The sequence below is a fragment of the Telopea speciosissima genome, chromosome 4 (assembly GCF_018873765.1).
Source record: "Telopea speciosissima isolate NSW1024214 ecotype Mountain lineage chromosome 4, Tspe_v1, whole genome shotgun sequence".
Classification (NCBI taxonomy): Eukaryota; Viridiplantae; Streptophyta; class Magnoliopsida; order Proteales; family Proteaceae; genus Telopea; species Telopea speciosissima.
Window position 1 is genome coordinate 51,323,616 of NC_057919.1, and position 140,572 is coordinate 51,464,187.

The 140,572-nt window shown below is 41.2% G+C and overlaps 2 protein-coding genes and 1 pseudogene across 3 annotated transcripts; 1 reads left to right on the plus strand and 2 right to left on the minus strand.

Annotated features, from left to right (window-relative positions):
- Positions 1-6,262: 6,262 nt before the first annotated feature.
- On the minus strand, positions 6,263-44,247 carry LOC122659760 (transcription factor bHLH35-like). 2 transcript variants are annotated; one of them, XM_043854891.1, is made up of 6 exons: positions 44,220-44,247; positions 22,416-22,516; positions 22,166-22,334; positions 21,851-22,084; positions 21,606-21,776; positions 6,263-6,354 (listed from the first exon to the last, which is right to left on the minus strand). In XM_043854891.1, exons 2-6 carry the CDS (start codon positions 22,487-22,489, stop codon positions 6,265-6,267), a joined length of 738 nt encoding a protein of 245 aa, XP_043710826.1. In that variant the 5' UTR covers positions 22,490-22,516; positions 44,220-44,247; the 3' UTR covers positions 6,263-6,264. The 2 variants fall into 2 exon arrangements, with proteins under 2 accessions (XP_043710826.1, XP_043710825.1); XM_043854890.1 differs by lacking the exon at positions 44,220-44,247 and having other exon boundaries at positions 22,166-22,337; positions 22,416-22,512.
- Positions 44,248-72,545: 28,298 nt separating this feature from the next.
- On the plus strand, positions 72,546-90,978 carry LOC122659384 (annotated as a pseudogene).
- Positions 90,979-111,618: 20,640 nt separating this feature from the next.
- Positions 111,619-112,131, minus strand: LOC122659385. The gene has a single exon (XM_043854497.1). It carries the CDS (start codon positions 112,129-112,131, stop codon positions 111,619-111,621), a length of 513 nt encoding a protein of 170 aa, XP_043710432.1.
- Between the last annotated feature and the right edge of the window lie 28,441 nt (positions 112,132-140,572).

The following is a 140,572-nucleotide window of genomic DNA, read 5'->3' on the forward strand; positions in this document are numbered from 1 at the left end:
CTATGAATATTGGATGAAGAGAAAACCTTCTCTGAGATATTTCAAAGTATGAGGATGTAGAGCATTAGTAAAATTAACTGATCCTAAAAGACCTAAATTAGGTGAAAAGACAATTGAATGTATTTTCATTGGCTATGCCCAACATAACAAGGCCTATAGATTTCTATCGATGGAATCTACAGAGACCGTTAACTAAAATACAATTTTAAAATTTAGAGATGCTGAGTTCTTTGAGGATTCATTCTCTAAGAAACAAAAGAATGAAGATACAAACAAGGAGGATCAAGATACTGTTCATTCATACTCTGAGAATAATGAGAGTGTTGAACCAAGAAGAAGTAAAAGAATTAGAGTAGAAAAATCCTTTGGTCCAGATTTCTATCAATACTTGGTGGAAGGAAATAGAAATGAAGTTATAAATTCTTGTGTATATAATGTTGGATAGATCTATTGACTTTTCGAGAAGCTATGAATTCTCAAGATTCTGCTTTTTGGCAAGAAGTTATAAATGATGAAATAGATTCTATGATGACAAATAATACATGGGTTTTAACAGACCTCCTTGATTTAAACCTATTGGTTGTAAATGGATCTTTAAGCGAAAACTTAAAGCTGATGGAATCATTGATAAATTTAAAACTAGGCTAGTAGACAAAGGCTTTAAGCAAAAAGGAGGTATTGATTGTTTTGATACATATGCTCCGGTTGCTAGAATTAGTTCAATTAGATTGTTAATTGCTTTAGCATTAATTAATAAACTTATTATACACCAAATGTATATTAAAACTGCTTTTCTAAATAGAGATTTAGAAGAAGAAGTTTACATGGAACAACCTGAAGGGTTTATTTTGAAAGACCATGAAAATAAAGTTTGTAAACTAGTCAAATCTTTATATGGTCTAAAACAAGCTCCTAAGCAATGGCATGAAAAATTTGACCAAAAGGTGGTAGCAAGTGGATTTAGAATAAATGAATTTGATAAATGTGTTTATTCTAAATTCAAAAATGGATATGGTGTTATAATATGTTTATATGTTGATGATATGTTAATCTTTGGTACTAATTTAAGCATTGTTTTGGTGGCAAAGGCTTTCCTATCTTCATGTTTTGATATGAAAGATATGGGTGAAGCAAATGTAATTTTGAGAATCAAAATTGTTAGATCCTCTGATTCTATTTCTTTAACATTGTCTCATTACATAAAGAAAATCTTAAAGAAATTCAATCACGAGGATTGTAAACCAGTTGCTACCCCATATGATCATTCTATTAAATTAACTTCTAATGAAGAGAATTGTATATCTCAATTGGAATACTCTAATATCATTGACAGCTTAATGTATGCCATGCAGTACACTCGTCCTGATATAGCTTTTGTAGTTGGTGTTTTGAGTAGGTTTACTCATAACCCTGGACAAATTCATTGGAATGTGAATTCTAGAGTACTTAAGTACTTAAAGGGCACAATGAATTATGTATTACGTTATAAGGAGTTTCCTACATTACTAGAAGGATACACAGATGTAAATTGGATTATAGGATCTCATGAATTAAAGTCCACAAGTGGTTGGATATTTACCTTGGGTGAAGGATCAATTTCTTAGGAATCCAAGAAACAAACTATGGTTTCACACTCAACTATGGAGTATGAATTTATTAATTTAACAATGGCAGTAAAGGAAGTAGAATGGCTTAGGGACCTATTAACAAAGATTCTTTTGTGGCCTAAGCCAATGCCTGCTATATCAATATCTTGTGATAATGAAGCAACATTATCAAGAACTTATAATAAAGTTTACAATGGAAAGTCAAGGCATAGCAGTTTAAAACATAGCTATGTAAGGGAAAAACTCATCAAGGGAGTTGTGACTATTAGTTATGTGAAGTCAAAGGAAAATTTGGCTGATCCCTTTACAAAAGGCCTAGGTAGGGATGTGGTATGGAAGACTTCCAGGGAGATGGGTTTAAAGTTTTTAAATGAGAGGTAACCTGCAAGTGGAAACCAACTAGACACTAGACTAACATCTAGTCAACTAGTTCAATGGAAAAACACTTGTAGTTATAACCGGTTATGCACTTAATTAGTAGAGATAGTATCTCTTGTCATCTCAAGGTAGTGCAGGTATGTATGGAGAAACAGATAGAGGAGAGGATCAATCCTTTAATGAATTTATGTCCTATAGGAATTACGAGTCATACATTTGTATTTTATTAGATTTACTTATATAAGTGCAGGAAGTCCCCGCTTCTGCGAGATTCAAAGCTTTTCTCTAAGGCGCTTATGAAAACCTAAGATGAAAGCACAAGGCCTTAAATATGCGGGTATTTTTAAAACTATGTCAAGTACATCATATATCTAGTATATTAGATTTGTCGCTATAAATTCTAAGTTCAAGGCCTCGGCTACTTTGATTTTGACAAGTCCTAATGTATTTTGACAATATGAAGGTTCAAGTCGAAAAACACCTTTATGTAAGTATGATTTAAAGGTATAGAGAGGTTATTGAAGGAGACTCAATTATTTTAAAAATTGGGAAAAATTGTTGGAATTTTTTCAATGTGTGAACGGTTTTGGATCATTCTTTGGTTCAATGTTGGCCTGGTTTTTTGGCTAAGGGACATGTATCTTCAAAGAGACATATCCATTTGTATAGGTGCATTCATAGCACTTGGATTGAAATCTTTTAATCTAATTCATTGAACCAAGAGACACACCTACACCATGGGGTATCTTCAAGAGACACTTACATATAAGTGCTTGGATTAGAATCTTTTAATCCTATCCACTCATGTCAATGGACACACCCATTCCATGAGGTGTCTTGAAGGGATACATCTACCACTATAAAATAGAGATGAAATGGATAGCCCAAATAATTCAATTTTTGTGGTACGATTTCAGTCAATTAGGCATTAACAAATTTTCAATTCTCTGATAGTTTCAAGCGATTACTGTCTCTGCAAATCAGTAATCAGCCCAGCCTGTTTTATCTTGGGAGGCAGATTTGCTGCAACCTAGTGCAGTAATAGGGTGCAAATACTGTCTTAAGGACAAAGCGTTCTCGTTCGACTCAGGCTATCTCTTTGTCCTCTTCTTTTGATATTAGTGTTTTTCTAACAGATTAGGTACACTAAGGCTATGTTTGGATGCCAAGAAAAGAAAAAACATAATATGACAAAAATTATAACAACTTATGTGTCTCCTCAAATGCAACATTTTCAGGTTCAATCCATTTTGAGAACAGATCAATGGTTCCTTGAAGAAAAGCATCAAATTGCAGTAATAAAAAGATTGGCCCATCAATAAAAAGTTTTGTGGCAACAGAAATCAAGGGCTAATTGGTGCAAATTGGGTGATCGTAACTCCAGATACTTCCACTTAACTATTATTAAAAGGAAACCTAGGAATCAAATCAAATTTATCAATGCCAACAGTCTCACCCTTACAAAGGAGTCAGATATGGGCAGGGTAATCACGGATTTCTACAAGGATCTCTATTCCTCCTAGAATCCTCAACTAGAAGACTGCTACTTATACCACATTAGAGGCAGAGTTTTTGAGGCTGACAACTGAAATCTCAATCACCTTGTCACCAATGAAGAGATCTTTTCCACCATCATGTCTATGACTTCTCATAAGTCTCCTGGCCCGGATTGTTAAACCTACCCCAAACGGACTGAAACTTTGCCTGTAGAATCAGAGCCTGAGGTCACCCACTCAAGTACCCTGTGGTGTATCACCCTTGTGGTTAAGATCAGTGGGGAGCCCCTGTAGATGACATCCTACATACCTGTAAGGAAGTGGACTACATCACCATGCAACTACTCAATCCATCACCTGATGTACAACCCTAACTCCAAGTAATTTCTCCACAATGTGTACCTAGGGGCCATGCCCCCATTCATATCTGTCTTACCTTAATAAATGAGTGGGGGGAGATGCCCAGGTGAAACCCCCAACCTCTGTAGAAGAGCACAGCAAAAATCAGCAAAATAGAATTATCTGGGCGATGCACCCATACGCCCAGTGTAAGTCTCAAAGTTGCAGAATCAAGTAAATTACATTCCAGACTTGTGGGAACCATGTGCATTGCTTTGGAACTTCAAAACATCCCCTAGGACATATAGGAGCCATCCCCAGCCCTGGAACCATGTGGGCCCCACCTACATAGATTTAAATATAGAGAAGCTAGAGAAAAATTCATTTTTTTTTTGGGACAACCTTGGCCAAACATGCCTTAGTTACCCAAGGCCAACCATAGAGAGCTGGTCGGGCTGACCATGGAGAGGATGCTGGAGCCGATTGGTTTTCTCTGACAACTCAATGGGTGTATCGCAGGAAGGGGTTAAAGGCCCGCACCAAGGATGCATGTATTGGGGATTGTAGTAGCACAGTACCTGCCCTAGTTTTGTTGTTAGGTGACTAAATAAATATTAATAAATCTAATGCATATAGACTCATGGTTGTGCTTGCATGTGCATGCATGGTTAATATTTCATTCACGGGCTCGGTGGAGCTCACACTCTTGTATATTCTCTTTTTAGATGATACTGTAGATGGATGTCATGATGGCTGGGAGACTCATCTCGAGCAGGAGGGTGATCTTGATTATGACTATGTGGGTGTAGACCTGGACGGAGGTTATCCCTATGGTGCGGGTGATTAGTGTGATTCTTAAGGATGTCCCTTGATGGGCGGTCAGCTTACTTATTCTAACCTTAGGGATGCTGTTTAGGTAGATAGGATCTACTGATTTTTCCCTTCTTTTGTATAGCTTACCTGGGCTTCTGTTTCTTGCCCACTTTTGTATACCTGTGAAGCTATTGGTTAGATAGGTACTGACTGTCTTACTTGTGAAGGTTATGAATAGGACAATGATGTAAAATATTAACTTCAATGTTTAATGTCAAGTTTAGTTTCTGCTGCACTCTGATTCTATTTTATCCATTGTTATGGGTGTTTATGTCTGTGAGTGATATTAACTGCTTCTAGATCTTGGGGATTTGGCGGATTGTTATCATGCAATTCAGGTCACGTGCCTAATCCTCCTAGGAGGGTGGTTTGGGGCGTGACAGAGCTGGGAATCAAAGTGTGAAGCTCTTTCTATACTCATAAATAGCAGAGATAGAATAACTAACAATGGAAAGATGAGGAAATAAATGATTAAACAAATATGAGATAAGCTTGTGAACAATACATGTACTAAGGGTGCAAGTTTGGCCTTGACGGACCGAGCCCGCCCTAACCCACTCTTAGCCTGAACAGGGCCTGGATTGAGATATCTTGACCCTGAGGGCAGGTCAGGGTTGGGAATTTCTAGCCCTAAGTTAGGGTTGGGCCGGGTCAGGGTTGAGGCCTCGAGTTGAGCCCGGTCCGGCCTGGCCCAACCCAACCTTGTCTTCTTCTTCATGTTCTTTCTTCTTCTTCTTCTTCTTCTTCTTCCCAGCCTGAGTAACTTAGCCTAAAGTGCATCCAATTGACTGATGAGTCTCGAACCTATTCACAAAGGTGTATTATGGTCAGCATAGACTTGGGGCCAAAACTACCTTTGGATTTTAGACAACATAATGTCACAAACTTAAAAGTGTTCCCCCTTCCCCAATCCCACATTGACTAGCCTTGGGGAGGGTCTTGGGCATATAAGTAGGGAAGGGAAAGCCCTAATAAGATGCATCTTTTGGGGTGTGGACCCAGATCTGTAACAATGGCACTCTAGGTATGGGGTTTTGGATACACTGCAGTGTGGGTCCAAGATGATGATATCCAATATGAAGGAATATGCCATAACCAATTTGATCATGGAAGACAAGGATTTAATATTCTCAAAAACACCTTCAATTACGTTAATATGTTGGAATGTTGACCCATTAACCTTTACTTTAAAGCACACAATGGAGAGAGGCAAATAGAAATTAAGTCACACCAACTTCCTACTGACAAAAAAAAAATCCATAACTGCTCTAAGGTACCTCTACTCTAGTCTCTCATAAGCTTTGGACATATCTGTCTTCATTTCCAATTCATAAGTTGGTGTCCCCTCACAAGCAATTGTGACACTAATAATTCCATTTTTTTTTCATAAAAGGACATCCATTACAAATAGAAAAAATAGAAAGAAACTTCAATAGGGAAAAAGTCCATGAAGAAATGAGGGGAATGCTTAATAAATTAACTGATGACACCATGAAAATTATTAAAAGCAAGATAACTCTAGAAGAAGATTTAAAAAAAAAAAACATTGTAAGCAAAAGCCTGTCATGTCACTAAAGACTCATAGGGCTTTGTGGTTCACTAAGAGCTGCGATGGCCATTTCGATCTTTATCTTTAGGCGATCTTTCTCCTCCTCATCGGCCTGAAATGGAAAAAAAAACTTTAATAATCAAATACCTTACTAAAGATTAATAAATTTTTTGGGGCATTCTTCTCTAATGTAACAAAGAGCATTAAAAAGATATTTTAACAAACTGATCAGACCAAAGTTTGTTTAAATTTTGAGGCGCTGTTCTCTGTGCCGCGGTGCAGTCTGCGCCCAGGCACTTGGGGTCGGCGTAATGAAGGGAAAGAATCAGGCTCCAAGCCATGATTTCCAATTCACCACCGACCTCGCCTTCACAAACGAGATCAAAGCAGAACCCCTACCAAAAGGCTTCAAGATGCCTAAGATCGAGCAGTATGCAGGCACGACGGATCCGGAAGACCATCTGGAAACCTTCAAATCATTGATGTTCTTTCAGGGAGCATCCAACGCTATAATGTGCAGAGCATTCCCCTCTACTTTAAAGGGAGTGGCAAGACAGTGGTTCTCACACCTCAAGCCACGATCTCTAACCAGCTTTGTGCAGCTTGGACAGGCCTTTCTTGCCCACTTCATGAGCAACAGAGTCCATAAGAAGACAATAGCCAATATATTGGCTATCAAGCAACGCTCTGATGAATCCATCAGAGATTTTCTTACAAGATTCAATAAGGAGGCGTTGGAAGTGCAAAATCTGGACTCGATTGTGAAGTTTCGAGCCCTGCGCAGCGGCATCAGAGATGTTGAATTGAAGAAATCCCTGATCATGGATGCGCCAGCAGACATGTACGAGCTCTTCTCGTGTTGTGAAAAGCACATCAATTTTACAGAAGTTCTTGCAGCCGAACAAGAGAAAGAAACCAAGTCTGAAAAGAAAAGTCAAGAAAAGAAAGATTCCCAGTCTAGAGGAAACGGCCAGAAGATTGGCAAAGACCAGAAGGATGGGAAGAGAAAGAGAGATGACAAGGCCTGAGTTCCAAAGAGTGATTCAAACTCAAAGTCGATCTATACAACTCTCACTCACAACCGAGCATTTATGCTTAACGAGATTAAGGACCGAGTGACGTTATATTGGCCAACCAAGATGATCAAGCCTACATATGAACGTAACAAGAACATGTACTGCAGATTCTACCAAGATCAAGGTCATGATACGGAGAACTACAGGCAGCTGAAGGATGAGATTGAAGCCCATATTCAGAAGGGTTGTTTGAGCAGGTTTGTCAAAAAGGAGACTGGATAAAGGGGATAGGGAAATCGTCCCCAAGGACCCAAGGAAAGAACAAAGTCTCCTGCTCGGTTGGAAGGTAGTGATGACAAAGTGGACCAAGCAAGGAGAAGGCAACACACTAAGAACGCGCCCCTCAAGGAGATTGCTACAATCTTTGGAGGCCCTCGGATGGGAGGGGAATCCTCCAACTCTAGGAAGAATCATGCTTGATGCGTATTCTAGACGGAGGTACCCAGCAAGAGGAGAAAGACCGAGCAACAAATAACGTTCTCGGATGAAGACTTGTCTGATATTCAAAGTCCACATGATGATGCCTTGGTGATCAGAATGACCATTGCCAACTGCACAGTGGCCAAGATCCTTGTGGATAATGGGAGTTCAGTTGACATCCTGTATTATGATGCATTTGAGAAGATGCAACTGAAACCCGAAATGCTGAAGAGGGTGGAGTCTCCGTTCAATGGATTCAATGGAGCCCTTGTGCACGTGGAGGATTCAATTGAGTTATTGGTGACTATGGGGATGGAACCAAAACTCTCCACTGTGATGATGAATTTTTTGGTGGTGAAAGTTGACTCCACCTACAACTGGATACTTGGTCGACCAGGCCTCAATGCCCTGCAAGCCATTGTCTCCACTCCCCACCTAGTCATGAAGTTTCCCATTGAAGAAGGAATTGGAAAATGTCGAGGTAGAAAGATAACCTCTAGAAAATGCTATGAAGGTTACCTGAGAATAAGAGGAAAGGAGCCTCAGCTGCTCCAAGTCACCCTCGAAGATGCCCGTGATGATATTGAACATAAAAGATTAGAACCAGCTGAGGACATGGTCTCGGTTGAAATTGTTGAAGGTGACAATAGCTGCACTGTTAAGATTGGAGTAGGATTGACCAGGGAGTGGAAGAAAGCAATGGTGAAGTTTCTAAGGGCTAATGCAGATGTCTTTGCATAGTCAGCCACTGATATGTCGGGGATTGATCGAGAGTTAGCTGAGCACATGTTAAGCGTTTACCCAACATCCAAACCAATTTTCTAGAAGAAAAGAACCTTTGCACCAGAATGACAAGAGAAGGTGATTGAAGAACTGATCAAGCTACTAGTAGCAGGATTCATAGAAGAAGCAATTTACCCTGAGTGGCTTTCCAACGTTTTAATGGAGCGAAAGCCTAATGGCAAGTGGCATATGTGTATCAATTTCACTGACTTGAATAAAACATGCCTTAAAAACTACTACCCCTTGCCTCGTATTGATTTACTAATAGATGCCACCGCAGGCCATGAAATGCTAAGTTTCATGGATGCCTATTCTGGGTATTTAAAATGTCTGAACTAGATATATTAAAGACCTCCTTCATTGCCGGTAGAGATACCTACTGCTATACACGCATGCCCTTTGGGTTGAAGAACGCTGGAGCCACCTATCAATGGTTGGTAAATCATATTTTCAAGAATCAGATAGGGCGCAACATGGAAGTTTACGTGGATGATATGCTAGTGAAAAGTTGAAATTCATCTGACCATGTAACTGATCTTAAAGAGGCATTCCAAGTCTTAATGAAAAGTAAAATGATGTTAAATCCTGCTAAGTGCGCGTTTGGGTTAACTTCAGGCAAATTCCTTGGTTTCATGGTGTCACAGAGAGGGATAGAAGCAAATCCAACCAAAATCAAAGCTATATTAGAAATGTTGCCACCAGGAAGAGTCAAAGATGTGCAAGAGTTAACAGGAAGAGTAGCAACTTTATCTCTACTTCTGGTGATCAGTGTCTTCCATTTTTTAAGGCACTAAAAAACAGAGCAGATGAAAGACAAGCAAAGAAAGTCAAACTAACTTTCGAATGGACAGAGGAATGCCAAAAGGCGTTTGCAGACTTGAAGAAATATTTGGCCAACCCACCACTTATGGCCAAAGCAGACCCAGGGGTTGTGCTGTAGCTCTATCTAGCTATTACCGCGGTGGCTATAAGTGCAGTGTTAGTCAAAGGTGATGGTCGGGTGGAAAAGCCAATCTACTATGTCAGCAAAGTAATCCTAGATGCGGAAACTATGTATAGCAATATAGGGAAGCATGTTATGCTCTAATCATGGTTGCACAGAAGCTGAGGCCTTACTTTCAAGCTTATACCATAGTGGTGGTGACAAACCAACCATTAAAGAAAATTTTGGCAAAACCCGATCATTCTGGACGTATGGTGGCATAGTCGGTAGAGCATGGAGAATTTGATATCCAAAACAAACCATGTATGGTGATCAAGGCACAAGCATTAGTAGATTTAGTCGTCGAATGCACCTTGTCAGATGGTGAAGTAGCAATGAGTGCCGACCATCCAGAGCCCATAGAACCCTGGACTTTGTATGTGGATAGTTCATCCAGCAAAAATGGATGTCGCACAAGATTGATACTAACAAGTCCTGGAGGTTTTGTGGTGCAGTATGCACTGAGATTTGAGTTCCAAACTACAAATAATGGAGCTGAGTATGAGGCCCTAATAGCTAGTTTGAGCCTGGCAAAAAGTCTGATGGTGATTCTCAGCTGGTGGTCAACCAAGTAAATGGCGAATATGAAGCGAAAGAGCAGTGCATGACGCAATATCCAAAGAAGGTACGTGACTTGATAACTGGATTTTCTTACTTTCGAATCTTACAAGTGATCGTTCACAGAACACATATACAGATGCGTTGTCCAGTTTAGCCACCTCAGACTTTCAAGAGTTAGGCCGAACAGTGTATATAGACATTCTCGGCATACTGAGCATCGAAGAAATCAAGAATGTAATGCCCATTGACGTTGAACCATGCTGGATGGATCCTCTCATCGCATATCTGGGCATACTTCCGACAAACAAAGAAGAAGCTAAGAAGATAAGGATGAGAGTAGCACGGTTCATTATACTCGAGGGAGTACTTTACAAAAAATCTTACGCCATGCCGTATTTGAAATGCCTCAGGCCATCAGAGGCAGAGGATGTGCTCAGGGAAATTCACACTGGCATTTAAGGACAACACTTGGGGGCATATCGTTAGCTCACAAGGTCATCAAACAAAGGTACTTTTGGCTGTACTTATGAAAAGATGCAAAGAGTTTTGTACGCAAATGCGTCAAGTGCCAAACCTTCGCACCAATCACCCGCCAGCCAGTAACTGAGCTCACTTCCATCTCTAGTCCATTGCTTTTTATACAATGGAGGATGGACATTTTGAGTCCATTCCCAAAGGCAATAGGAGGCAGACAATTCGTGGTAGCAGTAGATTACTTCACTAAATAGGTGGAGGCAGAGGTATTAGCCACAATCTCAGCTGCAAAGGTATGGAAGTTCTTCCTCCATTCTGTCATATACAGATATGGAATCCCGAGAACCCTTATCACAGATAATGGGAAACAAATTGAAAAGAAGTTTAAAGAATTCAGTGATCGGTATGAGATTCAGCTGTGTAAGACTTCAATAGCACATCCACAATCTAATGGCTTAGCTAAAGCCATGAACAAAATCTTGCTAGATGGTATCAAAAAGAAGTTGGAGATAGCCAAAAGATTACGGGCCGCAGAGCTACCAAACATCTTATGGGCATATCGGACAACCACAAGGCTTGCAACAGGTGAAACCCCATTCATGTTGACGTATGGAACTGAAATAGTGATTCTTGTGGAAATTGGAGAAACTTCACTAAGGGTACAGCTTTATGACCCAGAGAATAATGGTGAAAATCTGAGAGCAAATTTGGATCTGTTAGAGGAAATCAGAGAGACAACACGTGCAAAGAATGCCGCGCATCAACAACGAACAATACGCCATTATAATGCAAAGGTGAAATCAAGAATATTTCACCAAGGAGACCTAGTACTCCGCAAAGTAGAAGCCTTTGATCCAAGAGCCATGGGAAAGCTAGCACCCAATTGGGAAGGACCATACAAAATCTCCAAACAAGTGGCGCCAGGAGCTTATCATTTGGAGACTTTGGAAGGGGTACCCATACCACGGTCTTGGAACTCAGAAAATTTGAGAAAATTTTACCAATGAAGGTTAGTCCTCCTTTGTTTTAAATCAACTTTGGATTATTTCAAATGTTTAGGTTTTCTACATTTAATAAAGGCATCAACCTTTTTGATTCATTTTTATTAGCAAGTTATTAAGGATTCGCATGTTATTAATAATGTGCAAATTATTAATGAAAATAATGGTCAATCGGCCGTAATGGTGATTTGCACCATACTGGCATTCTACAAAAAATCCATGGTCTACCGACCATAATGGTGATTTGCACCATAGTGGCATTCCACAAAAAATCAGTGGTCTACCGACCATAATGGTGATTTGCACCAAAGTGGTGTTCCACAAAAAATCCATGGTCTGCCAAACATAATGGTGATTTACACCATAGTGGTATTCCACAAAAAATCCATGGTCTGCCAAACATAATGGTGATTTACACCATAGTGGTATTCCACAAAAAATCCATGGTCTACTGACCATAATGGTGATTTGCACTATAGTGGCATTCCATAAAAAATCCATGGGCTACCGACCATAGTGGTGTTCCACAAAAAATCCTTGTCTATCGTCCATAATGGTGATTTAGACCATAGTGACGTTCCACAAAAAATCCATAGTCTACTGACCATAATGGTGATTTGCACCATAGTGGTGAGTTGCACCACAAAGAAATTTATGGTCCTCGGATCATAATGGTGATTTGTCCATAGTGGTGAGTTGCACCACGGCAAGATGAATGGTCTCCCAACACAAGAAGCAGTCACATTGGGAAAAGATTAAGGAATCCAAGCATTAAAAAGAATGAACAACAGCTAAAGAACAAAGAAAACAACATGGATGATCCAAGTTGCAAAAAGTTCTTTATTCATGAATCCAAATTTTACAACAATACGAAACACAAGTACAAGTTTTTACAACAATAAAGAACACAAAACAAGTGCATGTCTCGCAAAGTGCCAAAAAGAAAAATGAAGCCCGAAGGCAAGTTAACAGAGGAGAGGGATGTGGGATGAGCATGTGGATAATATGTTGATGTGCTTGGTCTCCACTAAACCCCTGCTGATGACAAATCTCCCAAGAAGCAAGCTTCCCCATTAAGGTCTGCAAAAACCTGAGAAGCGCGTCGACCAAGTACAGCCAAGACCACATGCTCGTAGACGCCCATTGCAGAACTATGGAAATCCTACCAGAAGGGGACCACGATCAATAGACTCCTGGACTACCACAGAGAACAGTCGTCAACACCAACTTACTTTGCAGAAATCTCGGTGGCAGAGCTCCATCCCTCGAACCCTCAAGAGGTTGCCGCCGGCAGAAGGCAACTCCTCTTGGGTCCTCTAGCTCTCTGGTACCAATAAGCTTGGCGAAGACATCCACCCAAGCATACCGAACCAGGTAGCAGCCCCAGCCTTGATTCAAGACACCAGACTTCTGTCGTGCCAAGATCAAAGCCGCAAAGGGCAAAGTCATGTAAAGATCAAAGCCAAAAAACAGAATTGATATCATGAAGAATGACAACACCCAAAGAATGGCACCCACTGTAGCCATAGAATCAACGACAGTCACAACACTACAGAAACAGGAGGACATTAAGAGAAGAACAAGGAGGAAAGTTGCAAAGAGGATCCATGGCTACATTCCAAAAAGAAAAAGGTGTAAGCACGACAAAGGAAGAAAAGGGAAAAACCCCTATTTATAAAGAAATGGACGGTTTAGATCAAAAGGGGATCCCAAAAGATGATATTCTGGAGTTAAAGGGGGTAACTACCAGGGGCCACATGGTAGGTCCCCATTGCTCCGGCAGTTTCCAAGGCCTATGAAAAGATTTTAAAAAGAGGTGACAGTTCAGCTTCTGTTTAAATCCCATTAATAATGTAGTAAACGAACTGTCATACGACAGGTCTAACAAGTCACAAGTAAAGGAAAAGGCCAAGACATTGAATGTACTACGTTGGAGGGTACAACAAACATCCTGATGACTCAAAAAAATATCTTAGGTATGGTCTCCCGACCATAACAGTGAGCTGCACTATAGTGGTGAGTGGCACCACAATAAAAGAAGGAAATGATGGTCTCCTGACCATAGTAGTGAGGCGCACTCCAAAAAAAAGGGGGGTTTATTGAAAGGTAAGCATCTACAAATAAATGATGGATGAACACCTCATTGCTCAAAATATCAAGTTTATAAATTACAATGTGCATGGTCTATAAGGGCAAAGCACAAAATTTACATTATCCGACCCCACTAGTACAAGTTACAAAGATGTCAGTTTCGATCATTGAGGATTGGGAGGCAACGGTCCCAGAACGTTCTCAGGAGGAGGAAGGAAGGGTACTGATAGGGAAGAAGGCTCCAATCTTACTTCAGTCACTGGGATATTGGGGTTGAAACCCAGATCAATATTCCCCCACTTAAAATAGGGGGCAGCCCTCCTTACTTTGTTGTATAATCTCTGAGCACCCTCCAAAGCCTTGTCTTCACAGAAACGCTAGAACACTGCCGACTTCAAGAGATGATCGATGGTCAGGTTTGCGGTAGAGTATCTCTCAACCCAAAGATAGTCAACGACGTTGTCAACAATATCCCTGGCAAAATCAAGTCTCTGCAACAGATCCTCCTCCCACCTCTTGAGCGACTTGTAGTAGTCCAACTCCTCTTTAAGACGCGCTTTTAATTTCCTCAACACAGCATTGGAGGATTCATATACCCTTAGTCAGCCCGAAGTTGTTCTTCTTGGTTCGCCACATTAGATTGTATACTGGGCATCGTAAGATACCCCTATGTACAGAGTTAAAAGGTTATGCTCAAAATTTGCAAATACAAAGAAAAGTACAAGAATCAAGGTTAGTTAAAAGCCAGAAAACTTTTTTTTATTAAGGTAACTTCTCTTGTCTACAAGAAAAAATGTGGCAGCTAAGCCCGACTACAAACATCAAACAAAAATCAAAAGACATGGAACAAGGCTAAACTAGAGCTTGGCCGGCATTACTCGGATTGGCAGCTTCGGGGGCGGAGGACTTCTCTGGATCTTGAGGCTGATCAGAGGATGAAGACTCAACAGGAACCTGCTCATCTTTTTCTACCACAAACTTGGCACGCTCAGCTTCCTGTACGACAGTCTATTTAGTTTCAATTGTAGCAAATTGCTTGTCAGCACCCGAGGACACAGTAGCACTTCTGGAGATTGTAGGTATTGGGACCCTCACTTCTCCTTTGGAAGGTATGGGGAAGTAAGAGTCGTCCTCCAGCTTGGAGAGCATCCTCTCCACTTCCCTCATACCCTTAAAATTGAAGTCGGGTTGTCTCTCCTTCACCTGCGTCCAGAAAGCATATGCGCAATTCAGAAGAACCTTAGAGGAATTCTTCAGGTGCTCCCATTTATTTTCCTCCGAGGTAATATAGGCGGCCACTGCTTGCTTCCCAGCTTCCTTTGCTAAAACCTTGGCCTTCTCCAGCCTGGTCTTCAAGCCAGCGATCTCAGCTCTCTGGCTCTCCATCAGATTGCCCGTCTTCTGCGACTCTTCTTCTGCCTTCTTTCAAAACTGAGCAGAGTCGCTGGCATGCTTATCGGCTGCCTCCCGAGCCTTCTTAGCAGCCACTCGAACAGAATCGATAGCTGCCTTTGCTGCCTCTAACTCTGTGATCACCTTCTTGAGGGTGTAAATCTGTTGGTCGCGATCTTCGTAGACCTGTTGCAACTCCTAGTACTCCTGGTCCTGCTTTCCATGCAGGGAAGCATACTCCCTCTTCCGTTGGATGACCTCGGAAACATAAGCCAACACCTGAGAATTTAAACACGTCAAAGACAATGAAGACATTAAAAAATAATAATAAAAAAGAAGAGGAAACTGGAAGGGAAATTACCTCATAAGCCCCGAGCACAGACGTTTCTCTCTAGAGCATCATCAGCTAACCCAGAAAGGGCCTCCAGATCAGCGGAAAGGATACAATTCAATGATATCTGCTCGGCGATGGTGGCATCATCCAAAACTTTTTGGTTGACTCATACCATGTAGGAATGAACATGTTCGGAGACAATTCTCCCTTGCCTTTGGACTGTAGCTTGTTCGTGGGCAATTTGGTGCTCGATAGCACCGCGAGTGGACCGCTTTTGAGAGGCCCAAGGGAGATGTCATCCTGAGCACCGCGCTCGATAATCCTCACCGGGAGCACCTTCTCCTTCCTAGGCTCTCGCGGGCTCTGCCCGTCAAGGACCTTGACCGACGAGCCATCTCCCCTCTTAGGCTCCTTCCTGGGGGGGGATCCACCCCTTGCTTGGGTGGTGCTGATTTCCTCTTCTTCTCCAATAGCTGGGGAAGGGACACCACCTCCCCAGTGATTTGGAGGTTCTCCTTGATTATGAAGTCTATCATGGAATCCACATCAAAATCCACTGCAACAAAGTAATAAAACAAGGTCGGTACAACGAAAAAGCATGAAAACATATGCAAGGTACTCTCACAGTCTCACCCTTCTCCAAGCAAGACATGTCCAAGGCATCAATGTCATCCTGCTCCACGGGGCTCTTAGAGTCTATTATCAACTGGAGGGTATTTAGGTCTTCGTCATCGAGGACTGGAATCTTGTTCCAAGCAGAGGTGTTGGGTGAACCCCACTTATTGGGAAATTTGTGCCCGAGCATTTGGCCCAAAAGAATCGTTGTTTCCAAGCATGGATGGAGGAAGTGATTTTACCCATAACCTGGATACTGGACTCTCGCTGGCGGAAGAAGTACCAGCTAGGGTGAGAGCTGAGTGAATTGAGTTGGAAGCACCTAATTAACAGTGCAGGGGAAGGATGTCAATTTAATCGAGTACATTTGAGGACGAAGGCGCCAACGCACGTCCAGGAGTTTGGAAGTAGCTGGCTGGGGGCAACGCCATAGTGTCTAAGGAGGCATGAAATGAACTGAGGAACAAGGAGGCAGAAACCAGCCTCGAACGAGTCAGAAATAAGGCTGACCTAGCCAGGATGCTTGGTATTTAACCTATCCTCAGGGCTAGCAGCCCTAAGATCAATGGACTCCGGAATCGAGTATATTTCTCGGATTTCCACGACATCCGACACATCTAGTACCGAAGGGATCTCATCTACCCTCTTTCTTATAGTGGGGTCAATTTGGGGCTGGCGAGCATGTTGAGCCTTCCTGGGAGGGGCGACGGTTGATTTGTTCAAAGGCTTACTAGAAGAGGTGCTAGCAAAAGCACCAAAGCGAGTGCAGTGAACCACAGTAAACTCCCTAGGTGGGACCATGGTGGCATCTCTGGCCACCGAACCATGAAACAATCGATCTGATTCCTCAAATAAGGAATCTGTTTCTCCCCCAGTCTTAGAGGTTGGGGCATTCTTAGAACTCGACATTTCTAGCTAAAAGAAAAGGAAATCAAAGGCAGAAAGAAGAAGGGAAGAAGAACTTACTCGAGTAAGAAGAGTCTGGCTTTTGCAAACGAAACAACTTCCTCATTCAGGCGATGATCTGCGTTACTGAACACCAACAAGGGTAAATAGTAACCGGCCATCAATAAAGGACAGCGACAAGCGAAGACCGCGAATAATCGAGCATTATGATTGATGTATTGATGTTCCGAGTATGAGGATCCTTACAATAATGCTTGGAAAGAAATGTAAAGTCCTCCCTATGACTTATTCAAGACAAAGGGAGTAGGAGGCAAATGGTAAACCCAAATTTAACCACCCAATCTTGCAACGACACGTGGAAGCTTGAAGGCCAAGGAACATGTCTAGTCCATAATTCTTTTATCGGGTGCATTGTAGTGAATCCAGTACAGAGACGTCAGCTGAAGTCAGTTAAAGAAACTAAGACTGGAAACAACAATCCACTTGTGAGAAGATTCCGAATCCCGGGGAATGAGGAGAGGATTGCTCTTTCAAAGAGTTTCCTAATCCGAGCACAACTCGACTGCCTTACGAAGAAGGAAAGCCATTTGGCAGATCAGGCAAATCTTTGGGAAGAGGGTTAGGGAGAGAAACTTGTATAAATAGAGGCCCTTGTGCCCATGTAAGAGGATGGATTCAAGGATTCAGTGAATAGAGAAATTCAAAAAACCTTCAAGAGGGCCCTTTGTTTTCAATAACTGTTTTCTAGTCTATTTGTAGTGTTGCAGTGTGGAGGAAAACCCTCAACACTTTTCTTTGTGCAACAAGGACAATGAACAAATTTTCGCAAGAGAGGTAAAGCCGATTGTTTCAGGGATTTTCTGTGGTTGGAACACCTCTGTCATTATCTATGATGGTAGGGGTAGTGGAAAGACATACACTATCCAGGTTTGACTTCAGTTATTTTGGAACTTTTCTGATTAGTTGTTTCTTCTGGACTTTGATTTCTTAGGAAGAAACCTAGAAGAGAGATGAAGTTGTTTTGCCAAAGGAGGCCTTATTCTAAGCCATTCGTACACAACCCTCTTGAAATTTTTTTCTCAGGAACGGAGAAGAAATAGTTCCTAGAGAAAAAGGAGAAAACTGAGAAGAAATCTCAAAATTGTTATAGAAGTATGCAAATATCCATCGACCAAGGCATGCAAAAACTCCTCTTAGATTTGAACCTTGCAAGATCACGTACCGCCTTGGAGGTATCAGAGCGAAATCTTTCCTTTACCTTACTGAACCTCGTGAGATCACGTACCTTTAACAACCTCATGATTAGTTTTCGATTTAAGAATTCATGTTTCTTATTGGGGCACAAGACTGCTACCAGGCTGCATGGCCCTTGCACAAGCACAAGGACCAATAAAAGCATGCATAAGGACATCAATGGGGGGCGAGATTTTTCATTTCAAGGGCACAACGATCATTTCATGCAGTCTTATGTTTAGGCACAGGCTGCACGCAACGTAACGGGAATTTTTTTTTCTTTTTTTCGACGAAAATGTTTTGCCCTTTTTACTGTTACATAAACCTTATCTATCATTCTTGAATCCTATGTGAGACGCGCATCCATAACATTCCTTGTGTACCAAGGTAAAAGTAAAAAATCCAACCATAATCCATAATAGAATGGATCCTACATAGGTGTAACGAAGAATGGAAAAGAAATTGGAGGGATATAAAATCTTTTAGTGTATGGGCCTAAAGAGTAGTATGATCTAGTGAATATCATATGAGACTAGGAGGGGAGGATGTTCACCTTTTTTTCAATTGCTCACATGCCAATCCTCACATTAAACTATTCCAATATCCCTATGATAAATTTAGTCTTTCTTAACTATCTAATTTGTGCCTTACTTCTTGCATTGGTAGGCTTGACAGAACTGACTGGTTAAAGCTCAAAGCTGGACCAACTGGTTAGTAAATGGTCTGATGTTGAGCTAAGATCAATTATTTCTCGGGCATTCATGCTACTTGGTTGTAGCCCAATGGGGGGGGGGGAGGCAATTGGGACCAACCAAAACTGGTAACCAACCCAAACCGGCAGTTTATAGCCTGATTAGTTTGTTAATAGCTTGACTGACTCGTTTATGACTTGTTTATAACCCGTTTATAGCCCAATTAGCATGTTTAGAGAACGATAATAGCTTGACTAACTCGATTAATCTGATCTCAATTATCGATCAACAATCGACCGACTAAATATAAAACGTGTCAATACCTAACCTATGAAGTTTGATTAACTAAATTGGTGAGGACCGACTAGCCCAGTCCAACCGAAACCCCAATTGACAAATTGGAGGTATCTATGAAAGCCCTCAGAGTGGAAAACAACCTATGCTGAGAATGCATCTGAATGTACGTGCAGGTGAACGGACATGTGCTAGTAGGGATATAAACTGATCGGATTCGGCTCGGATATGGATCTGATGTGATCGAATTCAAATATTCCCTGGCCGAATATGAATACCTCTAAATGGATTCGGATTTTCAACCAACCGTTTACGCCTCTGCCTTGTGTAACCCGGACCTTCCTCCCCCTAGTGGATACAATTCACTCTCAATCCATATCTCTTTAGATCATGATTCTTTTTCTCGTATTCTAGAACCTGTTGAATCTTCAAAAACCCTCAAGATCATTATTTACTTAAATTTTTTATTATTAATTATTCGAATTTTTTTTCGGACGGATTTTTATCCGAGTATTTGGATTTTTTTTTCCGGATATCTCTAAACGAATACAGATGTCCCTAAACAGATACGGATGCGGGTCAGATTCGAATTTTCAATTAACCACTTGTCCTTTTCTTTTTTTTTTTTGTCATTAATACCCCTTTTCCTCTAATAAATGGAAAAAATGGAACAAGTGGTTACCTTTCACACATACGCTCATGCCCGTGAACGCTCATCTACATGTATGTAAAAGAACTTGACACCTTATTCCGACCCAACGATTATCAGGAGGGATTGCCCCTACGCCTTAATAATGGAATCATTTAATAACCATAAGAGAATAAACAGAGGCTGTGCTGCCATGCATTACCATTTTTTTTTTTGGGTAGAAGAAAGGCTATTCATTCATGCGCGATCAACGCCAAACAAAGGAAAACAGAATACATAACATAGATAGATAACAAGATAAACGTGAGGTTTGGATATACAATATCCAGAACCAAGGAGTGGAAACTGGCCCGATCTCACATGCCATTGACAGGGTCATCCAGGCTAGGGGTTGGTTCACAACCAATTCCCTCGTAAATATGTTGTAAACATAGCCAGGTTTAAGCGCATGCACATACGTGCCAATAAAGGGATCCCCATACGAGCCAAGTAGAATTGCGGCTGGTGTATCGGAACCGATGAAAACATCAGCAAGGTTATGGGCAAGCCTAGAGAAAGAGAAACTGTTGACACAGCTAACAATAAAGTTGGAAACATTACGAAAAGCCATGATGGTGCAGGGATCAAGATGGATGGGCATGGTTAACAGCACCAGCTACTTTCCCACCAAGGTGACCAACAACCTGTCAGGTCCCCACAATCCCAAGAGCCAGCTTGGCCGACAACGCACCACGCATATCCAACACCTACTGACAATGGCGGCGGTGGTGAAGAGCACAAAAACCAAGAGCAGAACCGGCCTGAGATCATAATCCATCCATCTCTGGGTACCGGTGTCGCTTAGTTCGGCAGCGGGTGGAACAACCACGACGAAACTCCATCCTAGTGAAACGTCCACAAAGGTACTCCAACCATCGCTGGAGAGCTCAGATCCTACTTTTCTCCCACCCTCAACATCAAAGTATTTCATACCAACAAAGCCTCCTTTACACCCTTTCAAGGCGGTAGAGCTTCCCAAACGGAGTTCCAATTGGAAACACTCAAAACTAAAATCCTCATCTCTAAAACAAATGTCACCAAAGAGCTAGAGAAACACCGGAGAAACAGCACAATGAAGCCCGTGGAGGCCATGGCCACACTCAAGGCCAGATCCCTTTGGCATCCAAATGCCAAACCAGAACTGAGGAGCTCCATCATCGCAAGGTAAAGGTCAATACCTTGGCCCTCGCATGGATCCGGCAAGACCACCTCTTCTCCATGAACGAGGTTGAAATAGAGATCGATATTGTTAGGGCATCTGCGGAAACACAAGGAGGAGCAGAGATTGGAGGCAAAGCACGAGGAGGGTCGAAAATGTTGGGGCATCTGCTGAAACTGTACGCAAGAACAGATCATGTCGATGATGGCATCAACATCATTGTTGTCGTCGTCAGCATCTTCATCGTTGGCAAGGTCGGTGGTCATGGTGGAAAAGGTCAGAAGGATATGGAGAAGGAAAAACACAGGTTCAATACATGCATAAAGGCGGAGATAGGGACACGCCACAGAGACGGAGATCAATACATGCTACAAAAGCAGAGTCAGAGACACGCACGGCGGCGGAAGGGAGCTAACAGCGGCGACAAAAAAGGAAAAAACCTAATCGCTGCGCTTAAAGCCTTACAGTGTGGGAAAGTGGAACACACGATTTGACTGACCCTGGCATGCATTACCATAGCCGGGTGGCCCAACGTGTCCGGAATCTTTTGTTTAATTTATCTCTAATTTAATTTAGATTTTGTATACTTTTTGGATTTTAAAAGAAGATTAAAATAATCAAAATAGAAAGCAAAAGAAAAAAACCAAGGTTAGAGCAGTAACCTCAACGACTACCGTCTTCAAGAATCTACCAGGAAAGGCAGTGATGGTGGCTGTTATGATTCTAAGCTTCAGTGACTCGAAAACCTCACAAAGCTTCACAATTGTATCTGTTTTCTTCCCACACGTTAAGCTCACAACCAATGTCCTCTCCCGAATGTAAGAAACCCTTAGCTGCAAACATTTAACATAGAATGAGAACAAGAACACTGGAAGGGAAAAGAAGAAAAAAAAAGAGAAAAACCCACCTCCAAGAGCTCAATTAAGGAACTTCTTGATCCTCCAGAGCCATTATTCTGATCAATTCTCTTCTTTTTCGTTCTCGAACGAACAGAATTTTGGATTTCGGAATCAGTACTGTGATAGTTCTTCTTCAATTTTCCTGATTCAAGCTCTGTTATCTCAGCTTTGATTCTCCTCTCTTGTTCTTGCAGTTCTTGAATGTATCCGATTGCGTCTTTAATTATCGATGCCTTGTCCATCTAATCATCCACAGCCACTCAAAAATTCAAATATTTGTTCTTGAAACAGCGAAAAAACTGAGAACAAATAATATCAATCACCTTACTAATGTTGGGGACAACTGATCTAAGGGCAAAGAGCCTCTCATTGAGCTTCTTCCTCCGATTCCTTTCCGACAAAATATTCTTTGCCGAAGACGAAGACGCCGACGCCGTTCCATCTGGAGAGCTTGAATCATAGTAACTGGACATCGCTTCGTCGAATCCCCAACTGCTTTGATCAATTTACACATTAATCAATCAAACAAATGCAGACACGAAAGTATACGAAGGTTTATGGAATGAATGATACCTGTCAAATTCTTCATTCTGTAAGAACATCTTAGTTTCCCAATACAGATTGTAATCCTCGTCAATGCTCTGCATTTTTTTCTTGGAACTGGAAAAGAAGACTTATGGTGGAATTAACGGGTCTCCCTTTTTTTCTCTGTTTTATCTTCTTCTTAGTGGGTTTTGCAGAGAGTGGAATTTAAAGGGAAGGGAGGGGAAAGGACATGGGACTTATAGTAGTAATTGGACCGAGAAGGCGAGAAAGATGAAATTGAATTAGAAAGGAGACTATTACGGTCTATGAGACCGCGTGAGGTGGGGTTCGTTTATAATAAAGAAAAGAAAAGGAAAGGAAAGGGAATTTTCTTGTCTTTTCTTTCGGAGGAAACCCGTGAGGTGGGGTTCGTTTGTAATAAAGAAAAGGAAAGGAAAAGGAATTTTCTTGTCTTTTGTTTCGGAGGAAACCCCAACATATTCATTATTCTCTGTAGTTTGACGAATTGAATTCAATTGGAGCCGTACATTTAAACTGATTAGACATCTTAGCCTCTTAGGTGGCTTGATATAATTGCATCAGTGAGGTGGACGTTATCTGAGTGTGAATCTCTGGGGGTATAGTCTATATAAATTACTGACACGTGCATCACGCAGGGGAAGACTTAAAAATAAAAATTTCCACAAGGTCGGTTTGAAGAAACATAGAAACAGCATTAATTAAGCACATAGTAAAAGTGCAATATTGGATCTCTTGGTGATGGAGCATGTCTGCGGCCTAGGATCTAACGGCTATCGTGTTGCACTCAATTTATGGGCTGTCTTATAGATTTTATGTTAATTCAATGGTTGGTAGACAAACTCCTTGATAGTTTTGGTATTTTTGAATTTTTGAGTGACAATTTTGAATTGAGCTCATCTATCGAACATGGGATCAACATGAAATCCGCATGGAGGTTTGTGAGTTAAGCGCAACACTATGGCTACTCAAACCCAGGCCATAGACGAGCTGAAGCCCTCTCTTGGTTCCTTACAACCAACCCTACAAACTGAGATAGTTTGGCACTTTTGATTAAACACACTAAGTTTGGGACTTGCAATTGAACGTGTACAAACACATATGGTAATTTAATGGGTTAGAAGGCAATAATACATTTTAAATATATGACAGATTAAATTATGTACGGTAATGATAAGGTGTGTGTTTAATGCGGCTGCTCTGTAAGTAAAATAAAAGATCTAGAAAAAATAAACTTAAAATAACCTATGCATCACACATATAATTGAGATTTAAAGCTAAAACAAGTTACAAAAACAAAGGTAAATAGTACTTGCATACGAAGAGTGTTCTACATGATCACACAAAAGTGGATACCAATGGGAATCCACATCCACTGCCAAAAGGCTCCATAATTGAACCTCCAATATCATTTATTTTATTTGGTAATTGGCTCTTTGGTAAAATATCTTTTTTTCTCTCACTCCCCACTGAGGTTTGAAAAGAATATATTAAAGACAGAATAAAAGAATTACAAAATTAATGTTTCGGCACCCAGATGAATACAAGAAACAAATGCAGAGGAAAACCTTACCTTCGGCATTGCCATCAGCAAGGAAATTCAAGCATCACAAAAGAAAAGTTAAGTAAACTTCAACTGAGATCTACCTTCCACATTCCAATATAATTCTTCCATTATGTGATACAAAAAACTAAAAAGGATGATGAAACTCCTTGTTTTGCAGCCTCTTTAGCCAAGTTAATGTTGGATATGTGTGTCCATCAAACCGGTTCATGCTGGTTCGACCTGGTTTATTAAATATTTCATATATTTTTGTTTAATATGATCACATGCGATATAAACTTTTGAGCAATGTGATGAACCCCGATATACATGGACCAATCAGAGGACGCCACGCATCCCAGCCCAAGGAGATGGGCCACGCCAGAACCAGAGGAGAGCCAAGCATAGACACGGACTACCCCAGGTACGAACCGGATCGAATGAGCATCAACGGGCGCCAATCGAAAGGGCGTCGTCGGGCGTGGATCGAATCAAAGTCCCCAGGCGCGAATCGCCACGGGCACCAATTGAACGGGCATCAATCAGGCATGTGAACCCCCTCGGGCATGATCAAATGGGCGTCAATGGGCGTAAACGTCAATGGGCGTGGACTACAGATAATCACGGGCGAACGAGGACTCTAGACTCTAGATCCTAGACCACCGCCTGTACAGTCCCAGATATACACAAATACCTGACATCCTATCTACAACACATCAACATCTATCTATCGGAGACCTCAACTCTATCGGGACACCATCTCCCATAGGGGGCCAACCACTCATGAAAGAACCCTGCTACCTAGGGACTCTATCAACTATGAGGACTACTCACCATCACCTCGGACTCTCCACACCGCCATACTCTACTATAAAAAGGAAGGTACTTTACTCCATCAATCATCTTGAATTCTATTCACTCATCTGTTTGCTTAGGAAGATCTAACTTAGGCATCAAAGAGCCCTAGGCCGGAACCACACCGGTTCTCCTTTGTCACCCTGGTCCTTTTGCAGGTTACGACACTCGAGGGACCCTTGTACGATTTTCTGACGCAACAGATTGGCGTCGTCTGTGGGAACGACGCTAGCCATCGTACCTACTAGCTTGTTTTCCTCAAACACTCAATGGCACCACGAGGCAAGAAGACCGCTCCCTCTACCAACAATGCTACGAGGGAGCGGAACGAATCACCTCCTCCAGAGAGCTCACGTCGCAGAGCCACTGACCATGTCTCTCAGGAGAGGGAGGCCCCCAAGAATTAACAAGTGGGGGTAATTGACCTCAACCCTGAAGTAGCCATTGAAGCCGCCGTGGAGCCAGTACCTGATCCCAATGCACTAGCGACTGTAGGTCAGATCAATGACTTGCAGCGACAGATCCTCCATGACCAACAACTCTTCCACAACTACCTGAGGCAACGTGCAACATCCCACCATCGTAGGACAGATTCTCGACAGGAGAAGAACCCTAGGAGGTCGCCTCCCAGGGGTGATAGGTCAAAGAGGTACACCAGGCAGCGAGGGAGCCATCCCAACCTCCCATAAGAACAACGGACCTTCCAGTACGATCAGACCGTGGGAGAACACCATCACACCAATCTGTGGTACCCAACCCAGAAGGGTCCATCAGGAGGTCGATGTTCCAAGGTCGATTAGGAGGGAGTCACACACCAGGACAAAGCCAGACCTATCGAGAAGAAAGCCCCTCGCGTTCACGTCAAGGTTCATCGCGACATGACCCTTCACCATCCCACCAGCATTCAAGACGGGAGAGGACTTCAAGGAGAGGACGAGAACGCGATCGCAGTGAACGGCCAGCCAGACGTGAGGAACGGTCACGGGATGAAGAGCTAGACAAGAGACTCCTGGATTTGCACAAGAAGTTGGAAGGAATGAAGAAGCAGACTAAGGGCGAGACACACTCGATCCCCGGACAACATCCGTTCTCGGAAGAGATCATGTCAGCCTCACTCCCATCCAGGTTCAGGTTACCCACTTTCGAGCTCTACAGCGGTACCACGGATCCTAATGACCACATCAACTACTTCAACGGGATGATGACCCTATACGGCGGATCGGATGTGGTCTCTTACCGAGCATTCCCTGCATCCCCCAAGGGTGCAGCTACCTCGTGGTTCTGCAGACTACGACCAAGGTCGATTGGTTCGTTTGCAGAATTATGCGATCAGTTCGTCACCCGCTTCCAGAGCAGTGTCAAGCAGAAAACCACGGTCAATCTACTGAACGTGGTACAGAACCTTGGGGAGTCCCTCAGGGAATATGTTAGCAGGTTCACTAAAGGCGTGTTTGGTTCAGTGAACCAATTGATGGTTGCATTGATATTGGTGTTGAACCAATTGGTGCTGCACCAATGGATCCATTGTCCTGACAGATTAAACTGTTTGGTTACCCTGAGTTTATTAGTTGAATCATCCTGAGAAACAGTTTGGTTACCCTGAGTCTGTCAGTTGGATTCTATTTGGATTTATATGAAAAACTGTTTGGTTTCCTTGATTCAGTCAGTTGGATTCATATTGAATCTGTATGAAAAACTGTTTGGTTCAGATAGATCGTACCATCAGATTGGCTACTCTATGGTTAGAAAATGAAATAATTATAAAGAATTTTGCATACAACTAATGTAATGTGACCAATTTTAATAATATTTATCTTGAATAATGTGCTTTAGATAATAAAGATTAAAATAAACATTATAATTAAAATATCTTCCCTATTTAATATTAATTACGATAATGCCATTTCTTTGTCAATTATACCAAAAAAAGACTTGTAAAATCCTTTTCTTACCAACCTTAGCATAAAATTAAAATATCTCATTAACATAATCAAAGTAAGTATAAAAATATGTCAAATTTTAAAGATGCCATTAAAATTGGGTTCTTGTGTGGATTAGTAGCATAACTGACTATGCTATGAACAATTGAATAAAGAAGGCCTTAGTGGACTCGAACCACCATCCTCTTAGAACATGCTCATGTTCCAAGTGCTCTACTAATTTGAGCTAAAGACCCATCAAGTAGTATTTTATCAATGGAGACAAAAGGGTATTTCTACCTACTGAAGCAATACAATCAAGGAAAAACAATAGCAAGTAAACTCATTTCCACCTTTAACACACTTTCCCCTAGATGATTTCCAACTATGGTCATTTCAATTCATTCTACCTTAAATTCCTGAAACGAAAATTTGATTGGGACCACACTAAAAAATAAAAAGAAATGATTGGGACCACAGAACAGGATAGAAAATAAAAACCCATTAATTTTGTCCAAAAAATCCATTCAATGCACGGCTAAGCTGAACTACGTGGACTCATTTTGAATTCAGACTTCCACCCATCCTCGTTCTTACTAAAATACTGGTCCAATTGACTAGAGCCATCTTTCTCCACAACTGTTCTGATCTCTACCGTTTCTCTTGTCTTGTCTTTTTGGTTATCACTCCTCAATGAATGGAAATCCAATTACTTGTGCCACCTGCCCCTCAAAATTCATGAGTTTTGGACTCATCTTGGCATTCTCTAGGACATACTGAACAGTTTCAGGTCCAAGTTTACTGGCTCGGTTGCTATTTTATTCCACTCATCACCAGTAAGTTGGAGAGAAAAAGAGGGGGAGGGGGAGGGGGGTGGATCGACCTTAAGGAAACAAAAATGACATGGACAGACCAATCTGTACTGTAGGTACTGAATGTGTGGTCCGATAGTAAAGTTTCATGTCCAAGACTATGGAGGGTATATAGACTGGGTTTTGTTTTGTTGAACATCATGACTTCCTGTTTTACTTTCCTACAACACCACAGTTGCATGCATGCCACATGTTCTACTTTCATTATGATGACTGCTAGTAGAGATGATCATTACTATATCTGTACGGATTTCATTCTTAAATTTCAAGTGATTTCATAAATTTAATAATGTATGGAATAATCTATTTTCTTTCCCAAAATAAAACAGATCAATTCGGGTTCTATGGGAGGAGGAAGCACAGGAACAGGGAATATGTTCACACCATTCGGAGGAGGTCCACGCCTCTGTCCAGGTTATGAACTAGCTAGAGTTGAAATCTCAATATTCTTTCATCACCTAATCACTGGCTTCACATGGGTTCCAGCTGAAGAGGACAAGTTGGTGTTTTTCCCCACCACCAGCACTCTCAAGCATTTTCCTATTAAGGTCCAACGCAAACATAGATTGGCTTGATTCTCGGACATACCCATTAAGGAAAACAGAGCATCAAAGTTGGAGAAGAGAAAAGAAAATAAAGATGCAAAAAAAAAAAAGAAGAAGAATATGATATGACCCCATTGACACCTGGAGATCACGAGAATTCTATGGAGGAAGAAGTGGAAGCATGCATGGGGGAAGTGGGTGAAACTCCACGTCAGGAGAGTGATGTTCCACGTCGCACAGTAAGGGTTAGGAGACGACCCACTCATTTAGTTGATTTTGTGTAATGAGATGTCATGCGAATGTAATGGGAAGGGATGTACTCAGAGCTTTCTGTTAGGAGTCAGGTATAGGTGTCATGAAGGGATATGATGGTAAATTGTTAGAGAAGAGGAGTCACAGTATACGAATGGGTTATAAATAATTGTATTGTTGCTTTTGAAGGATAAGAAAGAAAGATAGTTCTCCCCCTTCTCCGTCTCTCTCTTCTCTCTTCTCTCTTTTCCCCTGTTTCCTCTTCTGCTTCGCCTTTTTCTCTTCTCCCTTGCTCAATTCTCTGTCCTCTGCTTCGTAGACGTAACATTTTGGTCCGACCTGCCGGATATGGCTGAAGGCACTCGCCTGAGACAACTTGACGAGTCGATTAGACAACTCGGGGCGACGTCGACCGAACAAGGTGAACGGTTGAATGCGCTGCACGAAACGATTAATGTCCAGCGACAGGCTCTTACCGATCTGGTGGTTCAGGTGACGGGGATGGATGGCAAGCTTGAACAGGTGCTGCGAGTTGCACCACCAACTCCGGATCAACAGCCTGGTAACGACGGTGTTCGGCTAGGGATTTTGGGACCTCCCCCGATCGTTCCACCACCTCCCAATCCGATCCAAACCCGAACAATTCGTTTGGAGTTTCCTCGGTTTGATGGTGTGGATCCAGTGGGGTGGATCTTTAAGGCTGAGAGATTCTTTGACTTTCATGCCACCCCCATCGAGCAACGCTTGTTAGTTTCATCGTTTCACATGGACGGCGCTGCTCTTCAATGGTTCCAATGGATGCACCGCAACGGAGAGTTCACCACATGGGAGGCTTTTACCAGAGCATTGGAAACCCGCTTTGGACCGTCTGAATTCGACGACCCCCAAGCATCGTTGGCTAAATTGATGCAGAGCTCCACTGTAGCTGATTACCAGTCCAGATTTGAAGCACTGGCTAACCGCATCGATGATCTCCCTGCTGCCTTCCTTGTGAGTTGTTTTATTTCAAGGCTTCGTCCAGAGATCAAAAACGAAGTGCTAGCCTTCAAACCGACGTCCATGGCACATACCGTTAGTTTGGCTAGGCTCCAGGAAGCCAAATTGGCGGAGCTGCGTCGGCTCAACCCCAAAATTTTCTACTCTCCGGCCAAGTCGACAGCATCAGCTACGGTGAATCAGCCACAAACAACCATTCCTCAGGCTCTCCCAGCCACGAAACCGACAGCAACAATTCCCATTAAGCGGTTGACACCGGCAGAGATGCAACAGTGCAGAGAACGTGGCCTCTGCTACAACTGTGAGGAGCGATTTACGCCAGGCCATCGTTGCAAGGCTCGCCAGCTATTCCTTCTGGAATACGACGATGAAGAATCAAGGGAGACTGAACTTGAAAGGGAAATGGTGCCACCCGAGGCTACTGAGCCCCCTCCAGACGGTGCACTGCTAACAACTGAGCTCTCTTACCATTCTATGACCGGTATAATCTCTCCAACTACCCTTAGATTCACTGGTTATATCACTGGGCACCCCACACAAGTTTTGATTGACGGGGGAAGCACTCACAATTTTATTCAAAGTAGAGTGGCTCAGCATGTTGGTTTAATTGTAGAAGAAGCTCCTAATATTACAGTTATGGTAGGGAGTGGGAGTCGTTTGGTCTGTGAAGGATTGATCAGGCAGATCCCATTAAAATTACAGAATTATACTGTGTCTGTCGATGCATATGTACTACCCCTTTTTGGGGCAGATTTGATTCTAGGGGTGCAATGGCTAGCTCAGTTGGGTCCTATAGTGTTTGATTATGGCCAATTGACACTGGAATTTCAGGTGGAAGGGGCCACGGTCAGGTTGGAAGGAGAGCCTCGACAGGCACATATGCAGCATCTCCAAGTGGTGCTGCAAACACTTCAGCAAAATGCTTTATATGCAAAGAGATCTAAGTGTGCATTTGGGCAGTTGAGTATCATTTATTTGGGCCATGTGGTTTCGGCCCAAGGGTTGGCAGTGGACCCTAACAAAATTAATGCCATCACTTCTTGGCCCATACCTCGCAAAGATCCGAGATCTCCGTGGATTCCTGGGCTTTACGGGTACTATCGAAAATTTATACGTGGCTATGCCCACCTTGCTGCCCCTAATCGAAGTTACTCAAGAAGGGAGCTTATCGTGGTCCGGCGACTCAAAAGCCTTCTCCATGTTGCAAACGGCTATGACACAAGCGCCGCTTTGGCCTTACGATTTTTTTCGCCCTTTACCATTGAAACCGATGCCTCTCGGAATGGGAATAGGAGCGGTATTGTCTCAAGAAGGGCATCCAGTGGCCTATTTCAGTAAGAAGCTGACCCCTCAGATGCAGGCCTCATCTACTTACGTCCGTGAGATGTTCGCCATTACCCAAGCTGTAGCGCGTTGGCGACAGTACCTGCTGGGGCGTAAATTCCTAATCAAAACAGATTAGAAGAGTCTTCGCGAGCTCACCACCCAAGTCATACAAACTCCAGAGCAGCAGCGGTGGCTCTCCAAATTATTGGGCTATGTATTTGAGATCGTTTATAAGCCTGGTCTAGAGAACAGAGCAGCAGACTCATTATCACGCATTCCTGAGGAGAATGGTACTTTAATGGCATTTTCACTCCCTGCCTTCGATTTCATTCAAGAACTTCAGCAGGCAGTAGCCTTATCCGCTGAACTTCAGCTGATACGGGAAGGCTTAGAGGCCACTCCAGCACTATTTACTGGGTATGTTTTTCGTTACAACCTGCTATATTTTCACCACCGCTTAGTGGTTCCCTCTGGCTGTGGCCTCCGCGAGAAGTTTTTGTATGAGTACCACTCTTCACCACAAGGGGGACACGCAGGGTACTTGCGCACTTACAAACGTATAGCCCATAATTTGTATTGGAAGGGTATGAAGAAAGATGTTCAACGCTTTGTGGCTGAGTGTGCTATTTGTCAACAAATGAAATCCTCTAATTGCTCGTCGGCCGGTCTGCTACAGCCATTGCCTATTCCTGAGCTGGTGTGGGAGGATGTATCCATGGATTTTGTTACGAGGTTGCCACCATCGATGGGGAAAACGGCCATTATGGTCGTGGTTGATCGGTTAACGAAGTATGGCCACTTCTGCCCCCTACCACCCAATTTTACAAGTCACAAGGTGGCGGAGATATTCACAGCAGAAATAATTAAGCTTCATGGTCTTCCCCGTTCTATAGTAAGTGATCGTGATCCCCTGTTTATCACTCATTTTGGCGTGATTTGTTTAAGCTCCAAGGCACAACGTTATCCATGAGCACCTCGTACCACCCCCAAACCGACGCCGCATCAAGTTCTCAATAGGTGCCTTGAGATGTACTTGCGCACTTCGTCGCCGATGAGCCAAAACAATGGGTGAAGCACCTTCCTTGGGCCGAGTTTTGGTATAACACTGCTCACCACACTGCTACGGGTACTACCCCTTTTCATGCTCTTTACGGTCGACCCCCGCCCACCTTGCTCCGCTATATACCAGACAGCACCAGGAACATGGCTGTGGATCAGGAGCTGCAGACGAGAGATCACATCCTTCGGGGACTCAAAACCAGTCTTCTCCGTGCTCAACACAGAATGAAAACTCAGGCTGACAAGAGGCGAACTGACCTTGAGTATTCTGTAGGGGATTGGGTGTTTGTTCGTTTGCGTCCTTATCGCCAGCGCTCTGTGGCTCACCGCATCAGCCCCAAGCTCTCCCGCCGCTTCTTTGGTCCTTTCCAGGTTCTGAAACGCATTGGCAAGGTAGCCTACAAGTTGGACCTCCCTTCGTCTGCCCAGATACACCCTGTATTTCACGTTTCAGTTCTCAAGCCATGTGTGGGTGATCCTGCAATTCAGTCCCAAGCCTTGCCCCCTTTATCAGATGAGACTACAATCAGTCCTACACCGGTGGCAATATTACAAGTTCGACAGGTTAAACGTGGCCGTGCTACTATCAAGCAAGTGCTGGTGCAGTGGAAGGACCTCCCTCTCGAGGATGCTTCGTGGGAAGACCTCTCAGCTATGGTGGACACGTACCCCAACCTCAACCTTGAGGACAAGGTTGTTTGCCCAACAGAAGGTGATGATATGACCCCATTGACACCTGGAGATCACGAGAATTCTATGGAGGAAGAAGTGGAAGCATGCATGGGGGAAGTGGGTGAAACTCCACGTCAGGAGAGTGATGTTCCACGTCGCACAGTAAGGGTTAGGAGACGACCCACTCATTTAGTTGATTTTGTGTAATGAGATGTCATGCGAATGTAATGGGAAGGGATGTACTCAGAGCTTTCTGTTAGGAGTCAGGTATAGGTGTCATGAAGGGATATGATGGTAAATTGTTAGAGAAGAGGAGTCACAGTATACGAATGGGTTATAAATAATTGTATTGTTGCTTTTGAAGGATAAGAAAGAAAGATAGTTCTCCCCCTTCTCCGTCTCTCTCTTCTCTCTTCTCTCTTTTCCCCTGTTTCCTCTTCTGCTTCGCCTTTTTCTCTTCTCCCTTGCTCAATTCTCTGTCCTCTGCTTCGTAGACGTAACAGAATATTACTTACAATAAGGGAAAGATTGCAAAGAAATGTTAATTAATCTATAAGTAATAAAAGTTTACTTTTTAAGATGTTTTTCTGTATATATTTTATGGGTTTATCATCACTCATCCCCTGTTCTCAAATTTTAAAATGGGCAATGTATCATTCATGAGCTATCCAAGAATCAGGCTATAGAGAGTGCTTGTGATCTGCAGAAGAAGAGATAAGAAACTCCCAAAGAAGAAAATTAAATGGTGAAGCCATCATATGTTGGGCTGAGGAAGTCCTCTGTCCATGTGGTGTGTGTGGATGGTGAAACCATCATATGCTGTGCCATCATAGGAGGGTAGAATTGGATAAGATTAGATAAAATGCATGCATGAGATCACCCTCACCCTCACAAGGAGGATTCGATTTAAAAAAAGGAGGTTGGGCATGCCGTACTTACTGTAGTAATCATTTGCTACTCCACAAGAATTTTTTTTTTCTAAATCTTCATGATCATCAGCCTCAATATCTGACTACTAATTAATATGGTTATTACTGAAACTTTTTCGTTTAATTATATCTGCCTTTGTTCAAGCAATATTTCTGATGGTGGAAATTAAAACATTCATTCTATGCTGTGCAAATTGTACACCTCTTTCCCAGAAACCTTCTTATAATTGACTCATAGTCACAATGCTTAATTTTCTCCTCTAGAAGGCCTAGCCATCCATCAGATTAAATGTTCCCTTTAAATAGCTCACAGGAAAAGGCAAACCTCAGATCAAATCCAGACCTAGGAAACATCTAGGATTATTCAAACAATAGAGAAAAACCATTAAACTGACCCACCAACGACTTGTGATTCCCATCAATTTAAATAATTGTGCAGCACAAATTTGGGGGGGAAAACACAAAAGTAACAATTTCTCCACTACTTTGACCCAACAAGTAAAATTTGACATTTGCAAGTTTGAATTTCACAATTCCATCCTCTTACTTCATAGAATCTCACTCATAACTCATATGCATATTTCAAACTGAATATGGAGGATCAATCTATCTTTTTGTTTTCTTTTCCTTTGACATCATCATAAAGGAATGTGGTGTTACCTTCTGGAGGGGAGTTGCAGAAGGTAAATGTGATTACTTCAAATCCTAATGGGGTGAGTAGATGATCCTCCTCCATCTACTTCAGAGACTAAATGTGATTAGAACTTGCAAATCCCAAATCTAATGGGGCTGAAACTAACATATATTAGAGGTCCTAATGGGGTGAGTAAGTGGTTAAAATATCAACGCAAGATGATAGCAAGATGAAACTAGCACACTCACACTCACCACCACCCCATGCTGCTCCCACACACACTCATACACTCACACTCACCCATCCCTTGCTGCCCCTACACACTCACACTCACCCCCACCCCATGCTGCCCCTATACACTGATGCAGATTCATCACCAAATAGGGTTTGTTTCATTAGAAATAAGTCTAGGGTTGGGTTACATACATGTTGGGCCTTTGATCCCATGGGTTTCTAATGTAATTGGCCACTTTTCTAGGCCTAAAATAGGAATACATAGGTTGCATACGGGATTAGCCCAATACTTAGTTTTTATTGTGTGTTTTTAATTGAACCGGTTTAAATTGGTTTCATCCAATTGGTTCAATTGGTCTAATTTAAGTGAAGTGATCCTATTGGCTACTAGGGAATCTTCTTTATTTTAAGTAGTTTAAGTTGTTTTTAAGTCATTAGGACTCTATTTTGAGTCTATTTCAGTTTCCTAATCAGTTTAAGTTAGCTAATAGGTTAAGGATTGGGTTAGGCCATTCTTTTTTAGTGTCTAAGTCTAATTTTGAGTCTTTTATATAAAGTGCTAAGCGGGCCATATATTGAACACGAATTTGATTAATAAAACTTAGCTTTATGCTTACTGTCATTGCTGCTGCTCTTGTGAGTGTATATCCTTGTGGATCTCAAGGTGGAAGGGATTGGTGGATCTCCAATCGACTCCTTGCATTGTGAAGATTGGGAGGGCTCCTACTTATCTCCTTGTATTGTGAAGATCAGGAGACCCCATTGTTCATCTTCAAAGTTGCTGCCATTGAAGACCTGTAACAAGTAAGAAATTCTGCAACTATTCTTCTTCCTTCTAGAAGGTCACATACAAGGTGATTTTCGTGAGAATTCTGCCCAGCCAAATCTAACCATTAGAATCTGCTAAAAATTTGATCAAGTCTTCCTCAAACCCTAAGAGCGACTCGATTCAAATTTCAGCACCATCCACCCAGCCGATTATCTGAAATTATAATTTTACCCCTCTCTCCTACTTCTACTAGGAGCCAAACAATAGGATCAAATAACAAAAGCGACTGCTAGTTCGAATGGACAGCACTAGGATTTAGGTCAATTTCTAGGGTTTGGGTTGGATATTGGGAAAAGGGTTTATAGGGTATTAATGGGCAGGTCTAGGGGATCAATATGGTAATAAAAGGTTAGGATTTGGATGAGTTTTGAAATTCTGTACCTTTGGGCAGAATTGAATTTTAGGGTTTTGGGTTTGGGTTTTAATGGAGCAAGGAGATGAAGGGGTTAGAGTAAGACTTTGGGGCTGAAACTTGGATCGAGTGTCAACAATGATGTAAGGGATGTATGCTAAAAGTTTGGTTTGAAACTGATGGACAGATTTGGAGTTATGGAGGTTTCCTAGTAGAAGTAAGAGAGAGGGGTAAAATTATAATTTCAGACAATCGGCTGGGTGGATGGTGCTGAAATTTGAATCGAGTCTCTCTTGGGGTTTGAGGAAGACTTGATCAAATTTTTAGCAGATTCTAATGGTTAGATTTGGCTGGGCAGAATTCTCACGGAAATCACCTTGTATGTGACCTTCTAGAAGGAAGAAGAATAGTTGCAGAATTTCGTACTTGTTACAGGTCTTCAATGGCAGCAACTTTGAAGATGAACAATGGGATCTCCCGATCTTCACAATGCAAGGAGATAAGTAACAACCCTCCCGATCTTCACAATGCAAGGAGTCGATTGGAGATCCACCAATCTCATCCAAATCCTAACCTTTTATTACCATATTGACCCCTTAGACCTGCCCATTAATACCCTATAAACCCTTTTCCCAATATCCAACCCAAACCCTAGAAATTGACTTAAATCCTAGTGTTGTCCATTCGAACCAGCAGCCCCTTTTATTATTTGATCATGTTGTTTAGCTCCTAGTAGGTCTCCTACCTATCTAGGACTACATTAAGTGGTATCAGAGCCATGGACAAACATGACAACCCTATTGTTGATCCAACACTACCACCCCCACCTGATCCCATGGCTGCAATCATGGACATCCATAAGATCAGTGATCGGTTACAAATTGTAGAACAAAGGCAAGACCCACCTCCATTCGTTTTCAACACCCAAGTTCGTCTACCCAATGGGAGCACAACCATATTAGTTGTTGATGAGAGGCGACGTAACAACATCATTTCACAATCCGTGGTGGATATGTTGTCCCAATCAAAAGAGATTTGCATCATGCCTACAGGTAAAGTCTTTGTTGAATTTAGGTGTTCTTCATACCATGATGGAGCTTGGTGTCGACCGGTACCACATTCAAAGAGCTTTATTGCAGTAGGTGGTGATTGGTTGGACACCTGACAAGGTTGGATTGAACCTGAAATCAACTCGTGTGTCCTACCTAATTGACACCGTCTATACCATTATTTTACTCTAAAAGGGTTACAACCAAAGGTGACAACATCAACTATACAACACAGGGACTGCCGAACATGTTAACTCAAACGCAAGGGACATCGACTATGTTTGAAGTTTCACCAATGGTGGATGCACCAACAGAAGATTCTACTAAGGCAGTTTGTGTTGAAGAGATTCAAGAACCTAAAGCTAAAGAAACTCAAGTAGACCAAGCTGCACCAGTAGTTGAGATCATGGTTGAGAAGCCCAACCATCAAATTGATGTGGAGGTCCAAAACACAATGGTAGAAGAAACTACTGAAGAGGTCTACACTGAAGAGAGCAAAGTAGATAAGGCTGAGGACATGGAAGATGAAATGGTCAAGCACATAGAGTTTGTTATGCCACTATGGTTCTCTGAAGAGAAAGCTCCACGCCTTGAAGACTATATTCCTAATGTTCCTGCTTCACCAGAATTCTGTTTGGGGATGGTCAAAGCTGCTGATCACATGTTGATTCCCCCTCATCACTACAAAATTCGAGGACGAATTTTTTCATGTTGGGGAGAGTTGATGCAGATTCATCACCAAATAGGGCTTGTTTCATTAGAAATAAGTCGAGGGTTGGGTTACATACATGTTGGGCCTTTGATCCCATGGGTTTTTAATGTAATAGGCTACTTTTCTGGGCCTAAAATAGGAATACATAGGTTGCATACGGGATTAGCCCAATACTTAGTTTTTATTGTGTGTTTTTAATTGAACCGGTTTAAATTGATTGCATCCAATTGGTTCAATTGGTCTAATTTAAGTGAAGTGATCCTATTGGCTACCAGAGAATCTTCTTTATTTTAAGTAGTTTAAGTTGTTTTTAAGTCATTAGGACTCTATTTTGAGTCTATTTCAGTTTCCTAGTCAGTTTAAGTTAGCTAATAGGTTAAGGATTGGGTTAGGCCATTCTTTTTTAGTGTCTAAGTCTAATTTTGAGTCTTTTATATAAGGTTCTAAGGGGGCCATATATTGAACACGAATTTGATTAATAAAAATTAGCTTTATGCTTGCTGCCATTGCTGCTGCTCTTGTGAGTGTATATCCTTGTGGATCTCAAGGTGGAAGGGATAGGTGGATCTCCAATCGACTCCTTGCATTGTGAAGATCAGGAGGGCTACTACTTATCTCCTTGCATTGTGAAGATCGGGAGACCCCATTGTTCATCTTCAAAGTTGCTGCCATTGAAGACCTGTAACAAGTAAGAAATTCTGCAACTATTCTTCTTCCTTCTAGAAGGTCACATACAAGGTGATTTTCGTGAGAATTCTGCCCAGTCAAATCTAACCATTAGAATCTGCTAAAAATTTGATCAAGTCTTCCTCAAACCCTATGAGAGACTCGATTCAAGTTTCAGCACCATCCACCTAGCCGATTGTCTGAAATTATAGTTTTACCCCTCTCTCCTACTTCTACTAGGAAACCTCCATAACTCCAAATCTGTCCATCAGTTTAAAACCAAACTTTCAGCATACATCCCTTACATCATTGTTGACGCTCAATCCAAGTTTCAGCCCCAAACTCCACTCTAACCCCTTCATCTCCTTGCTCCATTAAAACCCAAACCCAAAACCCTAAAATTCAATTCTGCCCAAAGTTACAGAATTTCAAAACTCATCCAAATCCTAACCTTTTATTACCATATTGACCCCCTAGACCTGCCCATTAATACCCTATAAACCCCTTTCCCAATATCCAACCCAAACCCTAGAAATTGACCTAAATCATAGTGTTGTCCATTCGAACCAGCAGCCCCTTTTGTTATTTGATCCTGTTGTTTGGCTCCTAGTAGGTCTCCTACCTATCTAGGACTACATTATACACACTCACACTCACCCCCACCCCATACGGCCCCCCCATACGGCCCCTATACACACTCACACTCACCCACCCCTTGCTGCCCCCACACACACTGACACACTGACACTCACCCCACCCCATAAAGACTCACATATGAGATAACAAATGAGAGTAATTCTAATTGAATAAAAATACCTTCTGATATGTACCCTTACTAAGCTGAGATGAAATGGTTGAAAACATGAGGGGGGGGGGGGGGGAGCCATAAACCTTGTTCCAGCTCTTTTACTCATTTATAGATAACTAACCTTCTTTGGTGCAGTTTGAAAATTGGAATTGAGATTAGACATATATAGCATAAAGGACTTATTGGATCAACAAAGGGGGAACGTTAAGACAGAAATAGCATACCATCACATCCACTCACCATAGCAAGTGCAGCTCATCCACAATCATATCAGACAAGAGCCATATAATATTGGTAGGTCAAAGCATGATTTAATTATTTCTGGTAAAAATCCATTAGAACTTGGTATTGTCATCACCCAAAACAGAAGAAAAGTGAGAGATGTGATATGCTCAAAATCATCACAAATACCAGGAAGATAAATACATGCAACTTAGTGAGCTCATCCACAAACTCTCATGGAAATATATAAAACCTACTTGTGGGTCGCTGTCCAAGTTTGATATAAGTTGGACCAAGTTAGAGCAAACGCTCTCGCAACCATGAGGTGGTTCCTTGCCTTCTATTTTTCTAAACATAGAAAGCATAAAAATATCAAACTAAAATACAATTTGTATAAACCAAGATACAAGAAGATGTGACACATCTGTGCATATGTTGGAGTGTGCATATCACTACCAATAACTAAATGAAAGTAAAAAATGTACATTAAGAATGAAAGCAAGAAATGTCACTAAGAACACAAACGAATTGAGTCACAAAAATTACTTGCTTATCTTCTGTGAAGCCTCCAACATATACCCACTTTGCATTGTTTTAAAAAAAAAAACATGAATGTAAAGAAAGAACAAACAATCAATTTTAAAAATAATAATAATAAAACATAAAAAAATTCAATGAGTATACTATAAATTTAAACCACCATATCTTGGGGCATTCCCAATTACACTACCGGTTTGAGCTAAAGACTCACATACAAGAAAACAATACAAGTATAGTTCACTCAAATGGTTTAAGTTGTTAAAATCTCAAGGACAACATAGTCGGTGGGTGAAGTTTTAGGGCTAACAAATCAGTTTTTCCAGAGTTATGTCACTGTTTCAGGAAAGCAACATAAAACAGAGTATCTGCAAGGTCAGAAAAGCTGAAGTAATGCTAACTTGATCGATGGGTAATATAAAAGGGACTTGCAGGATTGAACAACAGCAAGAGCCTATGAGCATAGTAGAAACAATGTAGCTCAGACCTAGATCCCCTATACACACTCACCCCCACCCCATGCTGCCCCTATACGCACTCACACACAGGCGCAGTACTGGTTCCTTAGAAGGAGAAATATTACAGATATGTATCCATTAGTTGAAGGCTGAAACCAGAATTTACAGGAAAAAATTCATGAAACAAAAGGATGATACAAAGAGAGAGAGAAGAGAATAAGAAAATCACCTTAACCAACTGCCTTGCCTGACTCGATCTTCACTGTCCACCTTAATCCACCTGGAAGAAAAACACAACAAAAATTTTAATCAATAACTAGAAAACCTAAATCGGACAGAGAAGCATAAATTTTTTTCTAAAAAAAATATACATCGGTGGTCTGAGCTAAGAGAAGAGCAAGAGAGAGAGTGAGACACAGCAGAGAGCACGAGAGAACGAGAGAGAGAGAGAGAGAAATAGCAGAGAGCAGAGAGAACGAGAGAGAGAGAGAGAGATAGCAGAGAGCAGCAAGTAGAGAGCAGAGAGCAGAGAACAGTTGGTAACTGGAGGTTGAAGGCGATGGCGAGTAGAGATCAGAGAGCAGCGATCGAGTTTCTGGAGGTTGAAGGCGACGGCGTGAAAGAGAGAGAGAGAGAGAGAGAGAGAGAGAGAGAGAGAGAGCTAAAGAGAGAACGAGGAAGAGGCTTTCGCTCTTCAGCCTTCTTCCCTTTGGCAATGATGAACAAGTCCAGGCTTTCGTTCAATGTTCTCGATGGGTAGGAATCAAGATTGCTGCACACAATAAGAGGTTATTTATACTAGGGCTCCTTTTTCTTGAATCAAATATAGAGGTGGACCCAAATATAATTCAGGTTTACATGTAAAAATGTGAATCAGGTAGATTCATGAACCTGGATCGGTTCACCATCATTTTGAACCAAATGATTTTTTTTATTCGAAATCATGAATCTATTAGTGCAGCACCAATTGGTTCACCGAACCAAACACGCCCTAAGGAGTCCTTGGAGGTCTGAGATTTAGACGACCAAAACCAGCATGCGGACTTGGTTGGGGGTATTAGGAACCTTTACTTGATCAAAGACCTGGCACGCCATGAGACCAGGACCATGAAGGAGCTTCTAGAGCGGTGTAACGAGTTCACCAACATGGCCGAAGTACTACAAGCTCGAAAGAAGGTGATCAAAGCCAAGCCCCAAGATAACAAGAGGTCGGCCCCGAAGGACCGCAAAGAAAGTAAGAGGTCGAGGACAGAGCGTCAACAGGAGAAGGGCGATTGCCTGTCAGGAAGAAATGATCGTCACCCAGAGAGAAGTGAACGAGCAAGCAGTCCAGAGTTCACACCCCTGAATACCACCAGATCCCAGATCCTTATGCAAATCCAAGATCGTGACCTACTCCGTTGGCCACGACCCATGCTAGCAAGACCTGAGAAGCGCAACCCCAACAAGTACTGTCTCTTCCACAAGGATAACGGACATGACATAGAAGAGTGTTACCAACTGAAGAGGGAGATAGAGCAGCTTGTAAGGGCAGAGAGTTTGAATAAATACATAAAAGGAAGGCATGATGGCCATTCGGGCCAAGGAGATCGAGATCGTGATCGAGAAAGAGAAGAACCAATAAGGGAAGAAAGGAAGGCGGATCGAGATAGGGAGAGAGACAGCACAAAAGAGAGGAGAGATGTACCGGAGCCAAGCGGCACCAAGGGAGCCTCCATCCTCACCATACTTGGAGGATCGGGGCAAGAGTCTACCAGAAAGGCCAAAGCCCATGCCAGGTTCGTGGGAGTAGCAGAGAAACTGAGCAAGGTAGCAAAGACCAAGACGGTGATCTCTTTCTCGGATGTAGACCTCAAAGGGGTGAGCTTTCCACATGAGGACGCCTTAGTAGTACAGGTGGAGATAGCCAATCGACCAGTGCACCGGGTGCTGATAGATACAGGGGCATCCGTGGACGTGCTCTCATTGAAAACCTACCGCCAATTCGGGTTTGGGGATGACCAACTCAAACCAAAGCCCACCTACCTCCACGGATTCTCGGGCGCCACTGTCTCCATCAGGGGCAGTATAGAGCTACCCGTCACCTTTGGATAACACCCTCAATAAGTGACCATCATGGTAAACTTTATGGTCATCAGGTCCGTGGTGTCAGTCAACGGCCTCCTAGGGCAACCATCTCTGATAGCCCTTAGAGGAGCCGTATCACCACTCCACCTAAAGATAAAGTTTCCCACTGACAATGGAGTGGACAAGGTCCAAGGCGATCAGAAGAAGGCCAAAGAATGCTATGCCACCTTTGTCAAGAAGAACAATGGTAACACCCGGGGAATGGTACTGTGCATGGAAAACCTGGTCAGCGACCAGAGAGATGAACAGATAGAGAAGAGAGGTAGGCCGGTGGAGGACCTCATCCCATGGTCACTCAGTAAGGATGACTCTTCCAAGGTCGTACACATTGGCTCGTTGCAGAACAATGAACAGAAAGAGGAATTGGGGCACCTCCTCCAGGCCAATATGGATGTCTTCGCATGGTTGACCGCCGACATGCCTGGCATACCCAGATTCACAACAGAGCACCGGCTACATGTAGACCCAACCAGGAAGCCCGTCCAACAGAAGCGGCAGAATTTTGCCCTCCACTGATAAGCAACTATCAAGGAAGAGGTCAAGAAGTTGAGCCGATCGGGGTTCATCAGAGAAGAGAAGTTCCCTACCTGGGTCGCAAATGTAGTCATGGTACCCAAGCCCAATGGGAAGTAGAGAATGTGCATCGACTACACCGACTTGAACAAGGCATGCCCAAAAGATGAGTACCCACTACCCAGGATTGATCTGTTGATCGATGCTACAGTCGGCCATGAGATGCTGAGCTTTATGGACACCTACTCCGGATACAACCAGATCCTCATGCATGAGGATGATGAGTCCTACACTACATTCTGAACTGACAAGGAGAACTAATGCTACCGTGTCATGCCATTTGGATTGAAGAATGCAGGGGCCACCTATCAGAGGATGGTCAATAAAATGTTCGAGGAACAGATCGAGCGCAACATAGAAGTGTACGTGGATGATATGCTCATGAAAAGTGTCCAAGCCCACCAACACCTGTCCGACCTGGAGGAAGCATTCACGGTACTGAGAAGAAACTAGATGAGACTAAACCCTGCAAAGTGCGCCTTCGGAGTAACGTCAGGGAAGTTACTAGGGTTCATGTTCTCAGTACGCGGAATCGAAGCCAACCCATCCAAGATCAAAGCCATTCAAGAAATGACACCACCCCGGACGGTCAAAAAAGTGTAGAGATTGAATGGAAGGATCACCGCCCTTTCAAGGTTCGTATCAAGGTCGGGGGACAAATGTCTACCCTTCTTCAAGATATTGAAGAGTCTCCAAAGTCCAAAAGACTTTGCATGGATGGAGGAGTATCAAAGAGCATTCGAAGCAATTGAAGGAGTACTTAGAGAACCGACCATTGCTTGGGCGACCTGAACCCAATGAAGAGCTACAGATCTACTTGGCTGCTGATGAGCACATTTATGTGTGAAATCTTAGGGCATAAAGCATACATTTTACCACATTGGACAGAGTTACTTTGGTGCTTTCTTGTGTTTTTCAGGTTTTGGGCTATTCTAGACTATCGGGAGCTGCATGTCCCAAGTTTCACGTAAAGTTATCATTTTCCCTTTTATGGCTGTAAAGAGGACTAAATTTGGAGCAAGTTGGACGTGACGAAACGCAAGTACGCATTCATCTAGCCCACCGTACAGTTGATTATTCTTTTCAGTCCAAGAAAGGATAATGGGTCAGAAAGGAGCTGTAGTGCAAGCCCATAGTCAGTCTACCACAGCCCAAGGACATTTTTGACATTATAGAAGATATTTCTAAGCAATGGTGGAGATCTACTGCAAGTACAGGGCCATTTTGGTAATTTTGCATTCTTGAAGAGAGAGAAGGACTACTACCCACATGGAGGGACCCACACTACCATTAGATTCTATTAATTTTGAAGGCCCACAAGGTGTCCATGATTTTTATGGGCTGCATTTAATGCCCCATGATTTTTAAAGGACACATTGGGGATTTTGTTATTTGGTTGAGTGGAATCCTAGTCATCACTATCCTAGTCATTGCTCTCTCTCTCTCCTCCAACTTTTCAAGGGCATTCCTGGAATTTCACTTGGGATAGATTTATTTTGAAAGATATTTTCTCATCTATGGAAGGTTGAAAAATCAAAGATGCTTTGATTTTATTGCTTGGAGAAGATATCTACAAAGAAAAGGAAGTACAAGTTAGAATTAGAAATTTACTTTTCTAGAAATATAAGGTTTATGTAAACAATATTCTCTTCTTTTCTTCTTTCTATTTTTTTTCTTTTTCTTAGAAGCCAAGGCAATATAAAGGAAGAAGGAGAAGAGAATATTCTCTTTTCTTAGGGAATATTTCTCCTACACTTCCCTCTTCTCTCTTCTCCCCTTTCCCCTATAAATACCCCCTACATCTCTTGTAAAGTTTGCTCATTCACTTAGTAAAATTTCTTCTCTTTTTCTCCTTCTAATTTGTGATTTTTGGCTTTTCTAAGTTCTAGTTTGCTTTTTTATTTTTATTTAATGGTTGTAATAGGTTTAGTTTATGCTTAAGTCTTCAATTGGGTTGTAATTTCTTAATTCTAGTTTAGGTTTTAAGCCTTCTAGTCTAAATTCTTAAGTTGATGACAAGACTTGAAGATTTAGAAGAGGAGGCCATGGTAAGTTTATGCAAGTATTCAAGCTTTTCAATTACATTTATGCAAGCACATCCAGGTTTTACTATCTAAACTCTCAATCTCATTCTCCCTCTCCTCTATCTCATTCTCTCTTTCTTTTTCCTCTTCTCCCTCTATTTCTTTTATTTTTATTTTATGCGGTTATTTTGTTTATGTGGTTATTTTATTTATGTGGATGTGGATATGTGGCTGCATTTTTATTACTTCCAATTTCCATTAGTTTGATAGGTTTCTTTTATTCCTTTATTCCTTCCAATTTGCATTAGTTGATAGGTTAGATGCTTGTGAGTTAGGATCCGTTAGTTTAATCACCATTAGTTTAATTTAGTGCTTTAATTAATTTTGGTTCACTTTGCATTACTTTTAAGTTAGTTAAATAGAGTGGCGTATATCTCCTCGTATTCGACCCGTAGCTATGATTGACCCATACGCTTGCGGTTTTATTTTAACTCAAACAAGTTTTTGTCGCCGTTACCGGGGAGATTATTATCCATTTTATTTATCTGATTTTTAAGTAGTTCGAAGTGTTTTAGTTTATTACTTCTTTTCTTTTTCTGGAAAAAAAAAATCAGTTTTTGAAAACCTCTTCTTGTTTCTCTTCTGTTTTAAATAGTATATGCCCAATCTAAAGTCCTTCATATGCTTAAACCCTCTATCTTTTGATGTCCCTCATAGGATTAAGTTACCTATGACGCTACATCTTGACTTGGTTGGGTGGATTGGCATGTGACTTATCTTTGGAGGTGACCACTCTTGATAACAGGAAAGTGACATAGTGAGAGTGTTGGAAACATAAACGTATAGTAGACATCTACTCTTCATCAGAATCCATTTAGAGTCGACCGTAGGTGGCTATAGAAGACTATACGGGTTCCCTTGTTGTCAACCTGTATGGCATCCTTACAGCTTTTGAACCATTATTTCGATTTTTAAAGGATAGATGCACTATCTACTTTGGGTTCCCTCTTGTTTTTAGTACTTTTTCTTAAGTCTTTTATTTTTCTTCAATTTTTCTAAAGGAGACCTCATATCTGTTTAGGTAGCTATGGTGTGGACTCGTGATTCATTTAATCATCTTATTAGAATACCAACTTCTCCATTACCCTTAACCCCACCTTTGACCATGGGTGACCAACAACCCAAGACTCTTAAGGATAGGTTTTACCCTACTAGGACTGCCCAGCCTTCTTGCATCAACTTACCATCTGTTACAGGAAACAATTATGAACTCAAGACCAACTTCATTAGCATGCTACCCCACTTCCATGGGATGACCAATGAAGATGCATATCTCTTCCTTAGGGAATTCGAGGAGGTCTGTGTTCTAATTAAGGTCCAGAATTTGACTGATGATGCAGTTAGACTTAGGTTTATACCCTTTGCCCTGAAAGATCAAGCCAAGAAGTGGCTCTATGGACTGTCTACAAATTCCATTAATACATGGGATGAGTTCACCATTGTCTTTTTGAGAAAATTCTTCCCTCTTCTCAAGACCAATAAGCTTAAGAGTGACATCCTCCAGTTCAGGTAGAAACCATATGAGTCCTTTTTTAAATTCATGGAAAGATTCAAGGACCTCCTGTTAGAATGCCCTCACCATGGTTTCGACTTGTGGCAGCTATACCAAATTATTTATGAGGGTATTGATTATCAGACCAAGCAACTTGTAGAGTCCATGTGTCTTGCAGGCTTTACTTATTTTTCTGAGAAAAGTGATGCATGAACATTCTTAACCAACTTGGTTGATAAGACTAAGGAATGGGAATCTTCCCAAGAGGCTGAAAGGACCACTAAGGGGTATCTCATTGAGGGTATGCCAGCCAAGGAGTCCAAACTTGATAGCCTCATAAAAAGGTTGGAATCCATAGTTCTTAAAGAGTCTATACCGGTTAACCAGGTCAACTAGGTGACAATATACAATTGGTGCCAAACACCTGGATATATTTTGGAGGAATGCCCCAACACCTTGGTGGGCAATTCCAGCACTGAGAATGTAAGTGCTCTCTACCAAAATAACTCATATAGCAATACTTACAATCCTGGATGGAGAAATCACCCCAATTTCTCCTGGAATCAAGGAAAACAAGCAGGCCCATCCAACTTTAACCATCAAGGCCAGCTTGGTGTCCAAAAGCCCAACTATGCACCACAAAGCCAAGGAATGTCTCCTAACCCCTTTCCCCCTCATCCTCATCTAGGACCTTCTGTGAATTATACTAAGCCTCCTCTCCTTGTACCCTAGCAGCCACCCCCAAGGTTCATCAATACAGGAGAGGCACCAAGAATAGGTGAGATTGAGAAAAGAATGACCCTTATGGAGAAGCAATTCACCCAACTTGTCACAATTTTGCATGAGAGGGAAACAAGGAAGTTACCTAGCCAACCTGAATCAAATCATAGGCATCAGGTTTATATTCAATAAGGTACCCAAGCTCCTCCACTCAACCCGGTATAAGGCCAACAGCTTCAAGGGCCCTCTAGCCAGGTTAATGCTGTCTATGCTTTAAGGAGTGGCCGTGAGTATCAATAGGCTAGTATACCTCAGTTTTTACCATCTCATACTCCTATTGACTCTCCTCCTTCTGAAGAGGCCATTGAAGTGCCTACTGTTCTTGGTTCGTCTGATGAACTTGAAGAGATCCCAGATGATTTGGTTAAGAAAACCAAAGATGATTCTGTTGAGAAAGTAAAAGAGACCACCCCTGAAAGAGTTTATACCCCACCTACCCATTTCCCAAATAGGTTGGTTTGCAAGAAGTCTCCTTCTATGGAGAAAATTTTGGATGTTTTTAAACAGGTTCAGGTGAATATCCCCTTGTTGGATGCTATTGCCCAGATCCCCGCTTATGCTAAAGTCCTCAAAGACTTATGCACCCAAAAGCGGACCACCAATGTGCCCAAAAAGGCATTCTTGGCTGCTAACATTAGTTCTCTCATCTCACAGCCAGTAGCAGTCAAGCATAAGGATCCTAGAAGCCCCACCATCTCTTGCACTATAGGCAATACCACTATTGATCACGCCTTATTGGACCTTGGGGCAAGTGTGAACCTCTTACCTTTTCATGTCTACCAACAACTGGGATTGGGAGAGCTGAAACCGACCAAAATTATTCTTCAACTTGCAGATCGGTTGGTTAAAGTTCCTAAGGGAATGATTGAGGATGTCCTGTTGAAGGTTAGAGAATTTATTTTTTCTATGGATTTTATTATTTTAGATACCCAACCTACTGCCAACTTCAAGGACCAAATCTCTATCATCTTGGGTAGGCCATTCCTAGCTACCAGTAATGCTTTAATCAATTGCACGAATGGTCTCATGAAATTATCTTTTAGCAATACTTCTATTGACTTCAATGTGTTTAGGTTGGGCAAACAACCTGATATGGATGAAGACATGCATATGCTTCAAGGATTTTCCGATGATATTGATACGTTCTTTGAGATTGATTTTGATTCAGGATTTCAAGAATGTATGCAAGAATTGGAGGGTGTTGATGACACCCCCTTATCTGAGGTCTGGAGCATCCAATGACCTTTGGAGCCCCATGGACCCCTATCCACCTCCATTCCCAAACCCTTTATTATTGAGCCCCCCACATTAGAGTTGAAGGCATTGCCCTCCACCCTCAAGTATGCCTTCCTAGGACCAGATCATACTCTCCCTGTTATTATTGCTTTTGATTTGACTTCTATTCAGGAAGAAAAGTTGATTAAGCTTCTAAATGACCATAAGGAAGCCATAGGTTGGACCATGTCTGACATCAAAGGTATTAGGCCCTCCATTGTTCAACATCATATTCATCTGATGGAGAGTTTCAAGCCTTCTAAGGAACCCCAAAAAATAACTAATCCTATGATGAAAGAGGCAGTCAAGAAAGATATCCTAAAGTGCTTGGATCGTGGCATTATTTATCCTATTTCTGATAGCCAATGGGTGAGTCCTGTGCAGGTTGTGCCTAAGAAAAGAGGAGTCACTGTAGTTGAGAATGCCAATAATGAGTTGATTCCAACCCGTATACAAACGGGATGGAGAGTGTACATTGACTACAGAAAATTGAATGCGGCAACATAGAAGGACCACTTCCCCTTGCCTTTTATTGATCAGATGTTAGAGAGACTAGCTGGCCATGAATATTATTATTTTCTTGATGGTTATGCAAGTTATAACCAAATCCCTATTGCTCTAGAGGACCAACACAAGACCACTTTCACATGCCCTTATGAAACTTTTGCTTACCAGCATATGCCTTTTGGGCTTTGCAATGTCCCTGCTACATTCCAAATGTGCATGATGAGTATCTTTTCTGATATAATAGAGCACTTCTTAGAGGTGTTTATGGATGATTTTTTTATTCATGGCTCTACCTTTTCTAATTGCTTGCATCATCTCTCTTTGGTTCTCAAAAGATGTATAGAAAAGAACTTGGTCTTGAATTGGGAGAAGTGCCACTTCATGGTGAAGCAAGGCATAGTTCTTTGTCACATTGTGTCCAAAGAGGAGATTAAGGTTGATAGATTTAAGGTGGACCTCATTGCCAATTTACCTCCACTCAAGAGTGTGAAGGACATTATATCTTTTCTTGGCCATGCAGGTTTTTACAGAAAATTCATCAAGGCTTTTAGCCAGATAGCTAGACCTCTCACTTTCCTTTTAGCAAAGGATTGCCCATTTGATTTTTCTCCTGAGTGTCATAAGAGTTTTGAGCAATTGAAAAGAACATTGACCTCAGCCCCCATTATGCAAGGTCCAAAATGGACAGTGCCATTTGAGCTTATGTGTGATGCCTCTGATTTTGCTATAGGGGTTGTTCTTGGGAAAAGAATCAGCAACTTGTCCCATGTGATTTATTATGCTAGTAGGACTCTTGATGATGCATAGCTTAATTATACAACCACTGAGAAAGAATTATTAGCTGTTGTATTTGCTTTAGAGAAATTTAGGCCCTACTTGGTTGGATCACATGTTATTGTTTACACTGACCATGCAGCTATTAAATATCTTGTGCAGAAGAAAGATGCCAAGGCTCGCCTCATTAGGTGGGTCCTTTTGTTGCAAGAATTTGATCTTGAAATTAGGGATAAGAAAGGGTGTGAAAATTTGGTTGCAGACCATCTATCCCGGTTGCCTAATTCTTTGACTGTTGATTCTCCAGTCAACGAGAACTTTCCTGATGAGTATCTGATGGCCGTGTCTAGTGAACCATGGTTTGCTGATATTATCAATTATCTGGTTACGGGTGTGACACCTGCACATTGGTCCACCCAAGATAAGAATCGTTTCTTTTCACAGGTTAAATATTTCTTTTGGGATGATCATTATCTTTTTAAGACTTGTCCGGATCAAGTAATCTGGAGATGTGTTCCTGATCATGAGCAACAATCTGTCGTATCTTTTTACCATGATCAAGCTTATGGAGGCCACTTTAGGCTTAATAAGACTGCGGCCAAGGTTTTACAGTGTGGATTTTATTGGCCTAGTCTGTTTAAAGACGCTTTTACTTATTGTAAGGTGTGTTCTTCATGCTAATCTTTAGGACGCCTTTCTAGGAGGAATATGATGCCCCTCAATCCAATTCTGGTGGTTAAGATGTTTGATGTATGGGATATTGATTTCATGGGGCCTTTTCCTAACTCTTTTGGTAACCTGTACATATTACTTGTTGTGGACTATGTGTCCAAGTGGATTGAGGCTATTGCTTGTACGACCAATGACCACAAGGTCGTTGTGAAATTTTTTAAGGAGAACATCTTCTCCCATTTTGGTACTCCCCGTGCTATCATTAGTGATCGGGGCAAGCATTTTTGTAATCGACCTTTTGAGGCCCTCATGAGAAAATATGGTGTCATTCACAAGTTGGCCACACCCTACCATCCCCAGACTAGTGGCCAGGTTGAGATTTCAAATAGGCAGATAAAGCAAATTCTTGAGAAAATCATCAACCTGAACCGCAAGGATTGGTCTAACCGGTTGGTGGATGCTTTGTGGGCCCATACGATAGCCTTTAAAATCAATCTTGATCAATCTCCGCACCGTCTGGTGTATGAAAAGGCATGTCACTTATCTGTTGAGCTTGAGCACAAGGCCTTTTGGGCTATCAAGAAGCTTAACTTTGACCTACCCACTGCAGGTGCCCATAGGAAACTCCAACTATCTAAGTTGGAAGAGCTTATGAATAAGGCATATGAGAATGCTTGGATTTATAAGGTAAAAACCAAGGCTTTCCATGATAGGCACATTTTGAGAAAATCTTTTGAAGTAGGCCAAAAAGTTTTGTTGTACAATTCTCGTTTGCACATCTTTCTAAGTAAGCTGCGTTCTAGATGGGATGGCCCCTATATTGTTCAAACAGTTTATTCTCATGGGGCTGTTGAGGTTGTTAATCCTAGTACAGGTGCTACTTTCAAGGTCAATGGCCAAAGATTGAAGCCATACTTTGAGATGTCCACTCCACTTGTAGAAGAGGTCATGGATCTCTATGAGCTTCTTTACCTTAAAGAATTACTTCCTGGTATATTTACCCTCCTTTGTCCTTACGCTTTCTTTTCTGCATGCATTGAGGACATTGCATAAATTAAGTGTGGGGGGGTGTGTTGGACTTTATTTATGAATTTTGTGAATTTTGATTATGGCGGTAGTTTGATTTTGTGCATATGTTTCTTTGATTGCGAAGCTAGAGAAAGAGGGAATTAGGTTTCCTAGCATGCGAAATAATAAAAAAATCCCTTTTCAAGGACGGCAGTTGGTTTGTATCCGGTGATGGGGATTGAGTTTGAAAATATAAGTGCTACTTCATTTGATGGTTAGATTCCTCTATGTGTTTATGGACCCTTTTCATCTTTTGGCTATAGTTGAGACCAATTTGTTTATGGCAAGGTAAGGCATGAAAGTGAATGAGAAGAAAAAAAAAAAGAAACAGAAAGGAAAATGGAATTCCTTGGGACTAGACAGGGCACTGTGCCTCGTGAAGCAGGGTGACTTGATCGAAACTCCTTCGAAGAAAACTCAAAAAAAAAAAAAAAACTCTCTTACATCAATGTCTCAATGTCTTATGGATATATGCAAATAGCGAAGCTACCAAGTATTTGGGTGTCTGGTGTGTGCTCCACCATGTCATTCAGAGAACACTAGTGGAGTAGAAATAGAGTTTGTGGTTGAGAAAAAAAAAACAAAAAAGCTTTTGCCTTAATGCCTGAAAAGAAAGGATGGTAGAAAGTACTCAATGCCTAAGTCTTTGGTTCCATCGATGCTGAGTGATTTACTTGAAGGTGAGTAGTGTTCAGAAGATAAGAGGAGATCCCTTAATCTTGATATATGCTAGTTGCGTAAATTGATGTGGGGTGATAAAATTCAAGTGTGGGGGGACCTTTGGCTCCTTAATCTTTATTTGAGTATTTCTTTGAGATTGTGTGCACTATCTTACTTATGCCATGAAGATTTACATCATTCTTTTTTATTTATTGAATTTTGGGTGTATATTCACTGCAAACACCCACGAGACACAACTCGTCCACTAGGGGTAACCTAGGGGTTTAAAGGCTTGTTGCACATACTAAGTGCAACTGTGATTTCTGCGAAAGTGAGTTAGGATTTTCTGCATTCTAGGTTAGTTTTCCTTTTATTTACTTGAGGACAAGTAACGTTCAAGTATGGGGGAATCTGATGAGCACATTTATGTGTGAAATCTTAGGGCATAAAGCATACATTTTATCACATTGGGCAGAGTTACTTTGGTGCTTTCTTATGTTTTTCAGGTTTTGGGCTATCCTGGACTATCGGGAGCTGCATGTCCCAAGTTTCACGTAAAGTTGTTATTTTTCCTTCCATGGCTGTAAAGAGGACTAAATTTGGAGCAAATTGGACGTGACGGAACGCAAGTACGCATTCGTCTAGCCCACCGTACAGTTGATTATTCTTTTCAGCCCAAGAAAGGATAATGGGTCAGAAAGGAGTTGTAGTGCAAGCCCATAGTCAGTCTACCACTGCCCAATGACATTTTTGACATTATAGAAGATATTTCTAAGCAACGGTGGAGATCTACTGCAAGTACAGGGCCATTTCGGCAATTTTGCATTATTGAAAAGAGAGAAGGACTGCTACCCACATGGAGGGACCCACACTGCCATTAGATTCCATTAATTTTGAAGGCCCACAAGGTGTCCACGATTTTTATGGGCTGCATTTAATGCCCCATGATTTTTAAAGGATACATTGGGGATTTTGTTATTTGGTTGAGCGGAATCCTAGTCATCACTATCCTAGTCATTGCTCTCTCTCTCTCTCCTCCAACTTTTCAAGGGCATTCCTGAAATTTCACTTGGGATAGATTTATTTTGAAAGATATTTTCTCATCTATAGAAGGTTGAAAAATCAAAGATGCTTTGATTTTATTGCTTGGAGAAGATATCTACAAAGAAAAGGAAGCACAAGTTAGAATTAGAAATTTACTTTTCTAGAAATAGAAGATTTATGTAAACAATATTCTCTTTTTTTTTTCTTTCTATTTTTTTTTCTTTTTCTTAGGAGCCAAGGCAATGTAAAAGAGGAAGGAGAAGAGAATATTCTCTTTTCTTAGGGAATATTTCTCCTACACTTCCCTCTTCTCTCTTCTCCCCTTTCCCCTATAAATACCCCCTACCTCTCTTGTAAAGTTTGCTCATTCACTTAGTAAAACTTCTTCTCTTCTTCTCCTTCTAATTTGTGATTTTTGGCTTTTCTAAGTTCTAGTTTGCTTTTTGATTTTCATTTAATGGTTGTAATAGGTTTAGTTTATGCTTAAGTCTTCAATTGGGTTGTAATTTCTTAATTCTAGTTTAGGTTTTAAGCCTTCTAGTCTAAATTCTTAAGTTGATGACAAGACTTGAAGATTTAGAAGAGGAGGCCAATGTAAGTTTATCCAAGCATTCAAGCTTTTCAATTACATTCATGCAAGCACATCCAGGTTTTACTATCTAAACTCTCAATCTCATTCTCCCTCTCCTCTATCTCATTCTCTCTTTCTTCTTCTTCTTCTCCCTCTATTTCTTTTATTTTTCTTTTATGCGGTTATTTTGTTTATGTGGTTATTTTGTTTATATGGATGTGGATATGTGGCTGCATTTTTATTACTTCCAATTTGCATTAGTTTGATAGGTTTCTTTTATTCCTTTATTCCTTCCAATTTGCATTAGTTGATAGGTTAGATGCTTGTGAGTTAGGATCCGTTAGTTTAATCGCTATAAGTTTAATTTAGTGCTTTAATTAATTTTGATTCACTTTGCATTACTTTTAAGTTAGTTTAATAGAGTGACGTATATCTCCTCGTGTTCGACCCGTAACTATGATTGACCCGTACGCTTGCGGTTCTATTTTAACTCAAATAGCTGCAACCCCAATCGCGGTGAGCGCAGTACTGTTGAAGGAAGAGGCAAAGGTACAGAGGCCCATCTACTATGTCAGTCATGTCTTGATTGATGCAGAGACCAGGTACACGAGGATCGAGAAGGAAGCCTACGCGCTGGTAATTGCGGCTAGGAAGCTCCGACCATACTTCCAAGCCCACACAATCATAGTACTCACCGACCTACCATTGAAGAAAGTGCTGCATAAACCAGACGTCTCCGGACGGTTGATTGCCTGGGCAGTAGAGTTGAGTGAACATGACATCAGGTTCCAACCTCGAACGGCCATCAAAGGCTAGGCTCTGGCAGACTTCGTCGCTGAATGCACCCTACCTGAAATGGAACCAGAGCAGCATGATCGAGGATCGTGGGAGATGTATGTAGATGGTTCAAGTAACACAGCAGGAAGTAGGGCTAGCTTCATACTCACTAGCCCCGAGGGATTTCGAATCCAGTAAGCTCTCCGATTCACTTTCCCAGCGTCTAATAATGAAGCAGAGTACAAAACATTACTCTCGGGACTCTGGGTAGCCAAGGCCATTAAAGTCACACACCTATCCATCCGGAGTGACTCCCAGCTGGTAGTGAACCAGGTAAATGAAGAGTATGAGGTGAAGGTTGAGCGAATGGCGTCATATCTAGCACGTGCTCGAGCATTGATCGGGGAGTTCATGAAGTTCAAGATAGTTCGGGTTCCCAGGATAGAGAATGCCACTGTCGACGCCCTATCCAGGCTAGCCAATGACGAGCTCCGTAACCTGGCCAGTGCCTTCTATGTTGAAATACTATGAGCCAACATATCAGGAAAAGCAGGTTAATGAGATTAAGGAGGGGCCTAGCTGGATGGACCCTATACTTATACTCAACTACCTGTAGAATGACATCCTACCGGAAGACAAGATCGAGGCGAGGAAGATAAGAATGAGAGCTGCAAAGTACACTGCCCTGGATGACGTACTATACAAGAGGGGCGTCATAGCACCACTACTTCGATGCCTAGGACCCAAGGGAGCCAAATACGCCTGAGTGGAGGTCCATGAAGGGATATGTAGAAGCCACATAAGAGGACGAGCTCTAGCCTACAAGGTCCTCCATCAGGGGTTCTACTAGCCACAGATGCAAGAGGAAGCAATACAATATGTCAAGGCTTGCGAGTAATGTCAATTGTTCACCCCAGTACCCCATCTACCTGCCACCAAGCTGACATCGATCCTCAACCCCATTTCCTTTGCTATGTGGGGGGTGGACATCCTAGGCGATTTCATAGCTGCATCAGGGAACCGTAAATACTTGGTGGTCGCCATAGACTACTTCACCAAATGGGTCGAGGCAAAGCCATTGGCCAAAATCATAGAGAATGAAATGGAGAAGTTCGTCTGTGACGACGTCATCTATAGGTTCGGGGTACCAAGGATACTAGTCTCAGATAATGGGAAGCAGTTCAACAACCCCAAGTTCAGAGCCTTCTGTCAAAGCTACAATATTGACTATCGGCCTGTTTCGGTAGCCTACCCACAAGCCAATGGTCAGGTGGAGGTGATAAATAGAACATTGCTAGATGGAATCAAGAAAAGGCTAGAAGGAGCCAAAGGGAAGTGGGTCAAGGAATTACCAAGTGTCCTGTGGGCATACCGAACCAAAGTAAGGACACCCATAGGAGAAAGCCCATTCCGCCTAGCATACAGCACAGAAGCACTGGCACCAGGAGAGGTCCTCGCCATGTCCCATAGGGTACTGCACTTCAACGAGCGCACCTATGATGATAGACTACGAGCAAACCTGGACTTCCTAGATGAGGTACGCGAGAAAGCACTCCTGAGGAGCGTGGCATATCAACAGCGAACAGCCAAATTCTATAACGCCCGAGTAAGAGAAAGGCTATTCCACCAGGGGGACCTAGTCCTAAGAAGAGCAAGTGCATTACAGCCACGAAAAGAAGGGAAGTTGTCGGCCAACTGGGAAGGACCACACATAGTTTCCAAACAGATACGTCCAAGGACCTACCGCTTGAAAACTCCAGGGGGCAAGAAGGTAGATCCTACTTGGAACTCAGAGCACCTGAATAAGTACTACCAGTAAGAGAGAAGAAGTACTACCAGAAAGAGTAGTAGCAGTAGTACCACCAGTAATAGCAGCAAAGTCACCAATAGTAACAGTAGTAGTAGTAGTAGCAGTAACAGGCAGCAGTAGCAGTAGCGTAGTCAGATGTCAGCCATGGTACACAGTAGATTGTATTACGGTTTTCAAGGATAATTTGAAATTTTATTTGAAGTAAATAGTTGATTTGGGATATACTCGTCTACTCCTACTACTCATCAATCAAATCACTTCCACAACACCAAGGTCCATAGACCACCAAGGCGCAATGCCACCAAGGTCCATAGACCACCAAGGCGCAATGCCACCAAGGTCCGTAGACCACCAAAGCGTAATGCCACCAAGGTTCGTAGACCACCAAGGCGCAATGCCACCAAGGTCTGTAGACCACCAAAGTGCAAGGCCACTAAGGTCCGTAGACCACCAAGGTTCAAGAACCATTAAAGCAATAGGTCACCAAGATCAAATGATTACTGAAGACGATAGACTATACACATCAACCACAAGGAATAGTATGCGAAGAGGATAAGAAGTTTACTACACATAATAAGAGAAGAAGATCCAATAATTACATAGTTCAGAGTTCACAAGTTCAACATGCCATATGCACAAAAAGCCAAGAAACCTCCATTGGGGGAGTCACATCCTCCGCTGGAGGAGAAGCCAGCTCAGCCTCAGGTGGGAGTGCCACGCCCTCCTCCATAGGAACAGTGCCCTCGTCAGGCTGGGTAACACCCTCCTCGGGGGCCACAGTGCTCTCCCCTGTAGGGACATCAGGGGCCACAGCAACGACTGAGGTCAACGCCGTAACGCCTACGAACCATGAGAAGTCATAACCAGGAGTCTCCTCAAGAATGTAGGCCGCTAGGTCCTGGATCCCCGCATTATATATCCCCTGGTTCTCCTTGTAGAATAGATCCATGAGCTTCAGGGATTTCTGGTACTCTGCCACGGCTCGCCTGCCAGCCTCGGCTAACTCTGCCTCAAATCATGGAGCTCCTCCTCCAATGCACAGATCATGGCTGAACTCTCAGCCTCCATAGTCACGCTCCGGGAAGACATAAACCTAAGCTCATCAGCCATCCTCCTCTCCCGAATGGCGGCCTCCTCTAGGGCGACTTGGTGCTCCTAGAGCTCCCTCTCCATGCTACGCAACTTGCTAGTCTGCTGGATCTCCTGGAATGCAAAACGCTCGAGACAGAGTACCACCTCGGTAGTGCGATGCTGGACCTGTGAACAACAAGAGCATCAGAAGCCCATCACACAATGACATTGAAAATAAAGGATGGAGAGGTATGACTTACCGAGCCCATGTCCTGATAAAGAGAGTGCACCAGAACCGAGTGACTCATCCCCTGCAAGGCCAAATGCTCAGTTGGAAGCCTCCCCAGGTCCAACCACTCCCGGGGTACACCCTGACAAGTCAAGACTATACCCTCCTGAAGCTCCCAGGGAAGCACCAAAGTAGACAGAATCAGCGGATCAGCAGTAGATGGAGTGGGGGTCGGCATATGTACCAGCAGAAGAAGAAGCCACCCCCCGCACTACAGCAGAAGGGGGAACGGAAGGCCTCGGGGCATCAGCAATAGGCCTCGGTCTAGGGAGGATAACCCGCGGACCACTCCTCATAGTACTAGGTGGGTCAGGACCCCCCTTTCGTATGGCACCAGCAGCTATAGTAGGGGAAGGTCGAGAGACTGCGGGAACATCCACACCCCCAACTCCTGAAGATCAACCACCCTGAACAGCCCTCTTCCCCAAGTTAGCACGGAAGACATTGATATCTGGTTGAAGGTCCACTGCACAACAACAACAGTAAGTCAAGCAATAAAGATTTCAAAAGAAAAACACAAGTACAGGTATCAAGTACAGAGAACCAAACATCTTACCAGGACTCAGCTTCCAAAGAAACAAGAAAGCCTCGGAGTCCAACTCCTGGACGTTGAACGGATCACGTCCCTGACACTGCCTGAGGGATTCACCCTCGAAGTCACTCAACTCAAGACCGCGGTTCACCCTCTTAATATCGATGGCCTCCCAAGTAGTCCACAGTGAACAATGGGGAACCGTGGCAAAGAAGAAGCGATCCCTCCAATGCTTCATCGAACTGGTGATCCCCTTAAGAAGGTCGACCTCAGCGAGACGCGACCTAGCATGTGGCATGAGAAATGGTAGAATCCACCTTCCCCCTTCTTCAACATGTAAAAGTATGAGAATAGGGGAACGGTGGCGGCGCACCCCATTCGGGCAAAGAATATGTAAAAACCCAAGACAATCCTCCAAGAGTTGGGTAATACCTGCCCGGGGGTGAGGTGCCAGTGATCTAGCACCAACTCAACAAAATGAACAATAGGGAACCGAAGACTGTAGGAGAAGAAGATGTGGTAGAGACAGATCTCATCTGTTCGGTGTGAGAAAGCCCAGTCACCAGGTCCAGGGACACGAAGCACTATCTCGGGAGGTATATGAAACTCTCGGCACAGGGAAACCAGATCCGACGCAGTAACGACACTGGAAATCCGAGATAACTTACTAGTAGGGTCAACTACAGGCGAAGTACTAGGTCCTCCACTAGGATCAGAGTCACTAGAAGCGCCATCCTCCTCACCAGTGGTAGGGGAGGGCAGTGAAGGGAGAGTGTCTAAAGGGGAAGACGACCCGGACGAGGGCTCCCCAAAAGACCCAACCACAACGGTGGCAAGATCAGAATCGCTGGACAAAGATATGAATGTGAGGAAAACAACTTACTCAGAATAATGTCCTCCTGAGCGCCGATCTTCGAACAAGCTCCACCGGGCGAGAATTGAATCAACCGAGAGGTCGCGAGAGCTGATCATCGAACGAGAGGTCATGGGCACCGATCGAACGAGGGGTCACGAGCGCTGATCATCTAATGGGGGATCACGGGCGTCAATCGTCAAATGGGAGTCAATGGCACGAATCAAGGGAGTGTCATCGGACGTGGATCTAGCCGAGTGAGCCCTATGGGCGTGAATCGAAGAGTGTCGCTAGGCGTGGATCAAACAAATGTTGCCCGACGCGGATCGCGTGCATAGGCCTGCCCTCACAAGGGCGTAGACACAACAGGAGCCAAGATGCGTGAGGTAGGACCAAGGCACCAGCAATGAACGTCAAAGGCACGATCATAAGCACCAAGCTAGGCCACCAAACCTAATGCCAACGGCCAGGCAAGGTCAAGAAAACCACAAAGCATCACTGTTCCTTGCAAACCAAAAACAAACACTTGGGGGGCACCAACAAGTAACTATCAAATGCAAGGAAGGGAGGAGATCTCAAGAAAGATAAGAGAAAAAGCAAGAGTGAGGAATGAAAAAGTGAAAAAGGAAGGAAGAAGAAAATGAGATATACTTACAAAAAAAAAAAAACAAAAAGACAAATAGGTGTGAGAGGAGAGGTTTGAACCCACAACCTCTCCCTCTACACCAAATGATTTGCAGGCACATCCTCCCAACAAGAAGAACCCACAACCAACCCCCTGTGAGTGTAAAAAGATAAAATCTACTCTCTTGGACTTTCTGACCCAAGAGAGTGGGGGGCAAATGATGAACCTCGATATACACAGACCAATCAGAGGACGCCACGCGTCCCAACCCAAGGAGATGGGCCATGCCAGAACCAGAGGAGAGCCAAGCATACACACTGATGAGCACATTTATGTGTGAAATCTTAGGGCACAAAGCATACATTTTACCACATTGGATAGAGTTACTTTTGTGCTTTCTTGTGTTTTTCAGGTTTTGGGCTATTCTGGAGTATCGGGAGCTGCATGTCCCAAGTTTCACGTAAAGTTGCCAGTTTTCCTTCCATGGCTGTAAAGAGGATTAAATTTGGAGCAAGTTGAACGTGACAGAATGCAAGTACGCATTCGTCTAGCCCACCGTACAGTTGATTATTCTTTTCAGCCCAAGAAAGGATAATGGGTCAGAAAGGAGCTGTAGTGCGAGCCCATAGTCAATCTACCACTGCCCAAGGACATTTTTGACATTATAGAAGATAGGTGGAGGTCTACTGCAAGTACAGGGCCGTTTTGGCAATTTTACATTCTTAAAGAGAGAGAAGGATTGCTACCCACATGGAGGGACCCACACTGCCATTAGATTCCATTAATTTTGAAGGCCCACAAGGTGTCCACGATTTTTATGGGCTGCATTTAATGCCCCATGATTTTTAGAGGACACATTGGAGATTTTGTTATTTGGTTGAGTGGAATCCTATTCATCACTATCCTAGTCATTGCTCTCTCTCTCTCTCCTCCAACTTTTTAAGGGCATTCCTAGAATTTCACTTGGGATAGATTTATTTTGAAAGATATTTTCTCATCTATGGAAGGTTGAAAAATCAAAGATGCTTTGATTTTATTGTTTGGAGAAGATATCTACAAAGAAAAGGAAGCACAAGTTAGAATTAGAAATTTACTTTTCTAGAAATAGAAGGTTTATGTAAACAATATTCTCTTCTTTTCTTCTTTCTATTTTGTTTCTTTTTCTTAGGAGCCAAGGCAATGTAAAGGAGGAAGGAGAAGAGAATATTCTCTTTTCTTAGGGAATATTTCTCCTACACTTCCTTCTTCTCTCTTCTCCCTTTTCCCCTATAAATACCCCTACCTCTCTTGTAAAGTTTGCTCATTCACTTAGTGAAATTTCTTCTCTTCTTCTCCTTCTAATTTGTAAATTTTGGTTTTCCTAAGTTCTAGTTTGCCTTTTTTATTTTCATTTAATGGTTACAATAGGTTTAGTTTATGCTTTAATTTTAATTTAAATCTTCAATTGGGTTGTAATTTCTTAAGTCTAGTTTAGGTTTTAAGCCTTCTAGTCTAAGTTCTTAAGTTGATGACAAGACTTGAAGATTTAGAAGAGGAGGCCATGGTAAGTTTATGCAAGTATTCAAGCTTTTCAATTACATTCATGCAAGCACATCCAGGTTTTACTATCTAAACTCTCAATCTCATTCTCCATCTTCTCCCTCTATTTCTTTTATTTTAATTTTATATGGTTGTGGTTTGTGGATGCATTATTATTCCCTTATTTCTTTTTATATGGTTCGTATGTATGGCTGCATTTTTATTCATTTCAATTCGCTTTAGTTTGATAGGTTAGATGCTCATGTGTTAGGACGCCGATTTAATCCCTTAATTTTGTTAGATGCTTATGAGTTGGGATGCATTGATTTTCGTTAGTTTAATTAGTTTAATTTAACACTTTAATTTGGTTCACTTTGCATTACTTTTAAGTTAGTTAAATAGAGTGGCGTATTTCTCCTCGTGTTCGGCCCGTAGCTACGATTGACTTGTACGCTTACGATTTTATTTTAACTCAAACAAGTTTTTGGCGCCGTTGCCGGGGAGATTATTAACCACTTTATTTTTCTGATTTTTAAGTAGTTCAAAATGCTTTAATTTACTCTCTTTCTCTTCCTTTTTTTTGAAAAAAAAAATCAGTATTTGAAAACCTCTTCTTGTTTCTCTTCTGTTTCAAATAGTGTGCGCCCAATCTAAAGTCCTTCATATGCTTCAACCCTCTATCTTTTGGTGTCCCTTATAGGATTAAGTTACCTATGATGCTACATCTTGACTTGGTTAGGTGGATTGGCATGTGACTTATCTTTGGAGGTGACCACTCTTGATAACAGGAAAGCGACATAGTGAGAGTGTTAGAAACATAAACGTATAGTAGTCCTCCACTCTACATCAGAATTCATTTGGAGTCACCTGTAGGTGGCTATAGAAGACTATACGGGTTTCCATGCTGTCAACCTATATGACAACCTTACAGCTTTTGAACCATTGTTTCAATTTTTTAGGGATAGATGTACTATCTACCTTGGGCTCCCTCTTGTTTTTAGTATTTTTTTTTTTCTTAAGTCTTTTATTTTTTCATTTTTCAAAGGAGACCTCATTTCTGTTTAGGTGGCTACGGTGTGGACTCATGATTCATCTAATAGTCTTATTAAAATACCACTTTCTCCACTACCCTTAACCCCACCTTTGACCATGGGTGACCAACAACCTAAGACTCTTAAGGATAGGTTTTATCCAACTAGGGCTGCACGGCCTTCTTGCATCAACTTACCACCTGTTACAGGAAACAATTATGAACTCAAGACCATCTTCATTAGCATACTACCCCACTTCCATGGGATGGCCAATAAAGATGCATATCTTTTCCTTAGGGAATTTGAGGAGGTCTGTGTTCTAATTAAGGTCCAGAATTTGACTGATGATGCAGTTAGGCTTAGGTTTATACCATTTTCCCTAAAAGACCAGGCCAAGAAGTGGCTCTATGGACTGCCAACAAACTCCATTAATACATGGGATGAGTTCACGATTGCCTTTTTGAGAAAATTCTTCCCTCTTCATAAGACCAATAAGCTTAAGAGTGACATCCTCCAGTTCAAGCAGAAACCACATGAGTCTTTTTCTAAATTTATGGAAAGATTCAAGGACCTCCTCTTAGAATGCCCTCGCAATGGTTTCGACTTGTGGTAGCTATGCCAAATTATTTATGAGGGTATTGTTTATCAGACCAAGCAACTTGTAGAGTCCATATGTCCTGCAGGCTTTACTTCTTTTTCTAAAGAAAATGATGCATGGACATTCTTAACCAACTTGGCTGATAAGACTAGGGAATGAGAATCTTCCCAAGAGGCTGAAAGGACCACTAAGGGGTATCTCATTGAGGGTATGCCAGCCAAGGAGGCTAAACTTGACAGCCTCATAAAAAGATTGGAGTCTATAGTTCTTAAAGAATCTTTACCGGTTAATCAAGTCAACCAGGTCAACCATGTGTCAATTTGCAGTTGGTGCCAAACACCTGGGCATATTTTCGAGGAATGCCCCAATACCTTGGTGGACAATTCCAACACTGAGAATGTAAGTGCTCTCTACCAAAATAATCCATATAGCAATACTTACAACCCAGGATGAAAAAATCATCCCAATTTCTCCTGGAACCAAGGGAACCAAACAGGCCCTTCAAACTTTAACCATCAAGGCCAGCTTGGTGTCCAAAGACCCAACTATGCACCACAAAGCCAAAGAATATCTCCTAACCCCTTTCCCCCTCATCCTCATCTAGGACCTTCTATAAACTCTGCTAGGCCTCCTCTCCTTGCACCTTATCAGCAACCCCTAGGGTTCATCAATACAGGAGAGGCACCAAGAATAGGTGAGATTGAGAAAAGAATGACCCTTATGGACAAACAACTCACCCAACTTGTCACAATTTTTCACGAGAGGGAAACAGGAAAGCTACCAAGCCAACCTGAGCCAAATCCTAGGCATCAGGTTTATATTCAACAAGGTACCCAAGCTCCTCCACTTAACCCGATACAAGGCCAACAACTTCAAGGGCCCTCCAGCCAGGTTAATGCTGTCTATGCTTTAAGGAGTGGCCGTGAGTATCAATAGGCTAATATACCTCAGTCTTTACCATCTCATACTCCTATTGACTCTCCCCCTTCTGAAGAGGCCATTGAAGTGCCTACAATTCCTGGTTCGTCTGATGAACCTAAAGAGATCCCAGATGATTTGGTTAAGGAAACCAAAGATGATTCTGTTGAGAAAGTAAAAGAGACCATCCCTGAAAGAGTTTATACCCCACCTGCCCCTTTCCCAAATAGGTTAGTTAGCAAGAAGTCTCCTTCTGTGGAGAAAATTTTGGATGTTTTTAAACAGATTTAGGTGAATATCCCCTTGTTGGATGCTATTGCCCAGATCCCCGCTTATGCTAAAGTCCTCAAAGACTTATGCACCCAAAAGCGGACCACCAATATGCCAAAAAGGCATTCTTGGCTGCTAACATTAGTTCTCTCATTTCACAACCAATAGCAGCCAAGCATAAGGATCTTGGAAGCCCCACCATCTCTTGCACTATAGGCAACACCACTATTGATCATGCCTTATTAGACCTTGGTGCAAGAGTGAACCTTTTACCCTTTCATGTCTACCAACAACTGGGATTGGGAAAACTGAAACCGACCAAAATTACTCTTCAACTTGCAGATCGATCGATTAAAATTCCTAAGGGAATGATTGAGGATGTCCTGTTGAAGGTTGAGGAATTTATTTTTCCTGTGAATTTTATTGTTTTAGATACCCAACCTATTGCCAACTTCAAGGACCAAATCCCTATCATCTTGGGTAGGCCATTCCTAGCTACCAGTAATGCTTTAATCAATTGCAGGAATGGTCTCATAAAATTATCTTTCGGCAATACTTCTGTTGACATTAATGTGTTTAGGTTGGGCAAGCAGCCTGATATGGATGAAAAGGTGCATATGCTTCAAGGATTTCCCGACGATGTTGAAACTTTCTTTGAGATTGATTTTGATTCGGGATTTCAGGAATGTATGCAGGAATTGGAGGGTGTTGATGATATCCCCTTATCTGAGGTCTGGAGCATCCAACCACCTTTGGAGCCCCTTGGACCCCTATCCACCTCCATTCCCAAATCCTCTATTATTGAGCCCCCAACATTAGAGTTGAAGGCATTGCCCTCCAACCTCAAGTATGCCTTCCTAGGGTAAGATCACACTCTTTCTGATATTATTGCTTCTTATTTGACTTTTATTCAGAAAAAAGAGTTGATTAAGCTTCTAAAGGACCATAAGGAAGCCATAGGTTGGACCATGTCTGACATTAAAGGTATTAGCCCCTCCATTGTTCAACATCATATCCATCTGATGGAGAGTTTCAAAACTTCTAGGGAACCCCAAAGGAGGGCTAATCCTATGATGAAAGAGGCAATCAAGAAAGAGATCCTAAAGTGCTTGGATCATGGCATCATTTATCCTATTTCTGATAGCCAATGGGTGAGTCCTATGCAGGTTGTGCCTAAGAAAGGAGGAGTCACTGTAGTTGAGAATGTTAATAATGAATTGATTCCAACCCATATCCAAACGGGGTGGAGAGTGTGCATTGACTACAGGAAATTGAATACGACAACATGGAAGCACCACTTCCCCTTGCCTTTTATTGATCAAATGTTAGACAGACTAGCTGGCCATGAATATTATTGTTTTCTTGATGGTTATGCAGGCTATAACCAAATCCCTTTTGCTTTAGATGACTAACATAAGACCACATTCACATGCCCTTATGGAACTTTTGCTTATCGGTGTATGCCTTTTGGGCTTTGCAATGCCCCTGCTACATTCCAAAGGTGTATGATGAGTATCTTTTCTAATATGGTTGAGCACTTCATAGAGGTGTTTATGGATGATTTTTTTATTCACGGCTCTATCTTTTCTAATTGCTTGCATCATCTTTCTTTGGTTCTTAAAAGATGCATAGAAAAGAACATAGTCTTGAATTGGGAGAAGTGCCACTTCATGGTGAAGCAAGGCATAGTTCTTGGTCACATTGTGTCCAAAGAGGGGATTAAGGTTGATGATCTAAGGTGGACCTCATTGTCAATTTACCACCTCCCAAGAATGTGAAGGACATTAGATCTTTTCTTGGCCATGCAGGTTTTTACAAAAGATTCATCAAGGATTTTAGCCAGATAGCTAGACCTCTCACTTCCCTTTTGGCAAAGGATTGCCCATTTGATTTTTCTCCTGAGTGTTATAAGAGTTTTGAGCAATTAAAAAGAGCATTGACCTCAGGCCCCATTATGCAAGCTCCAAAATGGACAGTGTCATTTGAGCTTATGTGTGATGCCTCTGATTTTGCTATAGGGGCTGTTCTTGGGCAAAAAATCAGCAACTTGTCCCATGTGATTTATTATGCTAGTAGGACTCTTGATGATGCACAGTTTAATTATACAACCACTGAGAAAGAATTTTTAGCTGTTGTGTTTGCTTTAAAAAAATTTAGGCCCTATTTGGTTGGATCACATATTATTGTTTACACTGACCGTGCAGCTATCAAATATCTTGTGCAGAAGAAAGATGCCAAGGCTCTCCTCATTAGGTGGATCCTTTTGTTGCAAGAATTTGATCTTGAAATTAGGGATAAGAAAGGGTGTGAAAATTTGGTTGTAGACCATCTATCCCGGCTGCCTAATTGTTTGACTGTTGATTCTCCAGTTAACGAGAACTTTTCTGATGAGTATCTGATGACCGTGTCTAGTGAACCATGGTTTACTGATATTATCAATTATCTGGTTATGGGTGTGACACCTACATATTGGTCCACCCAAGATAAGAATCGTTTCTTTTCACAGGTTAAATATTTCTTTTGGGATGATCCTTATCTTTTTAAGACTTGTCCGGATCAAGTAATCCAGAGATGTGTTCCTGATCATGAGCAATAATCTGTCTTATCTTTTTGCCATGATCAGGCTTGTGGAGGCCACTTTGGGCCTAATAAGACTGCGGTCATGGTTTTACAGTGTGGATTTTATTGGCCTAGTCTGTTTAAAGATGCTTTTACTTATTACGAGGCATGTTCTTCATGCCAATCTTTAGGACGTCTTTCTAATAGGAATATGATGCCCCTCAACCCAATTCTGGTGGTTGAGGTGTTTGATGTATGGGGTATTGATTTCATGGGGCCTTTCCCTAACTCTTTTGGTAACCTGTACATATTACTTGTTGTAGACTATGTGTCCAAGTGGATTGAGACTATTGCTTGTACGACCAATGACCACAAGGTGGTTGTGAAATTTTTGAAGAAGAACATCTTCTCCCGTTTTGGTACTCCCCGTGCTATCATTAGTAATCGGGGCAAGCATTTTTGTAACCGGCCTTTTGAGGCCCTCATGAGAAAATATGGTATCATTCACAAGTTGGCCACACCCTACCATCCCCAGACTAGTGGCCAGGTTGAGGTTTTAAATAGACAGATAAAGTAAATTCTTGAGAAAACCGTCAACCCGAACAGCAAGGATTGGTCTAACTGGTTTGTAGATACTTTGTGGGCCCATAGGACAGCTTTAAAACCGATCTTGGTCAATCTTCGTACCGTCTGGTGTATGGAAAGGCATGTTACTTATCTGTTGAGCTTGAGCACAAGGCCTTTTGGGCTGTCAAGAAGCTTAACTTTGACCTACCCACTACAGATGACAATAGGAAACTCCAACTATCTGAGTTGGAAGAGCTTAGGAATGAGGCATATGAGAATGCCTGGATTTACAAGGCAAAAACCAAGGCTTTCCATGATAGGCACATTTTGAGAAAATCTTTTGAGGTAGGCCAGAAAGTTTTGTTGTGCAATTCTCGTTTGCATATCTTTTCAGGTAAGCTACGTTCTAGATGGGATGGCCCCTACATTGTTCAAAAAGTTTATGCTCATGGGGCTATTGAGGTTGCCAATCCTAGTATAGGTGCTACTTTCAAGGTCAATGGCCAAAGATTGAAGCCATACATTGAGATGCTCACTCCACTTGTAGAAGAGGTCATGGATCTCCATGAGCCTCTTTACCTTGATGAATGACCTCCTGGTATATCTGCCCTCCCTTATCCTTACTCTTTCTTTCTGAATGCATTGAGGATATTGCATAAATTAAGTGTGGGGGGGATGTTGGACTTTATTTATGAATTTTATGGATTTTGATTGTGGCGGTAGTTTGATTTTGTGCATACGTTTCTTTGATTGCGAAGCTAGAGAAAGAGGGAATTAGGTGCCCTAGCATGCGAAATAAAAAAAAAATCTCTTTTCAAGGACGGTAGTTGGTTTGTATCCGGTGATGGGGATTGAGTTTGAAAATATGAGTGCTACTTCATTTGATGATTAGATTCCTCTATGTGTTTATGGATCCTTTGATCTTTTGGCTAGTAGTTGAGACTAATTAGTTTGTGGCAAGGCAAGGCATGAAAGTGAATGAAAAAAAAAAAAAAAAGGAGCAACAGAAAGAAAAGTTGAATTCCTTGGGACTAGACAGGGCACTGTGCCTCATGAAGCAGGGTGACTTGATCAAAATTCCTTGGAAGGAAACTCAAAAAACTCTTGCATCAATGTCTCAATGTCTTATAGATACATGCAAAAAGCGAAGCTACCAAGTATTTGGGTGTCTGGTGTATGCTCCGCCATGTCATTCAGAGGACGGTAGTGGAGTAGAAATAGAGTTTGTTGTTGAGAAAAAAAAAAAAAAGCTTTTGCCTTAATGCCTAAAAAAAGAAAATATGGTCCAAAATACTCAATGCCTAAGTCTTTGGTTCCATCAATGCTATGAGTGGTTTACTTGAAGGTGAGTAGTGTTCAAAAAATATGAGGAGATCCCATGACCTTAATGCATGCTTGTTACTTGAATTGATGTGGGGTGATAAAATTCAAGTGTGGGGGAACCTTTGACTCCTTGATCTTTAGTTCAGTATTTCTTTGAAATTGTGTGCACTATCTTACTTATGCCAAGGGAAGAATTTACATCATTCTTTTTGATCTATTGAATTTTGGATATATATTCACTGCAAACACCCACGAAACAAAACTCGTCCACTAGGGGTAACCTAGGGGTTTAAAGGCTTGTTGCACATGCTAAGTGCAACTGTGATTCCTACGAAAATGAGTTAGGATTTTCTGCATTCTAGGTTAGTTTTTCTTTTGTTTACTTGAGGACAAGTAAAGTTCAAGTGTGGGGGAATCTGATGAGCACATTTATATGTGAAATCTTAGGGCATAAAGCATACAGTTTACCACATTGGACAGAGTTACTTTGGTGCTTTCTTGTGTTTTTCAGATTTTAGGCTATTATGGACTATCGGGAGCTGCATGTCCCAAGTTTCACACAAAGTTGCCATTTTTTCTTCCATGGCTGTAAAGAGGACTAAATTTGGAGCAAGTTGGACGTGATGGAACACAAGTACGCATTCGTCCAGCCTACTGTACAGTTGATTATTCTTTTCAGCCCAAGAAAGGATAATGGGTCAAAAAGGAGCTGTAGTGCAAGTCTATAGTCAGTCTACCACTGCCCAAGGACATTTTTGACATTATAGAAGATATTTCTAAGCAATGGTGGAGATCTACTATAAGTACAAGGCCGTTTCAATAATTTTGCATTCTTGAAGAGAGAGAGAAGGACTGCTACCCACATGGAGGGACCCACACTGCCATTAGATTCCATTAATTTTGAAGGCCCACAAGGTGTCCACGATTTTTATGGGCTGCATTTAATGCCCCATAATTTTTAGAGGACACATTGGGGATTTTATTATTTGGTTGAGTGGAATCCTAGTCATCACTATCCTAGTCATTGCTCTCTCTCTCTCCTTCAACTTTTCAAGGGCATTCCTAGAATTTCACTTAGGATAGATTTATTTTGAAAGATATTTTCTCATCTATGGAAGGTTGAAAAATCAAAGATGCTTTGATTTTATTGTTTGGAGAAGATATCTACAAAGAAAAGGAAGCACAAGTTAGAATTAGAAATTTACTTTTCTAGAAATAGAAGGTTTATGTAAACAATATTCTCTTCTTTTCTTCTTTCTATTTTTTTTCTTTTTCTTAGGAGCCAAGGCAATGTAAAGGAGGAAGGAGAAGAGAATATTCTCTTTTCTTAGGGAATATTTCTCCTACACTTCCCTCTTCTCTCTTCTCCCCTTTCCCCTATAAATACCCCTACCTCTCTTGTAAAGCTTGCTCATTCACTTAGTGAAATTTCTTCTCTTCTTCTCCTTCTAATTTGTGAATTTTGGCTTTTCTAAGTTCTAGTTTGCTTTTTTTATTTTCATTTAATGGTTGTAATAGGTTTAGTTTATGCTTTAATTTCAATTTAAGTCTTCAATTGGGTTGTAATTTCTTAATTCTAGTTTAGGTTTTAAGCCTTCTAGTCTAAGTTCTTAAGTTGATCACAAGACTTGAAGATTTAGAAGAGAAGGCCATGGTAAGTTTATGCAAGTATTCAAGCTTTTCAATTACATTCATGCAAACACATCCAGGTTTTACTATCTAAACTCTCAATCTCATTCTCCATCTCCTCTATCTCTCTCTATCTTCTTCTTCTTCTCCCTCTATTTCTTTTATTTTAATTTTATATGATTGTGGTTTGTGGATGCATTGTTATTCTCTTATTTCTTTTTATGTGGTTAGTATGTGTGGCTGCATTTTTATTCATTTCAATTCGCTTTAGTTTTATAGGTTAGATGCTCATGTGTTAGGACGCCGATTTAATCCCTTAATTTTATTAGATGCTTATGAGTTAGGATGCATTGATTTTCGTTAGTTTAATTAGTTTAATTTAACACTTTAATTTGGTTCGTTTTGCATTACTTTTAAGTTAGTTAAATAGAGTGGCGTATATCTCCTCGTATTCAACCCATAGCTATGATTGACCCGTACGTTTGCGATTTTGTTTTAACTCAAACAGACACGGACTACCCCAGGCGCGAACCGGATCGAACCAGCGTCAACAGGCGCCAATCGAAAGGGCCTCGTCGGGCGTGGATCGAATCAAAGTCCCCAGGTGCGAATCTCCGTGGGCGCCAATCGAACGGGCGTCAATCGGGCGTGAACCCCCTCGGGCGTGAACTATGGACAATCACGGGCGAACAAGGACTCTAGACTCTAGATCCTAGACCACCGCCTGTACAGTCCCAGGTATACACAAACACCTGACATCCTATCTACAACACATCAACATCTATCTATCGGAGACCTCAATTCTATCAGGACACCATCTCCCATAGGGGGACAACCACTCATGAAAGAATCCTACTACCCTGGGACTCTATCAACTACGAGGACTACTCACCATCACCTCAGACTCTCCACACCGTCATATTCTATTATAAAAAGGAAGGTATTCAACTCCATCAATCATTTGGAATTCTATTCACTCATCTGTTTGCTTAGGAAGATTTAACTTAGGCATCGGAGAGTCCTAGGCCAGAACCACACCGGTTCTCCTTTGTCACCTTGGTCCTTTTGTAGGGTACGGCACTCGAGGGACCCCTTTACGATTTCCTGACGCAACACAATGTATGTCCATTAGTATTACTTTAAATTGGTAGTCACGACTAGGGTTTGGATTGAGCAGCCCTTATCATATGGTCGTCGCATTGGGTATGCCTAGACATGTTTGATGTTGGGGTACAATGCGAGTTCGTATATGTTGATGTGTGTATTGGCGAAGCATCTTATTTTGTCGATTCCCTCATGTATTACTGCCAGATGTAGGTTTGGGATAGACATGTGTCACCGAGACCCAGTACCTGAGAGGGCTTTGTCATTGCATGATATGAGCATATTTTTTGGTTCACCAATGACTACGGTTCAAGAGAACCAAAGCCGATGTTCTGGGAATGCGTAAATATTATGTGAGTGAAAGAGTCACTCAACATGGTCTCCACTGGTAGATTGAGGAACTTCAAGGGGAGTTAGTTTATGGATGGTCGAATTTGAATCAGGATCCTGCACTGTTTTGTTAAAAGGTTTTTGCAAAGCATATTTTCACATAAAATGATAAATTATAATAATGTATTTGATTAAATTGTTTAATCGTATTTTGCGGATTCCGATCACATACACAGACGCTCTGATACAAACATGTATCATTGAATGGGGTTTGGCGGTACGAGTGTACATGCTCTAGATTCCATGATGATGTTGTTGTTTAGTGGAGGATTAGTGCATATTTGGGGTAAATTACTTGGACACCCCCTGTACTATAGCCATTTTGCTTACGATTACCAACGTTTGAAACAATTACTTGACACCCCCCGAAACCTGATAGTGTTAGTCTGCTGTTAGAGTTTAAATGGAAATATCTATTTTACCCTTATAGTAAATTACACCTCAGGTACCCAATATTTATGAAAAGGTCATTTTAGGTGCCCAACTACTTCAACCACACCATCACCTCCACCTCCCCAACTACTTCCGCCATCGCCATTGCCTCAAGCCCCTCAACCCCTGGATTACGCTCGGTGCCGGACTTGGTGAACTTCCTTGATGTTGATGAAGACGAAACGACCACCGGAAAGCTGGAGTGGATGGGACAATTCCACCAGAGATCGGCGATGATGCAGCTTCTAGTGAAAGTTCTGACGACGAAGCCCACTTGTCCGTTTCTGGTGGTGGAATAACCCTAATGGCTAGTTTTTTTCCTTCGTTACAGGCCTTGAGAGAGCCATTGTTGAAGTTGTAAGAGAAGTAGAAGAAATCGGACCGATTTGGGCTCCACTGACCCCCAATAATAAAATAAATAAACATACAAAATTGCATTACAGAAACGAAACGAACAAGAAAATAAACAATTTCAGCATAGATATTTTGCTACTTTATACCATGAAAGAGGTGGAGTTGGGTTTGCTGAGAAGTGTGGCTTGAGTGAAATTGCAGAGACTGAAAGCTTTTTTGTTGTGAAAAATATCGCCCCATCCCGCGTTGCCCACCCCACCATGCGCTGCTAGAAATAGAAATCAAATCATTAAATTGGATTGAAATCGTGAGTTCTTGTGATTTTTTATTCTCTGATTCATTAAATAGAGAGAAATTTCGTATCCAATCAATGTTATTAATAAGTCCGTGAAGATGACTATAACTCTTCCTGGATGTGGTGCGAGCATCCCGTTGTAGGTACAATGCACACCAACCAGGCACCCTTGCGGGGGTTGCTCATGATGCCTCACAGCATTGATGTCCCTTTTCCTTAACGGCTTGAATTGAATGTCAAAAGATGGTGTGTTGTGGTTCACTCTTATGAATCATGGTGTGGGTGCGGGGAAAGCACAATTAAAAATAACAAAAGGGAGTCGCCACCTAGGTTGTGAAAGGCCTAGAACCCTAAATAGGTAGCCCAAATGCTGGTTAGAGGATAGGACTACGATTGATTCCATATGATCTGGTCAGAGAATGGGAAAGAGGTCAGGTTATGGAAATGGAAGATTTTACGCACCCCACTCCGCCCGGAGGAAACGGTCCTTCTTGTTAGATGCTAAGGTTTACAAATTCTCTCTAAATAAGGTCTCATATAACAACATGCAAGGTTGATTTACTATCAAAATATCATGATCATGCATCGTAAGACATTAAATATGCAAACCAACATAAAATAATTGAAATTATCAAAATACCCCTGAAGGGCATAAAGGCATAAAATGTAAATAAAGCTATGTCTAAACATCACCACTGATCTGAATATGGCTAAATGCATTAACAACATATGTATGAGGTATTCCAAATACCAAAAGTGTATTTCGACTCAAAATGGTAAATATTATCAAAATGCCCCTGGAGAGCAGACTTGTAGAAATTATAGTTAGACATCACCAATGATATCAAACATGATGAAACATATTAACAAAACATATATGAGATATTCCAAATATCAAAAGTGCAATCCAGCTCAAAATGGTAATAATTACCAAAATGCCACTAGAGGGCAGAATTGCAAAAAAAAATCATTGTTAAGCATCACCAATGATATCAACATGACTAGATGTGTTAACAAAACCCACAACCCTACCACCCCGAAATTCTCTGATTTTTCCCTACCGCCAATCTATACCTCCGACTACTCTACACAAACTTCTCACCCCAGATTTTCCCCAGACTCTCCCACCCCAGATTTTATTTATTTATTTATTTTCTACTTCCCTCACCCCTGACTTCCTCTCCCTTGAGTAAAATCTAGATTGTGTCTCCTGCTTCCCACTCCCCGACTTCCTCATCAAATCCCCCACTAAGGACTGATCCATTCATTCCCACCTTCTCTAGATAAATCCCTTAACTATAGCAACACTCCCAACTATTAACCCCTTTCCTAGCCCTGACTCCATTCGTGAACCCTATTCCTAAAATCCTATCTCAACCCAGTTAAATCCTATCCACACCCTGATTAATCTTATATCCCAACCCTGAGTTCCCCATTTTTATTCCACAGCCCGAGTAGCTAGCGAAGGTGAAACCAATCATCGCCGACATTCTCTAACAGAGGAAGAGGGTGTCTTTGCCTTGGGATTTAGAGATATCCTTGAATGTTACAGGATTGACCCCCTGGCTTTGTGTAGTGTTTTTTAGCTGATCACAAAAGTCGTTCTGTTGTTGTCTCTATGCAAACTGACTACCTGTGTTGGCCAGAACCTTTTCCACTTTACCACTTGTATTGCAGCAATTGTTTTTGTTTATCTCTATTTACATATTATTTTTTTTTTACATTATTGTACCTCTTGGATTGAATTATTCCTACCTTTGTCTTAGTAGTTACTGGCCCACTACTAGTTGACTTGCGTTGTATATTGTTGTATTTGTGTAGCTCTACTTGTTGTATTGTACTATACCTATACTTGCTATACTATCTCTGTTTACATATTGTTCTTTTACACTACTGTATCCCTTTGGATTGAATTATTCCTATTACAGATGCTGAATTTTGTCACCCACCCAGCAATGACGACAAGTACGTGCAGAAGACTGGCAATGTCCCCAAAAACCAAACACTGTATCAGAAAACATCTCCTCCCATCCCCATAAAAGCGTACATCATGCACGTGACCCCAAAAAAAGTCCTAGACAACCCACGCAACCTCAAGAGGCAGCATCATGGTCGCAGCCTCGCAAAGCAGTGCCTACACTGCATAGCCCCGCTACACGGCGTTGTGGCCTACACGACCTTGCTGCAAGGCACTGCGTGCACGCGCTGCGGCCCTGCCACGCTGCGGCATGGCTCTGCCATGCGGCGTCGCAGCCCTGTCGTGTGGCCCTGTCGTGCGGCCCCGTAGACACCCAGAATCTGAGTTTTCCTCCATTTTTGCTTTGCCGCGGCCCCGCATATTTACCACTGTTTGCACAAAATAATAACCGTAAGCTACGGGTCGAACTCAAGGAAATGTACGCCACTCTATTTTACTCACTTAAAAGTAATGCAAAGTGAACCAAATTAATTAAATTGTTGAATTAAACTAATGACAATTAAACTAAAGGATCCTAACTCACAAGCATCTACGGCCTAATACACATCCATCTAACCTATTATGCATCTAACGCAGATTGACAAAATTGGAGGAATTAAATTGCCACAACCACACAATCAAAAACTAAAAATCAAAGAAATAGAACTAACTAATTGAACCTTGAACCGGATTGAAGTTGATATCACACTTGAAATGGCGCTATCAAATCTAAAAAATAAACAAAAGTAATTAAATTAAAATCCTACCACAATGCATGATGATAATAGTGAATAAAAAAAAAATAAAAGTCCTAAAAGCATGATTGAATTAGAGAGATAGAGAATGAGAATGAAAATAAAAATAATGGAGAATGAAAATTTCTAATAGAATGGAGGGATTAATGGAGATGAAAATACTAATAAAATAAAGGGTTTTTTATAATTACCACCCCAAAATCTTTACTATCTACTATTACCCCCCAAAAAACTTTCAAACAACTGTTACCCTCCTTTGATGCATACTAATCACTAACTGACCCCCACCGTTACATTTCCGTAACGGTGGGGGTTAGTCTTGACAGTGTGTCGTTATCACAAATTTTCTAGGACCAAAATGCCCTTTTGGGGTAGTAATTGTAAAAAAAAAAAAAAAAAAAAAAACCCATCACCGTCCTTTACTGAAAGTGACTGCTCTTCGCGAGGGATTCTTTCTTCTTTAATCTTCAAGCAGATTCATAACCACTTTGTATGTGTTGGACAAATGTACTCATCTCAATCATCTCAAGCAGCTCCAGGCCTTCCTTCTAACCATTGGCCATGGCCAGACTCCGTTTTATGCTTTCAAGCTTGTTCGCTTCTGTGCTGTCACCATTGCCGACCTCGACTATGCTTGTTTCATCTTCGATCACCTTCATTCCCCCAATGTCTACCTCTACACCGCCATGATTATGGCCTACGCTTCCAAGCCAGATCACAGGTCGGCACTTCTCTTGTACCGAACTATGATCCTTTGTGGTCGTTCTAAGCCCAATCATTTTATCTATCCCCAAGTCTTAAAATCTTCTTCGGGGATCTCTGAAACACAGGGGACTAAATCAATACATGCCCAGATTTTGAGATCGGGTTTTGGTGGGTACCAATTGTGCAAACTGCTCTGCTTGATTCTTATTCAAGGTTATGCTTGGACCTTGGAGCCGCGCGGGAGTTGTTCGACGAAATGAGTGAACAAAATGAGTGGACGAAATGTCGTGTCTTGGACGGCTATGATGTCAGCGTACGCACGGCTTGGACAGATTGGAAACGCTATTTTGCTTTTCAAAGATATGCCTGAGAGAGATGTTCCATCTTGGAATGTTGTTATAGCCGGGTGCACTCAGAATGGTCTGTTTACAGAGGCAATCTCGCTCTTAAGAAGAATGATCGTTCTAACAGGTCGGGATGAGAGGCCAAATCAAGTTACTGTTGTGTGCGCACTGTCGGCTTGTGGTCATTTGGGCATGCTTCAGCTAGGTAAATGGATTCATGGATACATTTATAGGAACCTCCTTGGCCCCAATTCCTTTGTCTCAAATGGTCATGTGGATATGTATGGTAAATGTGGGAGTTTAAAGGAAGCAAGAAGGGTTTTTAATGAGACATCAGACAGAAGATTGACTTCTTGGAATTCCATGATCAATTCCCTTGCACTCCATGGGTAAAGTGAAAGTGCAATTGCTGTGTTTGAGGAGATGATTGGTTGTGGAGGTGTAGTTCATCCAGACGGTATCACCTTTGTTGGTTTGTTGAATGGTTGTACTCATGGTGGATTGGTGGAGGAAGGTTGTAATTATTTCATTTCCATGACTCGAGATTATGGAATTGAGCCTCAAATTGAGCACTATGGATGTGTGATAGACCTTCTTGGTCGAGCTGGTCGCTTCAAAGAAGCCATGGAAGTTATCAATAAAGGACGGTGATGGGTTGCAGAGGAGGAAGAAGAAGAAGGAGAAGAAGGAGGAGGAGGTGGACGGTGATGGGTTTTTTTTTTTTTTTTTTTTACAATTACCACCCCAAAAGGGCATTTTGGTCCTAGAAAATTTGTGACAACGGCACACTGTCACAACTAACCCCCACCGTTACGGAAATGTAACGGTGGGGGTCAGCTAGTGGTTAGTATGCATCAGAGGGGGTGAAAGTTTTTTTTGGGGGGGTAATAGTAGATAGTAAATATTTTGGGATGGTAATTGTAAAAAACCCTAAAATAAAACTACTAGAAGAAGAAAGAGGTAGAGAATAAGAAAAAGAAATTAGATACTAAAAGAAGTAAGAGGTTAAGAAGAAAAACACAAAAATAAAAATAAGAAATTGATACTCCCTTCTACCAAAGTTGAATTGCATGAACTAATTAGGCTTTGCATGAATGTAGTTGAAGAAGCTTGAACACTTGAATAATCCTACCATGGCTTCCTCTTCCAAGTCTTCTAAATCTTCTCACTAGAATTTAGAAGCCTAGACTAGAAAGTTTGAAACTAAACTAGAATTATTACAACCATATTGAAGACATAAAATTAAAGCATGAATCAAAAGCATTACAACCATGGAATTGAAAGCATGAAATCAAACTAGAACTTAGAAAGCCAAAAACTAGAAGAAGAAAAGAAGAAATTTCATTAATGCATTGAACTAAAAATTGCATAAAAATTGAACTAAAACTGAACTAGAACTAACTAAAAATTAACTAGTTACAACTCAAAGGGCAAGGGGTATTTATGGGGGGAAGAGGAGAAGAGGGAAGAGAGAAGAGGTAGGAGAAATATTCCCTAAGAGAAGAAAAGAATATTCTCTTCTCCTTCGTTCTTTACATTACTTGAATCCCAAGAAAAAAGAGAAAACTAGAAAGTAAGAGAGATAAAAATCCTAGTTACATAAACTTTCTATTTTTCAAAAAGTAACTTTCTAATTCTAAACTTGTGCTTCCTTTTCTTTGTAGGTGTCTTCTCCAAGCAATGAGATCAAGGTATCTTTGACTTTTCAACCTTCCATGGATGAGAGAACATTTTTCAAAAGAAATCTATCCATAGTAAAATTCCAAAAGTGCCCTTAGAAAGTTGGAGGAGAGAGAAAGTGATGACTAGGCTTCCACTCAACAAATAAACTACCCATTCTGTCCTTCACAAAAAAACGTAGAGCATGGGGTGCTTATATAGGCCTCACTATTGCATTTCTTGCGAAAAATCACCCAAAATAAACCCAAATTTCGTCCAATTTGGAGTTCAGGAGCCCAAGATATATCAAGTTGAAGTTGGACTGCTCCAGAGCCTTTTGATAATTATGCTAAAGCCCCTCGAATCCGAACTTCCGCTTTACTTTGTCCCCGATCGATTTTCGATAATTATAAATAAAGCCCTACATGCCATTTTCGCGCTTCGTTACAAAAACGGCTATAACTTCTTCGTTTCAACTCGAAATTAAGTGTCATTTGAACCGTTGCGAAGCTGACTCGATGGGCTATACATTCATACTCTTAACACCTCAAAATTATGCTAAGGGGCCCACTATACTCAGGTTCAAATTTGACTAATTGGCATGATTCTTTCAGTGCTCAATCCAAACATGATTTTCTCGACTCCTGGGCGCTTTCGGCAACTGCCAAACACCACTAAACAGCTTAAAAATGGCTCCTTAGCATCATTTGCTCCATTTTCACAAGAGTTCACCTAAAACCTGAAAACACAAACAAAAACCTCGAGTAGCTCCGTTCCAAGTATAAAAATGCATGCTCTTTGGCCCTAAGATTTCACACATAAATGTGCTCATCAACCACGGCGCTGCCGAACACAACATTTGCCTATAAAAAGGGGGTAACCCCCCTCATTTGAATGAGCGAAGTTTGTGGGAGAGGGAGCACCCCCAGAGCTCCAATTTTCTAGTTTTTCCATGTTTTCCTTGTTTAGGGGCTCTTCCCCAATCCAATTTCGAGCCTTTGAGCCTCATCCCCCTGTCCGAAGTCCAAGCTATTCGAGTCCGGCTTCCTTGACCCTTTCTTGCCTAAATTCGGGAAACCTCTCATGGCATAGCCACTATGTTTGGCCTTTGAGCCCCTAGTTTCCAAAGACTTGGAACACCGTTATTCTGTTCGAGATCGTAAGATTCGACACTTGCAAGCCGTTACTCTATCTGACGAAGAGACAAAGTCAATCTTTTGCCTCCACCTGAGCTGGGGGACGACGTCTGTTTTACTTAATTACATTTATTTAAAGCATAACAGGTATACATTTCTTCTATTAATTTTTTTTAGTACAATGTAGTCCTTTCAAATATTCTCGTGTAGTGTATAGTAGTTAGTGTAACATAGTTTAATTAAATAAATAGTTTGTGCATCATTATTTAGCCATACATGTGGGAATAGGACATCATAAAAGGAAGAATATTCAAAAACAAACATCTAGCAGAACGATCGATTTATCCAGGCGAAGTGGGTGTCTAACACTTCCCACTCTCGTAACCTGACTACTTACCTCAAACCTCTAACCAGACCAACTGAAGTCTCGTAGCCCTTCTAGGGCTACACCAATGGGTCCTAGGTCCTAATCCTAGGTGGCAACTCCATTTCATTTTATTGTATGACCCCCATTCCCTGATAAATTAAACCATACTCCTGAGAAGATGCATTCCTTCTCCCTCCAACTGAGTAGCACTAACCCCATAAACCCCCGGCTCCGCGCGCTTGCTAAGCGCTGTGCCAAAAAAGGGAACGGATCCTCACAGTGGCAACTCCCTTGGGGACAAAGGCCTAGCTTTTCATACTAGATGCTACCATTGAATGCAAGAATTTTCTCCCTTCTGCATTGATTGATTGAAATATGTTTGGCTAACCCCTTTTATTATACTAACTGTATCATGCATCGTGTTCGATGTAAAATCAAACGACGAGGGTATTCCTTGTTGTGCCTCTACCCTCGGGGAAATGGGGCACATCATACTAAGTACTCTGAGATCGGATGATACCCGCTTCTTGCACCACTATCTTGCACACACAACACTTCATGGGAACACACAGCCCCGTGGTTAGTCATAGTCATGGGTAATTCGCGGTCGAAGTCACAACCCTTGATATTTACTATACAGGTCAAGAATTACTGACGAGGGTATTCACTAGTGTGTCGTGGGGTACTCCGCTACTAAAAAAGGGCACTAGTTTGATTACTCTGAGATCGCGTGATTTATTCCCCAGGTATATCAAAAGAACCACGTATCCGTAATTCGCTATCATGAGTGATAGGTATATTGGTCCTGTCAATGGTGACCTTGTTCTGTCCTATCAGCCTACCTATTGCATGCATCATGTAAGAAATTAGACCATATATGATTAGGATTCCCCACAGACTAACCTCGTAGCTTTTTGAGGTCCAAAGTGGAAATCCCATCAACATACTTTCTCTTAATACAGAATACTGATCAGGGGAAGAATTCTATCTATCCCTCGATTGCCCCTCGAATGTCCCTCGCTACACGTCGCATATCCATTTAGATTAGTGTATTGAAAAATGTAGCCTCGACTGTCCCTTGGAAAAGGATGCACTATGTAAATAATGGGACAATGATAGAATTTTGATGAGAGGTGCTCTGTATGAGGAAAAGGTAGGTCGTTGAGAATTCCTTGATTAGATCTCCTTGTGATAATTCAAATTTGATCTCCGAGAACTATTAAATGATGAAGGATCTATGACAAGCTTGCATCATATCACAAGATCACAAGGGTTATTCCCGAGTAGTCTTGAACGTAGATGCAAACCTTATCATCGACTACCCGAGGGTATATATATATGTATGTATGTATTTTTTTTGTTCACATTCAATTGTGTCCCTTGTTCTTATTTAGACTTGTTAAGGAATTTAAAATCCCCTTTTGTTGTGTTGTATTTGGATTGGTTATGTGATAGACCTTTAAGATCTCATTGTACCCCATGCAACTTGTAAATTCTCATTTTATTGTTAATGGTTCATGTTTTACTCAACTAACTCAACATGTTCTGTTTCTTTTGTCATCTTGTGGTATAGGTAGACTGTCAATATGGTTAGGGGAAAAAGAAATGCCCCAGCTATGCCACCACCACCCCCACCTTTCAATGCGAATCGATTCGTATCCGTGGAGGCCGAGGGGATATTCAATCAATTCCTCCATAGTAGGAAAATCCTCGCAGGGAGGGATGTTGTGGTGGATGAGGTAATTGCCTTCAAGGTAGGGCAAAGGTTTGAAAGATTGGGGTGGTTCAGCATACTCTCCCTCCCCACATTCTACCACTCTACATTGATCAAAGAGTTCTACTCCAACCTAGATCTCATCTACGAAGGCGAAGTGAGGCGTAGGATCACTTCCTTTGTGAAGGGGGTGCCCATCTCCTTTGATGAGGTAGAGCTAGGAGGGGTTCTCGATGTATCACACAAAGGGAACAAAGTCTACCATCCTCCAGGAAGGGACCCCAATACATGTCTTCCCAAGACAGCCTACAAGCATCTATATCAGGTGATGAGCACATTTATGTCTGAAATCTTAGGGCATAAAGCATGCATTTTACCACATTGGACAGAGTTACTTTGGTGTTTTCTTGTGCTTTTCAGGTTTTTGGCTATTTTATGCTATTCTGGGCTATCGGGAGCTGCATGTCTGAATCTACAGGTAAAGTAACCATTTTTCTTTCCATGGCTGTAAAGAGGACCAAATTTTGAGCAAGATGGACGTGATGGAATTCAATTACTCATCCATTTAGGCCTCCATGCAGTCGATTATTCTTTTCATGCTAGGAAAGAATAATGGATCAGAAATGAGCTGGAGTGCAAGCCCATAGCCATTCTACCACTTCCCAAGGGTATTTTTTACATCAAAGAAGGTATTTCTAATCAATGGTGGAGATCTACTGCAAGTACAGGACCATTTTGGCAATTTTCCAATCTTGAAGAGAGAGAAGAACTGCCATCCACATGAGGGGGACCCACACTGCCACTACCCTCCACGATTTTTGAACAATGCAAGCTGTCCACGATTTTTCTAGGGAGCACACAAGGCTCCACGATTTTCTAGAGGACACATTGGGTATTTCGTTTATTCCTTGAGTGGAATCCTAGTCATCACTCTCTCTCTCTCCTCCAACTCTCCAAGGGTATTTTTAGGATTTGACTATGGATAGATTGCTTTTGGAGAAGATTTTCTTATCCTTGGAAGGTTGAAAGTCAAAGATGCCTTGATCACATGACTTGGAGAAGACTCCTGCAAAGAAAAGGAAGTACAAGAATGAAATTAGAAAGTCCACTTTTTAGAAAATAGCTGGTTTAGGGAGCTAAGCTTTGTATCTCTCCCTCTTTCTATTTTTTCTTTTTTTTTGGAGTTCAAGCTTATTTGTAAAGGAAAGAGAGAGATGAGGGAATATTTTTTATTGAGATTCTCTCCACCTTGCATCGTCCATGATTTTTAGAGGGAGAGAAGCCCCCAAAAACGTGGAAGCCCCCCTCCCTCTCTTCTCTTATCTTTTCTCCCCTCCTTCTCCCCATAAATACCCCTTGCCTTGGGGTTGTAAATTGTTCAATTTTCTAGGTCAGTTTTTAATGCAATTTTTAGTTCAATTCCTTAATGAAATTTCTCTCTTCTTCTTCTAATTTTTGGCTTTCTAAGTTTCTAGTTTGATTTATGAGCTTAGTTCAATGATTGTAATAGGTTTATGCAAGCTTTATTTTCAATTAATGCCTTCAATATGGTTGTAATATTTTAATTCTAGTTTAGTTTTAAAGCTTTCTAGTTTAAGTTCTTAAGTTTGTAAGAAGACTTGGAGATTTAGAAGAGGAAGTCATGCAAGGATTATTCAAGTTTTTCAAGCTTCATCAATTACATTCATGCAAAGCCTAATTAATTCATACACTTTCAACTTTGGTAAAAGGGAGTATTAGTTCTTATTTTTATTTTTATGTTCTTCTCCTTAGCCTCTTAATTCTTTCATTATTTTTATTTTAATCTCATTCTCATCTCCTCTAATCCCTCCATTCTATTAGGAATTTTAATTCCCCATTATTTTTATTTTATTGTCATTCTCTACTTCTCTACTTCTTCCATGCTTGTGAAATTCTATTTTTTTTTATTTATTATCATCATCATGCATTATGTTAGGATTTTAATTTTATTATTTTTGTTTTAATTTCAGATTTGGTAGCGTCATTTCAAGTGTGGTAGAGAAGCAAGCAATTTTAGTCCGGTTCAAGCACCTTTGGGTTTTACCTCTCTAATCTCTTTGTCTCATTCTTGTTTTATTTTTTTATGTGGTTGTGGTGTGTGGCTGCGATTTATTCCTTCAAATCCACGTTAGTATTGATAGGTTAGATGGATATGTGTTAGGACGTCAATTCAATTCGTTAGTTGCGTAATTTCGCTAGATGCTTATAAGTTAGGATGCGTTAGTTTAATTATCATTAGTTTAATCCAACACTTTAATTAACTTGGTTCACTTTGCATTGCTTTTAAGTGAGTAAGATAGAGTGGCATACATCTCCTTGAGTTCTACCCATAGCTACGATTGATCCGTACGCTTGCGGTTCTTATTGCTTGCAAACAAGTTTTTGGTACCGTTACTGGGGAGATTACTGTTCACTTTATTTTTCTGCTTTTTAAGTAATTTGGAATGCTTAGTTTCTTTTCTTTTCTCTTTTTCTTTTTCTAAAAAAAAAAAAGGTTTTTGAAAACCTCATCTTGTTTCTCTTCTATTTCAAAGACTGTGTGCCCAATCTAAAGTTCTTCATATGCCCAAACCCAACCTCTTTTGGTGTCCCTCATAGGATTAAGTTACCTATGACGCTGCATCTTGACTTGGTTGGGTGGATTGGCATGTGACTTATCTTTGGAGGCGACCAACTTTGATAACAGGAAAGCGACATAGTGAGTGCTCTTGGAAACAGAAACGTATAGTAGTCCTCCACTCTACATCAGAATCCACTTGGAGTCACCCGTAGGAGGCCATTGAAGACTATACGGGTTCCCTTGCTGTCAACCTATATGGCAACCTTACAGCTTTGGAACCATTGTTTTGATTCTTGAGGGTCAGATGCACCATCTACCTTGGACTCCCTCTTGTTTTTAGTGATTTTTTCTAGTCTTTTATTTTTTTTAATTTTTTTTAGAGGAGACCTCATATCTGTTTAGGTGGCTACATTGTGGACCCGTGATTCAAGCAACCGTCTTATTAGAATATCACCTTCTCCACCACCTTTGACCCCACCTTTGACCATGGGTGACCAATAACCCACGACTCTTAAAGATAGGTTTTACCCTACCAAGGCTGCACAGCCTTCTTGCATCAATCTACCTATTGCTACAGGGAACAATTATGAACTCAAGACCAACTTCATTAGCATGCTACCCCACTCCCATGGGATGGCCAATGAGTATGCCTATCTCTTCCTTAAGGAATTTGAGGAGGTTTGTGTTCTAATTAAGGTTCAAAATTTAACTGATGAGGCAGTGAGGCTCCGATTTATAACCTTTGCCCTGAAGGACCATGCCAAGAAGTGGCTCTATGGACTGCCAACTAATTCCATTCTACATGGGATGAGTTCACCATTGTCTTCTTGAGACAATTTTTCCCTTTTCAGAAGACCAATAAACTCAAGAGTGACATACTCCAGTTCAGGCATAAACCACATGAGTCCTTCTCTAGGTTCATGGAGAGATTCAAAGACCTCCTATTAGAATGCCCTCACCATGGCATTGATATATGGCAGCTTTGCCAAATTATTTATGAGGGCATAGACTTTCAGACCAAGCAACTTTTAGAATCTATGTGTCCTACAGGCTTTACCCATTTTACTGATGAGAATGAGGCCTGGACATTCTTGACCAACTTGGCTGAAAAGACTAGGGAGTGAAAATCCTCCCAAGAGGCTGAAAGGACCACTAAGGGTTACCTCATTGAGGATGTGCCAGCCAAGGAAGCCAAATTAGATAGCCTCATCAAAAGGTTAGAGTCCGTAGTCCCTAAAGAGCCTATACCGGTTAATCAGGTCAACCATGTGTCAATATGCAATTGGTGCTATACACCTAGACATATTTTGGAGGAATGCCCCAACACCTTTGTGGGTAATTCCAACACTGCGAATGTAAGTGCTCTCTACCAAAATGATCCATATAGCAACACTTACAACCCATGATGGAGAAATCACCCCAATTTCTCCTGGAATCAAGGGAACCAAGCAGGCCCATCCAACTTTCACCATCAAGGCTAGCTTGGTCTCCAAAGGCCCAACTTTGCACCACAAAACCAAGGTATGTCTCCTAACCCCCTTCCCATTCGTCCTCATCTAGGACCTCTAATTAATTCTGCTAGGCCACCTCTCCTTGTACCTTATCAGCAACCCCCAGGATTTACCAATACAGGAGAAGCAACAAGAATAAGTGAGCTGGAGAAAACCATGACCCTTCTTATGACAAGCCACAATAATCTGGAGAAATAGCTCACCCAGCTTATCACCATCACGCATAAGAGGGAAAAAAGAAAATTACCCAGCCAACCTAAGCCAAATATTAGGTATCAGGCTCTAAATCAGCAAGGTACCCAAGCTCCTCCGCTCAATATTGCACAAGGCCAGCAGCATCAAGGGCCCTCCAGTCAGATTAATGCAATATATACTTTACGGAGTGGTTGTGAGTATCAATAGGGTAGTATCCCTCAATCTTTACCATCTTATACTCATGTTGTCTCTCCCCCTTCTAAAGAGGTCGTTCTAGTGCCTTCTGTTCCTGGTTCGTCTGATGAACCTGAAGAAATTTTGGATGATTTGGTTGAGGAAACCAAAGATGATTCTATTGAGAGAGTGAAAAAGGCCACCCCTAAAAGAATGTATACCCCACCTGCCCCTTTCCCAAATAGGTTGGTTAGCAAGAAGTCTCCTTCTGTGGAGAAAATACTAGATGTTTTTAAACAGGTTCAGTGAATATTCTTTTACTGGATGCTATAGCCTAGGTCCCTGCTTATGCTAAAGTCCTCAAAGAATTATGCACCTAAAAGCAGACCACCAATGTGCCCAAAAAGGCATTCTTGGCTGCTAATATTAGTTCTCTCATCGTACAACCAATAGCAGCCAAGCATAAGGATCTTGGAAGCACCACCATCTCTTGCACTATAGGCAACACCACCATTGATCATGTCTTATTGGACCTTGGTGCAAGTGTGAACCTGTTACCCTTTCATGTCTACCAACAACTAGGATTGGGAGAGCTGAAACCCACCAAAATTACTCTTCAGCTAGTAGATAGGTTAGTAAAAGTTCCTAAGGGGATGGTTGAGGATGTCCTATTAAAGGTTGGGGAATTTGTTTTTCATGTGAATTTTATTGTCTTAGATACCCAACCTATTGCTAATTTTAAGGACCAAATCCCAATTATCTTGGGTAGACCTTTCCTTGCTACTAGTAATGCTTTAATCAATTGCATGAATGATCTCATGAAGTTATCTTTTGGCAATACCTCTGTGGACTTTAATGTGTTTAGGTTGGGCAGACAACTTGATATGGATGAAGAGATACATGTGGTTCAGGGATTCCCCGAAGATGTTGAGACTTTCTTTGAGATTGATTTTGATTCGGGATTTCAGGACTGCAAGAAGGAATTAGAAGGTATTGATGATATCACCTTATCTGAGGTCTGGAACATCCAACCACCATTAGAGCCCCTTGGACCCCTACCTCCATTCCTAAACCCTCCATTATTGATTCCACCACGATTGTCCCGTTTGTTGATTGGTCCAAACCTCCTAGGTTTGATGATTTTATAAAGGAGGATAGTGTTAGTCATAATGTTCTTCAAGCATATTATCATCATCCTTATTTGGAAAACCAAGTTATGCAAAGGGCGGATAGTTTTATTGCTAGGATTGATTTGAGTAAACCTCCCATTTTTTATGATTATCTTGATGAGGTTACTGATATTCATGATCCTTTTGATGTTTACTGCGATCCATTCCTGGTTGGTTTTTGCAAAAATGACATGCATTCTGTATTGGCCATGGGAGGGAATGGGAGGATTTGTCTACATGGACTATTTTTCAGTGCTTTCATTTTCCACTGTCCCATGTGGACAGAGTTTCTTGTTGGGTATTTATCATTTGTGCTTAACTTTCATGTTATTTCTCACTTTACTAAAATTCATGGTCGTGTATTTTCTGGTTCTGAAACTCTTGTTACACTTACCGGCCATGGATTAAGATTTCTGTTGATGCTCCTAGTACCTGTTGGAGAGCTCATGACTCTTCATGATCCTCTTTGTAGATTATATCTGGTAAGCCCCCTCATCTCCTCCCTTGTCCTTATTCTTTATTTTCTGCATGCATTGAGGACACTGCATGAATTAAGTGTGGGGGGGTGTGTGAACTTAATTGGTGAATTTTAATTGTGGCGGTAGTTTTGGTTGTGTGCATACATTTATTTGATTGAAAAGTGAGAAAAAGAGGGAATTAGGTGCCCTAACATGTGAAACAATAAAAAAAAATCCCTTTTCAAGGACGATAATTGGTATGTATCCAGTGAAAGGGACTGAGTTGGAAAATATGAGTACTATTTCGTTTGATGGCTAGATTCCTCTATGTGTTTTATGGACCCTTTGATCTTTTGGCTAGTAGTTGAGACCAATTTGTTTGTGACAAGGCATGAAAATGAATGGAAAGTGAATGAAAAAAAGAAAGGAAAAAAAAAAAAAACAAGAAAGGAAAGTGGAATTCCTTGGGACTAGGCAGGGCAATGTTGCCTTAGGAAGCAGGGTAACTTGTTCGAAATTCCTTGGAAGGAAACTCAAAAAAAAACTTTTGCATCAATGTTTCAAAGTCTTTATGGATATATGCAAAAAGCGAAGCTACCAAGTATTTGGATGTCTGGTGTATGTTCCACCATGTCATTCAGGGAACAGTAGTGGAGTAGAAATAGAGTTTACTGTTGTGAAAGAAAAGCTTTTGCCTTAATGCCTGAAAAGAAAGTATGGTCAAAAATGCTCAAAGCCTAAGTCTTTGGTTCCATCGATGCATGCTTGTTACTTGAATTGAGTAGTGTTCAGAAAATATGAGGAGATCCCTTAATCTTGATGCATGCTTGTTACTTGAATTGATGTGGGGTGATAAAATTCAAGTGTGGGGGAATCTTTGGCTCCTTGATCTTTAGTTGAGCATTTTTAGAGCTTGTGTGCACTATCCTACTTATGCCATGATTAAAATTTGCAGTATTCTTTTTCTTATTGAATTTTGGGTGTACATTCACTGCAAACACCCACAAGACAAAACTCGTCCACTAGGGGTAACCTAGGGGTTCAAAGGCTTGTTGCATATGTTAAGTGCAACCGTGATTCCTACGAAAGTGAGTTAGGATTTTTGCATTTTAGATTAGTTTTTTGGTTTTTGTTTACTTGAGGACAAGTAACGTTCAAGTGTGGGGGAATCTGATGAGCACATTTATGTGTGAAATCTTAGGGATAAAGCATGTATTTTACCACTTTGGACAGAGTTACTTTGGTGTTTTCTTGTGCTTTTCAGGTTTTTGGCTATTTTATGCTATTCTAAGCTATTGAGAGCTGCATGTCCGAATCTACACATAAATTCATCATTTTTCTTTCCATGACTATAAAGAGGACTAAATTTTGAGCAAGATGGAAGTGACGGAATTCAATTACGCATCCATTTAGGCCTCCATGCAGTCAATTATTCTTTTCATGATAGGAAAGAATAATGGGTCAGAAATGAGTTGGAGTGCAAGCCCATAGCCATGCTGCCACTTCCCAAGTACAGGACCATTTTGACGATTTTCCAATCTTGAAGAGAGAGAACTGCCATCCACATGGGGGTACCCACATTGCCACTACCCTCCACAATTTTTGAAGAATGCAAGCTGTCTACGATTTTTCTAGGGAGCACACCAGGCTCCACGATTTTTCTAGAGGACACATTGGGTATTTTATTTATTCTTTGAGTGGAATCCTAGTCATCACTCTCTCTCTCTCCTCCAACTCTTCAAGGGTATTTTTAGGATTTGCCTATGGATAGATTGCTTTTGGAGAAGATTCCCTTATCCTTGGAAGGTTGAAAAGTCAAAGATGCCTTGATCACATGACTTGGAGAAGACTCCTGCAAAAAAAAAGAAGCACAAGAATGAAATTAGAAAGTCCACTTTTTAGAAAATAGTAGGTTTAGGGAGCTAAGCTTTGTATCTCTCTCTCTTTCTATTTTTTCTTTTTTTTTTGGAGTTTAAGCTTATTTGTAAAGGAAAGAGAGAGATGAGAGAATATTTTTTATTCAGATTCTCTCCACCCTACTCCATCCTCCACGATCTTTAGAGGGAGAGAAGCCCCCAAAAACGTGGTAGCCCCCCTCCCTCTCTTCTCTTATCTCTTCTCCTCTCCTTCTCCCTATAAATACCCATTGCCTTGGGGTTGTAAATTGTTCAATTTTCTAGTTCAGTTTTTAGTTCAATTCCTTAATGAAATTTCTCTCTTCTTCTAATTTTTGGCTTTCTAAGTTTCTAGTTTGATTTATGAGCTTAGTTCAATGGTTGTAATAGGTTTATGAGGCTCTATTGTCAATTAATGCTTCAATATGGTTGTAATCTTTTAATTCTAGTTTAATTTTCAAGCTTTCTAGTCTAAGTTCCTAAGTTTGTGAGAAGACTTGGAGATTTAGAAGAGGAAGCCATGCAAGGATTATTCAAGTTTTTCAAGCTTCATCAATTACATTCATGCAAAGCCTAATTAATTCATGCACTTTTAACTTTGGTAGAAGGGACTATTAGTTCTTATTTTTATTTTTATGTTCTTCTCCTTAACCTCCTAATTCTTCCATTATTTTTATTTTTATGTTCTTCTCCTTAACCTCCTAATTCTTCCATTATTTTTATTTTAATCTCATTCTCATCTCCTCTAATCCCTCCATTCTATTAGGAATTTTAATTCCCCATTATTTTTATTTTATTCTCATTCTCTACCTCTCTACTTTTTCCATTCGTGTGGAATTCTATTTTTTTTATTTATTATCATTATCTTGTATTATGTTAGGATTTTAATTTAATTATTTTTGTTTTAATTTCAGATTTGGTAGCACCATTTCAAGTGTGGTAGAGAAACAAGCAATTTCAGTCCGGTTCAAGCACCTTTGGGTTTTACCTCTCTAATCTCTTAGTCTCATTCTTCTTTTGTTTTTTTTATGTGGTTGTGGTGTGTGGCTGTGATTTATTCCTTCAAATCCACTTTAGTATTGATAGGTTAGATGGATATGTGTTAGGACGCCAATTCAATTCGTTAGATGCGTAATTTCGCTAGATGCTTTTGAGTTAGGATGCGTTAGTTTAATCCAACATTTTAATTAATTTGGTTCACTTTACATTGCTTTTAAGTGAGTAAGATAGAGTGGCGTACATCTCCTTGAGTTCGACCAATAACTATGATTGATCTGTATGCTTGCGGTTATTATTTCTTGCAAACATGAGGTCCTCACAGATGGTAAGTACACCTATAGAGAGAACCTCACTAACTTTGGTCTCTCACAACAGGTTTTGACCTACATTGCCAAGACTAACTTGGTCCCAGTCAAAGGACACAACACTGAGCCTTCTCTTATGGCAGCCTCCTTGGCCTACTCTCTCTATGTGGGTGAGCAGACATGCCTGCCCTATGCCATCATCAGGCACATGGTACAAGCAGTCTCATAGCCTCAGCGTAAGGTCACATTGCCCTATGGGAGGCTACTCACTTGAGTCTTTCTTCATTTCGGGGTGGACCTTGACAGTGAAGCTGCATCTGAAAGCTTCGAAGAGCCTTTTGGGTACAATGCCCTTGCTAGAATGCATATCCAGTATGATGTTTTTAGGGATGATGAACCTGTTTACCCAGAGGCAGAGGGTGAGGCGGATCATGAAGAGGAGGAAGATGAGGAGGGGCATGTGGAGCCAGTGCAGGACATAGTGAGGGCCTCCAGTTCAGAGAGCACAAATATGAGTGCAGTTCTTACTGCCATTGGACAGTTGGGTACCAGCATGGCCCAACTCAACACCGATATGACACAGGGGTTTGTTGACATCCGGGGCTAGTTTGCTACATACAACCAGAGGTTTGAGAGAATAGAGAAGGACATACATGACATCAATACATATCTCTATTACAAAGGCAATGATATGGAGGACTAGGCCCCATAGTATTGTTGTTGTTTTCAACTTTTACTTCTCAGTTTGTGTATGGACTCCGTGTAATCAGCTAAAATTTTATAGTTTTGTTTTGGTCTCGAGCATGATGTACTCACCTCCAAGGGAGGTTCATGTATGGGTCAGCTGATTGAAATGGAATAGATATATATATATATATAAAGTCTTTTCTTCCCAATGTAGCCCCCTATTATTTGTTATAGTTATCAGCTTTCACACCTAGCTAGTCTTCAGCCTATGTTTGAACACACATCAATTATTTTCTTTGAAAGATTTTAAATTAACCCTAATTGTGTAGAGTAAATCAAGAGTCTTTGCCAAACTGTGGTTGGTGCATAGCATCACGCTCTGATACCATGCTCTCATGCCCCTATCCCGATAAGGAATATAATAATAAATAAAGGAGTGCCTGGGACGATACATGTCATCCCACTAAGCTACCAGGATCACAAATACAGTGTCCCAATCCACAGTCCTAAACTAACATCAATGTCTCATTAATATCAGAGTGCAGAAACGAAATAAATATTACATTTCCAAATGTCAATGTATAAGTGGAAGCGTTTAAAGGTAGTAGTAGTTACAGTATGTTCAACCGGCTAATGATACATAATAAAGTTCTGTTACTGTTACCGACTGACCATAACATAGTTACTCAAAATATGGTATAACAATGAATGTTTATACATGGCCCAAAAGTTAACAAATAGGGACCATGTCCCAAGTATCACCAAGGCCCATAGGCATAGTCATCACACGGGCATCCGTCGCCATGTTCCTCGATCACAGCCTCCGGATCCCTAGTTCCGATATCATCATATCTCAAGGGTTCAACCTCGAGACTAGCAAGACAACCATTACCTGTATCATCATCTAAAAAGAATGTGTACACAGGGGTTAGCTCCACTGAGCCAGTGAGGGGATGGGTATGCAATACACACAACAACACAAATAGTCTATGATGCATACCATTATTAATTCATTTATCACCTAACACACAATACTAGGTCAATAGGTATATGCTACAATGATAATTCGGGGTCCTTCCTTTCGATGCCACAATGTAACCTCAATTACCACATTGGAGCCTGCACCGGCCGTAGTCATCACCACCCAGAGATAGACACCGATAACCATTACTACCCCTGACTTGGCCTCTCTAACTCTCCATAGGTATCAGGTGCTCTGGTTACCCAACACCTAAACCCATGTTGGTAAGGGTCGTAGCATAGGGAACTGTACCTAACAACAGATATACTATATGGATCCTATCGTGTTAAGAGGTAATCCGGGTGTATCAATGTCTCATTCCATCTAACACCTGGGTACCAACACAACACGGCACATACGGGAAAAATGACATGCGAGATACTAGTCTCGATAATCTAGGGCTCCAGTACCAATACTTCCTGACACCGTAACCCAACACAACCCACATCATAATCCATATCATCAGTATCAAATAGAAATAGATGCAATAATGCAAACATGATCATAATGAGGCAATTAACAATATATACATGCATAGATGCATATAGGCAAACCCAAACCCACTCACTTGTCGTCCACATATCGTTCGGTGTGATTGCTAAGGATTGCTTTGATACACGCTCCCCTGAATTAATTAGATCACTTAGGGATGTGTGAACATGGTTAGAAGGTATAGGAGGGGCCCTAAGGGAAGTCCCCCAAAGTAAATGTTGGTCACTGATGACACAGCACGAACGGACTTAGGGGCGGAGGTAATAGGGTGAGTCCGTCCTTGGATCCACCCAGGCAGCTGAGCTTAAATGGGTGGAACGAAACTACGGATGGAACCTACCATTAGGTCCGTTCGTCCTTCCGTCTACAACTGAGATTTTACCGAGGGGAATGGGACCATCGACAGAATCAATCCTATGGTTCTGTTCGTTGTTCCACCCAGTACTAAGGTCCTACCGAGAGGAACGGAACCATGGACGGAATCAATCCTTGGATGCGTTCATTGTTTCGTCCGGTCATGTCACCCAATTTATATGGAATGGATCTACGAATAAAAGCATGATACCTGGTTTTGTTCGAGGTAACACAAGCATTTCGTAGGTCTTTATCTCCCAGCCCTTTTCCTTGGGATTCATCAGCCACAAGGCCTAGGAGAGGGTGTTCGAAACTCTCTAAGGTCATTAATACCTGGTTCCATCATTGGTCTTAAGGAATCCATGGATTGGTCTCTCCCTTGATCGATTCTTAGGGTTAGGGTTGGAGGGATCATTGGACAGCAACAAGGTTGTAAATAGGGCTGCATGGGAGTTGAATGTAGAAGGTGGAACCCATTAGTGAGGCTTATTGTATAGCTCAGCCCATACCTTGGTTTCCAAGTGAAACCCTAGGTAAAACCCATTGCCTAGAAAATCCCCAAACCCAAAATACAATAGAGGGAAATAGAGAAGAAGGGTGTTTACCTCAATTCAATGTAGGAGTTAATGTAAACCCCCCCAAAGTTAGCAAGCATTCAAGCCTTTCTCCACCTTCTCCACCTTTCCTTCTCTTCTCTTCAATGCCCCAATCGGTTGTGGTTGGAATGAGTAATGGCCAATAAAGGCCAAGGGTCGTATTTAAGGCAAATGGCCTTAAGGCCCTGTTTAGTTTACCCTTAAGTCATAAAACTCACTTATTATCTAAGTTAAGCCCTGTGGGCCAGCTTATATGGCCCAACAAGGAAAATGAAGGTCAAGGGTGGGATCTACCACACTCGGGGGTATAGATATTATGTCCAGAGTATGGGAATGTGGGTCCCATGCATAAAATTACCCAAAACAGCCATGACAGCTCGAACGGATAATCGAACGGACTCACCAGCACTGGGTCCGTTCATGGATTTGTTCCTGCTGTAAGGGCTGAATCAGCCAAGAAATGCCATAGGTTTTGACCCGCACTTTAAGGGCTTCGAGGAGGGTCTGACTACATGAGTGTTAGGGCAAGGACTATGCCTATGGTATTTACTCACCTTTCATCAAGACACAATTTTTGGACCCCGAACAACAGTCTCTTATCAATGCACATGGCACAGAGGCACCACTTATTGATGCAAGTGGCCACCGGGTTATCCGTGTGATCCTCTTCGCTTTTGGGACTAGTGCTAGGAGGGCAATCTAAGAAATCACCATCCATGAACCTTCCCCAGTCTCGATTAAAGAATCTTTCTTCAACCGGGAGTCCAGTGCTCTAGTCGACGACCTTATGAGTTGGCTTGACAACCATCGCAAATAATTCACCAGTGTACGTTGTTGCCTCACCTACGTGGCATGACATAACAATTATATATTAGGGTTTGGGGTGCGGTTATAACAATGGAAGAGCGAAAAGGGATCTGGGAGCCTGCGGGGCTGCCTGGCAGGGCCGCAGAGCTCTCACAGCATCGCACGGTAAGGCTGCACAATGCCCACAGCACCGCACAGTAGGGCCGCATAGGCTGCGGTGCCGAGCGATAGGGCTGCCTGGCAAGGTTGTGAGGTAGGTGCGGCGCTGCCTTATGGGGCCACACGGCACTGCCCTTCGAGCTACCTTATGGGGCCGCACCTATGGTGCTGCCTTGCGGGACCACGTAGGGCACGCGAGGCTGCCTTACAAGGCCACGCAGGTGCTGCCTGGTGGGGCTATGCTTTGTCTGTGGGGCTATCGTGCTACGATGTACATCTCACAGGGCGAGCGGGGGCACTTTTGGGCTATACGATGCTGGTAGGTTTTCAGGGACATTGCCAGTCATTAATGTCTGATTGTCATCATCACTAGGGGTGACAAAATTCAGTGTCTACACCCTGGTCCTCTACAGGATCGATGGGTGTCCAATGATGCTATGATGACGTCCTATTTGCTACACTCTATGCAACCTGACCTCTCCAGCAACTACTTATTATTAGATACAACCCATCAAATATGGAGTGCAGCCAAGGAGACTTATGGGCAGGTAGGGAATGATGCTCAAGTGTATGAGATTCACAAGAAGGTTCATGACACCACACAGAAGGAGTTATCAGTTTCCATATACTATGTTGCCCTCAAGAGCATTACAACAACTAGATCACTGCTCACATTTGTAGCCTTCTACTATAGCTTATATTGTTGTCTATTACAAACACGTGGACAAAATTCGTGTTTATGATTTTTTGGCAGGATTGAATTTTGAATATTATCCTATCCGTGTGCAGTCTTTTGCTTTGGTTCATACTAAGAAGACCTATTGGGCTGTTATGTTACACACTCCTATTGTTGATAGATTAGCTTTACAAGTTGTTGGTTCCAACCCTACTCCTACATCTAATGGCAATGCTTCCCCCAAGGAGCTTGTAAAGTGTGAACACTACAACAAAACCTATCACACTAAGGCTACCTGCTGGAAATTAAATGGGAAACCTGCTAATTTTGAGTGCAAGCATGGTCATGGCAAAACTAAAAACAAGACTAATCACACTAAAAGTGTAGCTACAGTTCCCACTACCGACAATGGTCCCTCCCAGGAAGAATTAAAGGCTTCAACTGCCTCTACTACATCACATCCTACCTCCTCTTCCACTCCATCAGATTTCAACTTTGCCCACTCAGGTATTTCGTTTGATGGTTACTATGCATCGGTTTTCTCCACTCCTTGGATTATAGACTTCGGTGTCACTAATCATATGACAAGTTCCTCTAGTTTTTTTATAATTATCATCCCACTTCTAGCAAGGATAAAGTTCGGATGGCTGATGGTTCTCTCACATCTGTTGCTGGAAAGGGATCCATTAGTTGTTCTCCTTCCATCTCTTTATCTTCAGTTTTGCATATTCCTAATCTTACTTCTAACCTTCTTTCTATTAGTCGTATTACTAAAAGTATGAAGTGCAAAGCAACCTTTTTTCCCTACCCATTGTATTTTTCAGGACCTAGTATTGGGGAAGGCAATTGGATGTGGTAGAGTGCATGATGGATTGTACCTGCTTGATGATAGTGGTCACCCTCAACATACTTCGTCTTCTCAATTACATCAGAGTTCCTCGTTCTCTGAACTACACCAATGGCATTTCTGACTAGGTCACCCCCCTTTAGGCACTATTTATTTTATTTTCAGCATTAGTTAAAAGTTGTAATAAGGATGAATGTTTTTTGTGAGGCATGTGTTCGGGCCAAACAGACACATTCAACTTATTATATTTCAAATAAAAGAAGTTCTTTATTTCATTTGGTTCATACTGATGTGTGGGATCCTAGTCGTAAAGCTTCTCTTTCTGGTCAACGTTGGTTTGTCTCATTTATAGATTCCCACTCTAGGACTGTAATGTCCCCAAACCAGTCTAGGGGTAAGGATCGTCACACAAATCCACAAGATTGAAATGGTTTTAGATAGATCAATCAAAATTGAACCATTAATCATAATCTTCAAATAAATCCTCAATAATACCATCACATAATACAGTGAAAAACTTAAACAGTTAAATTCAGCATTCGATTAATATGAATTCGAATATTCAAAAATAAGGTGCTGATGGCACCACAACTAAAAGTAAAAATAAATCCCTATTACATCCATCCATCCAAATCTTAAAATAAACCATGTATCTAAGGTCAAATCCAAATTCAAAATCATTACAACCATTCCAAATAAAAGAAAGTAAATGATTCCATAAATATTCTAATCATCCCCAATCTAAGTATCATCTCCTCCAACAACTCTAGTGCACTCATCACATGAGCATAGCTCCTAACTCTCGTTCTCTGTATGGTTAAAAGAGGTAAGCTTGGGGAAAGCTTAGCGAGTAAGGGGAAACAGAACATAATTATCGGTAAATAAATGCACATCCAGAAATACAGTAGAATCTCAAAACATAAGTTGTATGAATATGAAAATGTTACAAATTTAAGTAAAACATACCATGAGTTCAAATGTTCATAACACTAGTTCAAATTAATAGCCTCAGTAGGTTCATAAAGTGGCACTGCTAACAATCAACATATCACCAATATAATCAACGGGATGGGACTCAGGCTCTTGGCTCACGAAACCGGTAACAGGCTCCTGTGGAGGGGAAACTACATTCCTTAAACGTCATGCTCTTGCCTCACCCCCCCCAGTCCACATATCCAAACACAGTGGAATTGTGAGCTTCGAGCTCTTGGCTCACAGAATAGGATCATGTCCTTAAACGTCACGCTCTTGCCTCACTCTGTGCTCAACAATCCACCCCAACACATAACCCCCTGTTGGAAGGGTTGCAGTCCAACAGTATTACATTCAAATCATATCTCATAAAATAAAAAGTCTCATCATGCTTTCGATAAAAACACAACCATGCATTCTTTCCATAGAAATCAAATTATGTTTCAAAACATGCATAGTACTTCAAAATAGACTTTAAAACAATTATGCACAAATAGTCATGTTGTTTCAAATCATGAAATTTCATAAATCAGTAAATCAAAGAAAAGATATTTGTATATGAAAATAATACATAGGTTCTGTGAGGTCTCACTCACCTTAGCAAGTTTTAAGTTAATTCTCACTGCACTTCAAATCACAAAAATAACTATCCAATATCTCCTACATAGATCATAAATAGCAAAATCAATAGGATAATCCACCCCTACAAGGTTGTACCCAACTTGTAAACATGAACAACCCTCACAATCCAATATTTCCCCCACTTCTACATAATATGAGACTCTCAAAATTTATAGAGGACCAATTCACCTTTATACCAAGATCTCCACCAAAAATCATCTCCAAATTCTGATATATCATATTTAGATCATGTGTCTCAATCTTAGTGCTCAGATTCGGGCAGAATCTGCACAACATAATTAAAAGATACATAAATACCATATCCTAAACTTAATTTAATCCAAATTTTTTAATTATAAAACTAGACAAAACAATAATTATTCACACCAAATTTTAAATCTAAATACCAAGTATTAGTTGGGATTTCATTATTCCCAAGTTCAAGTTCAAATTCTATCAAGAGTCAAGATAGCAGACTAGTCCCAAGTTCTCATTCAGATGAGATATCAAATGAAATTGGATGGATCTCAAATGTGGAGCAATATTTCATCTACATATTATCCATAATCCCACCAAAATTGGGGCCCAAAATCCTCACTTATTAAGAAATACAATTCTTTTTCTAACAATAGACAGAATATGTCCAAAACAAAACATTGTAGCAATACAATCTTAAAACTCAATCTCCTATATTCAAATGACTCTAAAATAGAGCATGAAAATTTTAAAATATATTACCTTCTAAAAATGAAAGGCTCAGTGGAGCTCTCCCATGTTGCATGAACTTTCTCTCACTCTCTCTTTTTCTCCTTTATTTCTCCTTCTTCATTTCTTCTTTATGTCTTCTTCTTTAGTTCTTCTTTATTTCTTCTTTATTTTTGCTCCTTTAATTCTTGGAGTGGGTTTCAACTCTTTATTAAAACTTCGCTCACTTCCTTTATTTTATCTCAACTTCTTAAGTACACCTTGACAGAGGGAATCTTCCCTTCCTCTCAAAATTGATCTATAGTCCTTAAGTCAAAAGTCAATATTGTGTGGGATCCACCAAGCTATCCAAGGGAAAAAAAAAAAAAAAAAATTTCTTTTAATTGCTTTCCTCAAGAATTGATCCTTAGACCTCTTTAACTCAATATTGGTTCCTAACCACAAGGCTAACCTCTCTTAGATGTTAATAAACTTATAAATAAAAATATTTGGATACTAGCAACATATAACCATGCATAGAGACGGAAAAATAAATAAATAAACAAGCATTCCCTGCACTAATACTAATAAAATACTAGCAATGTTTTACCTCTAGTGTGTATGCTAACAACCAAAATTCCATCCTTCATTGGTCAATTGGTACAGATTCTGCACACAAAGTAAAAAGTCCAAATTACCCTTGTCTTATGGGCATGGGTATTACATCCCTCCCCCCTTATAAAAATTTCGTTCTCGAAATTTACATACCTAAATCGGTGAAAAGTTGTGGACACTTTCTCTGCATATCATCTTCTGTTTCCCAAGAAGACTCGTGAATGCCATGATTATTCCAAAGAACTTTCACGTATAATATGGTGCAGTTCCGTAGGACTTGTTCTTTATGATCCAAAATCTGAATAAGAATTTCTTCAAAGGATAGGTCTTCTCTTAGCTGTTACGGTTCATAACTCAGGATGTGTGATGGGTCTACAACATATTTTCTGAGTAATGAGATGTGAAAGACATTATGTACTCCAGCTAAAGTTGGGGGTAGTGCAAGTCGATAAGCTACTAGTCCAACCCTCTGCAAAATCTTGAACGGACCAAAAAATCTGGGGCTAAGCTTCCCTTTCTTGCCAAATCTTACTACTCCCTTCATTGGTGCAATCTTCAAGAAAACACTGTCTCCCACAGTGAATTCTAGCTCCTTCCTTTTTGTGTCAGCATAGCTCTTCTGTCTATCATGTACTGGCTTGATTCTTTTCTGTATGAGTTGTATTTTCTCCTGAGCTTCTTGTATCAATTTTGGTCCCATAACTTTTCATTCACCAACCTTATTCCAGTGAAGAGGAGATTAACATTTCTTGCCATATAATGCTTTATATGGGGCCATACCAATGGTCGCCTGAAAACTATTGTTATATGAAAATTCAACCAGAGGTAAGTGTTTCTCCCAACTTCCTTTCAAGCCTAGAACACAGGCTCTCAACATGTCTTTAAATATTTATATCAGTCTCTTTGACTATCCATCGGTCTATAGGTGAAAAGTTGTACTAAACTTTAGTCTTGTCCCCAAGGCTTCATGTAGGCTCTTCCAAAATCTAGACGTGAATCTCGGGTCTTTGTCTGACACTATCAAAACTGGCAATTTATGAAGTTTGACCACCACATCAATATACAAATACGTCAACTTCTCCAAAGAATGTTTCATAGAGTTAGCAATGAAATGTGTCGACTTGGTCAGACGGTTTACAACTACCCAAACTGAATCATGTCCCTTTGGGGTCTTCGGTAGTGCAGTGACAAAATCCATGCTTATATGTTCCCATTTCTATTGCAAAATCTTCAATGGATGCAACAACCCTGATGGTCTCTGATGCTCAGCTTTTACTTGCTAACAAGTCAAACATTTTTCCATATATAGAGCAATTTCTCTTTTCATATTATTCCACCAGTAATGTTCCTTTAGATCCCAGTACATCTTGGTACCGCCTGGATGAATGGTGTAAGGAGAATGATGAGTCTCCTTCAAAATTAAATCTCTTTGCTCAGTATCATTTGGTACACACAAGCGAGTGTCATACATCACAACCCCATCCTCTGTCAACTGAAACTGTATTTGTTTTCCTGTCTGGATTTCACCTCTGACCTTCATCAATTAAGGGTCTATAGTCTGAGATGATTTAATTTGGTCAATCAATGATGGTTTGATAGTCAATTTGGCAAATAATGATATGGGGCAACTGACAATAAGTTCTAGTTCCAGGCTGCTGATGTCCTCTTGAAGTTGTATTTATTCAGTCAAAATAGCTGCTAAAAATCCTTGTGACTTTCTGCTCAATGCATCTGCAATCACATTCCCCTTCCCTGGGTGGTAGTGAATGTCACAATTATAGTCTTTTATTAGCTCTAACCACCATCTCTGTCTCATATTCAGTTCTTTCTGGATAAAGAAGTACTGTAGACTCTTGTGATCTATGTAAATCTCACACTTCTCATCATACAAGTAGTGCCGCCAAATTTTTAGCGCGAACACCACCACTGTCAGTTTTAAATCATATGTGGGATAATTCTTCTCATGATTTTTCAATTGCCTCGAACCGTAGGCTACCACCTTGCCATGTTACATAAGCACGCAGCCCAAACCTTTGTGTGAAGCATCACTGTAAATAACCATCCCTCCAGTTCCTACTGGTATCATCATCACTGGTGTTATCACCAATCTGTGCTTCAATTCTTGAAAACTTTTCTCACATTCCTCTAACCAATCAAATTTCACACCCTTCCTGGTAAGTCTAGTCAAAGGTATAGCAATTTTGGAGAATCCTTCAATAAATCTTCTGTAATAATCAGCCAAACCCAAAAAGCTTCTGATCTCAGTAACTGTGGTTGGCCTGGCCCAATCTGTAACTGCCGTGACTTTAGCAGGATTAACTAAAATCCCACTAGCTGATATAACATGACCCAGAAATGCAACTTGGTTGAGCCAAAAATCACACTTGCTCAGCTTGGCATACAACTGTTTTTCTCTGAGTCTCTACAATACAGTCCTTAAATGTTCCTCATGATCTTCCTTGTTCTTAGAATATATTAAGATATCATCAATAAACACAATAACAAATCTGTCTAGAAAGTCATGAAATACCCGGTTCATCAAGTTCATAAATGCAGCTGGTGCATCAGTCAACCCAAATGGCATAACAACAAATTCATAGTGGCCATAACGGGTCCTAAATGCAGTCTTTGGTATGTCTTCACCCTTGATCTTCAACTGATGATACCCAAATCTCAAGTCAATCTTGGAAAAGACACTTGCACCCTACAACTGATCGAACAAGTCATCGATCCGGAGTAAAGGGTGTCTATTCTTGATGGTCACCTTGTTCACTTCTCTGTAGTCAATGCACAATCTCAAGGTCCCATCCTTTTTCTTCACAAATAAAACTGGTGCTCCCTAAGGAGACACACTAGGTCTAACCCTTTCTCTAACAACTCTTGTAGCTGGTCTTTTTTTCTTTCAGTTCTAATGGTGCCATTCGGTATGGTGCTTTAGAGATCGGCGCCGTACCAAATATTAGATCAATGACAATCTCCAATTCTCTATCGGGTGGTAACCCAACAAGTTCATCAAGGAACACATCTGGAAAGTCCCTAACGATATGGATATCCTTTAACTATTGCTCTTCTTTCCTCAAATCAACTAGAAAAGCCAAAAATCCATGACAAACTTGAGCAAGTAACTTCCTTGCATGCACTGCTGATATCAGAGGCGATGCAGGTTTACCCATCCTCAAACCACTTTAAATTCAGTCTCATCCTTGGGTTTAAAAACTATCTCCTTCTCATAACATTGTATACTTGCGTGGTAAGTAGATAACCAGTCCATGCCAAGTATGACATCAAAGTCTACCATGTCTAAAAGAATTAAGTTTGTTGGCATCTCTCTGCCCTCTATTTGAACCAAACAAGACTCAAACACAGTACCTGCAACCAAATTCTCTCCAAATGGTAGGGTCACCAATAAGGAGGATCCCAATGGTCTAGGGTCAACACTAATCATCTCAAAAAATGATGTAGATAGAAAGGAGTGTGTTGAACCCGATTCAAATAATACATTGGCAGATATGGTAGCAATTTTCAGTGTCTAAAATATGTTCTAGGTTTCAATTTTCATTTTCTAGTTTTAGGTACAATTCATAAATCAATCAAAGCAATCATCAATTATACTATAAATCAAATCCTTAGATATAGGCTTACCTGTAACCACTATGGGTGAAGCCACAGCATCCTTGTCGTCAAAGTAAAATTCTGGCCTAGGCCTTTTGTGTTCTAACAAAAAATTCCAGTACACAGGAAACTAAGACAGACTACTCCATTGATAGGGGTTCAATCCTAGGTGTAATAATCCTATGTTTAAGATCCTATGCCACCAATTCTAGTTCATACACTACTCTAAAACTCCGCTCTGATACCACCATTGTAACGCTCCGAAACCGATCTAGGGGTAAGGGTCGTCATACAAATCCACAAGATCGATATGGTTTTAGATAGATGAATCAAAATTGAACCATTAATCATAATCTTAAAATAAATCCTCAATAATACCATCATATAACACAGCGAAAGACTTAAATAGTTACATTCAACATTCGATTAATATGAATTTGAATATTTAAAATTAAGGTGCTGGTGGCACCACAACTAAAAGTATAAATAAATCCCTATTACGTCCATCCATCCAAATCTTAAAATAAATCATGTGTCTAAGGTCAAATCCAAATCCAAAATCATTACAACCGTTCCAAATAAAAGAAAGTAAATGATTCCATAAATATTTTAATCATCCCCAATCTGAGTATCATCTTCTCCAACAACTCTAGTGCACTCATCACATGAGCATAGCTCCTGACTCTCGTTCTCTGTATGGTTAAATAAAGGGGTAAGTTTGGAGAAAGCTTAATGAGTATGGGGAAACAAAACATAAATATTGGTAAACAAATACATATCCAGAAATATAGTAGAATCTCAAAATATAAGTTGTATGAATCTGAAAATGTTACAAATTCCAGTAAAACATGCAATGAGTTCAAATGTTCATAACACCAATTCAAATTAATAGCCTCAGTAGGTTCATAAAATGGCACTACTAATAATCAACATATCACCAATATAATCAATGGGATGGGACTCAGGCTCTTGGCTCACAGAACCGGTAACAAGCTCCAGTGGAGGGGAAACCAAGTTCCTTAAACATCACGCTCTTGCCTCACCCTTGGTCCACATACCCAAACACAGTGGAATTGTGAGCTTCGAGCTCTTGCCTCACAGAACCAGACCATATCCTCAAACGCCACGCTCTTGCCTCACTCATGTGCTCAACAATCCACCCCGACACATAACCTCCTGTTGGAAGGGTTGCAGTCCAACAGTTTTACATTCAAATCATATCTTATAAAATAAAAAGTCTCATCATGGTTTTGATAAAGTCACAACCATGCATTCTTTCTATAGAAATCAAATTATGTTTTAAAACATGCATAGTACTTCAAAATAGATTTCAAAACAATTATGCACAAATAGTCATGTTGTTTCAAATCATGAAATTTCATAAATCAGTAAATCAAAGAAAAGAGATTTGTATATGAAAATGATACATAGGTTCTATGGGGTCTCACTCACCTTAGCAAGTTTTAAGTTAATTTTCACTGCACTTCAAATCATAAAAATAACGATCCAATATCTCCTACATAGATCATAAATAGCAAAATCAATAAGGTAATCCATCCCTACAAGGTTGTACCCAACTTGCAAACACGGACAACCCTCACAATCCAATATTTCTCCCACTTCTACATAACATGAGACTCTAAAAATTTACAGAGGACCAATTCACCTTTATACCAAGATCTCCACCAAAAATCATCTCCAAATTCTCACATATCATATTTAGATCATGTATCTCAATCTTAGTGCTCAGATTCAGGCAGAATCTGCGCAACATAATTAAAAGATACATAAATACCATATCCTAAACTTAATTTAATCCAAATTTTTTTATTATAAAACTAGACAAAACAATAATTATTCACACCAAATTTTAAATCTAAATGCCAAGTATTAGTTGTGCTTTCATTATTCCCAAGTTTAGGTTCAAATTCTGTCAAGATAGTAGACTAGTCCCAAGTTCTCATTTAGATGGGATATCAAACAAAATTGGATGGATCCCAAATGTGGAGCAAAATTTCATCTATATATTATCCATAATTCCACCAAAATTGGGGCCCAAAATCCTCACTTAATAAGAAATACAATTCTTTTTCTAACAACAGACAGAATCTGTCCAAAACAAAACATTGTAGCAATACAATCTTAAAACTCAATCTCCTATATTCAAATGACTCTGGAATAGAGCATGAAAATTTTAAAATATATTACCTTCTAAAAATGAAAGGCTCAATGGAGCTCTCCCATGTTGCATGAACTTTCTCTCCCTCTCTCTTTTTCTCCTTTATTTCTCCTTCATTTCTTCTTTTTGTCTTCTTCTTTAGTTCTTCTTTATTGTTGCTCCTTTATTTCTTGGAGTGGTTTCAACTCTTTATTAATAAAACTTCGCTCACTTTTATCTCAACTTCTCAAGTACACCTTGACAAAGGGAATCTTCCCTTCCTCTAAAAATCGATCTATAGTCCTCAAGTCAAAAGTCAATATTATGTGGGATCCACAAGGCTATCCAAGGCCAAAAAAAAAAAAAAAAATCTTTTAATTGCTTCCATCAAGAATTGATCCTTAGACCTCTTTAACTCAATATAGGGTGTCCTAACTACTAGGCTAACCTCTCTTAGATGTTAGTAATGTCACACCCCGACCCGGTTAATAAGGGCCAAGTGTGACTGGATGTCTCAGACACCCAATCAATCCGACTAGGATCGCAAGTGCAGTATTCTATTCGTAATTTCATTCACAATAATCAAAATTTAAATGCAGCAGAAGAAAATAAATAGAGCAATAAGACAATAGTAAGGAAGAACTAGTAAGAACATTATATTATATGAACAGTTATGTACATCAAAGTTACATTTGTGATTCTCAAAAGAAGAGTAACTTAAAAGCCCAAAAAGTTATATTCTATACTCCAACAAAAGTGTTATAAACAAAAAGGGAAGGAAGTAGCCTGATCAGTCAGGGAGATCAGGTGAACGAGTAGTCGTCATAGGAGCACGAAGCATCATGCTCAACAAAGAGAGGAGTATCAACTCCAGTAGCAAGAGAAGCATCCTGAGCAGAAGGAGTCCCCAAAGAACCAACAGCAGTAACGGAAGCAATTTCATCTGAAAGAAAAATATAAGGATCCACGAGGGTGAGCTCTCCACTGAGCCCGGTAAGGGAATACATGCATACAAACACAATAAATTCATGATGCATGTTCTAATCTAGCATGCTCCTAGCACAGATGCTAAGTCTCATGAGGTTTAAGTACTACTGTGGTAGATGCTAACCTCGGTCATGGAACTAACACATCGGTCACCCAAGTGAAACCATTCTACCACGGTGGGGACCCGCCAGTCCCGGAACTAATACATCGGACCCCAACAGACCCCCAAAGACCAATCCTAACTGTTTATTCCCACAGCGAAGTACACACGCTAACATGGGACAGAAGATGGCACCCCGGCATTATCCCTTTGGCTGTACCACGGGTTATCCAACACCTCTTCCCCTGTTGGTAAGGGACGTAGTACTGGGTAATGATCCACAACCTAGCCAAGTGCAATCTATTCATGATGATACAAGCATGATCAGCTGAATTATAGAGTACTGAATTCCACCATCAACAATTCACAATAATAATAACATCAATGCAATGCAATGTAATATGCTAATGTACAGCCTAAATCATATGCACTCTAATGCATCAAATCACAAGCTAAGAAACTATATGCATCAAAGTAGTTTCAATGATGCATGATATGGCATTCAGCACAACAACAAATTAAGATGACAAACACGCCCAAATTAAGTTCAAAGTCCCCTTACCTGTAGTTGTAGCTAGCCTAATTCAATTAACCCTCCAAGAAACCAGTAGAACTGACAGAGAACAGCAGAAACAGACCTAACAATACACAAGATATCATCTATTAGGTCCTGAGATGGCCTAAGGTCAAGTCCCATAGGGGCAGGATCATAAGGGTACCAAAAGGAGGAGCCGGATGCAGACTTCCAGGGAGCCGGTCGACCGCCCCTGAGCTTGCAATAGCATCCGGCTCAATAGCCAAAATTGGGGGTTTTGCTCCTGCAGCTTGGAGCCTTACATGCATGGATCCAATTGTAGGGATTGGGCTAATTTGAGGTGGGTCAACATAATTCCATAATTTAATTTCAAATATCTTAACCAATTTGTGCTAATTTAGATGTTTGATTACAATTTCCCAAATAGGGATAATTTATCTGGTTAATTCATCTAGAATTTAGGTTCCTTAAGTGGGGAAATCAGGTCACAGGTAAGCCTGAACCAGTGTTTGATTCAAAACAGCAATTGTATGTTGCAAATGGTCAAATGGACTTATAATCTTTCAGTTTTAATGGCTGAATAGGGCCCAGGAGGCATTAGGGATGAAGAATGGAGAAGATAGAAGAGAAAAATGCAGAAATTCATGGCCTACCTTGATACAGCAGTGAGCAAGGATGAAGCAGCCCAGAATTTGTGCAAGTAATTCTTCTCTAGAGGTTCCCAAGCTTCAGTTTCAGATATTCAATCCAAGCCCCAAGCATAGGCTCACTTTCCTTCCTCATTCTTCTTCTTCTTTTTCTTCCTTTCTTTCTTTCTTCTCCAAGGCTGGAACGAATTTTTAGCCCTCCTTAGTTGAAATTGTGATTTGTGAATAGTAAAGATGGAATATATATATATGTATATGGTACTTAAGCACCAAGGGGCAATCTTGTCATTTCGGGTGAAGTTAGATTTTAAACTGATTTCTAAAACAGTTTATAACTAGAAATTTATATTTATTACTTTATTCTAACCATAGAGTGATGTCAGACGACATCAGGGATAATCTAAACACGGGTAACTGTTAAGGACAGGATTCCCCATTGGGGATGTGGGTCCCATAGAGGCAATTTAACTAAAATACCCTTCTAACCCTATTTGGTCGTATAAAACATTATATAAATATATTTAAATTACACTTACAATAATTCTAATTGGGGGAGAGCTTCTGCATAGCCTCCCAGGCAGCAGATCCGACATAGGTAACTCTGGTGCGGGGTTTCACAGGGGTCCTCTGACTCCAGAAGGGCAAGCTGGGAAAGATGCTCGGAATCCTCCATAGGTGTGTTGAGTATTTCATCTGTGTCCTCGACCGGTGCAGCCTAAATCATTAAAGCAATCATGGACACAGAGTTGGAACTTGAAATCACACAAGTTTCAAAAAGTTCAAATTTATCGCGGATTTCACACTCCACCCCCCTTATTAAAATTTTATCCTCGAAATTGATGTACCTGGGAGATCGAAGAGGTAAGGGTATCTCTCTCTCATCAAGTCTTCTCTTTCCCAAGACGCTTCAGCTGTAGAGTGGTTACTCTATCTGATTGTCACAAAAGAGATAGTTCGATTTCTCAGGTTATGCTCTTTTCTATCGATAATCTCTTCTGGGACCTCTTCATAAGTCAAATCAGCTATAAGTTCAGCTGGTTGCTGAGGCAGCAGATGTGATGAGTCAGGGATGTATTGTCTCAACATAGAGATATGGAATACATCATGCACACCGGCGAGTGATGGGGGCAGTGCAAGTTGATAAGCCACTGCACCAAGTCTGGCTACAATCTCGAACGGGCTGATGTATCTGGGATTCAACTTCCCTCTCTTCCCAAATCTGACAACACCCTTAATTGGAGACACCTTCAAGAATGCTTTTTCTCTTACCTTGAACTATATGTGCTGCCTTCTTCTATCTGCATAGCTCTTCCGCCTGGACTGTGCAGCCTTGATCTTTTCTCTTATCAGGTCTACCTTCTCACAGGTCTTCTGGATCAGTTCAGGGCCTAAAATGCATCGCTCTCCAACTTCATCCCAGTACAGCAGAGTACGACATATCTTACCATACAGGGCCTTGAATGGAGTCATCTCAATAGATGCATGGTAGCTATTATTATAAGTAAATTCAATCAAGGATAAATATTCATCCCAACTGCCACTCATCTCAAGCACACATGCCCTGAGCATGTCCTCCAAAGTCTGGATTGTCCTCTCAAACTGTCCATCCGTCTCAGGATGATGTGTTGAACTATGGCTCAACTCAGTACCCATAGCCCTCTATAGACTCTTCCAGAATCTAGAAGTAAACCTGGGATCTCTGTCAAATACGATGTTCACTGGTACCCTATGAAGTCTGATAATATTATTCACATAAAGTTTAGCCAATTGATCCATGGAATAGGTGATCTTCATAGGAATGAAATGGGCTATTTTAGTCAATCTATCTACAATTACCCAAATTGTATCCATTCCCTTCCTAGTGCGAGGAAGGCCAGTGACAAAGTCCATCGTGATATTCTCCCATTTCTACTCTAGAATAGCTAGGGTTACAAAAGTCCCTGTGGTTTATGTCTAACCGCCATGACTTGTTGGCAAGTAGAACACTTAGAAACAAATGTCGCTACATCATTTTTCATACCATGCCACTAGAAATACTGTTTCAAATCTTGATACATCTTTGTACCTCCTGGATGTATAGAAAATTGAGAATGATGGGCCTCTTGTAAAACCAAATCCTTCAAGTGGCTATCATCAGGTACACATAGTCTATCCCTGAACATAAGAACTCCATCAGCTGTCACCATAAAGTCTGTATCTTTATGTATCCCAGTACGAATACCATTCATAATGCTTAGGAATTCTTCATCAGAAGATTGGGTTGATATGATTTGGCCTCTCAGTGATGGTTGCACTGTCGGAAATGAAAGTAACTTGTTAGTTTCTCCAAATATAAACTCCACTTCCAATGCGTGTAAGTCCTTTAGAATCTCATCTTAACCACCATTACACCTTCTGCCCAATCAGAGGACTTTCTGCTGAGTGCATCAGCCACAACATTGGCTTTTCCAGGATGGTATTGAATGTCAAACTCATAATCATTGATGAGTTCCAACCATCTTCTTTATCTCATATTCAACTCCTTTTGAGTGAAGAAGTACTTCAAACTCTTATGATCTGTGAAAATCACAATCTTTTCACCATACAAGTAGTGTCTCCACAATTTCAATGCAAAGACAACTGCTTCCAGTTCCAAGTCATGTGTAGGGTAGTTCTTTTCATGGTCCCTTAACTGTCTTGAACCATAACTTTCCCATTCTGAATCAACACACAACCTAAACCTGTCTTAAAAGCATCAGTATACACTACCATTCCCTCAGTTCCTTTAGGAAGAACTAGAACTGGGGCTGTCACCAATCTTTTCTTCAATTCTTGAAAGCTGTTCTCACAGTCTTCATTCCATTCATATTTGACACCCTTCTTGGTAAGCTATGTCATAGGCATAGCTCTCTTGGAGAAGTTCTCTATGAACCTCCTGTAGTATCCAGCTAATCCCACAAAGCTCCTTATTTCAGTTACAGTCTTGGGACTCTCCCAATTCACTACAGCTTCAACCTTCCCAGGGTCTACTTCAATCCCTCTGACTGAAATTATATGGCCTAAAAACCCAACTTAAGGCAACCAAAAATCACATTTGCTGAATTTTGCATAAAGTTGCTTCTTTCTCGGTCTTTGCAATACAAACCTTAAGTGTTGAGCATGCTCTTCTTCATTCTTGGAGTAGACCAAGATGTCATCAATGAAGACTATAACAAACTTGTCTAAGACATCATGGAAGACTCTGCTCATCAAGGCCATAAATGTTGTTGGGGCATTAGTGAGGCCAAAAGACATAACCTAGAACTCATAGTATTTGTATCGAGTCCTGAAAGCTGTCTTAGTGACATCGGCTTCCTTAATCCGAAGCTGATGGTACCCCAATCTGAGATCTATCTTTGAAAAGATTTGGGCACCCTGAAGCTGATCGAAGAGATCATCAATCCTTGGCAAAGGATATTTATTCTTAATTGTCAGCTTATTCAGCTCTCTGTAATCAATGCACATCCGCATGGAGCCGTCTTTCTTCTTCATAAATAAGACTGGAGTACCCCAAGGAGAGATACTCGGTCTTATAAACCCTTTCTTCAACAAGTCTTGAAGCTGAGCTTGCAATTCTTTCAATTCTGTCGGTGCCATTCTATAAGGTGCCTTAGATACTGGCGTCGCTCCAGGTATCAAATCAATTATAAACTCATTCTCTCTAGGTGGAGGCAAACTTGTCAAGTCATCAAAGAAGACATCAGGAAATTCCCCTACTACAGGAATCTCTGACATAGGCCTAACCTGTGTTCTAGTATCCATAACCGATACGAGGTATCCTTGGCATCCCTTGTCTAACAACTTCTTTATTTTCAAAGCGAAAATCACCATCTTTCTGGGTTTCTTCTTCTTGTCTCCCAGGAAATCGAATCCCTTATCTCTTGAAGGCTGAAACACTATCTTTCTGTCAACATATAGCACACTCGCCTTGTGCGCTGTAAGCCAATCCATCCCCAATATGACATCAAAGTCAGTCATATCGAGTTGGATCAGATGTGCATTCATATCTCTGCTAGCAATTGTCACAGCACATGGCTTATATAGTGTATTCAAGTCTATTCTTGACCCAGTAGGTGTACTAACTGCCAGACCCTCTTCTAGACATTTTGGTGATACACTAGTTCTCTTGGCAAATGACGGTGACACAAAGGAATGCGTCACTCCAGTATCAAACAAGGTGTATATAGGGGTAGAACAGATGAGAATGGTACCTATATGCCATGATTCGATAATTATGTATGCATGATACGCTTCAATGAAAACACAATTTATGTTTAAGTTTAGAGGAATACCAGTAACTACATTCTGACTAGCCTCAGCTTCACTTGCAGTCACAGAATAAACCAGGCCTTGAGGCTTACTGGTAGGCTAGTGAGTAGGATACACAGGTTTCCTTTGTTGGCCCGACCTAGAAGTATGCCCTGCTTGTCCACAAGTGAAACATTTGAAGCTTGGTGCACTTGTTGGAGCCATTGCATCTGTTACCTTGGTGCTGGGATTGGCATACACCGGTCCGAACACTGTTGACTCAGACTGAGTCTTCTATGGGAAGGCTGGTGTTGTAGTAGATCCAGAAGGTTTGCTGAATTTGCTGAATCCCCTATCAAAGAATGGGGATGCCCACTTGCCGGATGACTGACTATTATGATAAGCATCCCTCTATTTATCTTCTATCTTCTTTGCAGTCTGCATAGTCTCTGAGTACCCTTGGGTTGATCCAGTGGCCATTATCGAGGTAATTTGTGGCCTCAACCCATCTTCAAACTTCTGTACCTTAGCTTCATCATCACTCAGATGAGGAGGAGCAAAGGAGAAAAGCTCTTCAAACTTCTGTTGGTACTGTAACACATATTTGGGTCCCTGTGTCAGCTCTGCCAGCTCTATCTCCTTCTTCTTTCTTACACTGGTGGGGAAATAATTGCCAAAGAAAGCCTGCTTGAAGATTTCCCAAGTTAAGACTGGGTGTGCTGCTTGCAAAATAGGCTTAGTGGTCTCCCACCAAGCTTCTGCTTCGTATTGGAGCCTATATCCAACACAGGTGAGTTTCTGCTGTTCATTGCAACCAAGGAAGTTAAAAGCTTTTTCCATTTCTTTCACCCATCTGACAGGTAGCAAGATATCACCACTGATCCCAGCAAAACTAAGGGGTTGCATCTTAAGGAATCTTACCATCATATGACCCTCAGCATCATGCTGGTGACCACAAGGGGGAGGGATAGCAGGGGTTGCAGATGTTGTAGGGGCTGCCTACGAAGTCTGTATGTTCCTGATGGCTGCTTGGAACTGATCACCCATGTCAATGATCATCTGATGCATTTGTTGTTGCTGCCTTTCCATTATTGTGTTGACAAGGCCAGCAATGTCTTGCATAGGCATGTCAGGAGCAGGAGGATGATTTGCCTGTGCACCCCCAGCTGGAGGATCATTATGGGCAGGATTAGAGGAAGAGGCTGCCTGTGCACGCCCCTCAGTGGTACGCCTCTGATAAGTGTTTGGAGGTCGTGGATCCATAATGATCAGCTGAGAAAGAAAGAAAGATAGACATCAAACTATCAACAAATGCATCAGTTTGATATAAAAGAGTGCACGGAAATGATAAAGTAGTAAAAATAGTAAAGCATGATTCATCATACTTAACAGAGTTTAAGGAAGCCCTTAAAGCTTATCCGCCCATCTGTGAAGGATGGATTCGATGCGAGTGGTGTGAGTTTGAAGGTATTCTACCCTTCAATCGATGATATAGAAGTCCCTGGTCATCAAGGACTTACTGTCGTTCTAGAGGATCGATTGGAGATACAAACGGTCATTGACGAGTAGCTCGAGTGCTCGATTCAACTCGTCGATGTTTTCAGGGTTGTAAGCATATTCCTCGATTAGCCTTAACACATAACTCATCTTGAGTCGTAGTTACGTGTTAAGCCAATGGTTCGGATACCTAAAAGAAATAATACAATATTATATAGTATATAACACATATATATATTGCGATAATTACACAAGTAACTCCTACATTATATTATACAATAATTATGTATAGTGCTTACATAATACATAGCACATAATATATATAAGATAAGATAAGATTCATTATGAACACATGTATATTTCATATACATATATATCATTATATATAGTTTTATATCTTACATATATATATACTTATATACATATTAGTACACTATAGCTACATTATATTTTCAATACATATAGCCTTTATGTACTTCTATACTCACTTTTAAGACCTATTAACTTACCTATTATATATGACTATTATGTATATTAAGTTATAGTATGTAGCTATATTTTATTTTATTTTATTTTATATATTTTTTATTTTATTTTATTTTATTTGGGTCAGCCGGATGCAGACCCAAATAGTACTGGATTCACAGTGGGATAGGGCCGGATCATCTGCCCCATAAAACAGTGGCTTCATAAGATTTCTAGGCCAGCCGGATTCAAAGCTGAGCCGAGCCGATCGACCGGCTGGCGGTACTAGGTCTTATAAAAGAGCTCGGGTCTCACTCAAAAGGGCCCCAAATAGATTTCTTTCCCTTCTCACTTCACTCTAAAGGTTTCCTAAGGCTTTTCTAGGGTTCTAACACTCAAACTTGAGGTTTGATCCTTGGATTTACTCCTCAAATCACAAGTAAGTGCTCTAACTATGATTTTTCTAGTTTTTCTTGTTTCTCTTCCAATTCTAGGGTTATTGTCCTTCTTTTGCTTAAGTTTTTTTTTTTTAAACATTATTGCTGTTTTACTTCTCTTTTACTAACTTTTAACAATGTTTAACATAGTTGTGTATTTTCCCCCATTTTCCTTCCTTTCTAGTTGTTTCAGATCTGCCCATACTGCAGCATTTCAGTCTTTAATGTTCATATGTTGTCTAAGCCTTATTTCAGTTGTTCTAGAACCACAGTTAGGGTTCATCTTAGTCCAGCACTATTACTTTATCTATATTGTTCTAATATTACCCTATACTTACTATAATTACTTAAGGGTATACTTGTAGAATATAGTAGGCTAAATGCCTTAATGAAATTTGCTATGTTACTGTCCTACATGTTACAAAGTAATATTTGTTTGCCAAAATTTTGTAGCATTTAAGAAATGGCTGCAGCCCAAGGCCGAGAGGGGAGAGGAAGAGGTAGGGGAGGAAGGGGAAGGGGTAGGGCTGTTGTTCCACCACAGTTCAACCCAAGATATTTTTGAAGCGTGGAAGAAGAAGAATACTATGGTGAGTGGTTCATGGAAAGGAAAGTGGAAGAGGAAAGGAATGTGGTGGTAGCTAACCTTGTTGCATTCAAGGTCCAGGAGAGATTTGAGAGGCTAGGATGGCGCTCAATGCTGCAGCCAGAAAGGCACTGCTATCCTAGACTGGTTCGGTTATTTTTTAGCAATCTAACCTATGGCTTCGAGGGTGAAAAATTTATCATTCATTCTTTTATGAAGGAAATGCCCATCACTTTTAGCACAGCCGACTTAGCATAGATGCTAGAGATATCTAATGAGGGAGAGTGAAGGTACTGTACTCCAGGTGTAGACACATCTGATTTCCTAGCTGATGCAGAGCATGAATGGTTATATTCAATCCTGACCGATGGCAAGTTCCATGAGAGGATGAAGTCTGAGCTGGATTTGCTTCCATCAGCTCGAGTGCTCTCCAGGATCTGTGGACATAATGTAGTCCAAAAGAGTGGCCACCGGACTGAGTTGTCTACCATGGAGATTCTAGCCACCAACTGTCTCTACACTGGTTACCAGATCTGCTTGCCCTATGCGATTATGCGTACTATGGCACATTTGCATGATAACCCGGAGCGGGATAACATGTTGTTCGGAAGGCTTTTGACTAAGATCTTTCCTAGGTTTGGGGTAAACCTAAGGAATGAGGAGGTTTTTACAGAGAAAGGAATGAGCCTCAATCGGGTCTCTTTGGTGAAGATGAGCATAATACTCCCTCCATTCTCTCCAGAGCTTGGGCAGCCTGACTGCACCGACCCGGGTCAGACTACTGATGTGGAGGACACTATAGAGAGGGTGCATATAGTGGCACACAGAGATCCACCTGCTCCTCCTCAGTATACATCTCTTGGTTATGCAGGGGCTTCCTCCTCTACATCGGATGTCCTTACTGATGGTACTCCCTGGGGACAGCTCCTGAGCCAATTTGACAACTTAGAGAGAACTGTGAATCAAGGTTTTGATGGCATGAGTGGTCGTGTTCAGGCAGTGGAGACTGAGCTAGTTCAGTGGAGGTCTTTCTTCTCCAGCCAGGGACCACCACCACCACCACCACAGCAGTAGTGGTGCCATGTTCCTAACCTAGTTTAGCTTTTACTTTACTTGCTTTCAGTTGATGCTTGTAGTAGTTATGTTTTCTTCTCTTTAACTTGTAAGGACTAGGTCCTAATTGTAGTATGTTAAACTGATGTACTAAATCAGCCCAAGGGCTGAAATTTTTTTAAAGACATCTCGAGTACATATATATGTAATTACTTATCTTTTTATCTAACTTGAGTTTCACAATCAATTTCATTTTTTTTACTTCGTAGTTTTTAGTTAAGATTTTTAATTATCCCTAACTGAACTCACCTTCAGATCAATGAGTTCAAGAGCTGCCATATCATGAATTTAATTGCGAATAGAGTTAGAGCATGATGCTCTGATACCACTAAAATGTCACACCCCAACCCGGTTAATAAGGGCCAAGTATGACTGGATGTCTCAGACACCGAATCAATCCCACCAGGATCGCAAGTGCATTGTTCTATTCGTAATTTTATTCACAATAATCGAATTTTAAATGCAGCGGAAGCAAATAAATAGAGCAATAAGACAATAGTAAGGAAGAACTAGAAATAACATTATATTATAAGAATAGTTATGTACATCAGAGTTATATTTATGATTCTCAAAAGAAGAGTAACTCAAAAGCCCAAAAAGTTATATTCTATACTACTACAAAAGTGTTATAACCAAAAAGGGAAGGAAGTAGCCTGATCAGTCAGGGAGATCAGGAGAACGAGCAGTCATCGTAGGAGCACGAAGCATCGTGCTCAACAAAGAGAGGAGTATCAACTCCAGTAGCAAGAGAAGCATCCTAAGCAGAAGGAGTCCCCAAAGAACCAACAGCAGTAACGGAAGCAGTTTCATCTGAAAGAAAATTATAAGGATCCACGGGGGTGAGCTCTCCACTGAGCCCAGTAAGGGAATACATGCATACAAACACAATAAATTCATGATGCATATTCTAATCTAGCATGCTCCTAGCACAGATGCTAAGTCTCATGAGGTTTAAGTACTACTATGGTAGATGCTAACCTCGGTCCCGGAACTAACACATCGGTCACCCTAGTGAAACCATTCTACCATGATGGGGACCCACCAGTTCTGAAACTAACACATCAGACCCTAACAGACCCCCAAAGACCAACCCTGACTATTTATTCCCACAGCAGAGTGCACACGCTAACATGGGACAGAAGATGGCACCCCAGCATTATCCCTTCGATTGTACCACGGGTTGACCAACACCTCTTCCCCTGTTGGTAAGGGACGTAGTACTGGGTAATGATCCACAACCTAGCCCAGTGCAATCTATTCATGATGATACAAGCATGATCAGCTGAATTATAGAGTACTGAATTCCACCATCAACAATTCACAATAATAATAACATCAATGCAATGCAATGCAACATGCTACTGTGCAGCCTAAATCATATGCATTCTAATGCATCAAAACATAAGCTAAGAAACTATATGCATCAGAGTAGTTTTAATGATGCATGATATTGCATTCAGCATAACAACAAATTAAGATGACAAACACGCCCAAATTAAGTTCAAAGTCCCCTTACCTATAGTTGTAGCTAGCCTAATTCAATTAACCCTCCAAGAAACCAGTAGAACTGACAAAGAACAGCAGAAACAGGCCTAACAATACACAAGATATCATCCATTAGGTCCTGAGATGGCCCAAGGTCAAGTCCCATAGGGGCAGGATCATAAGGGTACCAAAAGGAGAAGCCAGATGCAGACTTCCAGGGAGTCGGTCGCCTGCCCCTGGGCCTACAACAGCATCCGGCTCAATGGCCGAAATTGGGGGTTTTGCTCCTGCAGCTTGGATCCCTACATGCATGGATCCAATTGCAGGGATTGGGCTAATTTGAGGTGGGTCAACATAATTCCATAATTTAATTTCAACTATCTTAACCAATTTGTGCTAATTTAGATGTTTGATTACAATTTCCCAAATAGGGATAATTTATCTGGTCAATTCAGCTAGAATTTGGGTTCCTTAAGTGGGGCAATTAGGTCACAGGTAAGCCTGAACCAGTATTTGGTTCAAAACAGCAATTGTATGCTGCAAATGGTCAAATGGACTTATAATCTTTCAGTTTTAATGGCTGAATAGGGCCCAGGAGGCATTAGGGATGAAGAATGGAGAAGATGGAAGAGAAAAATGCAGAAATTCATGGCCTACCTTGATACAGCCGTGAGCAAGGATGAAGCAGCCCAGAATTTGTGCAAGTAAGTCTTCTCTAGAGGTTCCCAAGCTTCAGTTTCAGATATTCAGTCCAAGCCCCAAGCATAAGCTCACTTTCCTTCCTCTTTCTTCTTCTTTTTTTTCTTCCTTTCTTTCTTTCTTCTCCAAGGCTGGAACGAATTTTCAGCCCTCCTTAGTTGAAATTGTGATTTGTGAATAGTAAAGATGGAATATATATATATATATATATATATATATATATATGGTACTTAAGCACTAAGGGGCAATCTGGTCATTTCGGGTGAAATTAGATTTTAAACTGATTTCTAAAACAGTTTATAACTAGAAATTTATATTTATTACTCTATTCTAACCATAGAGTGATGTCAGACTATATCTGGGATAATCTGAACACGGGTAACTGTTAAGGACAGGATTCCCTACTGGGGATGTGGGTCCCATAGAGGCAATTTTACTAAAATACCCTTCTAACCCTATTTGGTCGTACAAAACATTATATAAATATATTTAAATTACACTTACAATAATTCTAATTGAGGGAGAGCTTCTGCATAGCCTCCAGGCAGCAGATCCGACATAGGTAACTCTGGTGCAGGGTTTCACAGGGGTCCTCTGACTCTAGAAGGGCAAGCTGGGAAGGATGCTCGAAATCCTCCATAGGTGTGTCGAGTATTTCATCTGTGCCCTCGACCAGTGCAGCCCAAATCATTGAAGCAATCATGGACATAGAACTGGAACCTGAAATCACACAAGTTCCAAAAGTTCAAATTTATCGCAGATTTCATAAGTAAACTTATAAATAAAAATATTTGGATACTAGCAACATATAACCGTGCACAGAGAAGGGAAAATAAATAAATAAATAAGCATACCCTGCACTAACACTAATAAAATACTAGCAAGGTTTTACCTCTAATGTGCATGCTAACAACCAAAATTCCACCCTTCATTGGTCAACTGGTACAGATTCTGCACACAAAGTAAAAAGTCTAAATTACCCTTATATTTTGGGCATGGGTATTACAAGGACCACCTGGGTTTATCTAATGCACTCTAAAAGTGAAGTTTTTTCTTGTTTTCAGCATTTTCATAAAATGGTTCAGACCTAGTTTAATGCCACTCTCAAAGTCTTGAGGAGTGACAATGGCAAGGAATATACGAAAGGTCAGTTTCAAACATACCCTATTACCCATGGGATCATACACCAAACCAATTGTGTGGATACCCCAGCCCAAAATGGTGTGGCTGAAAGAAAAAATTGCCACCTTCTAGAGGTGGCGCAAGCTCTCCTGTTTGCTTACAATGTTCCCCCCAATATTGGGGGGATGTTGTCCTTACTGTTGCCTACCTTATTAATCGGATGCCTACACGTGTCCTTGACTCTCGTTCTCCTTGTGAACAATTACATGGCTCTACCTCCTTTCTTGTTCCCCCTAAAGTGTTTACCAGTGTTTGTTACGCCCGAGATACTAGATCCCCTAGTAAGCTTGAGCCTCGTGGGCTCCGTTGTATTTTTTTGGGCTACTCTACCACCCAGAAGGGATACAAGTGTAATCAGCCCCGTACCCAACGTACTATGATCAGTAGGGATGTCTTCATCTACAAAAATCTTTCCTATTATCCTTCCCCACATCTTCAGGGGGAGAACATTAGTAAAGATGTGTTGCCTATAGAAGCTCCCCTTTAGTATACTCATGATGATTCTGCTCCTATTCCTCCAACTGTTCCACCAATTGTTGATCCCATACTGGGGGAGACCACAGAGATAAATAATAATGATATTCAAAATCAGGGGGAGCAAACTCCTATTTAGAAACCATTAGTACATTTCATAGGAGGATTGATGATTCTACCGTGAAAGTCTATACCAGAAATAAGCAGCTTCAATCCACTACAACACCAGTGCCCATCCAATTGCCAATCTTAAATGCAGAACCTACTCCTTCATCTGGTAGATCCCTTCTCCTGAGTTACCTATTGCCCTTCGCAATGGTACTAAGGCATGTATTCAACATCCCATATCTCATGTTTTTTCATATAACTCTCTTTCTCCATCTTTTCGTGCCTTTGTTTCTTCTCTTTCTTTTGGGCGTATTCCTCAAAATTGGCAGGAAGCTCTTACAGATGGCAAGTGGAAGGCAGCAATGATGGAAGAAATGACAGCTCTGAAGAAAAATGACACATGGGTGCTTGTGGTTCTTCTTCTAGGGAAAAGACCAGTTGGATGTAAGTGGGTATTTACGGTGAAATAGAAGTTGGATGGCTCTATAGATAGATATAAGGCATGACTTGTGGTAAAGGGCTTCACTCGGACTTACAAAATTGACTATCAAGAGACCTTTGCACCTATTGCAAAACTAAACACTGTTAGAGTATTGTTGTCATGTGCCATGAATTTGGAATGGGATCTCCAACATCTGGTTGTGAAGAATGCCTTTATCAATGGAGAATCGAATGAGAATGTGTATATGGATATTCCTCCAGGGTTCTCTTGTGACAAAACCTAAGGCAAAGTGTGTAAATTGAAGCGTGCACTTTATGGGCTGAAGCAATCTCCTAGAGCTTGGTTTGGCAGTTTAACAAGGCTATGATTTCTATTGGCTATAGACAGAGTAATGTTGATGATACTCTATTTATAAAAAAGGTTGGTCAAAAGATCACAATTCTCATAGTCTATGTTGATGACATTGTTGTAACCGAAAATGATGATGATGAGATCAGTCGTCTGATGACCTTTCTAAGAAAGGAGTTTGAAATCAAGGATCTAGGTAAGTTGAGATACTTCCTTGGAATTGAAGTTGCCAGGTCTTCAAAGAGTATCTTTCTCTCCCAACGGAAGTATATCCTAGGTTTGTTGATCGAAACTGGTTTGTTAAGGTGTCATCCTTCAGATACCCCTATGGATGGTAATGTTAGACTTAAGGAAAAGGAGGGTGGACCTGTTGATAAGGGCCAGTACCAATGGCTGGTAGGGAAGCTGATTTATCTCTCACATACTCGCCCAGACATTGCCATTGCAGTGAACCTTGTGAGTCAGTTCATTCATGATTCCTACTCTTCTCATATGGAGGTTGTTCTTCATATCATTCACTACTTGAAGTTAACTCCTGGAAAGGGTATTCTGTTGTCTCCTCATGATCACTTATGGATAGATGCCTATACTGATGCTAATTGGGTTGGTTCTCTTGATCGCAAGTCTATCTCTAGGTACTACAGCTTTGTTGGTGGTAATCTCACCACATGGCGCAGCAAGAACCATAACGTGGTTGCTCATTCTAGTGCTAAAGCAGGATTTCGTGCTATGGCACAAGGTATTTGCGAGTTATTATGGCTTAAGGGTCTTCTACAAGATCTTGGTATTCCTGTTAATCTTCCTATGAGGTTGTACTATGACAATAAGGTTGCAATTAGCATTGCACATAATCTTATCCAGCATGATTGAACTAAAAATGTTAAGGTTGACAGGCATTTCATCAAGGAGAAGTTGGAAGATGGTGTGATTTGTGTTCCTTTTGGGAAGTCTGCGGATCAGCTAGATGATATTTTTACAAAGGGATTATCAGGGAAAGGATTTCATCCTATTCTGTCAAGTTGGGCATGTTTGACATATATGCTCCTACTTGAGGGGGAGTGTTGGATTATGTACCCAGAATACCGTGAGGATATTCTGGTCTTTTGGGTATTTTATTTCTAGTTTAATTATGTATTACCAACTCTCTTTATGAGAATCGGTTAGAGTAGGGACTATTTTGTCCTATTGTAATTTTTTCTTCATTATAAATAGAGAGGTTGTCTGATCGTTCTAATTATTCAAGCCATTCATTCAATTGTGTTTTGTTAACAAAAACCTTTAAATCTTAAACGAAAATGCTAACCTCACAGATTATAGATTGATTATCTATAATATTCAGGTTAGGTCAACAAGCTACTAACCTAAATAATTATGGGAAGAAACAACAAAATACAGAGACAAATTGGAGGTTGATTGAAAATACAGAGATAAACTTTCCATTCTTTGTTTTTTCATCCCTAGTTTAGAAGATATTCACTACAACAACAACACCGAGCCTTATCCCAACTAAATGGGGTCGGCTACATGGATCGTTTAAAAAACAAAATAGGAAAAACTAAGGCCTTAATAAGGGAAAGGAAAGCAAGAGAAACTTAAAAGAAATTGGATAAGCAAGGTAAGTAATGAAAGTGAAAGATGTAAGTAAGAGGAAAGAGGATAGCCTAGTAATTCAGGAAAATCGTAGCAACATGGTGTCGATAATGTGGATCCTTGCCCTCCAGTAGGCTCTATCTGAGGTCATACTTAGTATAAGGCCCAAACTATGCATGTCATTCTTTATAACCTCACCTATGGTCATTTTAGGCCTGCCCCTAGCTCTTTTAGCTCCCTTAATTGGCATCAAATCACTTCTCCTTATTGGAGCATCCCTAGGCCTCTTTTGTACATGGCCAAACCACCTCAAGCGACATTCTCGGAGCTTGTCACTAATCGGGGTGACTCCCACATCCGCTCTAATATGTTCGTTCCTCACTTTCTCCTTCCTAGTTTTACCGCACATCCATCTTAACATTTCTCATCCCCACAACACATAGCTTCGTTATATGGCACTTCTTAACTGCCCAACATTCCGCCCCATACATCATAACCGGGCAAACAACAGTCCTACAAAACTTTTCTTTAAGCTTTAAAGGAATGTGTCGATCACACAGGACTCCGGATGCCCCTCTCCACTTCATCCATCCTACTTTAATTCTTTGTGAAACATCATCATCTATGTCACCTTCTTTGTGTATGATAGACCCCAGATATCTGAAACAATCACTTGGCGGTATCTCTCACTCCTCAATTTTTACCATGTTATCATCCATCATAGTGTGACTAAAGTTACACATCACATACTCTATCTTTGATCTACTAATCTTAAAGTCTCTTGATTCCAAGGTCGATCTCCACAACTCTAACTTAGTGTTAATCCCTGCTTTTGTCTCATCCACCAAAACGATATCATCGACGAAGAGCATACATCATGGTACCTCATCTTGGATGCTCTTTATTAATTCATCCATGATAAAGGCAAACAAATAAGGGCTTAGGGTTGATCCTTAATGCAACCCAACCGTTATTAGGAATTCCTTGCCCTAGCCCCCCACAAATCTCACACTAGTCACCACACCTTCATACATATCTCTAATTACATCTATATGCTTACTTGACACCCCTCTCTTCACAAGAACATTCCGGATTAAATTTCTAGGTACTCTATCATAGGCTTTCTCCAAGTCTATAAAGACCACATGGAGATTCTTCCTGTTAGCTCTATATCATTTCATGAGCCTCCTTAATAGGTAAATAGCTTCTGTTGTGGATCTACCTGGCATAAAGCCCAATTGATTCTTTGAGATAGGAGTCTCTCTTCTCAGCCAGGCTTCAATAACCTTCTCCCAGAGTTTCATTGTATGATTCATCAGTTTTATGCTTTTTTAGTTATTGCAGCTCTGGACATCACCCTTATTTTTGTAGATCAGAACCACAATGTTTCTCCTCCAATCATCAAGCATTCTCCCTGTGATCAAAATCTTGTTAAATAACTTGGTTAACCAATCTACCCCACATACTCCTAGGGCCTTCCACACTTCTATTGGGATCTCATCCGGTCCTGGCGTCTTGCCTACTTTCATCTTTCTTAAGGCTTCTTTAACTTCGGCCACAAAAGTCTTTTGAACATATCTATGATATGTGCGTTTTGATGAATAATATTGTTAACCTGTTTGGTAAAAATTGAATTATCTCCATTTAGAAGTTCGCAATATACTCATCCCATCTCTTCCCAATGTCCTCATCTCTTACTAAAACTCTTCCATCTTCCCCTTTTACATCTCACCTGGTCAAAATCTCTACTCTTCTTTTCTCTCATTTTAGCTATTTTATAAATAGCTTTTTCCCCTTCTTTTATGTTAAGACTAATATAGAGCTCATATTTCCTTGTCCTAGCCATCCCCACCTTCTTCTTAGCCTTATTTTCGGCCTCAATATATTTCTTTTTATCTTCTATTTCTTGAGTCTGTTGCCATGTCTTAAACCTCTCTTTCTTAGCCTTGATGGCTGCTTGGACCTCCTCATCCCACCACCAAGTCTCCTTAGGAGCCTGACACTTACCCTTTGCTTCTCCGAGCACATCTTTAGCAACCTTCTTAAGACAAGTCATCTTCTCGTTCCACATCACATTGGTGTCTCCCTCAAAGTCCCACTTTCCTTGTTTGACTATATTTTCAGTAAATGTGCCTAGGGACTCCCCTTTTAGTCTCCACCATATTATTTTAGGGTCTATAGGCTTCCCCCTCTTATGCTTCTGAGAACTGAGGTACATATCCAAGACCATCAGTCTATGTTGGGTGGCTAGACTCTCTGCAGGGATGACCTTACAATCCCTACACAGCATTTTGTCTGCCCTTCTGGTTAGAAAGAAATCTATTTGACTAGTATGAATCCCGCTTTTACAAGTAACTAAGTGTTCCTTCCTTTTTTCAAAGAAAGTGTTCACAATGGATAGGTTAAAAGCTACCGTAAATTCTAGGATTGAGGCTCCCTCCTCATTCCTCTCTCCAACTCCAAACCCTCTATGGACACCATCATAGCCTCTACAAGCACTCCCTACATGGTCGTTCAAGTCATCTCTAATGATAATTGATTCATCCTAACCAAAACCTTGCACCAACTCATCCAAATGGTCCCAAAATTGGCACTTGGAACTATCATCCAATCCTATCTGGGGTGCGTAAGCGCAAATGATATTGACAACATCTTTCTCCAACACTAGTTTAATGGATATAATCCTATAGCCTAATCTTTTGACCTCTACTACATCTTTCTTTAGATCATTATCCACAATTATTCCACTCCATTTCTATTACTTTGGTCTCCCGAATACCAAAGTTTGAAGTCGTCCAACACTTTAGCTTTGTTACCCTTCCTTCTAGTCTCTCGGATACAAGAAATATTAATCCTTCGTCTCGTCATAACATCGATCCACTCCATGCTCTTACCCGTTAAGGGTCCAATGTTCCAAGTAGCCAATCTAATCCTCCATTTTCGGGCTGGCAAAAATCCTCTCACTTGCCCTTGCCTACTTATCACCACATTCGGGCATCGATGCGACATGTTGCTTATGGGGTACGCCATAGCCAGGTAAGGACGAAAAGACATGATAACAAGAAAAGAACAATAAGTTAGAAAATAAGAGGATTCATGCAAGAAGAAATTCACTACAACTGAAAAATATGGGCTATAGAACCCTAGGGCAAATACATTTAGTTCACTTACATTTTCTTTGTTTCAGCTCGTAAGTGGATGAATGTAACACTGATGCCTAACCTAGACCTACCTTGAACCTATTGGTGAGTGACCCAAACCCTATGGTCCAACCATTTGAGGGAAGACCAAGGCCTACCTTGACAGCCCCTATGTGTCCTAGGGTGGGGACATGACCTAGGGTGAGGCCCAAGACCCAGCATGGCCTAAAAACAAGCCACTGGCTGACCATGCGATAGATCCAGTGATCAGCCGTACGATCTGCCCCTAGCCTGTAGTACATTGAAAGCAATATTTTTGTGATGTGGGTCCACTTGGATTTGAGGTGCACTTGACCTATGGGGACCCTAGATGATGTGGGACACTCCCATGCCTTCACACACCTTGAGGGGTCATGGTGAGGGGTCTATATAGCCAAAACATGAGAAAAATGTAATTTTAGGTTGGGGTTTCCATAGACCAACCAAACAGGCCTTAGTAGAACTTGTCTATATATAGACATGAGCTTCTAAAACCCCATTTCTCTCACCCTCACTACCAAAATCATGGGAAGGAGGAGAAGGAGGGAGGTGTAGCTGGTTCACTCACCCTTGCCCTAGATCACTACGGTTTACCTATTTCTTCCCCTTTCTCTCTATTTTTTCTTTTATTCGTATTGGTTTAGGGTTTTTCTATGGGGATTTGATTGGGAAACCTAGTATACCTCTGTAGTTAACTTAATTAATGATCTATTTGGAGTTCTGGACTTCATTCCACCCTCTCCTACTCAAGGTATGCAATACCCCAACAACCATTGAGGGTTTTTGACAAAATGTGGGATTCCAAGCATTGGAATCATGGCCTAATCCTTCCCCCCCCCCCATCAATTGGAGATGTTCCTAGAGTGTAATTGACTCAATGGAATGTGTAAGAGGTGATGCCTGAGCTCTCTTGATGCTTGGGATGGCCTGCACTCAAGCCCAAGCTGAAATATAGCAAATCTGTGCATGGGCGGCTGATCCCAAGCAGTGGATCACCATCTGCCGTCCTTGCATATTGTGGGCTCTGTTGCATCAGCTGCTTGCCCAGTGAATCCTCACTCATCATCAACCACTTGGGGCAAACCAACAGGTGAGTGAGGGATACTTTGGGGATATTTTCTTAGGATGTTTACAACTAATTCACACTTGTACAATTTATTATTTAGGGCAAACACAAACCCCTAGTGAGGATGTACGGGTACATTTGGAAAACAAATTACGGGATCCATTTTTAGCTTTAGCGAGCCTGTGGCTGTTTGAATGGACTAGTCTACGCTCAGCCTTCCTTCTGACCTTGCCTCGATACTGTCAGTTCAGTGAATAGGATAGCAGAGAGAAAGGAAAAGAAGTAGTTCCGAAAGGAGACTCCACCTAGCTAGCGCGCTCCTCATTTCAATGCTACACTTCGGTAGCTACGAACTAACACGCTTCAGAAGAGAAGCTACATCCACTACCTGCATTCACCCTGACAGGCTAACCCGAGCGTACCAAGGGACTTACCGACCGAACCTACTCACTAATGTGACTCTAGTTTCATTCACCAAGTCTAAGAGACTAGGTAAGTGGATTAGATTGGCTTAATTTAAGGAGTGTTTCTAAACATTTAAAGTCTTGTGTGCCGCATCTTATGCATTATTGATGATTGAATGTTTTACTCTCATTATGCATGCTTAGGTAGTATAACTGAGATATTCACCCTGCATGCTTGATTTATATTGTTGTCATATTTCATTCAATGCTTGCTCAATATGATTGATGGATTAACTTAGTTGTTTACATGCTTGATTTTGATTATGCTATGGTTGGAAATGCATTATGTATGAGGTGATGGGATCCAGGAGCCAAGGGTAATGCCAGACTCGTGATTGCTATGTGGTTGTTATATTCCTTGCATTCTAGACTAAGCTTGGAAATGGGTTTGTAACGGGCCAACCGGGACTTCGATATCACATTCCCCGTACTATTGGTATGTGGGTATGTATGTTAGAGGAGACGGGTGGATAGAATGGCCAAAGGAGAATCCGATACTATGGTCCTAACCTCTGGTATATGCATATGTATGCACCATCATCCATGTAGATGCATGTTTGCTAGGATGATACTTTTCCCAGTACTACGACCCTTGCCAATAGGGGTTAGGTGTCGGATAACCCATGGGTTAGGCCTGCTGTGAAGTTAGGGTTCCAAGCGTATTTCGAGACTGAACGCCAAGACAAGGTTGATTGGGGTTTTACGGATTACTCATGGTGGAATCCAATTTCGTAAGCTCCAGGGGGTTTATAGACAATCTCATGGCGAGTCTGGTACTGCAGGCTTCCAACCGCAACTCAAATTTGACATCATTGGGTTCCGTCGTCTTTAGACCAGGGATGTTACCTAAGGTGTTGCAGTAGTATTATACCCAAACTTAGTATTTGTTGTTGGGTGGATAACTTGAAATGAAATCATGGACTATTTTGTGTATGCTTGTGTGTTCTAATTCACTTACCGGGCTTTGTGAAGCTCATACCATGTGGTACCCTTTTTTTCTAGATTGTGATGTAAGATATGTTATGTCAGTTGGCACCGATGATGATATGAATATGGTTGATCATAGTATGATTGGTGGGTTCCAGAGTCCGAGGGACACATAGCTGATTCTGGATGTGATGAGTGTGCCTATGGGGCATTGTGATTGAGGATAGGATTCTCAAGATTTTTTCTCTTTATTTACAGTTTTGGATGTATTTGTGAGGATCCATTCCCGAAACTGCGCCCGCGATGTTCCCTTCTTTTTTGGAGGCGCTTGGTTTAGATGGGGAGGTTTGGGTTATGCTCCTCAGTTAGGGAGAGAGAAGGAATGCATCTTCTCAAAGTTCATGATTTATCAGGGGACGGGGGGTCATATAATTAAATGAAATGGAGTCACCACCTAGGATTGGGGCCTAGGACCCATTGGTGTAGCCCTATGAAGGGCTACGGGACTTAGTTTGGTCTGGTCAGAGATTCGAGGAAAGCGGTCAAGTTACGAGAGTGGGAAGGTGTTAGGCACCCACCTCGCCTGGGTAAACCGATCTTTCTACTAGATGTTGGTTTTTGAATATTCTTCATTTATAATGTCCTATTTCCACATGTATAGCTAAAATGATGCACAAACTGCCTAATTGAATTAACTACTGTACACTACACGGGCATAATGTAAAAGTCTACATCGTTACGGAATTAAAATACGATGAAAGGATTAAATACATGTATGTGTTAAACCAATGCAGTTATATGGGATGAATCGCATCCCCCAGCTTAGGTGGAGGCAAAAGACTAGCTTTGTACTTCGTCGGACAGAGAAACGGTGTCAAAAAGTAATTACCTAGATATCAGGCAGAATAACGGCGTCAGAAAATCTTTGGAGAGTAATAATCCGAATGTCGGGCAGCGTAACGGCGTATGGGTGTCGGGTACTAGGACCTCGAACAAAATAACAGCGTCGAAGAGCTTCAAAAACTAGGGATTAGGACGTCGGGCAGGGTCACTTGACCATGGGAGGCTTTAGGGTTTTAGGCGGAAACGAGTTAGGAAAGGCGGGTCCGGAGGACCCGGACTCCAGACAGAGGAACGAGGCTCAAAAGCTTAAAATTGGACAGGGTAGCGCCTCGAAACTAGGAAAAAAAGGGAAAAAAAAAACTAAAAACTGGAGCTCTGGGGGTCCCCCCTCTCCTCAACTTGGAACTCGTTGAAATGAAGGGTGGGGGTATTTATAGCAAAAAAATCCGTCTGACGGCGCCACCAAAAATAAAAAAAAAACTTCACTTTGGGTAACCGACGGAACCGCGGGTCAGGGCACGGCGCTGTCAGGCGGCATCACTGCCGCGTAGTGCCACAGCCAGGCATGGTGCTGCCACGCAGTGTCACGGCCACGTGTGATGCTGCCGCACAGTGCCGCAGCCACGCACGATGCCATCGGGTCATGGGTTTAGGCGAGGGCATCATGTAGGGTTGTTCTGTGGATGCGGGGGACCACAGGTAGAAAAGAGCTGGAATAGGGGGTGTCCGAGTCACTCCGAAGGGAAAGAGTATTTAAAGGGCATTGCCAGTCTTTCGCATCCGATTGTCGTCATTGCTAGGGAGATGGCAAAATCCAGCATCTACAGGTTGCCCCTCTTTAGCCAAGACCTATGCCAACAGCCAAAGGGAAAAGATAAAAGACTGCTTGATTTTGTCACCAGGAGCATGCATCACCGCCACTTTGCTCATAGGTGGTGGAGTTGAACGATTAAAACCACATTTCGATAAACCATTCGACAAATCTTTTGAGCAACCACTACTGTCACTTTGCTCATAGGCGATGGTGTTCCCTGGGTAAACTTTTTAGTGAGCCTCCTTGGGTCGAGCAACTACTATCTTCGCTTTACTTATAGGCTACAGAAGTCCCTTAGTAAACCTTTCGGTAAACTTCCTCAGGTTGAGCAACTACTATTGCCACTTTGTTCATAACTGACGATGTTTTAAACGATAAAACCTAATTTGGCAAATCGCTGGGTGAAGTCTTTTGTATTGAACGATAAAACCTATCTCGGCAAACCGTCCAATGAAATCTTTTGTTTTGGACGATAAAAACCTATCTTGGTAAATCGTTCGGTAGCAACTGGTGCTTAATCAGTAAATCTAGAGGATCGGGTGTCAATGGGAGATTGAAGATCCGATGGCAGCGAGCGATCAACAGATTGGATGACAACAGATAATCATAAAGTTAAATGGCAACGGGCGATCCAGTGATCGAATGGCAACAGGTAATCAACAGATCAAATGCAACGGGCGATCCGAGGATCGAATGATAATAGGCAATCGACAGATTAAATGACAATGGGCATTGGATGACAATGGGTGATCAACAGATCAAGTGGTAATAGGTGATCAAAAAGTCAAATGGCAACGGGGGATCCAGGGATCGAATAGCGATGGGTGATCAACAGATCAAATGGTAATGGGTGATCCAAAAGTCAAATGACGACAGGCGATCCAGGGATCGGATGGTAAAAGGTGATCAACAGATCAAATGGCAACGGGCGATCCAAGGATCGGATGACGATGGGTGATCAACAGATCAAATGGCAACAGATGATCAAAAGTCAAATGGCAACGGGCAATCCAGAGATCAGATGGCGATGGGTGATCAACAGATCAAATGGGGTAATGGTTTTGAGCGACGCTCCGTTGAATTCTAATTTATGAGCCACGCTCAGTAGTAATGCTCGGCAGGGGTTTGTGGTTTTGAGCAACGCTCGATAAAGGCATTGTAACCAAAAAAGTTTTGGAATTATACGATGAGATGGCATCGTGATCGAATTTTGCAATGTGTAATGATGAGATGACATCGTGATCAAAAAGTTTGAAAATGGTCAATGAGTCGGTATCGTGACTGATTTTGACATTTGTAACGATGAGACAGCATCGTAACCAAATTTTGAAATGTGTAACGATGAGATGACATCATGACCAAAAAGTTTTGAAATGGTCGATGAGTAGGTATCGTGACTGATTTTGAAATGTGCAATGATGAGATGGCATCGCGATCGGATTTTGAGATGTGTAACGATGAGATGGCATTGCAACCGAATTTTAAAATGTGTAACGATGAGATGGCATGACAACCGAATTTTGAAATGCATAACGATTAGATGGCATCGTAACCAAATTTTGAAATGTGTAACAATGAGACGGCCTCACGACCAAATTTTAAAATGTGTAACGATGAGACGGCATCGCGATTAGATTTTGAAATGTGTAATGATGAGATGGCATCACGACCAGATTTTGAAATGTGTAACGATGAGACGGCATCGCGATCAAATTTTGAAATGTGTAACGATGAGACAACATCGCGACCGAATTTTGAAATGTGTAACGATGAGACGGCATCGTGATCAGATTTTGAAATGTGTAACGATGAGATAGCATCGTGACCGAATTTTGAAAAGTGTGACCATGAAACGGCATCGTGATCAAATTTTGAAATGTGTAACGATGAGACGGCATCGTGACCAAATTTTGAAATGTGTAATGATGAGACGATATCGCGATTGAATTTTGAAATGTGTAACGATGAGGCGGCATCGCGATCGGATTTTGAAATGTGTGACAACCAGACGGCATGATGCCCAAATTTTGAAATGTGTAACGATGAGACGGCATCGCGACCAAATTTTGAAATGTGTAATGATGAGACGGCCTCGTGACCGAATTTTGAAATGTGTAACGATGAGCTCGTGACCGAATTTTGAAATGTGTAACGATGAGACGGCATCAGGACCGAATTTTGAAATGTGTGACGATGAGATGGCATCACGATCGAATTTTGAAATGTGTTATGATGTGATGGCATTGTGACCAGATTTTAAAATGTGTAACAATGAGATGACCTCGCGATCAGATTTCGTAATGTGTAATGATGAGATGGCATCGCGATCGGATTTTAAAATGTGTAACGATGAGATGACATCGCGATCAGATTTTGAAATGTGTAACGATAAGACCGCGTCGCGATTGAATTTTTTAAATGTGTGATTATGAGACGACATCGCGATCGAATTTTGAAATGTGTAACGATGAGACGACATCGCAACCGAATTTTGAAATGTGTGACAATGAGACGGCATCACGACCAAATTTTGAAATGTGTGACGATGAGACAGCATTGTGATCGAATTTTGAAATGTGTAACGATATGGCATTGTGACCAAACTTTTTTTTTTTTAAAAAGTGACTATGAGATGGCATCATGGTCTATTTTTTAAAAAGCAACGATGAGATGGCCTCGTAACAGGAAAGATCACCGAGTGATTGAGCCATACACGAGTATAGCAGGGATCGAAAAACCACAGGAGATCAGACTATACACGAGTATAGTGGAGGTCAAGAAACCACGGGAGGTTGGACTATACATGAGTATAGCAAAAATTAGGAGACCACGAGAAGTCAGATTATACAAGAGTATAGCGGAAATTAGGAGACCACGGGAGGTCGGTCTATACGCGAGTATAGCAGAAATCAAGGGACCATGGGAGGTTGGTCTATACATGAGTACAATGAAAATCAAGAGACCACGGGAGGTCGATCTATACGTGAGTATAACGGAAATCAAAAGACCATGGGAGGTCGGTCTATATGCGAGTATAGTGGAAATCAAGGGACCACGGGAGGTCGGACTATACACGAGTATAGAGAAAATTAGGAGACCACGGAAGATCGGACTGCACGTGAGTATAGTAGAAATCAGAAGACCACAGGAGGTTGGACTATACGCGAGCATAGCGGAAATCGGGAGCCCACGGGAGGTCGGACTATACGCGAGTATAGAAGAGATCAAGAGACCATGGGAGGTCGGTCTATACGTGAGTATAGTGAAAATGAAGAGACCACAGGAGGTCGATCCATATATGCGTATAGCAAAAATCAAGGGACCACGGGAGGTCGGTCTATACGCTAGTATAGCGGAAATTAGGAGACCACGGGAGGTTGGACTATACGCGAGTATAGATGAGATCAAGAGACCACGGGAGGTCGGTCTATAGCGAGTATAGAGGAAATGAAGAGACCATAGGAGGTCGATCTATATACGAGTATAGCGAAAATCAAGGGACCATGGGAAGTCGGTCTATACGCTAGTATAGCAAAAATTAGGAGACTACGGAAGGTCAGACTATACGTGAGTATAGCGGAAATTAGGAGACCATGGGAGGTCGGACTATACGCGAGTATAGAAGAGATCAAGAGACCATGGGAGGTCGGTCTATACGCGAGTATAGCAAAAATGAAGAGACCACGGGAGGTCGATCTATATGTGAGTATAGTAGAAATCAAGGGACCACGGGAGGTCGGTCTATACACGAGTATAGCAAAAATTAGGAGACTACGGGAGGTCGGTCTATACGTGAGTATAGCAGAAATCAAGGGACCACAGGAGGTCGATCTATACGCGAGTATAGAGAAAATTAGGAGACCACGGGAGGTTAGACTATACGTGAGTATAGTGAAAATTAGGAGACCACGGGAGGTCGGTCTATACGCGAGTATAGCAAAAATCAAGGGACCACAGGAGGTTGGACTATATGCGAGTATACTAGAGATCAGAAGAGTTAACGAATAACTTGCAAGGATGATCAAATGATGGGTCAATTTGTACGTGAGTACAACAGAGACCGAAAGATTTATGGGGTGATCGAACTATACACGAGTATAGCGAGGATCAAAAAGGTCAATGATCTAATTGTACGCGAGTACAAGGGGGGTACAGATTCATAGGATGGTCAAACTATACATGGGTATAACAAGAATAATCAAGTTATACAAGAGAATAGTAGAGATCAATAGGATCAAATTGCACAATCAATTTATATGCGAGTACGGTTGAGACCAGAAGATTCACATGTGATTATACCATACATGATTAATAGTGGGATTGAAATGATCAAGCTATACACAAATATAGTAGGAATCAATAGGATCAAATTGCACAAGAGTGCAAAATTTTTAAAGGTCATTAATGAATCCAGCAGTGGTCAAATAATCAAATTGCTCATGAGTGCAGAAGAGATCGAAGGTTTGGTTAAGCCATACGTGAGTGTGGTAGGAGCCAAATGATATGAGATCAGGTTGTATGTGAGTGCAACAAAAATCAGCATTTAGACAACATGTGACTATGCAATCCTTATGCATGATGAAATTTTTTATTTTTATGCAATGAGATGAAATAATCAATTTATGCAAGTATTTACAATGCAAACATGGGCAAATGAAAAATAATCATATACAATCATAAATGCTTACCAAATAGCCTTCATTTCTGTACTGCACAACACCTGTTCTTCACAAATGGTCAGTGCATAAATGTTATGGCAGCACCAAAAACCTAGGTAGAGACAAATATTTTTCATAGTTGTGATTCACCTCTTTTTTTTTTTTCTTTTGAAAACATTTTATTTGCAAAAGTATTTCATTTTGAAATCCTATTGCACAATTCCATGTAGGCATATTATTCATGTCTCTGTTACTCGCACAGGCTCGATAGACGTTGAGGGGCCAAAATCGAATGGGCAAAACTTTGCCCCAGTAGGTCAGAATGGATGCGACCATGATGAGTGGATAGGTCATTCTTCCCTTCCTCCATGGGTAGCATTGTCTTTCTTTTCCGTGTGGTCATCAAGGTTCTTCAATGATTAGGAACTGATCTCAATGGACAGGATACCCCTCTTATTTCAGATGCTCTTTCCTGGTAAACTGTCCCAGGGAAATAAACTTTCTTCTTCATGCCCCATCATCTGGGATAGAGATTGTCCCAGTGACAACTTGATTCCTCTTTTGGTATTCCCTTGGTCACGTTGCTGGTTAAAAGGATGAGTACACTGCTGCTGACGCTCCGATCCTTAGGATTTTATAAACCATAAATTCCCTTTATCTTGGTAGAAAGGCTGTCTTTTTTTTTTTTATCTATCATTGGGTCACATCAAAGAGAGAGATACTAACGAATGAGGGAATAGAGTGGAAATATGGAGAGTAGAAGAGAAAAGAAGCAAATGGATGAGCGGAGGATTGTATATGTGCGAGGACCGAACTTGATTGTTCTTTTTATCAAGTTGCCTATGTACCTTAAGTAGGGATCAGGTCGAATGTAGTTCAGGGCAAAGATGTCCCAACGTCAAAACCTTGATAATTAAGTTCCATCATAGCCGGGTGAGCTCGAAGCTGTGGATGAGAGTCTCATCATCATTTAGCCCGAGAGGACTTTACTAGGTTGTAATGGGGATTAGGACTGGGTTCCAAAGGATGGTAAAGGCTCAAATGTGCCCCTAGGGTCCAACCATGACCTGACACTTCTGCTCCCAAAATTCTACCAGAAATCTAATAATTAAATTCTTTTTTTTTTTTTCCAGATTTTGACAATTTTTCTTTTCAGAAGTGTAATCGAGAAGTTAGACAATCCTTCTCATTTTAACTGAGGGCTTTATTCTCGAAGATTGATTGACAATTTTGACAATATTGTCTCCAAAGGAAAAGTGGCAATTTTTGCCCCATGGTCTAATTGCTCCCAATTGTTTCCAAGATCTTGAGCCAATGCATCCCTTCTCTTTTTCTTTTGAACTCTCATTTTTTGCTCTCTTTTTTTTTTTTTTTTGAACTCCCATTTTTTTCGAACTATTTCATCATTTTTTTTTTTTTTGCTCTTTTTTTTTTTATTCTTATTTTTTATTTGAACTCTTTCATCATTTTTTGTTTGCTCTCTTTTTTCTAAACTCTCATTTTTTTTTGAGATTGGCCCAACTTTGGTTGCGGAGACGGAGCTACTCTTTTTTTTTTTTTTATCCTTCGAAAATGTATTGCCCTTGTGACATTTTCCTTCAACACGAAAACTCCTTCTGGTCGGATCCTAGAAGCTAGTGGGATATTTGATAAGCAGGAGGATATATAGATAATGGGGTGTAGGTGGGCCAAGATGAGTTTTTATTTTTTTAAGAAAAGATTAAGGCACAACTGGGGGACTAGCGGGTTTTGCTGTCTTAGGATTTATCTGGGATAACTAGTGGCCAAAGGGGGCCTCCTTTAACAGGTTTTATGAGATGAAATCTTCATCTAAGCTTTCGACTCGTTTGAAGGAGATCAGATGCATGGAAAGCTCAAGATCTTTGACCAATCAAGACTTTGACATTGGGGAATAGGGTACAGATTTTTTTTTTACTAACAGGTAGGAGATCGTCCTAAACTGTCATTTAAATGAAAATAAAAAGAAAGAGATTGGATAGATGGAAAGGAAAATATGTTCATTGACAGCTAATGGACAATACACTGTGGATGAGATTATAAAAGGAAATTCAACTGAATGAAAAGACCTAAAGACCTTAGGGACGCAGACCCAATGATGTCTTCAGTGCGATCCTATCTACACAAGAGTGAAGTGCTATAACTGCTTTGTCACAGGACTGTGCAGTTTGTTCCATCAAAAGTGCCCTTCTAACCAGAGCTAGGTACTGGATCCATTTTAAGTTAGCCAGTGAGACTGATGCTCATCAAGTTAATAACCGTAGTTTAACGCCTTCGGGCGATAGTGATATCCTCAATCAGTGTCCGACCCCGGTTTAAATTTTTCTGCTTCTAGTAGGTCTTGGATAGCATGCCCGAGTGCAATGCATTCATCAGTAGGGTGCCCCTTTTGGGTGTGATAGTCACAATAGTGACCTGGGTTATACCAAGAAGGTGGAGGATCTCTGACCGGTCGTGGTTGGACCATGCCCAAAAGCCCTAATTTCTTCAATTCGGTGTATGCCATAGACCTAGTGATGCCCAAATTAGTGAACTCACGCAAACTTGAATTTACCATAGTCACCTCCGGGTTTTGGTTCTGATTTTGCATCATGTAATTGTCCTGGCCGTTTGTATCTCTGAACAATTTGTCTTCAATTCGCTTCCCTGTGGCTATGAGTGCTTCAAAAGTTGTGAGGTGTTGACAGTAGAGACAATCATGATATTCTCCATACAGATTCTCCAAGATCATCTCCACCTATTCTGCTTCTGTCGGGCAGCTCCATATCTTTGCGGCCTTCTCTCTAAACCTCATGATGAAATTGGAGAACCCTTCATTCGGTCCTTGCCTGAGTGTCTCCAACTCTCGTCATGTGATATCCAATTCAGTATTGTAAGAATATTGCTTTGTGAATGCCTTTACAACCATCAAACAGGTTTGAGTTTGAGTCTGGTCCAATTGAGTGAGCCACCTCAGAGCCGATCGAACCAATGAGTAAAGGAAGGCCTGACCCATTTGGTTTTCTGTGAGTTCCCATGACTTGGCCATAGTGATGAAGATTTTTAAGTGGGCTTTGGGGTCTCCAGTTTCGTTGAACTTGTCAAGCTTCCATTTGAAATCCTTAGGTATTCTTCCCATTGGAAATAAGATCAAATCATCATCCAATTTTGCAACTGCTTTGCCATTCACGGCGATCTCTAGTTTTTCAACCCTTTCCCTCATTTGTTTTTCCCATTCAGTCTCAGGTGGATTCTGTAGGGTGTTGACAACCACAACCTCCTCTTCTTCTATCACAACTTTGGGCTGCACCCTAGGTACCGTTGGTATCATCCTAGGTTCTCTAGGGCTTTGTGCATTATCTCCTCTGAACTGGCCCTGCATCGCCTGAACCATTTGCGTGACCAACTGTTTCATCTCTGTCATTTCTTTTCGCATGTTGACCATTTCCTGATTCAGTACTTCAATTGACGGGCTGACATTTGATGGATCCATGGTGCCCACACTGGGTGATGACCTTACTAGACTCTGCCTGAGTGGAGGAGTAGAAGTACTTAAGACCTCTGGGGATCAAATTGGACCAACTCGGGTTAGCCCATTATCATGACGGGACCACACAAGTAACAAGAATATTTCTTATCATTGATTGTGCTTGACAAAACTTATTTTAAGACTTCAGAAGCTTTTTTTTATGATTTTATATTTTTTTATTTATACTAGAAGATATACACAAACAAATATATACAAATAAGGTTAGTCTGCGCAATAATTTGCCTTTGACCTCTTGGTTCCATCCTATTTAGTTAATTAATGGTGTAATTACGCCAACACCCAGGATTAATCTGAGAAGGCCTTTATAATCTCGGAATTGATGTAGTGACACCATAAATCCTTCGTTCTTCAATGATTTAGGTCAAATTGGAATCGTTACACAGTAGTAAACAAAACGGCCTAGTTGAGAATCTCTCAATGGTCTATCCTTTGCTAACACGGGGTGCCTTGTATCGTGAGATGCTCAGAGCTCTATCATTGACGTACCATACTAGATAGCGTATCATTCTTCGAGGGACAATCGAGACAACATTTTTTTTCGATACACTAGCCTAGATGAATATGTCATTTTTTATGAGGGACTGTCGAGGGACGGATAGAGCCCCTTCTTATGACAGGCAATCCATATTAAGAAAGGTAGACCACCAAGAATCTCGCTTTCAGCCCTACTATGTTAGTTTGTGGCGTATGATAATCGTATATGGTTTGATTTCCTATATGATGCGTGCAATAGGTAGGCTAATAGGACCGAAAAAGGTTACCCTTAACAGAATCGATATACCTATCGCTCGTGATCGCGAATTGTAGGTACGTGGTCCTTTTGATATTCCTAGAGAATAGATCACACGATCTCAGAGTAATCAAGCTAGTGCCCATTTTGGGATGCGAAGTACCCAACGGCACACTAGTGAATACCCTTGCTAGTGATTCTAGACCCGTCTAGTAAATACCAAGGGTTGTGACTTCGTCGTGAATTATCCATGACTACACATGGGGTCCAACGACTAACCACGGGGTTGTGTGTTTCCATGCCGTGTGTGTGTGCATGATAGTGGTGCATGAAGTGGCTATCATCTAATCTTAGAGTACTTAGTATGATGTGCCTCACCTCCCTGGGGGTGGAGGCACAAAAAGGAGTACCCTCGTTGTTTGATTTCACTTCGAACATGATGCATGATGCAGTTATTACATAAAAGGGGTTAGCCAAACATGTTATCAATCAAACAATGCAGAAAGGGGAATATTCTTGCGTTCAACGGTAACATTTAGTATTGAAAGCTTGACCATCAATCTCCAGTGGAGTTGCCACTGTGAAGATCTGTTCTTGGAACAGCGCCCACAACGTTCCCTTCTTTTTTGGGGGCACTTGGTTCAGATGGGGAGGTTTGGGTTATGCTCCTCGGTTGGGGAGAGAGAAGGAATGTGTCTTCTCAAAGTTCATGATTTATCAGGGGACGGGGGGTCATATAATTAAATGAAATGGAGTCGCCACCTAGGATGGGGGCCTAGGACCCATTGGTGTAGCCCTGTGAAGAGCTATGGGACTTCGTTTGGTCTGGTCAGAGATTCAGGGTAAGTGGTCAGGTTACGAGAGTAGGAAGGTGTTAGGCACCCACCTCGTCCAGGTAAACCGGTCTTTCTACTAGATACTGGTTTTCGAATATTCTTCCTTCATAAAGCATTATTTCCACATGTATAGCTAAAATGATGCACAAACTGCCTAATTGAATTAACTACTGTACACTACACGGGCATAATGTAAAAGTCTACATCGTTACGAAATTAAAATACGATGAACGGATTAAATACCTGTATGCGTTAAACCAGTGTAGTTATACGAGACGAATCGTGTCCCCCAACTCAGGTGGAGGCAAAAGACTGGCTTTATCCTTCATCGAACAGAGTAATGGTGTCAAAAAGTAATTACCTGGATATCAGGCAGAATAATGGCGTCAAAAAATCTTTGGAAAGTAATTACCCTGATGTTGGGCAGCGTAACGGCGTACGGGTGTCAGGTACTAGAACCTCGGACAGAATAACGACATCGAAAAACTTCGAAAACTAGGGATTAGGACGTTGGGCAGGGTGACTTGGCCATGGGAGGCTTCGGGGTTTTGGGAGGAAATGGGTTAGGAAAGGTGGGTCTGGAGGACCCAGACTCCAAAAACTAGGAAAAAAGGAAAAAAATTGAAAACTAGAGCTCTGGGGTCCCCCTCTCCTCAACTTGGAACTTGTTGAAATGAGGGGTGGGGTGTATTTGTAGCCCAAAAATCCGTCTGGCAGCATTGCCAAAAATAAAAAAAATTTCACTTTGGGTACTCAGTGGTGCCGCGGTCGGGCACGGCGCTGTCGGGCGGTGTCGTTGCGCGTAGTGCCGTAGCTGGGCGCGGTGCTGCCACGCAATGCCGCGACCACTCGCGATGCTGCCGCGCAGTGCTCTAGTCGCGCACGATGCCATTTGGTCAGGGCTTCAAGCGAGGGCATAGTGTAGGGTCGTTCCAGGGATGCGGGGGGGGGACAACGGGTGGAAACGAGGTGGAGCAGGGGGTGTCCGAGTCACTCCGAAGGGAAAGAGTATTTAAAGGGCATTGCCAGTCTTTTGCGTCCGATTGTCGTCATTGTTGGGGGGGGTGGCAAAATCCAGCGTCTACAGTATTTGGTGGGCTCGGCCTCAACTTTTACTTTTAGCACTCTCTTATGAAGTAATAGCTTGTCGATATTTAATACTTATGTATGGATGAGAACTATCTATGTTTCTGACGGATAATTCACATACGATTACCTATATAGTACCACAACTTATCCACACTCTAATTTATATTGTTATATATTCTATCTTCCGCTGCTCTGATTATAATTATGTTGGGTGGGGACTGTGAGGGCTAATTACTACTTTTGAGATTCTGATAGATGTTGGGGTGCATGTGTGCATCGTAGTCACACTACCCTAGTTGTGGGGAGTTGGGGTGTGACAATGAGGATGGAGTTGCTACAAGTGATGGTAGCCTTCCTGATGCTTAACGTCAGGAGTAAGGTTGATATATTGAAAGTTTTTAGGGTTTCTATGCTATTCGACCAAAATGCAAGGGTTGTCCATGAAATTTTTCAATAAAATAAAAGAGCGCGTACCTCAGTGGCGCGTGAAGTTTGTGCTCGTCATGTTATATTTCTTCCCCTCTCCCTCTACGTGTGAAAATGAATAAAATCTCTGTACGAAGTACCTGTTCAAGACACAGTGATCAGCTCGTTAAAACCCTAGAAACTGGTGGGGGTTTCGGTCGCCGGAGATTCTCTCTTCTGTCGGAAGCTAGACGGAGACCACCCAAACACTAGACAAATAAATTCCTGATCGAAAATCTACCTCAATCGACTTCAATAAGTACTGATTCACCCATAACTCACATTTTCACAGAGGAGGAAGATCAATAAAAACAAAATTCT

Bases quoted from the DNA above. Each gene is read 5' to 3' on its own strand.
- LOC122659760 (XM_043854890.1), bottom strand. From the start codon at position 22,489: ATGCAGAGCATTGACGAGGATTACAATCTGTATTGGGAAACTAAGATG. The intron at 22,338-22,415 runs GTATCATTCATT...AATTGATCAAAG, and splicing joins CAGAATGAAGAATTTGACAG to CAGTTGGGGATTCGACGAAG. The intron at 21,777-21,850 runs GTGGGTTTTTCT...AAATGTTTGCAG, and splicing joins CCTTAATTGAGCTCTTGGAG to CTAAGGGTTTCTTACATTCG.
- LOC122659385 (XM_043854497.1), bottom strand. From the start codon at position 112,131: ATGGTAAGATTCCTTAAGATGCAACCCCTTAGTTTTGCTGGGATCAGT.